Raw genomic sequence first — 118,747 nt, 5'->3', positions numbered from 1 at the left:
ACTTTCTGTAATAGTTGGTGATTTTTTAAATTGGTTTTATTTTGTTATACAATTATTGTAAACTGCTTTGATATTTTTATGAAATTGCAATGCACAAGTATTTTTCTAAATAAATAAAATAAAAATGGTACAATAAGTTCATAATAAGTTTTGTAAACTTCATAAAAAAATATGAAAAAGATGGAAGTAGAGAAGAAAGTGCAGACATCTATCAATTAAAAAACAAAAACACCAAGAGCACATTTAAAACCAGTTCTGTCTTTCACTCATGTAGACTGTGACGCCCTTCCCTGGCTCTCCCTGTCAGGTTCCTACCTGCTCGTGGTTACTGCCTGTCTCTAGGCACCACCAGGGACTCCACCAGTCCGGACTGTCCTTTATTTTATTTTTTCTCTCCCCGCTCTAGCACAGATCTCAACAGATCCCCCTGCTAGGCAACCACCAGTCACGTCCTAATACTAGTATTCCCAGAGACTCTGAATACTGGTATTGTTATTCTCTTCACCGCTGCCACCATTTGTTACAGTTCCCCTTCAGCCTTGGTCATTACCTTACCCTCCCTTCTGGTCTGTGAAACCCCAGCCAAGGATCAGGCCTTTGGTAAACCAAATTAAGTATTTATTAAAGATAACAAAGCTAACAAGATTAACAAGATTTCTTCTTAAGGCACATAAGCATATGGTTTTACTCGATACTAATCCAAACTCCACCCCCCTCCTTCTCCACTCTCTCCTGGGAAACAACTCTCTCAAACCCCACCAAGCAACCCACTCTTTCTCTTCTCCCCCCCAGATTCCACTCTCACTCTTCCTTTTATACGTTCAGCCATTTTAAACACTCAGCCAATCATCTAGCATTCTACTGCCCATTCACTCCCCCTCCTCTTTCACTCCACTTACCATGTATCTTCTAAACAACAACACTTACCATATATACATTAATATAGGAACATCACATTTCCCCCCCCCTTAAAACAACGGCAGAGTATTATTCCTGTTCCAGGATTTATACGTCGCGTTAACAAATAAAAGTCTCTATGGGGAAAATGTCTTTCTTTGTTCCTCAGTCTGGTCACGTCACTGCAGTCCCAGCCACTTGCCTGGAAAGTCCATCGGCCAGTACATTGTCCTTGCCTTTTATGAACTGGAAGTCCACTTGATAGTCCTGTAGGGCCCAGGACCACCTCTGCAGCATAGTGTTATGGTTTTTCATAGTCTGCAACCATAACAAGGCCCGATGATCTGTAGTCACTGTGAATCTTCGTCCCCACACGTATGGGCGCAACTTGTTCAGTCCCCACACGACCGCTAGGCACTTCTCCTGGACCGACAAATAGTTTTTCTCCCTCGGCGTCAGCTTGCGACTCAGGTACGCCACTGGATGTCTGGTGCCTTCTCTCTCCTGTAACAAGACGACTCCCAGCGCCAGGTCCGACGCATCTGTAGCCACGATGAATGGTTTCTCATAGTCTGGTGCTATTAATATGGGTCCTTGGCACAAGGCTTGCTTCAGTAGATCAAAAGCCTTCTGACATTCATCCGTCCATACCACACGCTCAGAACACTTCTTCTTGGTTAATTCATGCAAGGGGGTTGCTATTTCCCCAAAATTTCTCACAAACTTCCTATAAAATCCAGCCACACCCAGAAATGCCCTTACTTGTTTTTTGGTTAAGGGGATCGGCCACGCTTGTATTGCCTCCACCTTGCTCCATAAGGGGGTGATTTTCCCACTACCCACCTTATGTCCTAAATAGATCACTTCCTTTAGTCCAAACTGGCATTTCTTAGCTTTTATTGTGAGGCCTGCTTTTCTTAAGGCCTCCAGTACTGTTGTCAGGTGTTGGACATGCTCAGGCACCGACTTGCTAAAAATGGCCACGTCATCGATATAGGCCACTGCAAAATCTGACATGCCTCGCAACACAGTATTGATTAGCCTCTGAAATGAACTTGGTGAGTTCCTTAGTCCCATGGGTAAGGTCACAAACTCATATAACCCATCTGGTGTACTGAAGGCAGTTTTGGCTCTGGATTGCTCGTCTAGTTCCATTTGTCAAAATCCTTTACAGAGATCTAGTGTAGAGATAATGGTTGCTGCCCCCAATAACTCTAACATTGCGTCTACCCTAGGCATAGGGTATGCATCTGGGACAGTAATTTTATTGATTAGCAGATAATCAATGCAAAACCTGGTCGTTCCATCTTTTTTCAGAACCAGGACAATACTTGAGGCCCAGGGACTGATGGATTCCCTGATCACTCCTAATTCCAGCATATCTTCCACCTCCTTTTTGATCTCATTCAAAACTTTCCCATTCACACGGTACGGAACGGATCTGATTGGGGCATGATCTCCAGTATCAATGGAATGTATAACTATACTGGTTCGGCCAGGTTTGTTGCTAAAGAGATTCCTATAGGTTTTCAAAACTCTCAGAATCTCTTCTTTTACTTCCTCCTTCACCTCCTCTGACCATTCCACTTGATCTACCCCTCCTTTGTCTTTGCTTTCCTGTACCAAATCTGGAAGTTCAGGCCCACTTCCCTCAGGGAATAAGGTAACTTGCAACACCTGTGCATCCCTGGTATGGTAAGGCTTCAACATATTTACATGAACCACTTTGCTTTTGTTTAATTGGTCTGTGGTGATTACATACGTCACTGTGTCAAGCCTTTCTCTGATGGTGTATGGTCCTTCCCAGTTAGCCTGTAATTTGTCATGTTTCCTGGGTATGAACGCCATAACCATATCTCCCACATCATACACACGTTCCCTGGCTGTTCTGTCATACCAGTAACTTTGCTTCTGCTGTGCTTGACTCAAATTCTTTTTCACCACCTCCATCATTGATGTTAATTTACTGCGGAATTCCAATACAAAATCTACTACAGATGTTTTGTACTCTCCCAGGGTTCCTTCCCATGAATTTTTTAATAGTTCCAAAGGTCCCCTCACTTTTCTAGTGAACATGAGTTCAAAGGGTGAGAAGCCGGTTGACTCTTGAGGGACTTCTCTATATGCAAATAAGAAGCATCCCAAACGTTCATCCCAGTCTTGTGGGTGATCTTGAACATAGCTTCTGATCATGCCCTTCAAAACGCCATTGAATCTCTCTGTTAACCCATTAGTGGCAGGATGGTAAGTAGTGGTCTTTAGATGTTTTAGACCACAACATTTCCACATACATTGCATCACTTCTCCCATGAATACACTGCCTTGATCCGTCAGCACTTCATGACGGAAACCCAGCCTCATAAAGATTTTTAATAAAGCCTCTGCCACTACAGGGGCTTCTACAGATCTTAGTGCTTCTGCGTCTGGGTACCTGGTGGCAAAATCCACCACCACCAATAGATATTTCTTGCCATGCCTTGTGGGTTTGGAAAAAGGGCCCACCAAATCTATTCCCACTCTATAAAAGGGTTGTCCAATTATAGGAAGGGGCTTCAAGGGTGCCTTAGTCTTTACTCCACTTTTTCCCACCTTTTGGCATATTCCACAAGATAGACAATGTTGTTTTACATCTTTGGAGATGTTTGGCCAATAATAGTGTGCTGCCAATCTCCTCTTGGTCTTTTTTATTCCCAGATGTCCTGCACATGGGACATCGTGGGCTACCTCTACCAATCTGGTTCTGTATTTGCTAGGTACTATCAATTGTTTCACTGGTTCACATTCATCCTTTCTCTCAGCAGGCATCCACAGTCTATATAAAATCCCATTCTCACACACAACTTGATTCCTCAGTTTGTCAGTGAAAGGAATCTGTTGGGTCAGAGCTTGTTCCTTTATCTGCTTCAAACTTATATCTTTATGCAGCTCTTCCCTGAATTGCTCTGCTTCTTTCTTATCAGAGACCACTTGATACAGTTTGTCTCCTTCAGCAGGCCTGCTAGTGGTTGCTATGGTGACCTGAGGCTGGTTAACAGATTCCACCCTGTTTGTTTCAGCCCCCCTTAATATGGCTTCTTTTTCTCTGCCAATTTGCTGTCTGGTCACTACATAGATCTTTCCTTGGGCTCCCATTACATCTCTTCCCAGTATTACTGGTTCTTGTTGCTGGGCATTAATGCCTACTTTATATCGGCCCTCTCGGCCTCTCCAAGTCATTTCCACCAGGGCCACAGGCAAACTTTCTGGTTGACCCCTCACTCCTTGGATAGTCACAGTTTCCTGAGGTAATATTACCTCAGATTGTATTAAATCTGGCCTCAGTAATGTCTGAGCGGCACCAGTATCAAGCAATGCCCAATAATTTGCCCCTTGTACACTCACTTCCTCTCTCAGACTTGAATCAAGGTCTGTTACTTCTGTCCAGTTTATCTGGCAGAACTGAACCTTTTTCGCTGTTTCTAAAGCCTTGGGCTCTGTTTTCACTGCCCTTGTCTGAGCAGGATTACTAATGGGGTTGGCAACCTCACATTGAAAACGTAGGTGCCCCGGTCTACCACATTTGTAGCATAATTTCTCCTCACTTTTAGGGTACACAGATCCACTCTGGGGTGTCCTGTGCCCTTCAGATTTTAATGGAGGATTCACTCGCTGTGGTACCACATCCCTTCTGCCAGCATTATATGGTCTGGGTTTCTCTTGATGTTTTCCCCACCCAGCCAGTTCTGTTGGAGGCGAAGTGATCCGCCATCTCTGCGGCCTCCTGCACCGATGTAGGGGAACAGTCTTTGACAAGGAGCCTTATTTCTGGTGGTAACTGATGGTATAATTGATCCAATATTATGAGGTTTTTCACCTCCTCCACAGACTGAGCTTTTGCACTTGTCAGCCATTTCCCAAATATGTCCATCAGTTTTGCCCCCAGCTCCACGAAAGACCTCCCTGTCTGTATCTGGCAGTTTCTGAAAAGCTTTCTAAAATAATCAGGCCCCAGTCTGAATCTTTTGTAGACTGCCTCTTTAAACTCAGCATAGGTGACGGGCCTGTCTGAGGGGAAATATTGGTATACCTCAGCCAATTCCCCTTTAATCAGGTTTGATAAATACTGCATGTATTTGTCTTCAGGTAGCCCCCACAACTGAGCTGCTTTTTCAAAGGTGCTGAGGTAAATTTGAGGATCTTGACCAGGCTCATAGACAGCAAAGTCCTTTGGAGTAATTTTTATTTTTGCTCCATCTCTGTCTTTCCTTGTCTCATCAGAATGAAACTTCTCTCTTTCAAATTTTAATTTTTCTGCCTGTAATTCCGCATCCACTCTCATTCTCTCAGTTTCCATCCTCAATCTCTCAGTTTCCATCTTCAACTTCTCAGTTTCCAACTCTCGCTGTTTATCTTTCCCATCAGCTTCCATCCTCAATCTCTCAGCTTCCAACTCCCTCTGTTTGTCTTTCCCATCAGCTTCCATCCTCAATCTCTCAGCTTCCAACTCCCTCTGCTTGTCTTTTCCCTCAGCCTCCCATCTTAACTTCTCTCTCAAGTACTCTATATAAGCGGGATTGCTTAAATATCCTTCTGGGGTCTCTTCCCTGACAGGTTGTTTTTGCTGAGCAGTTGCAAATCCTATAAGTGCTACCCTCAATTCATCTACCCCTTTACCCTCGTGAGGTAAATTGAATGTTATGCACTTCTCCACCAGCTCCTCTCTTTTCATTTTTATTTATTCAGCCATGGTGTTTGAGTTCACTCACTCTTTGCCACACACTCTTTGCCAGTCACTCTCACAAGTAATCTTGTTTTGTTATTTCTGTTTGCCACACCACTGGTAGGGATTCTCTAGTATTCGTATCTCACTGCTACAGCCAACACCTGTGACGTATTCTCCTGTGTTCGTATCCCACCGCTACTGCCATCACCTGTGATGCCCTTCCCTGGCTCTCCCTGTCAGGTTCCTACCTGCTCGTGGTTACTGCCTGTCTCTAGGCACCACCAGGGACTCCACCAGTCCGGACTGTCCTTTATTTTATTTTTTCTCTCCCCGCTCTAGCACAGATCTCAACAGATCCCCCTGCTAGGCAACCACCAGTCACGTCCTAATACTAGTATTCCCAGAGACTCTGAATACTGGTATTGTTATTCTCTTCACCGCTGCCACCATTTGTTACAGTTCCCCTTCAGCCTTGGTCATTACCTTACCCTCCCTTCTGGTCTGTGAAACCCCAGCCAAGGATCAGGCCTTTGGTAAACCAAATTAAGTATTTATTAAAGATAACAAAGCTAACAAGATTAACAAGATTTCTTCTTAAGGCACATAAGCATATGGTTTTACTCAATACTAATCCGAACTCCACCCCCGTCCTTCTCCACTCTCTCCTGGCAAACAACTCTCTAAACCCCACCAAGCAACCCACTCTTTCTCTTCTCCCCCCCAGATTCCACTCTCACTCTTCCTTTTATACGTTCAGCCATTTTAAACACTCAGCCAATCATCTAGCATTCTACTGCCCATTCACTCCCCCTCCTCTTTCACTCCACTTACCATGTATCTTCTAAACAACCAACACTTACCATATATACATTAATATAGGAACATCACATAGACCACCAAGAGAATAGAGGCTCAAAGGTGCTTTAAATACACCCCAGGGTCAGGCATACGTTTTAAAGCAGTCCGACCACTGTTGAACCATACTCACCCCCCATTTTTGTTAGCTGCACAACCTTCCCCCTGCAGGATCAAATGTGAAGGGAAACTGGTTTCGCTAGTTTAGGCGAAATAACATTATTATTATTGTTGTTGTTGTTGTTGTTGTTGTTGTTGTTGTTGTTGTTGTTGTTGTTAGTTGCTTGTTAGCCGAAGGTCTCCAAATGACTTACAACACTGTTTAAAATGCAGTATTATATAATAAATAATATAATAAAATATATTATACCATAAAAACAACAAAACAACCAGCACCCTGATAACAACCATGGGAAGCTTCAGCAGCACACTAATAACAAACACAATTAATCTAGTGGAGGGATAGAGACTGGCCCAGTGAGAAGCAGATCAGTTTATTGGCATTTTATGACTGACTGCCCTGTGCCTTCCACTAGATGGTGCAATTGTGCACTGCAGTGGATTTAAAAAAAAATGAGCACACGCAAAAGGATATGCAGGTAATTTAATATTCATTCAGTATAGCTGTTTTCTGATGACATGCCTCTGGCAGATATTATAGTCTCTTTAAAAAGAAGTCTTCGGGTTGGCCACTGTGTAAACACAGTGCTGAACTAGATGGGCCTTTTGGTTTGATTCAGCAGGGATCTTCTTAGGTTGTTAAAGCAAGATAGTATTGGAAGACTGACAATCATCAGTCTCTAGTAACATCTAGTAATGCATACAATGATATACAGTAAGAATACAGGTATAGAGGTAAACACTATGAAAGCCCATTGATTTCAACTGGGGAGTTGTGCAGCCATAGCTCTCACATAGAAACCAGTGGAACTTAGAAGTGCTTTAACTGTGGCTGGATTACACCTGAATTATTTCAAACAAAATGGAGGGGGGCAGGGCTACTACAAAGATACATTTGTTACAGCCAGGCTACAAATCTGGAATAATTCCACTGAAGTCAACAGGTCACATCAAGTTATTATGGAACTTTGTTAATATATAGCATACAAGTGGGACCTGCAACAAAATGTTACAGTGTATCTCCAGCCTGTAAGAAAAGTGCTCCTGCATAGGGTTCTAAACACTTTGGAAAAGGAACCTTGTGGTCCTGTTTAGGCTTTGTGGAGGAGGGAAAAGTCATAGAAGAAGGGAAGGAGAAAGGATTTTTTTTTTCTTCCTATTCCACCCCCCCATGCACACACAAGCCTTTCCCACTGTGCAGATGATGTGAAAGACCATCTGCCTGAGATCCCAGAGAGCTGCTGCCCTTCACATATAGAAGCAACTACCTCATTTTTAGATGGCTCCAGTTTCATTTCCAATCTGATAGGCTCACAACCATCGAAGGTTTCAATCAGCGGGAATGATGATTAATATGTAGTCATAGCCACATTTGTCCAGACCTCCACTGATCTGAAATTAGGGGCATGCTATAGATTTTTCTTTTTCTGTTGTTGTTCCACATAAGGAGCATCATATGTTTTCCTGACATCATGAAAGTGGCCCTGGTTCAGTCTAAATGATGCAATCATCTGACAACTAGACATCGTATGGTTGGAACGGCAGCCTTCATGATCCCCTGCTTCCTGTTGATGGCATAGCATGGGACTGGCCATAGAAAACCACTGGTTTGGGCAAGCTCAGGGTCTTTTTAAATATTGCATTTATTTATGCAAGAACCGACTAACCGAAGTCCTGCTAGAGCCATGGACAAGCAGAGCCTTTAAAAATGAATTAATTAATGAAAACCTACTTCAAGAGAGCAGTTTAAAGATTTTATGGCAAGACTTCCAATGAGCTATTTAAAATCTAAAATGGTGGTGTGTCACTTGCCAGTATGTTTAGAAAGAAGGTATCTCTTCCTGTGTATGGATTATATTTTACTAAACAAATGTCAGATTATACAGCTATTTAAAAGCTCAGTTTAATGATATGATTTGAATGCTGTTCTGACTTTTGAGCCCCTGATTCTTGTTTAAGCAACTCCACACTGAACACATGATGATCATGAGTATTTTGATTTCTAGGTGAAATCGGACTTGCGTCACACCCTGTGGCTTGATCCCAGTCAGGCAGATTGATCCTATGGCTCCACTCTGCCAGCAGCTGCTCTACCAAGGTGCTGATGCTGGTATATCATAGTTGTGATCCTATATGCTCCAAAAGGAACATGGAGAACACAAGAACAGCTGTAGAAACAAATTATAACACATCAGTAGCCACTCTCACAGTAACCCTGGTGGCAACTCTGCCACCACTCATCAGTCATGATGTTGTTTCCATTGCTGTTCTGGTTTCCCAGGCACTGGATAAACTGAGATGACGTTTTCTGTTATTAGTATGCTGCCAAAGTTTCCTGTGGCTGTTTTATTTTTTTGTTTTTATAGTATGATGTTTTTGTTTTTGTTTTTAACATTGTTGTAAGTTGTTTGGAGACCTTTAGGTATCAAGGAATGAATAAATAAATTCATCATCATCATAATCGCCAGCCAACAAATAGCCCAGTGGTTGGGAGAAGGCCTGTATAGAGAACCCATAAGTCATAGGCTTCCAGAGATAAAGATTAAACTTCTGCTGTGACTCCAGAGTTTCCACATGCACAATGCTGGGAAGTTTGCACTCAGCATATTTGTATTGGGTCTGGAGAGAGAGGAACAAGCATTTTGGAAGGGAGCCACCTAGATAAGGAAGAACAGACACTGGTACTTTAAGTTCACAGGAGAGAGTACTGCGACATGGCTCAGTGGGAAAAAGGAGCTGTTGGTTTCACTCTCATACCTGGGAGATCTGAGCGTGGCCTTTGTAAGGCAGAAGACCCTGCCATTAATAATAGAGAATAAGGCTATCCATGGCTACTAGCTGTGATGGCTATATTCTGCTCCACTGTTGGAGGCAGTATCCCTCTGAATACCAAATCCTGGGAAGCACAAGTGAGGAGAATGCTGCTGCAACTGAGTTCTGCTTGGCTTCCTGTAGGCAACTGGTAAGAAAACAATGTTGTGAGAAGAGGATGCTGGAGTAGATGGACCCTTGGCCTGATCCAGCAGGGCTCTTCTTAGAATCATAGAATAGTAGAGTTGGAAGGGGCCTATAAGGCCATCAAGTCCAACCCCCTACTCAATGCAGAAATCCAAATCAAAGCATTCCCGACTGTCCAGCTGCCTCTTGCATGCCTCCAGTGTTGGAGAGCCCACCTCCTCCCTAGGTAATTGGTTCCATTGTCATATGGTTCTAACAGTTAGGAAGTTTTTCCTGATGTTCAGTAAAAATCTGGCTTCCTGCAACTTGAGCCCATTATTCCGTGTCCTGCACTCTGGGATGATCAAGAAGAGATTCCAGCCTCCTCTGTGTGACAATATTTCATGTACTTGAAAAGTGCTATCATATCTCCCCTCACTTCTCTTCTCCAGGCTAAACATGCCCAGTTCTTTCAGTCTCTCCTCAGAGGGCTTTGTTTCCAGTCCCCTGATTATCCTTGTTGCCCTCCTCTGAACCTGTTCCTGTTTGTCTGCATTCTTCTTGAAGTGTGGAGACCAGAACTGGATACAGTACTCAAGATGAGGCCTAACCAGTACTGAATAGTGGGGAACTAATACTTCTTACGATTTGGAAACTATACTTCTGTTAATGCAGCCTAATATAGCATATGCGTTTTTTGCAGCCACATCGCACTGTTGGCTCATATTCAGCTTGTGATCAACAACAATTCCAAGATCCTTCTCTTATGTTCTTAGCAATGATTTTAGATGGGAAAGGTAGGTGCAAGAGGAGTAAAATGAAGAACTCCGACTTCACAGAACAAAACTTGAACCGCACACCCACAGGATCAGAGAGAAGGGTTTTGTGGTTTTAAGGGGTCTGGCCCATGGCGTGCCCCTTTACTCCCTTCATCCCATGTATTGTCCTGCCCAGAGCCCAAGACATGAGACGAAGCCAAGGCTGGGTTTAATTCTTCTTTTATTAGTGTGGTGCTTATATCCAAAGCGGTGCACTTCATACACCTGTCTACTCTGACTCACTACTTGCCCTAACTTGTCTAACTAAGCAGTCTCTGCAGCGTGTGGGGAGACTTGACTCAGCACTAGAGTCTGGGTGGGCACCTGCTTAAGTAGGGAAGGTCTTCGCCCATAAGCGACGGCTCCTCCGTAGTTTCACCCTCTGAGAGTCCCGCTTCTTGTGCCTTCTCACGCAGGGTGAGGGGGGGCGAGCCTCTGATGACCCATCCAACAATGGGGCATCCCTAGGTGACAGCACGACCTCAAGGAGCGGGAAGCTGGTGGGGGGGAAGTGTTTGAAGTGCCAGGTGGGAATTCCTGCACGGGCGGAGTTGGCATGAGCAAAGGGTTGCTTCCCAACGGCTCAGGCGGTGAACTTGTAGAAGGGGTAGGATCTGCCTCAACAGGAGGAATGGGTGAGGAAGTCTGTGGGCTGACAGAGTCCCCCCTTCCTACAACGTCCCCAGGGACCTCATCCTCATCTGACTCCTCTCCCTGATCTAACTCCCCTTGTGCCTGGGGCACAACATGCATGGGACCATCCTAGCTATGATACTGCATGCACCAGGGGCCTTCCTCATAAATAGTGGGACAAGTAGTAAATCAGGATGTCAGAGAATGTGTATAAAAATGGAAAAGGAAGTGGAAAATGCTGCAGTTCACACATTCATCTGTGGTCAGGAACGGAAATCAGTCAAGTGAATATTATCGGTATTCTTTCAGATAGTTGCAGTTGTTTTTTTAAAGTCCACAGATTGTCAGCTTTTACAGGGAGATGTCAGTGTCAGCGGGATGTAGGCTGGGCTATAAATTCCTTAGTAACTGTCAGGGTTGTAAAGTCTTTAGCCGGCAGCTTGGGTTATAAATCTGCTAGGCTAGAGAGATAACCAGGGGGAAGGCGAGACAAGGTCAGAGGGTTTGTTCCAAGCTCATGTGCCAAGTCAGTGTCCAAGAAGCGAAGTCAATGGGGGATTCCTATTCCAGTTTTCCAAGAGGTCAGTCTGAGTTCTGGAAGACAGGAGGACCACAGAGGTCATGCCTGATGTTGTAGTCAGCAGCCTGCTGCAGTCATGAACTGCCTTTTAAATCCCACTCCCTAAGGCAGGTGCAGGTAATCAGCCTCCTGGTTTCTAAGAGCTTGCTTGTCTTAAACGGCCAGGCCAGCTTCGCTGTTGCATGACTCTCTGTCATCTTCACTCTGCAGGTGGGAGGGGAGTCTCTTGTTCACTGTCTGGATCTGGCTGAAGTGCTTCAGCTGTGTCTTGGACACTCTCCAGCTGAGGGAGATCTGGTGCTGCGTCCTCAGGAGTTTTGTCTGTTCTTCCCTCTGGGTCTGCTGCTGTTACTCCTGAGTTGTCCTCCTCTTCCCCCTCTGAGGATTCCTCCGAAGGGGGCATGACATAAATGATACATAATTAATGACTTTTTTACATTGTTTTTATTTTTGCTTTACATTGAAATGAATGCTAATTACATAAGTTATGCAATGTATGTTAAATAGCAAACAGAGACAAATAATGTATGATCTGGTGCAAACTGAACTGTAGCAGAACAGAAACAGCAGTGAGTGTGATGAATAGCAGCTTGGAACGGAAATTGCTGCCTTCTTACATCTGTTGTAGTGAACCACCTGGAGTTACTAGGCAGAGTGTTTCCTCTGTTATTCTTTATTACAGGCACAAAACAGTTTACAGAACAGAAACACCTGCAGCTAAGTTACCGTATATTCCGGTGTATAAGACAACTTTTTAACCCAGGAAAATCTTCTCAAAAGTCAGGGGTCATCTTATACGCCGGGTGTCATCTTATAGGGCGGGTGCTGAAACTTCTGAGCCAGACTGGAGAATCTGCGGTCGCCGCATATGGTGGGGGGAGCTCAAAAACAGCCGCGGACGCATCCCCGCCGTATGTGGCGACCGTATGAAAGCAAGCCGGCTGGCTGGGTGCTGGCCTCGAGCTGGGGGGTGACAGTCACCCCACCTCACGCGAAGGCAAGCCTGTTGCTACCAAGCGCCCCCAATACTATCGCCCCCAATACTAAGACTCACAGGTAGCTGCAGCCCCCGACAGCAGGGCGGGGTGCCGTAGGGAGCGCACCTCTGTCTCCTCGGGGGGGGAGTCGTTCGCTGTCCTCCCCAGGTCCGGCAAGCTTGTAGAGAAGGGCTCGCTCAGGCAAGGCAAGCGCGCACGCTCCCGCGTCTATCGCCTCCCTATTTTGACAAGGACGAGCCCAGCGCAAGTGCGCACCCGCCGGCCTGAGGCAAGGAGGCGGGAGGAGAGGGATGAGCGCGGAGAAGGCCCTCTCCCTCTGAGACAGCACGGGTGCTGTGCCCTCCTTAAGCTGGCAGATTTCTTCCACTCCATCTGACAAGGCGCGTTCCCTCTCAGACCTTCACAACACGCGCGCGCGCACGCTTCCTTTAAATCAGGTTGTGATCCAGTAGTGTATTAGTACCGTATATTCCGTCGTATAAGATGACTTTTTAACCCAGGAAAATCTTCTCAAAAGTTGGGGGTCGTCTTATACGCCCAGTCGTCTTATACGCCGGAATATACGGTACTTTGCTAGCCTAGGAATAACACAGGTAAAAAAAAGGGATGCTTGAAGTTATATAACTCTTCTTCACCTTTGCGCTCTCACAGCTCTGGCCCCTTGAAACAGCAGTATCTTCAAATGGTGATTCTGGAGGCAAGTGATCCTGTACAAGAGTCTCAGAAGCTGGTTTGCACTATGGTGGGATTCCTGAACAGGACAAAATCAGAACTCTGGGCACTCTCCTCTTCATGCAGTGCTTCCAATGGCAGCTTATTGCAGACCCAGTGTTGCGCATTAACACAAGTTTTTTCCAGCATCCACTCAACTTTGTCCTCATCAAAATCCCATCCAATATCCACCCACCCACCCATTTAATCTGGATTTACCATTTCCACATGTGTGGATTTTTGTTTTACTTATTTTTCTGTAGAAACAGTAAATCCAGTTAAAATGGGGGGATACTACTAGACAGCATTTTGATGAAGACATGTCATATTGAGGCTGTGCAAAACTTACATGTGTGACCATCACCAAGCAACCACAATAAAGTGGCGTGTGGAAGTGCCCACAATCTCTAGCCTTGGGCTGGGGCACCAAGGGCCCCTCTCAACAGCACCCCCTCCCCACTGGATCTCATTCTGGCTGCCAGCCAGCTGCTTCATATGTGACTATTTTGCACAGCAGGTTAGCAGACTGGCATCCCTCAGTGTGTGAGTGAGAAAGAAGGGTAAATATTTCTCATTCTTACACTTCTTGTTGTTATGTGCCTTCAAGTTGATTACGATTTATGGCGACCTTATGAATCAGTGACCTCCAAGAGCATCTGTCATGAACCACCCTGTTCAGATCTTGTCAGTTCAGGTCTGTGGCTTCCTTTATGGAATCAATCCATCTCTTCTTTGGCCTTCCTCTTTTTCTACTCCCTTCTGTTTTTTCCAGCATTATTGTCTTTTCTAGTGAATCATGTCTTCTCATGATGTGTCCAAAGTATGATAACCTCCGTTTCATCATTTTAGCTTCTAGCTACCTATCAAGTGGCAGTGAAGGCAGAAAAGAAAAAGTTCTTTGCTGCCTCCATTGCGTCCGCAGAGTGCTGTCCCAGGAGGTTGTTCCAAGTGGTCCGAAGCCTGGTCGGTCTAGTTGCTCAGGAACCCTTGGAACAGTCAAAGGCCTCCTGTGACAAATTAGCAAAGCACTTTGCTGATAAAATCAAACACTAACGGAACTTGATCCCGTACGCCGTGGATACAGTGGATGAACCAGAGTTGGCCAGTTGCAAGCCGGTTAAATGGGATCTGTTTTGGCCTCTCCCTTCTGAGGATGTGGACAAGGTGCTCTCAACTGTAAAGCCTACCACAGGTCTAAATGATCCTTGCCCGTCGTGGCTCCTTGTGAGCTGCAAAGAGAAATTGGGCGAGGGGATTAAGGCGGTGGTTAATGCATCCCTAGAGGAGGGTGTAATGCCATTAGCCCTCAAGGAGGCAGTCGTGGAGCCCATCTTAAAGAAGCCCTCCTTGGATCCCCAAGTTTTGAATAACTTTCGCCCTATTTCAAATTTACCATTTCTAGGCAAGGTCATTGAGCGAGTGGTGGCTAATCAGCTGTCGGCACACTTGGATGAAACGGATTATTTGGATCCATACCAATCGGGTTTCAGGACTGGACATGGAACTGAAACAGCCTTGGTCGCTCTGGTGGATGATATGAGGAGGGCATTAGATAGGGGAGAATTCACCTTTCTTGTCCTCCTCGATCTCTCAGCGGCTTTTGATACTGTCGACCACAGTATCCTTTTACATCGCCTGGAGGGACTGGGAATAGGAGGCACTGTACTGCAGTGGTTCCGCTCCTTTCTCTCCGATAGGCATCAACAAGTAGCATTGGGGGAGGAGGTTTCAGACCCTTGGCCTCTCAATTGTGGTGTGCCACAGGGCTCTATCCTCTCTCCCATGCTATTTAATATCTATATGAAGCCGCTGGGGACTATCATTAGGAGATTTGGGCTGCAGTGTCACCAGTATGCAGATGACACTCAGTTCTATCTCTCGTTTAAATCCTCACCAGAGTTGGCTGTGGAGACCTTGTCCAAGTGCCTGGAATCCGTGAGTGGATGGATGGGAAGGAACAGGTTGAAGCTGAATCCTGATAAGACCGAGGTGCTACTCGTGGGGGACAAGGGAAGGTTGGGAGATATTGACTTGATGTTCGATGGGGTGAAACTGCCCCTAAAGGACCAAGTCCGCAGCCTAGGGGTTGTCCTTGATTCCAAGCTGTCCATGGAGGCTCAGATTTCGGCAGTGAGCTGGGCAGCTTGGTATCAATTACACCTCATACGTAGTCTGCAACCCTACCTCCCTGTTCATCAGCTCCCATTGGTGGTACATGCCCTGGTCACCTCTCGTTTGGACTACTGTAATGCGCTCTACGTGGGGCTACCCTTGAAAATGGTCCGGAAACTACAACTGATACAAAATGCGGCGGCTCGACTACTTACAAACTGTGGCCGCCGGGAGCACATCACCCCAGTGCTGTTCGATCTGCACTGGCTCCCAGTTGTTTTCCGGGCCCAATTCAAGGTGTTGGTATTAACCTTTAAAGCCCTACATGGTCTCGGCCCAGTTTATCTGATGGAGCGCCTCCAACGCCACCAATTATGCCGCCCAACAAGATCAGCCACACAGGGCCTTCTCTCAGTCCCACCAACTAAAACAGCTAGGCTGGTAGGGACTAGAGAGAGGGCATTTTCAGTGGCGGCCCCCACTCTCTGGAACTCCCTCCCATATGATCTTCGGCATGCCCCTTCCCTGAATGTATTCCGCCAGGCCTTGAAGACCTGGCTTTTCAGACAGGCCTTCGGGACTTCCGGGGAGGGTTAATCTTTTTGACTAATTGCCTGCTACTCTGAACTGTCACTGTTTTACTGTTTTATTGTTGTACTGTATTTATTATGATGTATTCTAATTGAGTTGTACGTCGCCTAGAGTGGCCATTGGCCAGATAGGCGACTTATAAATTAAAATTATTATTATTCTTATTATTATAGTGACAGTTCTGGTTTAATTTGTTCTATCACCCAATTATTTGTCTTTTTCACGGTCCATGGTATCCGCAAACTCTCCTCCAGCACCACATTTCAAATGAGTTGATTTTTCTCTTATCCGTTTTTTTCACTGTTCAACTTTCACATCCATAGATAGAGATCGGGGATACCCTGGTCTGAATGATCCTGACTTTGGTGTTCAGTGATACATCTTTGCATCTGATGACCTTTTCTAGTTTTCTCACAGCTGCCCTCCCCAGTCCTAGCCTTCTTCTAATTCGCATTCTCCATACCTGAATTAAGGGTCATATTTGCAAGATATAATTTTGCTCTGCCTGAATATTTATCTGCCTTTCTGGTGCCTGCAACAATAAGATCCATTCCAGGTTTCCGACTCATTTTTGCCTGGATTTTAAAAAGATTAGTGGAAATTTTACAGATTAAAATCCACATGTACTGCACTATTTAATATTTGTTAATAGAAATATAGTAGAAATGATTAAAGTTTAGTTTTTTTTCTTATCTTAGCTATTAAAAAATAATTCAGTAGTACATGCAGAGTTGACATTTTATTTATGACATTTATACCCCACCTTTCCTCCAAGGAAGTAAAGTTGGTATACATAGCACATACTACTTTCCCCATTTTATTCTCACAACAACCCTGTGAGGTAAGTTAAGCTGAGAGACCTAAGATCACCCAGTGAATTTCAGGACTAGGTAGAAATTTGGACACTCTTCTTCAACCCTCTAACCTAGATGGCAGCCAATGTGGTGCCTTCTATATGTTGTTGGACTACAATGGACTATTGTCTGTACTGCCTGTGCAAAATGATGGAGTTGGAGTGCAACATTTGGAAAGCACCACATTGGTTACCTCTGCTCTAACCACAACACCATACTGGCTCTCTCCACTCCCATTGTCCCAGGGGTAGTCTGTGCTGGCTCCTTCTGCCTCACTCTGTAGAGGTAGAATGGCAGATGGCCAATGTTTCAAAGCTGTGTGTTAACTATATTTAAAGAAAATCAGGATAAGGAACAAACATCATGCTAACAAGCCCGCAAAAGTTACTTCCTGGTCATTTATTGCTATGGCTACTGTGTTGTTTTTTATTGTAAAATAGTGAGTAGAGTACTTTGCTAGACCTTGTTACCCAGAATATTTCCTTCCTGCTTCCTGTTGCAAACTGCCACAGAACATATGTAACAGAGAGACTCTATCACAGATTACACCTGAATTTACAGGCTTGGGAAGAACACTTCCCACTAAGCACAAGAGAAACAAAGGAGGCTTTATGTAAATACGGAAAGCTATCAGAACAAAGGCCAAGCCTTGAGAGATTTCCTTGATTTATACTGCCAAGCACTAAATGCAGGGCCGGATTAAGCTGAGGAGGTCCCCTAGGCTGATTGGTGTTTGGGCCCCCCTATCCCCACGCTTCACCTACCTTTCCGTTGGTTTTTGCGGCGCACGCAGGTTTGCCATCAATCAAGATGGCGGCCGAGGTTTCCCTAAGGAGCTGAAGCCTCTGCCGCCATCTTTGTTGATGGCAGCAACGAGCGCGTGTAGCACGCATGTGTGCCATCAGCCAAGATGGCAGCAGAGGCTTCAGCCCCTCAAGGAAACCTCAGCCACCATCTTTATTGATGGCAAATCTGCACACTGCAAAAAACAATGGAAAGGTAGGTAAAGCGGGGGGATAGCAGGGTATGGCAGTCCACAGATGCTTCTGTGGATTACGGAAGGAGAGCGGAGGGCCCCCTGTAGCTCCAGGGGCCCTTGGGCCAGTGCCCCACAGACCCCCAAGAGCTCCGGGCCCCTAGGCTTCAGCCTACTAAGCCTAATGGATAATCCGGCCCTGACTAAATGTACATTGCAGCTTCAGACTAGACTATATTGATTTTTAAAGTGTTAATGAAGGACATTTGGGGTTTACAACCCATGCTTCTCTCTTTCTCCAGAGTTTGTTAGCCACCTTCCTTCCCTCAAACCAATATGCAGTGGGGGGTTTTTTTGCTTGTTTTGCAGGGTGAGTTGGATGGATATCTTGGTGTCTTCTGGATTTAGTGAGCTGTATGCAGAGCCTGGAAGAAACTTGTTACAAATAATGAGTTACTTGTAATTTATTACTTTTTTGAGTAATGAGTGGGTAACTTCATTACATTTTGCTGGTAATAGAACGAGTAGTAACTTCATTACTTTTGAGCTGTAACTGTAACATTTCCAGAGTTACTTTGGGGCGTTACTTGTGGGGGGCAGGGAGCAGGGGAAGTCTTCTGCTCCTCTGATTTGTGGATAAAAATCATGTGCTTCAAATTGAGCTTCTGTGCAGCATCGCTCTTCCCTCGTGCTCTATGGGTGCTTAGGAGGCGATGAGGAAGGAGGTGGAGAGTGAGACGGGGTGGAGAAAACAATTGTATAAAAATGGACAGGAGTGAAGGGCGAAAAGAGCTGGAGGGCAAGGAGGCAGCAGAAAAATGGACATGAACAACTGGCTGTGGAGGTGAGAGACAACAACGTGTGTGTTGCTCAAAGCTCAAGGTGGCTTCTGCCTCTCTCCCCACCTCTCATCTCTTTCTAGACTTGAGCCAAAAGCCAGGGTGAGCGAGGGTCAGGCAGAAGTTGCAGTAGCAAGCAGCCAGGGTCCTAAAGAGCTGTTGCTTCCAGTTCTTCCTAACAAGTAGGATGCATCTTCGTCTTGTGAGGGAGATATTCCCTGGAAGCTCTTTTGTGCAAATCTTCCCATGGCAAATGCAAAGAGTTTCAAACAGGCACTTGCCAGGCACTTATTAAAAATGTTGTTGCTGAAATAAGAAGTGGTTCTTCTTTATTTTTGTTTTGCTTTGTTTTCGTGGTTTTAAAAAATGGCAATCAAGAAAGTGGCTGAGAATCTGGAAGTAATTATGTTTCAGAAAATAATGGATGAGATTGAGATAACGAAACAAACCCTGCGACAGGGCAGTAAGAAGCTGAAAATTGAACTGAGCAAAATGACGCAGGAGCTTAAAGAAATAGGGGATCCTGTGAGAGAGGAGAATGAGATCAGAGATGAGAAAAGAAAAAATAAAGGGAAGATACAAGCCCTGGAGATTGGAACAAATGTGGAATTGGAAAAAGATCTGGAGTTTATGGATATTAGAAATAAAATCTACTGTTTGGAATTTAACGTTATCTCTGAAGAAATTAATGAAGATATTAGAGATAAAGTTATCAATGGCTTGGATAATCTTCTGGACTGGAATGACGTGATGGAGCTTGATATAGAGAAAATCTATGGAACTAACAGCAGCCATGTGACAATGGAAAAACTCTCAAGAGATGAACCAGTGCATTTTGTAAAAAAGAAGAACAGAGATATGACTTTACAACAATATTTCAGCAACTTATTCAGAATTGATGGCAAGAAAATATTTGGGAGAGAGGAAATTCCCATCAGACTCTTATTATATGACTATGGCTATGACAGCAAGATTATTACGGAATACTGATAATGGAAGATTGGACACTGAAATTACTGGACTTAACAGGACTATTGAAGATGGAAGATGGAATTAATAGGGATAATGGAATAATGGCTATTGAAATTATTGGACCTAACAGATTTTGATGAGATGGATTAATCGATATGTTTATTTGGACTATGGTTATGACAATAAGATTATTATAATTATTAACGAGATGGATTAATCGACATGTTTATTTGGAGAAAAATTGATAGATATATTTCTTAAAGAATTGAAACCTCTCTTTGACTTTTTGTGGAAAGAATAAAGTAATGTTTATGAGATTTGATGATTAATTAAGATAACTACGGGAGGAAAGTGATTTTATAATATAATTTAAGAGACAGGATTGTTATATATTGTAGACCTACAACTGATTTGATCTGCGACAAATGGGAAGTCAACATTTTATTTTTTTGTTTAATCATTTTTGTTTTGTTTTGTTTTTTGTCTTTGAATGTTTTATGATTTTGTTTTCTATGTTTTATGAAAATTTGAATAAAAATTATTGTAAAAAAAAAAGAAGAAGTAAGTCTCTTTATGTTTAATGGAGCTTACTCCCATGTAAATCAAATTGGGTACAGGATATAATTAGGCAAGATAAGATCTGGTTGTAGCTGTACCAATCTGGGGGTGGGGGAGAAAAATATGACCCTTTATAGTACAAAGATGTATCAATCTGGTTAAGGCAAGTAAAATTTGATGCATGTAATACAAGGACTAACCTGCAATCCAGTACTTGTTTAATGGGACTTACTCCCAGGCAAGTGTGTATAGTGTACCTGGGAGAAAGTCCCATTGAACCCAATAAAGCTTACTTCTGAGTAGACATGTATTGGATTGCAGCCTTAGTTTCCTTTTTTCACAATTTAATTCTGCCTTCTGTATCTTCACAACAGCCCTGTGAGGTAGGTTGGGCTGAGAGTTAGGGACTAGCCCAAGGCAATAAATAAGCAAAAACAATTATGAGTAAAAATTTAAAATGTGAAAATGCTCATGCTCAGAGTATTTTTGTCGCTCTTTGTCAAGGTCTTGTGTGTGGGTTTTATGTCTACTGTCTCATAACTTCCTTTTGCCTGAAAATGTATTTCATACTGTTACAGATGTTCTTTTTAAAAAAAAAAAATCCCCCAAATTCTGTGGTTGTTGGTTTTTTTAATTGAGTTCTTTGCGTGGTTTAGGGGTGGCATTGCAGGAGATCAGGCTCTTATGGACAGCTGTGGGGCAGGTAGAAATTAAATGGAGTAAGCCTTTTTTGTATGAAAATACAATTATGGGGAACACTTCACCTGTTAACATTCTATCTGTCAGACATCTTATTACTTGTGTGTGCCCCTCTCCCCAGATTTATTTTGATTTGTGAATGCCATGACCATTGCCATTCCCTCCCCCCCGTTTATCTTTGCAACAACCCTGTGAGGTAGCTTAGGCTGAGACAATATATGTACATAAGTGGCAGTTGGTAGCTGTAGTTGGTACAGCACTAATAAAGTATAGCCCTTGAAATGCTGAAATGTATTCTGGTGGAGTCCAGTCACATATATGTCTACTACAAATTAAGCCTCATTGAGTTAAATGGGTAAGTATATAGGATTGCAGATTAATTTTTACCTCTGAAAGGAACGCACTGTCAGACATAGAATTTAAGAGACATACTTTTCTGGATGTGTTTGAAACAGATGGGTAGGTGGGAAGGGAGTTGTGTTAATCTAATTGGGTCTTCAACATAGTCCCCTCTAGATGTTGTTGGACTACAACTCCCATCAGTCTCAGATAACATAACAACGCTGAAGTTGGTTCCTAGTTCCCAGTTCCTTATTTGCTTGAAAGTTAAAAACACTAAAGAAAGAAAAGTTCACAGCTACAGGAACTCCATAGGAAAGTTAACATGTCTCTGAACCCCAAAATATATATTGGGATACCCCATATCATATATTGCTGTGATCTGGGGACTCTCCCTGTCAAAAATAACAACAAATCAAAATTATCAGGATTCTGAAACGCTCATAAATGAATAATGATGTCATAAAATCATAAAAAATAAGTAACTGGGTGTGTCCATCCCACAATCTGTTCTGAGCCAGGACAACTCATACACCCCAGGGAAGGGGAGGGCGTCCTCAACGAGATGGCAGTGCGTCCCATCTGGCCCGGAGCTTTTGCTGGGTGCAGGGCAGGGATAAGGGCATCTATGCACACCCAAGCGACATAAATATGCAGAAAACAATAAGAAACTAGGGGTGCCCACCCCAAAATCTGCACTGTTCCAGGCAGTAGTGTAATGGCAAATTCAGAAGTGCAGGGTCCCTTCATGATAGTCTCAGCCACAGCCAGACCCCCCTCCCCCCTTATTTTGCTCCTGGGTTGAGAATGAGGTCCTTGTTAATGCCTTCTCCCACAACAACTGATGTCCCTAGGAGACAATCAGTATGAAAGGGGAGAGTATTAGCTACTGAAAAGAGTCTTCTCAATGGGTGACTCACCTCTTTTCACTCTGATTGGCTCCAATCAGCAGGAAGGGACAAGGAAGCATATTAGAAGACTCTTCCCAGTGGCTAACACACTCTCCTTTCATGCCGATTAGCTCGTATGATGCTGGAGATATAGGGACCCTGGTCCCAAAAACCTAAGGGGTCTAAGACTCCCTGAGCCCCTGGACAACTACACCCCTGCTGCCAGGACAAATCATACATCCCAGGAAGGGGGAGGGTGGCCTCTACAAGATGCCAGTACTTCTCACCTGGCCTATAGTTTCTGCTGAGTGCAGGGCACTCATAAGTTCATCTGGGCAGAACTAAAATGAAGAGTAAGTAGAGAAAAATATGTAATTTGGGGTGACCACTCCAAAATCTGCTGTGGGCCATGAAACATCATTCACCTGAGCAAAGGGGAGAGTGTCCTCAACAAGATGCCACTGCATCCTGCCTGGAACGGATTTTCTTGTGGACACATGAAACGGTTATGTGCATCTATGCACAACAAGCAATGTAGAACGTATATAAGGAACTGTGGGTTCCCACACCAAAACATGCTTTGGGCACTACAAGTCATACACCCATTCATGCAGGAGAGGGTTCCCACCCTGTTCAGAGCTTCTTTTGTATGTATGGTACAGACAAGGGCATATATGTATTAGAAAAATAGCGAATATGTAGAGGAAGGAAAAGAAGAAACTGGAGTGCCCATCCTAAAAGATTATTTGGGGCACCACATACCATACTTCCATGCATCTGGGAGAGTGTGTTCTATGAGATGCCATTCATGCATACTTTAGTGTGTCATCTATGAAATTACATCTTCTTAAAGAAATCATTGTTTGTTGACCCTGCCACAAGTCCTTCTGTCACCAACATCAATGGCTTTTAAAAATAATAATTGAGCTATAACAAAGTAAGTAACAGGGAAGACCAATACAATATTTTTAAAAATCCACTTAGATCATAAGCACTGGCCATAAGCACTGGCATAGCATAGAAGACACCCTATCATTTTCTGGGGTGTCTGATTTGTCTTGGCCCACAGAAGATTTTGTGGTCAACACCCCCAGATATTTATTCTTTGCTTTGCTTTTTGTCTCTTTGGTTATGCATAGATGCCCTTATACATGCCCTGAATCCAACAGAAACTCTGAGCCAGGTGGGAAGCATTGGCATCTTGTAGAAGATATCCTCCCCTTTCCTTGGGTGTATGATTTGTCCTGGCCCAGAGCAGATTGTGGGGTGGGCACTCTCAGTTACTTATTTTTTATGATTTTATGACATCATTATGCATTTATGAGCATTTCAGAAGCCTGATAATTTTGACTGAATAAATTTGTTATTCTTGGAACCAACTTCAGCATCGTAACAACATAACCAATTATCAGGGATGATGGAGATTGTAGTCCTACAACATCTGGAGGGCACCACAGTGGCTATCCCCACAAGTACCTTCATTGTTTGTTGCAATACATACAAGAACATAAGAAGAACCTGCTGGATCCAACCAGTGGCCTATCTAGCCTAGCATCCTGTTCTCACAGCGGCCAATCAGATGCCCTGAAGGGAAGCCCACAAGCAGGACCCGAGTGCACAAGCAGCACTCTCCTCACTTGTATTCCCAGCAACTGATATTCAGAAGCATACTGTCTCTGACAGTGGAAGTAGAACATAGCCATCATTGCTAGGTGCTGCCAATAGCTTTATCCTCCATGAATTTGTCTAATCCTCTTTTAAAGCCATCCAAGTTGGTGCCCATCACTGCTTCCTGTGGTAGTAAATTCCATAGTTTCACTATATGCTGCTGGGCAAGAGTACATTTTTAATTGCAGGAGAAGGGATAACTTTTATGTTGGTGGATTACTTTTGATATGTGCATTTTCTGTTGACTTACGTTATGTCTCTTAAGTTCTGCTTCTGACAGTCCAGTTGTACATACATGTCTACCCAATGAGTCCAATGGGACTTACTTCCTGGTATGTACAGGATTAAGTTACCTGTAAGTTATACTGTTGACAAAAAAAATTACAAAGGCAACTAGTAAAGTACTAAAGTTTGCATTTTTCTTTGATGATAGGGGATTGCCATATTGATCGAAATGTGTTTTAGCTGAAAGTGTTTAATGCTGTGCTGTTTTTTGCAGCACAACACAGGCATGCCTTCAAACACCACAGTAGAACGCCTGTTCAGTACTGGTGGTAACCTAATCTGTAAAAAGACATTCCTTGTCTGACTTGCTCTTTGAGCATCCTGTTCTTTTGAGACATAACAGAAATGTATTGTAAAGGCAGCATTTCAAGCATAAAATTTGATTTCAAGTGAATTATGTGTGTGTTGGAGTATCATCATTGCTGGGGGTGGGGTGGGAGGATGTGAGATTCTGTTATGCCATTCTGTTAATCTTACAGATAAAAAAAAATTCTACTACCCTCTGTGTGTGTGCGTGCTTATTTTTAATGTTGTTTTAGGCTACTTAGATGTGCAGCAGCCAAGGCCAGCACCTTGTAGGCAATTTTTACAAAAAAGTAACTAAAATGTAATTGTAGTGATTACTTTTGAATAAAAGTAACCAGTTACTTTCAGAGCAATTGCAATTGTAACGGTAATTACTACTTTTTGGGCCATGTAACTGTAATTTATTACTTTTTAAAAGTAATCATCCAAGCTCTGGCTGTATGCATTTAGGCATTTGGATTTTTATCCTAACCTAAGTGCTGGGCATGAAATAGATCGAACCAATAAGCAACCCAACACCACAGGGTTCTGGTGCAGAAGTAATTCTAGGCACTGAATGGCACATCAGAATTACTTTTGTCTACAATTGCCCCTCACTCGAAACATACTCAAGTAATCAACATTCTGCACCAGGAAAGGTGAATTGTGTGATCTGTATATATTATATGGTTTGCACATAATGGCTTAGCATTACGTGTGAAGTCTGCCCAGTGACTTAACTATGGTTTGTTTAAAGACAACAAACCACAATCTGAAGTCATGGTTTGCTGGCTTACAAACAGCTACCTATGGTGTGGTGGGGATTTGGTGCGGCAGTGTCAGGAGCACTTGAATGGTTCCACTAGTGCGTTTGCACTGTGCCAACATTGCTGGCGTTGTGCCTCTCCTCCTCTCCATCTGAGTATGTTGCAGTAACTCAGCCCAAAAGAAGTCAAGTGAGCAGCACAGCTCCACCATGCTGTCTGCTGCTGCTACTTAAAAATCTTTAATTTGGTTTGCATTTAAAGGCGAACCTACCCAGTTCACACTTTCCAAAACAATACACGAATCAAAACAAAGAATCATAGAATGGTAGAGTTGGAAGGGGCCCATAAGGCCATTGTGTTCAACCCCCTGCTCAATGCAGGAATCCAAATTAAAATATACCCGACCGTCCAGCTGCCTGTTGAACGCCTCCAGCGTTGGAGAGCCCATCACCTCCCTACATCATTGATTCCATTGTCGCACTGCTCTAACAGTTAGGAAGTTTTTCCTGATGTCCAGTCGAAATCTGGCTTCCTGTAATTTGAGCCCATTATTCAGCATCCTGCACTCTGGGATGATCAAGAAGGGATCCTGGCTTCCTCTGTGTGACAACCTTTGATGTACTTGAAGAGTGCTATCATATCTCTCCTCAGTCTTCTCTTTTCGAGGCTAAACATGCCCAGTTCTTTCAGTCTCTCCTCATAGGGCTTTGTTTCCAGTCCCCTGATCATCCTTGTTGCCCTCCTCTGAACCTGTTCCAGTTTGCCTGCAACCTTCTTAAAGTGTGATGTCCAGAACTGGATGCAATATTCCAGATGAGGCCTAACCAGTGCTGAATAGAGGGGAACTAATACTTCATGCAATTTGGAAACCATATTTCTGTTAATGCAGCTTAAAATAGCATTTGCCATTTTTGCAGTCACATGATACTGTTGGCTCATATTCAGCTTGTGGTCAACAACAATTCCAAGATCCTTCTTGCATGTAGTGTTGCTGAGCCAAGTATCCCCCATATTATAACTGAGCATTTGGTTTCTTTTTCCTAGTTGTAGAACTTTTCACTTTCAACATACATAGCCATCTGCATTTCTCTGAATTTTGCAGTGCAGTTCTCCAGCAAAGTAATCTGTACAAAAATATGTATATTAGGGAAAGGTGTGCACATAAATGCATGTATTAGTAAAAATAATGCATGTTAGGCAAATACATAAAAATTCACACTAAAATGCTGACAAATTGCAAAACGATGTGGAAATGTGAAGAACTGAATTTAAGATTGGAAACATAAGAAACTGAGAGAAATTGAAATCAACATATTTGCTAACCCCTAATTCTGAGCCATGCATAATCCACTAGAAGCTTGATAAGTCTCTTATTTTTGAAGGAAGGGAGGTGTGGTTAAGATAAGAATCCTAAATTAATCAATACATACATACTCATGCAAAGACAGGTTAGTAGAAAAGTCTTAAAGAAACAACTGTAGTCTCTATGTAATAGAAAGACCATGTAAATATAACCAAAATCTCACTTTCTAGAGAAGCCCAAAGTCTTCCACCCAACACGTGTGCACACTAAGTCCTGGTTTACATGCAGCTATGTGAGCCATATTTTGCTGTTTTCTGTTATAGGTGTTATGTTTCTCACCTCTAACCAAGTTAAAAGCAATATAATTGCTCAGTCATGTTACAGAAATAGCCACTTATTTCCAAAATTTTATACTGTTTCTTTCCAGTCATGCCCCAAGCATATGAGGTATGTTCAGCATCTAGTAGCCACCAGTGCCCATCAATGCTTAGTTAAGTGTGTTTTAGATATGTGGGCCTATTAAGGAAGAATCGTAGCTTTATTAACTTTACAAATAATGGTAACCTTCCATGTCCTTAAAGGGGATGTTGCTCATAACAATATCCATCTCCTGTTGTGAATTGTTGTTGGATCCTGAAGACAGCTTCCAAAAACACTTGTCTGGTTTATCTGTCAGCTGTCTCATTGTTGTTGGTTTTATTCATTGATTAAAGATTTGGAAAGACACCTCCATGGAACCCTGGAAAGCTGCTGTCAAACAGTGTTGACAATACTGAACTAGATGGACATGTGACTTGGTAAAAGGCAGTTTCCTACATTCCTATGAACAGAAGAATATGGGAATGAATAGTTTTTTACAGGTGAAAATCAGGAGGTTTTACGTTGATGGCAGCGAGATGATAGCCTGTTTTAGGAAGGACCTTGAGGGTTGGCCTTTGGACCTATGGTACAAGGAGCTGTGGGAAATTGCATTGCTGGGAAAGTAATTGCTTGGAATTAACTAAAGGGAAAAAGAAAAGACATGGTTTTATGGTGGATTGGGAGCCATTTATACCAAACACAACCTCAGGAGATATTAACCAGCAAGTCTCAAAACCCTTTAAAATGTTATGGCTAGTATTATCATTCAAAATTTCAACAATATGTGCTATTTTGTCCCTCACCTGATGTGATGGAGCTATCAAAATAGTAAAATAAAATGCTGTTTTTGCAATGGGAGGGGGATTACATGGGGGTCAAAAATGTGAGGGTGTTTTGTTTTACTTAATGTTACTTTGTATGAAAAAATGAATAAAAAGGTTTTTTTTAAAAGATAGTATTTTAAGTGTTATCTAACATTCCTTATTTTGAAGACTTTATCTCTTTGACCCACATAATATAATACATATTTCTTATGTGAGAACGCTCCAGCTCCAGACTACTTTGTAGAAACAGCATTACAGATGCCCTTGTTCTTTATATTTTGATCTCTAACTTCCACCATTTTTTGTATTTCGTCTTACTAAAGAGACTAGATTTTGAAAACATGTCATGAATGTGAAGAGACCGGCTAGAAACATTGCATTCAATCTTTGGAAATGGTTGTGCAGTAGCTGGAGAATGATAGTACACAGACTTTGGTTAGCAGAGTATGTGGAAAAAAATACTTCAGCTAAAACAAACATGCCCTGAGATCCAGGCCATATGCCGGGTGTGGGAGACAGTCAAGGGAAACACTCATGAACAAAAGGTATTGGGGTTTTCACTTGCTAAGCTTAACATTTTTGAAACCCTATGAACACTGGGTGGTATTCAATGCTAGTTCTACTCAGAGTAGCAGACCCATTGAAGTTAATAGATATGACTAACTTAGGTTCATTATTTTCAGTAGGCTTGATCTGAGTAAAACTTAGTTGAACACAACTCTTTTTTTAGTCATACAACATAGCAAAATGTTGGTTTTAATTTCTGTTAATATGAATCCACACTAAAACAAAACATTCCACACACGCTGCTTGGATTCTCAAGCAAGTAATGCTTATGGATAGCTGTATGATCTTCCTACATGTTCTGCCGATAAAGACCTGCTTCTGGCTACAGAACACCATCGCTGATTGGAATGTTGGTGTACAGCCACCCTGGGAAAGGGTGCAATGCTTAAGCACCCTTAGGCTACTTTCTCACAAGTGACACTTAAATCCACTATTGTGTTTTGCTGTCTCTGTGTATGATCTTGTATATTTTTGTATGCATATCATATATATCACACATAAAGGTCAGAATTAATGAGCTCTTTGAAATAACACACTTGCTGTTTTCTAGTGTGCAAGAGCTCCTGCTCTACTGCAAAAAAATAAACAATTAGGATCATCTTTGTCTCGAGTAGGGATGGGTGAATCTCTTAATTTCGGTTTTTCTCCATCCCTCATTTTTCCAGTCAATTCATTTTCCACATATCTACATCAGTTACTGAAATATTTTTTAAGTCCTCATGAAAAGTCATCAAATTTCTCCTAATATGCACATTTTGGTATGCATTTTTGCCTAATATACATATTTTTGCAGAAAAACTGCATTTTTGTTTCTTATTTTTACCAATATATGTATTTTTATGCATATCTTACCCTAGCATATGCATTTTTGTACCCATTACTTGGCTGGAGAACTGTACTGGAAATTTCAAAGATGTGCAGATCTTGAAGGATTGCTGCATTTTGGTTCACATATTGTTTCAGAAAGTACAAATTAGGGAGATTCATCTTTAAATGTGAACTGGATCAAATTTCTCCCCAACTCTAGTTTCAAGAGCAGAACAGACATACATCACAGAATTCAAACAACTAATTTCTAGGATTTGACTTTAAAATAGCTGCCACTAACATTATGCACACCTACACACACACACATCTTAATGATATAATTTTTAAAAGTTACAGAAAAGTGTGCTTGTAGCATCACTTGTGAAAGCATCCTTGGTTTTTGCTGCCTGTGTAAAGTTTCACCCAGTTTCATGCAACAAATGGCCTCAAAAAAAGCATGTATGGATGAGCTCTAGAAAAGCATACATAATATGAATTAACATATATCACAGTGTACTATTCTTTGAGGGGGGAAAAGAAAAAAAAGAATATTCCTAGCTTTAAACAGTTGAAGAGTAATTGTAAAATAATTGACAGAGTCACCGGAAAAATGTCACTGGTACTTCTTGTTTTTAATATACCTTAAGAAACTGAACAAAGCAAATGCGTTCACTGACTCCCTCAGGAAAAGGCCAGTCACTTCCTGAGCAGTAATCTGCCTGTTTGCAGCAGATAGATTCTCATTGTTTGTCACTTCCAGTTTCCAGTAATGGGAATGATTACTTGACCAATATCTAGCCAGTGTGTGTTAGGGTCCTACAAAAACATAACCGCTCACTCTGTCTTCTACAGTGAGTTGCACTGCTGGATTTTTACTTTTGGAAAAGAAACTGAAAGTTCTGTATGACTGAAGATCCTTAAAGGAGGGAACTACCACAACTAATGACAGTTTTTTCATTCTGGAGTTTAATTTCTGCTTTCCAATGACGAGATGCATTGTGTTTTGCTGTTGATCCTCTTGCATTGTAAGTTTAGGACTGAACATCTCAATTTTTGTAAAAGAAAAATGTGGGGTTTTTTTCCTCAGTCTCATTTTCTCAATTTGACATTGTTCCCTTTGTTTTTCCAGGCTGCAAGCTGAACGCTCAAGACAATGGTGAGTTTCCAACATTGAAACTGTATGCTTTTTGCAGTCTGAAGATTTTTAGAGTTATTGGGGTTGCGTAGAGAAACATTACTTATTCTAGATTCATATGTACATAACAAAGAGAAGACCTTAGCTCTGGTAGAATTTTAAATGATGTTAAGTTGTATGAACGTTTAAACAAGATGCATAGAATGCTATTTGCTTCTTTCTTAGTTTTTGAGTACCTGGGATCTGCTGATTGAGGTTCCATATTACAATCCAAAATGGTCAATGTAATTATCAGTCTGAATCATAATAATTCACTCAAGGTGAACTTTAGCTGTATACCTGAGGTCAGCGCAAGATAATTTGCTGCTGGAGACAAAATGGTTGCCCCTGCTCCATTCCACACACAGAAACTTACCATAGTGGAAGCTGATTCTTATTGGTGATGCAACAGCATTCTTCACACCTGAGACCACCCACACCTAAGGTTAGCAAGCTAAATAAAAGGGTGCAGGGCAGACTGTGTAGCACTCACAGCTTTGTCCTCCAACACCTCACTGCTGTCCCTAGCATCTGTCTAATGATAGGGCCAGCCCTGGATATACCAACATAGTTCCTTCACTTTGAGTATGACTACAGTGGATTGAATTTCTGGGGCCTTCAGCTTAACTGAGTTGGGGCAAAACTAGGTGTGATGTGGGAGATCCATGAATATGATCTCTCACTTTTAGAAAATTGTTGATATTGGAGGGGGGAACAATTCAGACTGGAACTTCCAGTTCAGAATGGTTAACTCTTTATCCCCACACCATCATCCAGACAAAGATCAAAGACACTGCTGGTATTTTCCCTGTGTCTGTGTGGCAAAAGAAATATGTATTTTGTGGGTAGGGATGGGATCCGTTGGCCGGTGCTGGTTCAAAAGCATTTCGTTGACATTATAGACTGGTATCAATTCGAGTTCTCTCTTTGTCCACAAGCTGGTGCTTTTACCAATCTGTTTTTCTCCCCTTGGAAAAAGATATTGATATTAATATTTATATTTTTAAAGGAAATATTAATTTTTAAAGGAAATATTTATATTTTAAAGGAAATGTTAATAAATTAAAGAAAATTTAATTTGGGCTCCTACTGGGAGGAAGAGCAGGATATAAATCAAATAATAAATAAAATTAATAAATAATAAATAATGATAAATCAAAGGATAAAATAATAATATTCATAAATTTATTTATATTAATATCAATATTTTAGATGCAGATTTTTAAAAAGTTTCCAAAAATAGCCACAAAAAACCACTTCTTAAAAATCTGATTTGCAATGATAGTGAATAAGCACATTAATGGAAATTTTGGTACTAAATCCAAACTGGGCAGAATTCTAGCACATTCCTAAATGCGGGACACCTGCATGTTTTGCCCTGCAAAGCAAACAAAAAGCCCAGGAGTGATTTTAATCTAGTAAAATAGTGCAGGGGGAAAGAGTTAATTCCTCCTCAGCATCATTAATCAAATTTGACTCCCCCCCACCCAACGCTATTAACAGTTTTAAAAAATGCTGGAGACCCTATTTGTTGATCTGCTGTGTCACATCTAGTGTGGCCTTGGCATCAGGCTGAAATGCCAAGAACAACATTCTTGAAATATGTTGGCTTAACTTTAGAGCAAAATGAGTGACAAACTATGTATGTTGTGACAAACAGGTTTTATATTGTGGATGCTACCGATGCTACCCGGTGCCCACTTAGCCCATTAGGTGGCCTGCATTTTCTGTGTGGGCGCCGAGCTGCAGAGACCGGGGAGGAGAAAAGAAGAGACGTGTGTGGGGAGGGCAAGGTGGGTGGTGCTCAGGGCCGGCACCAGCCTGCCCCGGGCCCTGGTACATGCACACACGTATGCACGTTCCACCTGCCTATCTCTTCCTTAACATAAATGCTGGTTGCGCTGCAGGCACAACCCTGCCATCAACCAAGATGGCAGCCGAGGCTCCCTAAGGGGCTGATGCCTCTGTCACCATCTTGGTTGATGGCATGCGTGTGTGCTACATGCGCAGGGGCATCAGCCCCTTAGGGAAACCTTGGCCACCATCTTGGTTGATGGCAGGGTTGCGCCCACAGAATGACCAGCATTTATGTCAAGGGAGAGGTAAGTGAAGCCTGCAGGAGGGCGTCGCAGGCCTGTGCAGTAGGGGTGTGTGCCTGGGAGCTCCCTCTTGTGATCTGCGGCAAGGCTGGGAGCCCAGATTTGCGGGACTGGAATATGGCAACCCTATCAAGAGGGCCATACTTCTGTGTTGACCGCAGAAAGCATTTTGTTACAGTTATAACTTGTTGTTATTGTTATACTTATTACCTACCCTTCACCAGCAGGTCCCAGGGCGGATTACAACAGTTTAAAATTCAGTATTAAAAACACTTAAAACAAATTAGTCACAGGTATAGGGTTGGTCCTGAAAATATACCTATTCTATTAACCTTTCTGTCTCTCTCTCTCTGCCCCATAGCATGCTCTATTGTTTACACCCTGTCTTTTAACCCTCCCTCTTCCCCTCTCCATCCCATAGTATACAATCTAATGTTCAATCTCTTGCACTTCCCAGTGCATGCCATAACAGGTCTGCACCCCATGTTTCAGCTACTCCCATTTTTTCTCTGTTTTTCCACCTGGCATCTGTCCAAGCCATATATCAGTTTCCCTATATCTTTTTTTGCTCGCTTTTCCACTCCTCTAATACTTGTTGCTGAGTTCAGAAGCAGCAACACAAAAAACATTAATACTCCCAGCAATTCACATACTGATGCATGTTGGCTGGTTGTAACAGGCTGGAAATGACTCCACCACATGGTCAAGTCCACCATGTATCCAAAGAGAAGGGGTGCAATGCTCAGGTAGCGATGCCGGAATTCTCTCATCCCTTCTTCCACTTTTGCTGGCTTAGAAGAGCCACATAAGGTAGTCATTTAAACCTTGGGGAAAAAACCTTGGAAGAAAAAGAAAATGCATCACTGAAAAAGAGGCAAGAAGACACAGATTTACATAAAATGTGCAATATACAACTACATTTTTGTGCTAGTGCAGGGATTAGCACTAGCACAAGGGGATTTCCCCTATGTCCTCCCTCCGTACTGTCCCCAAATCTGCTCTGGGGGGCTGGGGGGAAACCCAGAATAGAATTAGTGGGCATATGGGGGGAGAGGAGAGGAGAGAACATTTATTTATTTATTTATTATTTATATCCCGCCCTTCCTCCCAGCAGGATAAATCCTTGTGCTGACTAAACGTTGAATGCTACATTGTGCTTCATTGAATACAACCCAATAAGTTTTATATACAGATGCAAATTTAGAAATAGTTACTTTAATTTAAATACAAATACAGTATATCTCACCATAGTGGGGAAAACTGTGACGAGGTGACCTGTGTGCCTTTGTCCAGGTGCTAACCAGTGACGTGCAAGTTCAAGGCCCTCCCTGCTTTCCCTTCTAATGATTCCTTAAACTGGGCTTGGGCTGGAAAGCCTCTCAAATAGAGGACTCCTTCAAATAGAGGACTATTTTCGGATAGCCCGTCAAAGACAGGAATACTCTGTAAAGTAGGGCACACAGCCGGCCAATAGCCAAAATTTCCCACAAAGGAGTGAAAAGTGCCACAAACCATTTGGACTTCTGCCAGGGGGCTGCATATCACCAGGGAGGAGGCCACAGAGGGCCCTGGGGCTTATGGTACGCAGGCCTGACGAAAGGCGTTGCCTACAATAGGGCCATTATCATTATTTATTGTTCCAAAGGTTATCACAAAACACACATACATTAAAAAAAAACCCATGGAACAATGTTAGTTATTAAAATACGAGCATACATGATGAAAAAGCAGTTCCTAAGAACTAACCAATGCACTTTACAATCCATTCAATGGGTCCCCTTTCAATTTCATCATAACAGATTGACTATAAAACCTTCTTAAAGTTGCAAACAATGAGAAGGGAAAAGTAATTAAGTAAATATACAGTAGCAATTCATATGCAAGGAGAGAGAGTTTTTTTTTAAAGGAGAGGGACTTTTTGATGGTCACGCCACAGCTTTGGAATACCCTTGGAATTAAGACTGACACCAATGACAGTGTACTCCTTTGGTGTCAGCTTAAGTTTTTATTTGCCCAGTATTTTAAAATGTACTGTATTCCCTTAGCTGGCTGAATAGTTTTTTATTTTGTTTGTTTACTATTTCTCAGGTTTTATTTTGTTGTTTTAATATTGTATTGATATTTGATTTCCCCCCATGTTTTGGCAGAAGGGCAATGAAAACATTTTCAGAATAAACAATTAGCAATATGTTTACCTTTTGCCCCCTCAAATGAAGGCTCATATGACATGCAACAGCAGCAGTCACCTTCATTTAAACTCAGATCAGGCTCATTTACATAGAAAGATTACACAGAAACGTTTAGAGAAAAGCGGGAGCTAATTTGTCCTTGCACCCAATACTGACTTCCATGCAAACTCCCTGCCCTCACCCCAGCACTTTTCTCCCAGCAGAGTTCACTCCTTGTATCAGGGTCTAGTCAGAAATGCAACAATCAGGAAAAGCTTTGAGGAGGTAAGCCTGAGGTTTAGCACACATCCCATGTGCACACCCTATTTGCTCTAAAATGTAGGTGCCCTATCCCTTCCCCCCTTTATATATAATTTATTTATTTAAAACATTTCTATCCTGCCCTTCTACCCTATAATAGGGCACTCAGGGCGGCTTACAAAAGTAAAATCAAACACGTACATAATAAAATTCTAAACAATAACATAATAGGAGCTGAACAGAGTTTCAACAAAACATTAGGTGTAACTTGAATTGTACATATGTATGTTGACAAGATGAATGCCATGTTAGTAACATTCACTAGCAACAACTTTGATGCAGGAAATATCTAGTAAGGCAGCAGCTAGAATAACATTCAAATCTGCCTTTCCCTATCATAGCGCTGCAGCAATGGGGAAAGCTGCACCTGGTGGCAATTTCCCTTCAGTATAACTCTTGAAGCTACTGAAGCCCTCTCGGGTTTGGATCTGGCAGCCCCATGTCCCTTTAACACTCTGCTTACAGCCCTTCAGGTTCCAAATCTCCAGTATCCATTCATTTCCTCCCAGCTGCTTTTGAGCCCAAGGCCTTGTGTGAGGTTTTGCCTCAGTCCCAGTTTCTCTTTGGCCCCATCCTTTAATGATCCTGCCTCCAGGATAACTACTCTGCCTTTAACTATCATACCTCCACCATCTCCTTATCTTCCTTGTGTTCCTAGACCACTTCCTCCTTAGCTTCCAAGCCCTCAGCCTATACATATTTTCCTCACTGTTTGCCATCCTTGGGCCCTATATGAGTTTTTAGTCCCAGACAAACTAACTTTCCCTTCACTCAAAGAAGTCAAAAGCAAACATTCTGCTCCTGACAACTTCTCTCCTAGAATAGATGATATGTTAACAGTTCAGCCAATTGCTGCCAGAGGCTTCATCTCAAAGTTCGGTAGAGCTTTACACTATAGAAACTCCATTTCACAGGAAAAGCACATCTTAAATTAAGAAACCAATGTTTTAATTTTAAAAAACATTTTGAACTGTTCGTCAAATTTGAGAACCAAAACAAAATTTTATTCAAAACTAGAAGTAGGCATCATTTTAGTAGAGCTTTCATTCCATCACGTCTGGCTTTCTGGTAGGGTAATTCTGGGTTAACTATGTAGGTTAAGGGAGAAGATCTTGTGCAAGGACCGGGTATTCTAGGTAAGGGAAGCAAGCTATTATGAGGCGGGTCCCAGCATTGGAGAAAAAATTGTCACTGCCTGGACTGGATGCAGCCACTAGATAATCTCCACATTATGAACTAATTGTTATATCAGTTTTATGCTGCAATCCTAAAATGCTTATTAGGGAAGTAAGTCCCACTGAACATAGTGAGACTTACTCTGCAGTAACATGTACAGACTGTGCTGTAAGTCTCTTGGTTCCCCCCCCCCCAAATTTGTGAAGCGCAGTTGTAAGGGTGCTGATGATTCCCATTTAGGGCAGTTCCGCATGGCAGTTTATTGTGTTGTGCAGTGTCCACAGGACATCAGCCCTCCCCATCAAAATGCCTTCTTATATTATTAAGATGATACAAAATTGGGGGGCACAGCTAATACTGTGGAAGACAGAAACAAAATTCAAAGGGACCTTGATAGGCTGCAGCATTGGGCTGAAAACAACAGAATGAAATTCAACAGGGAGAAATGCAAAGTTCTACACTTAGGAAAAAGAAACCAAATGCACAGTTATAAGATGGGGGATACTTGGCTCAGCAATACGACATGTGAGAAGGATCTTGGAATTGTTGTTGATCACAAGCTGAATATGAGCCAACAGTGCGATGTGGCTGCAAAAAAGGCAAATGCTATATTAGGCTGCATTAACAGAAGTATAGTTTCCAAATCTCGTGAAGTATTAGTTCCCCTCTATTCAACACTGGTTAGGCCTCATCTGGAATACTGTGTCCAGTTCTGGTCTCCGCACTTCAAGAAGGATGCAGACAAACTGGAACAGGTTCAGAGGAGGGCAACAAGGATGATCAGGGGACTGGAAACAAAACCCTCTGAGGAGAGACTGAAAGAACTGGGCATGTTTATCCTGGAGAAGGGAAGACTGAGGGGGAGATATGATAGCACTCTTCAAGTACATGAAAGGTTGTTACACAGAGGAGGGCTGGGATCTCTTCTCGATCATCCCAGAGTGCAGGACACAGAATAATGGGCTCAAGTTGCAGGAAGCCAGATTTCGAATGGACATCAGGAAAAACTTCCTAACTGTTAGAGCCATACGACAATGGAACTAATTACCTAGAGAGGTAGTGGGCTCTCCGACACTGGAGGCATTCAAGAGGCAGCTGGACAGCCATCTGTCGGGAATGCTTTGATTTGGATTCCTGCATTGAGCAGGGGGTTGGACTTGATGGCCTTATAGGCCCCTTCCAACTCTACTATTCTATGATTCTGTGATAACCATTTCTGCAGAAAAGTTGATAAGTAAAAAAAGACTGGATTAAATGAAATGTATGGATAACATGTTGATGAGAACGATGTTTGATGCGGACATGCAAAAAAAATGTATGCATGGCATGAGCAGCACTGACTGGAGAAGTTTCCCCAAGCCCCTCCCCAGCCTTTGGAAGGTGAGGACACAAGAGGGGACCTGTGGGGGAGGCAGACATGATGGGAGCCATATTTCAAATCTCAGGTCTTAACATCTTCCCATATGGAACTCAACTAATACATACGCTATATGATAGAAACAATGATTTTGCAGTGAAGAGGTCTGGGGCATTAGGGCAAGAAGTCATTAAGATGCTACAAGAGTGGGAACAAAGCAAGTTTGGAGAAGTGTACTGCCACCCTGGACTCCTTTGGGAGGAAGGGTAGTATATAAATCAAGTCAAACAAACAAAACCACTACTTTAGCCTACCAGGAGGGTCAAACAGCTTGGCATCTGGGAGTACCAGAGAGTCAGGCCACATCCACACCATACATTTAAAACAGTATCATACCACTTTAAACAGTCATGGCTGCCCCCAAAGAATCCTGAGAACTGTAGTTCGTGAAGGGTGTTGAGGGTGGTTAGAAGGTCCCTATTCCCCTCACAGAGCTACAATTTCTAGAGTGATTTAAGTCACTCCCTCTTTCCAAAGACCTCAGGAACTTGTAACTGTAAGGGGAATAGGGGGTCTCCTCCTAATCAGTAACCCGTGGCGGCTGGTGCTCACTAGACCTAGTAGGGCTGCTATGGAAGTGTGGCCAATGATGTCATGGGGGAGTGGCCAAGTTTTGGCTTTGTCCCCATCCTCCTCCCTTGCATACATACTGTAGACCAGCCTTTCCCAACCAGTGTGCCTCCAGATGTTGTTGGACCACAACTCCCATCAGCCTCAGCCAGCATTGCCAATGGTCAGGAAATATGGGAATTGTAGTCCAGCAACATCTGGAGGCACACTGGTTGGGAAAGACTGCTGTAGACACTTAAGCATTCCAGCTTTGCATATAGCACCTAACTAAACTGTAACGTGTCTTCCTTTGGTTCGGAAGGGATTCCGGCTGCTGTCACAGCAGTATCATTTAGAACAGTTATTGCCTCAAGATCTTGAGAGTGTCTTCAGAGTTTCTTTTTTAAAAAATAAAACCAATCCTATTCTTATCACTCCTTTCCTGTCAGTTAGAGAAAAATATATAGCAGGTGGGGAAAAACAAGAAGCCAAAATGTTAGACAAAGAAGTCTTTCAAAACATATGATCAGTTGTGAATATTGTAGCAAGACATTTCACAAGTTTCTCCAGTATTCCACTAGTGTGGAGACTCACATTCACACAAAGTATATTTAAGTGTCTTGTTTTTTATAAAAGCAGGAGTTTGCTTAACTCAAAATTCCTTCTCATTTTGATCAACTACTTTTACATAGTTTCCACCTTTCCACTCAAAGTGAAATTGGGGCTGGAAATGTGCAAGGACCCCACACATGCCCTGCTAATTGGAGTACCAAAGCCAGGGTATCAGTATTATCAACTACTCTCCTGCTGTCTTTTCCCCCATCCCCCATCATGAACGACACAGTCCTGGGCTCAGGAAGAAAATAAACATCTGGTCTTCTTCAAAGTACTCCTAAGCTTTCTGTTTTAATTAAATTAATTATAGTACGTTCTTGCTCTTATCCCTATGGGGATTAATGATCTTACATAAGCCCATATCAAATTTTCAGATACTTTAAATAAATAAAAATAAATAAAAAGCTCCAATTCAGCCCAGTCCTTTCTTGGGGCATTTTGCCACAAAGAGTCTCCTCTCCCTCCCACCCTGACAATAAAAAGGCCCAGTTTGGCCCATGAAGAAACCATCACCCCCCATCCGTACATACACCTTATGATGCAAGCCAAATATTTTTGGGGCAGTTTGCTACCAAGAATCTCTTCTTGCCTCACCCTATTAAAAAAGCCCTGTCCAATCCATGAAGAAACCAGATTCTTCCTCCACACCACCTTATGATGCCAGTCAAAGATTTTTGGGGCAGTTTGCCACCATGAATCTTCTCTTCTCTTAAACCCTAAACAATAAAAAAGGCCAAGTTTGGCCCATGAGGAAACCAGATTCTCCCTCCACACCACCTTATGATACCAGCCAAACATTTTTAGGGCGGTTTGCCACCAAGAAGAATCTCCTCTCCCTTCCCAACCCCCTATAATAAATAGGGCCCTGTTCAGCCTATGAAGAAACCAAGCCTGCTTTTAGAGTAGTTTACCACTGCTCCTCTTACTATGTCTAGCTACAGTGCCTTGCAAAAGTAATCAGACCCCTGACCAATGCTCTCATATTACTAAATTACAAATCGTTCTGTGTGATATTTTATTTTGAAAGACTGAAACTCAAAATCAATTCCTGTAAGGTGACATTGGTTTTATGTTGGGAAATGTTTGAAAGAAACTTAAAAAACTGAAACATGTTGCTTGCATAAGTATTTAACCCCTGTGCTGTGGAAGCTCCCAGTTTACACAGATGAAAGAAATTGCCCTATTGAGGACACAATTACCTTACCACTGGCCTCCACCTGTGAAACATTAAAGTTACTGTCACACTGTCTTGATAAAACCCCCACTGTTAAAGGATCATTGGTCAGGCTGGGGATCTGAAAGAAAATGAAGACCAAAGAGCATTCTACAGAAGTAAGAGATAATGTAATACAAACGCATAGATTAGGTAAAAGGGTACAAAATAATATGTAACTGTATATCCCAGTGAACACAGCTGGATCAATAATCAGGAAGTGGAAGCTGCATCACACCACCCAGGCACTGCCAAGAAAAGGCTGTCCCTCAAAACTCAGCACTCAAACAGGAAGGAGACTTGTGAGAGAAGCCACAGAAAGGCCAATCAAGGTGAATGTCCTACAGTGGCCCAGTCGAAGTCCTGATCTCAATCCCATTGAGAATCTGCTGCGCTCTTTGAAAATTGCAGTCTACAAGCGATGTTCAACCAACCTGAACGACCTGGAGTGAATCTGCCAGGAAGAATGGGCCAAAATTCCTCGGACACTGTGCAAAGCTGGTACATACCTACCACAAAAGACTTAAAGCTGTTATTGAGCGAAAGGTGGCTCTACCAAATGCTGTGTGTGGGGTTGTTTTTTTTTTGAATACTTATGCAAGCAACATGTTTCCATTTTTTATGTTTCTTAAAACATTTCCCAACATAAAACCAATGTCACCTTACAATAATTGATTTTGTGTTTCAGTGTTTCAAAAAAAAAATTATACAGAATGAAATTACAATGTACCACTTGTAATTTCAGTAATATGAGAGCATTGGTCAGGGGTCTGATTACTTTTGCAAGATGCTGTATATCGGAGCATACCCAGAAACAATGTGTGATTCTGATATAGGCTAGGACTACCAATGGGCTGCTCTTGAAGCCGTCTAAACTCCTCCTTGACTCCTCCCTAATTTGCTACATTGCTTGTGTTAGTTGGGCCTCTCAGCAACAGATGGAGTAGAACCCTTCTAAGAAGGCTGACAAGCCGGCAGACCAAGGGGAGGGACATCTTCGCCATACCTACACTATTGGATTAGGATTTGCTGTGTGGTGCAGAGAGCTGATTGGCCAGGGAACAAGAAGCTGATTGGCCAGAGAACAGTAGATTGACATAGATGTTTGCAGAGCTTCTCTTGAGTTCAAATAGAAGTATAAAATGCATGTGGAATAAGAAAGAGTGTGTGGCTTTGTGATTTGGGAGGGAAATGTTTAAAATCGCTTGATATTTTTATTGGGAGGTCTGTGCCCCAGTAGCCCCAATGGACTGGCCTCCACTGCTTCTAACAACTCACAGCTCCTCCTGTGAGAGGCAGGTTTGGGTATGTAGAAGCACCCTAGGAGCATCAAGTGAAACCTGGTTGCAGTGGTGTATGTGAATCTGTATGCACATGCACACATACACACACACACTTTCTTCATGGAAATAGAAATCAGGCTGCTATATTCAATCAATTAATGTTAGTAGATTGAAAACATATTGATCATTTTAAAAGGTACACCCAATTAATGTCAACAGGTTTTTTTTAGCTGCAATTAATATAAATGCAAGTATTTATAAGAAACAAGTGGAAGGAGCCCTCTTAAAAGAGGCTTTCCTCCTCCTCTCTCACAGGAGGGAATACATCTTCTAAGAAGGGATGCCCTTTTGATTGTTTTAATCAAGAGCAGATTTAATCAGTTAATTATCAATTAATCATTTGAAATATATTCTATTGACCAGCTAAGATTTCGTTAATTGGCTGGCCCCCACCCCTAGTGGGTAATGTGAATTGCACCGAGTTTGTGGAATCTGGACAAACTGCCACTGAATTATAACTGAAAATAAATGTCAGTAACATCTCTCCTCCTTTCCAGTGTTCACCATCAATAGCGTTGCACTCCGCGCTGATCCATCTGAGCAAGTGAATAATGGAGAGTCAGTCACCCTCAAGTGTTCTGCAGACATAAGCAAGAGGGAACAGTTCCAGCTGAATTATACTTTTTCATTTTTCAAAGATGGCAAAGCTCTGGTTAATAACACATTGCAGCAAGAACTGGCAGAGTATACAATCACAAAGGCTAGATTTTCTGATTCTGGAATGTATGAATGTGCACTGAATGTCGAGGGGAAGAAAAAGGTCAGCAAAAGTTTGACTGTTAAAGTAAAAGGTAGGTGTTTTTTCTTCATCCTTCCAGATGTTTTCTTAAATGTGCTAAAATAATGATATTGTTTAAACCCCCTCTGAATACCGCTTACCATGAAAACCCTATTCATAGGGTCACCATAAGTCAGAATGGACTTGAAGGCAGTCCATTTCCATTTTTATAGCAAACGTGGTTAGCCCATGGTTCCCCATCAGCCCCAGCCATCTTGGCCAATGACCAGGAATGATGGGAGCTATAATCCAACAAGCTCTGAGAACCACAGGTTGGCCACCACTGGTTAATAGATATGAAATATTGACTGCTATATTGTCAATGTACCTTTATGCAATTGTCTCTCCCACTCCCATACTTTCCCCTTTGTTTTCCAGCTTTTTGCTGGTGTCCTTGAATAATTTCCTTGGTCCTCTACTCTTTAGTATCTTACTTTGTTTAGCTCCATTATATCTTGTCTTGGTATTAATATTATTTTTAAGATGACCTCTCACCTTTATCTTTTATTCTGTTCTTTTCTCTCAGTTTCTCATTATCATTTCTTCATGTTTTCCTGAAGTTTCTTCATGGATGTCCTGTTACTGCTTAAAATTCAGCTTCATGCAATTTCACATCCCCTAATTCTACCTTGCTCTCAGTCTCTCTTTCCCCCAGCTCTCTCAACAACAGTGCTGTTTCCCCCTTTGTTTACAGCATAGGTGGGGAACCTGTGACCCTCCAGATGTTGTAGGACTACAACTCCCATAGTGTCTGACCATTGGCCATGCTGCCTGGGGCTGATGGGAGTTGGGGTCCAACAACATCTGTAGGGCCTCAGGTTCCCCACTCCTGGTTTAAAGTACTTCTAATCTGCCTTTCATTTCAGTATTAATTTTTTTTCAAGTGGCTTTCCAATAATAAAAGTAACATCAATAACAAAATCATGAGAAAAGAAAGTCACGCCATTGCATACCATCAATAAAACTATAATAGCAGCTATAAAAGAGTAGAGATTATATTACTTGTTAAAAGGTTGAGCAAATAAAATGTTTTTGATCTGGTGCCTAAGATTTAGTCATATAGGCACCAGATGAGTATCTGGGGAGACTGTTCAATAACTGGGGCACCACAGAAAAGGCCCTATCTCCAACCACCATCTCCCATCCTTCAATTTACAAATATAACCAGGAGAAAAATATCATTTTTCATTCAGGCTCTGTCTGCCCAGCTAACACAAATAACTCTAGTAAAATATTGTTCCCTCTTCAGTTTATATAAACGGTGATCTCTTCAGATGCAATCTTAGGGAACTATAAGGGGGAAGGAACATCTATCTGATCAGGCCCCTATATTGTATCCAGTGGTTTTTGTTTCTTTCTTCAGGCTGATGGTATACCATTGCTGTGGCACAGCTTTTTTACGAGACGGGTTTGTTGGCTCCCTCCCTTCTTAGAAACCTGCCCTCATACTTAAATTCTACTCAGATACATACAGCCTTATCAATACTTATATTAACACTAAAAATAAAAGATAAACTTGTTCAGTGCTGCTGCTGCTTAGATATTTCTGTGTTTTCTGCTGTAAAGTCCACAAGTGGGGCTTAAAATGTAGTGTTTGTTTACCAGAGTAAATGTATAGGTGGGTCTTACTTCAAAATTACCAAGAAGCACTGCTTTAAACATGTGAACAAATCCCATGCTTAGGACTACTTGTGTCATTTTCTTACAAAACATCCATGCTCCCACCCCAACCCCGGACCAAAACTGCAGTAAAGTTTTTTTGAAGTCTTCTCTCACCATTTTCCGGGAACAATCCCCTCCCGCTATTTGCCCCGGAAGGTGCTCTTTTTGGTGGGAAACTGGGATGAGGAAAGGCCCAGATCAATGTCCCTGTACCTCCTTTCTCAAAAATAACAATAACTTTTAAAAAGGCATCAGCAATCCCAACCAAGGGGTATTTAAAGTAACATCTAGTTTGCTCCTCATGTAACCATGTTCTGATTAACATGTTGTATTTGTTTTCTTTTCAAAAGGAATAATGAAGCCTGTTCTTACTGTTCAGAAAACAGAAGTGACAGAAGGTGAAACAGTGTCTTTATGTTGTAAAGTCCTAGAAGAAGAGCCTCCATTTTATTTCACATTTTATAAAACCCGCCAGACTCCACCTGGGGTTACACAAGAGTGGCACCGACAAGAAATTAAAGAAAACTTTGCCAAGCTGGAATACCCAATTGATGCAGGGGACACCATTTTGTTTTTTGGATGTAAGGTCCAAATTAATTCAGCAATAGGGTCTGAGATGTCAGAACTAAGTGACAGAACAATTGTAACTGTTGTTGGTAAGTTGGTCTAATTTTTACCTTTTTTTGTTATTCCTAAATGTTTAATTTTATATTTATTAGTTTCTATGCCTGTTCTAAAAATACCTGGTCCTAAAAACACCCCTTCATCTTTGATTATGTTAGCTATTGTGACGGATTTAAAATTGCAGCCATAATTCCTCTTAGCTTTCTTTCTTTCTTTTTCTTTTTTGCGGCTTTGGTACAAAATTAGACAGGAGGAATATGAAGCCCTTTTCAGACATTCACCCTGTTTATCATGAACATAAATGGGAAGGCAGGCTTTGTCCCTGACAAATGTGTGGAGCAGCCCCACACACATAGTATGCTGAGTGGGATTAGGAACATAAGCTTCCTGCTGCATCAGAACAAACACCCATCTAGTCCAGCATCCTGTTCTCATAGTTGCCAACCAGATGCCAATGGGAAGCCTGCAAGCAGGAATTGAGTGCAACACTTGTGATTTCTAGGAACTGGTATTAAGGCATACAGCTCCTGGCACTGGAAGTATAAAATATCTATATTGACTAGATATTGATATTATTATTATATTTATATTTATTTATTACAGCAATTTAAAATTCAATATTAAAAACAGTTAAAACAAATTACAGTTGCGAGAATAAGGCGCATCCTGAAAGCACATATCTCAGGTGTCACAGACCAAGATAAAGAGGTGGATCTTCAGCATATGATGGAAACTATATAATGAAGGTGCCAGATGCACCTTTGTGGGGAGGGAATTCCATAACCTTGGAGCCACCACAGAAAATGCCATCTTCCAGGCTACCACTCCCCCCTCTAAGATGCACACCTTAACATGGTGAGGGGGTTTGAGAGTGTTGAAGAAGCTGAGAGCAATGCCGTCAGGAGTCTAGACCAAGAGGCTAGACTCCTAGCAGGGACACCCAAGGCAGAATGGTCAAAGCTGAGACACCAGACTTAGAAGAATCCAAACTCAGAGGAAGGCAATGGTAAACCACCTCTGAGTATCTCTTACCACAAAAAACCCATGAACAGAGTATCCAAAATGCAACACGAGATGGAAGATGAGACCCCCAAGTCAGAAGGCACTCACTGAGCTACTGGGGAAGAACAAAGGACAAGTAGTGCTGTGACTAATGACACAGCTGGGTCAAAGCCGAAAGGAAGCCCAGAGGCTGATGCACAAAGATGCGAAAGGAGAGTCCAAAGTTGTACGACGCACACAATAGGAACATGGAATGTGAGAAGCATGAACCAGGGAAAGTTAGAAATTGTCAAGCAAGAAATGGAATGCATCAACATTACAATACTTGGCGTGAGTGAATTAAAATGGACGGGAATGGGATATTTTAAATCAGGCAACTACAAAATATTTTATGCAGGAGATGAGAAATTAAGAAGAAACGGGGTTGCTTTAATAGTGAGAAGTGATATAGCAAAAGCAACTAGGAGCTACAATGCAAGGTCTGAGCGAGTAATACCAGTGAGATTAAATGGGAAACCTATTAACATAACCATCATCCAAGTCTATGCTCTGACAGCAAATGCAGAAGAAGAATTGGAGAGATTTTATGCAGAAGTACAGGAAGAACCAAGGAGCACAGGAAGAACACACCAAAACAAGATGTGCTGATAATCATGGGGGACTGGAATGCAAAAGTAGGGAACAGAGAAGAACTAGGAATTGTGGAGAAATGGGGCCTAGGAGACAGAAATGAAGCAGGAGAAAGACTCATTGAATTCTGTGAAGCCAATAATTTGTTTCTTGCAAACACATTTTTTGAGCAACCAAAAAGACGACTGTACACATGGACATCATCAAATGGTCAATATAGGAATCAAATTGATTATATAATTGGTAGCAGAAGATGGAGAAGTTCCATACTTTCTGCGAAAACAAGACCAGGAGCAGACTGCGGTACAGATCATGAACTCGTAATATCGAAAATCAGAGTAAAGCTAAACAACAAAGCAATCATAATGGCAAAACAATTTAAATAACATCCCAGAAAAATATAAAGATCAAATAAGGAACAAGTTTGAGGCTTTAAACTTAGTTGACAGAGAACCAGAACTATGAAGTCAGAGACATGATCAGGGAAGAATGCAAAAAGACAATACCTCTAGTTAAAAAGAGAGAAAGACCTCAATGGATGACTGAAGAAACTCTTAAAATAGTTAAAGAGAGAAGGAAAGCAAAAGCAAAAGGAGATAGAAAGATGGTCAGAACCCTAAATGCAACAATACAGCGACTAGTACATAGGGACAAAGAGAACTATTACAATATTGTATAGAAATAGAAATTGTATAGAAATAGAAGAGGTCACTGCGCTCGATGTCGAAGGCCCTTCTCCGTGTCCCAACGCATAAGGAGGCACAGAGAACGACAACTAGAGCTAGGGCCTTCTCGGTGGTGGCCCCCGAACTGTGGAACGCCCTCCCTGACGAGATACGCCTGGCGCCTTCTCTGTTATCTTTTCGGCGCCAGGTACCTACCTCTTTGCCCAGGCATTTTAAAAATGTTAAAAATTTTAAAATTGAATTTAAATTTGGAATTTTAATTGTTTTATTGTGTACTGTATTGTATTTACATCCGCTTGTATTTTAATCTGTTTTATTATGCTGTTCACCGCCCTGGGAGCTTATTGCTATAGGGCGGTCTAGAAATGTAATAAAATAAATAAATAAAATAAATAAATAAATAAAAAGCGAAGAACAAGAGCCCTATTCCAAAAGATTAGAGAATTGAAAGGGAAATTTAAACCAAGAGTAGGGATGTTGAATAATCAATAGGGGAACACACTGACTGACTGAGATGAAATAAAAGGAAGATGGAAACAATACACTGAAGAACTCTATAAAAGAGATGCCAGGATGACAGATTAATTCATGGAGGAACCGTCTGATAAAGAACCAGAAATTTTAGAATGTGAGGTGAAAGCTGCTCTGAAAATACTTGGAAGAAACAAATCGCCAGGAACAGATGGCATACCAATAGAGTTGCTACAAGCTACTGAGACTGCAACTGTCCAAATTTTGACAAAAATCTGTCAAGAAATATGGAAAACTAAACAATGGCCCACAGACTGGAAGCATTAAATATACATCCCAATTCCAAAGAAAGGGATCCCAGGGAATGCAGTAATTATCGAACTATTGCCTGAATATCCCATGCAAGTAAAGTAAGATTCTACAACAAAGGCTCTTCCCATATATGGAGCAAGAAATACCAGATGTCCAAATTTTTTTTCATGCTTTGTTGTCTGCTTGCATTTCTTTTGCCAAAGGTTACGTTCCTTTTTGTTCTCGTAATTTGTATAAAACTTCCATTTTCTGAAGGAAGCCTTCTTGCTCCTAATAGCTTCCTTGATTCTGCTTGTTAACCATGCTAGCATCCTTTTAATCCTAGTGATACCTCTCATGATCTGCTGTATGCATTCTAGCCGAGTGTCTGTTGTAGTTTTGACCAAACTCCAAGCATTGTAGGGAGATATGACCCTCTTCATTTTCCATTTCAATGTCTTACTTCCTCATTTTTGGGAAGTATCCTCTTTTGAAGTCAAACATGAATGTGTTGGATTTTCTTGGCAACTGTCCACTTACATGTATGTTGAATTGGTTTCCAGACTGTTCTACAAAACTTACATCTCACACCAGATCCTGGGTGTCACTTAAGATTAAGTCCAGGGTTATTAAGCCTGATCAGTTCTGTGACCAGCTATTCTAGGGCAAAATAATGTAGGGTACCTAAGAATGTTACCTCTTTGTCATAACTGAAACACACATGTATCCAGTCTATGTGAGGGTAAATGAAGTCATCATTTACTGCAGCATTTCCTCCTTTGGTTGCCTTATTGAGTTTATTCTCTATCTCAAGGTTACCCTGGGCATTTTGGTCGGGAGGGAAGGAGATAATATATCCCCAGTACAAGATGATTCCTGGTTCAAGTAGAGCCTGTCCCTTTCATACATGGTTGTTGTGCTCAAAATATTCCCCAGCGCCTAACAAATCCAAAACAGATACAATTGTCTCATTCACCTTCTCAGAGTGCCGCCCTTCTTCTCTGAGACCCTCATTCTCCATGATATCAAGGGAGCTGTCACCCTAGGAAAGTTATGTGGTTATTATGTCCCTGATAGCACAGTGGGGAGGAGAGCCTGGCTGGGAGTCCAGAGTGAGTTCAAATCCCCGCTCGTGTCTCCTGGGTGTAAAGGGCCAGCTAAAGATCACCCCCACAGTGGTGGCTCAGGGGTTACGTGCCCTGCCACCTGTGCAGCCATGGGTAAGCTGCATAGTTCCAAGAGGCCCAGTTGCCCCCCATCTGGCAGCTGCGGACAAGGAAGGGGCTGGCTTGTGCAGCTGTGGCAAGCTGAGCAGGCCCTAGCCAGCTGGGGAGGACTAGCCTCAGAGGGAGGCAATGGTAAACCCCCTCTGAATAGTGCTTACCATGAACACCCTATTCATAGGGTCGCTATAAGTCGGGATTGACTTGAAGGCAGTCCATTTCCATTTTTCTTTGCTCACATACAGACTGATGTTCTTACTTCCACAATTTTCTGTAAATCCTGGGGTGGATCAACCTATGCCTAGCCTAGAACATTCTGAAATCCTAGTCTGGATCAAGGAATGGATCTGGCATAAACATGCAAACTCACTATGAGCCCAAATCTGTCTAAATAAATTCAGTCTACATCCTTGACTCATCACAGTTTACTTCATAGAGGCCCATCATACTTCTTGTGTATCTTCTCTAGTTTGGCCCTTAGGGGTCATTTGTAGGTCAAATCAGTCAAATATTCATAGAAAGAAACACATGTTGCATGTCCTCATATGATTAACTGTCTGCTTTTGGAAACAGACTGCTATGTTAGGTGGATGCTTGGTCTGATTCAGCAGGATGGTTCTTAACATTCTCTGACAGGCATATGCCAAGCATCCTTTGATGACTTGGAGCTGCTGACCCTGTGTTGTACAGGCAGGAACTGCAGAGCTCAAGTTTAGGGAGAGAAGCCTCATGGCAAGATTATCCATAATGGTGCCAGACCCATGTATACTTAGGTCTGAAATAATCACATCGGACTTGAGATGCAGGTGTTGTGGGGGGAGTATAAGAGAATAAGGGGTGTACAAGTGAGGTGAGTGAATTCTTCTCTGCAGCAGCTCTTCCCAAGCATTTTTCTTTTGGGAAAGCTCATTTCTTCTGGTATCAGAGCCACAGCTAGGAGAAAACTGATTGAGAAGAAAGGCTGTTCTCTCTCTCTCTCTCTCTCTCTCTCTCTCTCTGTGTGTGTGTGTGTGTATGTGTGTGTAGAAGACTCCTGTGCCTCTCATCCCACATTCTCCTTTTGCTGCCTGAGTTGGACCCTCCCCCGTGTTCTGTGTGATGAGGGCAGGTTCTCGTTTAAACACATGGATTCGCCTCCACATCTAGTTTTGCCCTAACGATCCCTTTTTCTGGATTTTCAGAGGTTGGCATATATATATATATATATATAATGTTTGCCACCGGCCATGCCCACCATTGACATGTGGCCCCAAGAAGGTTGCCCTTAAGGGGCTGCAGTCCTTAGGCTGAAAAGGGTTCCCTACCAGGGTAGTAGTCGTCCAGGGACTTGGGGGGTCTTAGATCCCTTACCTTTTTGTTAGCAGGGTCCCAGCAGGGCACCTATGTTTCCAGCATCCCATGAGCCAATCATCATGAAAAGGGCATGTGTTAGCCACTGAGAAGGGTTTTCTTAGTAGCTAACACTCTTCCCTTTCATGGTGATTGGCTCCTAGGGACGTCTGTTGTTATGGGAAAAGTATTAACAAGGATCTAATTCTCAACCCAGCAGCAAAAAAGGGGAGGATGGGAGGGGGCATGGCTGTAACTATCATGAAGGGACCCTGCACTTCTGAATTTGCCACTACACTATTATTTTTATTTATTACATTTATACTCCACCTTTCTTTTCATGATAGAAACCCAAGGCGGCTTACATATGGTTCCCAGGCTGTCTCCCATCCAGGCGCTGACCAGACCTGACCCTGCTTATGTACCTTCAGACCATAGCCTACACTTGTTTTAAATGGAATAAAATTCTTGATAAATTAGTCTTAAATATGTAACAGGGTTTCTAATCAAAAAGCAGGTGAATAAATGTCAGACTGCCAAAAGTAACACCATCCTTACACATGTTTTATTTGTTTTTGTTTTTTTTCTCTCACAGAACCATTTTCCATTCCCAACATAACCATCCATCCACCACAGAACATTACAGAAGGAGATAACATGCGTGTAGAATGTACAACTGTCCTACGTCACCACCAGGATCAAACTGAAATCATCATCCAGAAGAACAAAGTGATTCTTAATAGCACAAAGTCTAGACAGTCTGTGAAGTACTCTAAAGTAGCTACAGTGGAAGACAATGGCAATTATACATGCAAAGTGGAACTTGGGAGCGTGTCCAAAATCAGCACAGTAAATGTTGTGGTGGCTGGTAAGAGTGTTCTCTGTCTCACTTGTGCTAGGTCAAGGTCATTTGCACCTTGGAGGAGTATCCTCCAATTGTTTTTTATCTTGTACGTTGCCCAGAGTGGCTGGACAACCAGCCAGATGGGCGACTAATAAATTAAATAAATAAATAAATAAATATCCAGTCTTTTAAGTTCTAAAGATCTATATTTATAATTTGAAAGTTTGGCAGATTAGCTGAAAGTTCTGGTCAGAGTGCCTTTGCAACATCATGGCCACTAATTGGGTGTGTGGGATCAGCTTGCAAAGTTGCTTTGGGTGAGGCTGTTTGAGAGCACAGGAACAGTATGGAGGAAGAGGTGGTGTGTCCTTTTTCTCCCCACTATTCTCACACTCCAGTTCGTCCCTCCTGCCTTATTGCTTCCCTCATGTGGGGTTTTATATGCTATTGGGAGAAGGTGTTGCACAGCTCCATGTACTTGTGTGTGTAATGCTGCAGGCATCAGAAGGCAATGGGGCCCAACCAGAAGGGTATGTTAAAGCCTCCACTGATAAACCAGTTCTGTTTATCCAACTTAACTCTGAAGACTTGTTTTTCAAGAGTTCAGCAGACAACACAACTAGGCTAGGGGCTATTTCAGAGACAGTGATAGAACTAAGGATGCTTTTCAGACATATCACAGACATTGTGTGCAATTGTGTGAGTGACTGTAAGGATGGGTGGAGAGAGAGAGAGAGTCTGGCAATAGAGTTGTTACAAGCTACTGAGACTGAATCTGTCCATATTTTGACAAAAATCTGTCAAGAAATAAGGAAAACTAAACAATGGCCCATACAGCCCAATTCCAAAGAAAGGGGATCCCAGGGAATGCAGTAATTATCGAACTATTGCCTTAATATCCCATGCAAGTAAAGTAATGCTCAAGATTCTACAACAAAGGCTCTTACCATATATGGAGCGAGAAATGCCAGACGTCCAAGCTGGATTTAGAAAGGGAAGAGGCTCAGAGATCATATCACAAACATACGTTGGATAATGGAACGGACCAAGGAATTTCAGAAGAAAATCACCCTGTGCTTTATAGATTACAGCAAAGCCTTTGACTGTGTAGATCATGAAAAACTATGGAATGCTTTAAAAGAAATGGGGGTGCCACAGCATCTGATTGTCCTGATGCGCAACCTATACTCTGGATAAGAGGCTACTGTTAGGACAGAACATGGAGAAACCGATAGGTTCCCCATCGGAAAGGGTGTGAGACAGGGGTGTATTTTATCACCCTATTTATTTAATCTATACACAGAACATATACGGAAAGCAGGATTGGACCAAGATGAAGGAGGTGTGAAAATTGGAGGGAGAAATATCAATAATTTCAGATATGCAGACGATACCATACTACTAGCAGAAACCAGTAATGATTCGAAACGAATGCTGATGAAAGTTAAAGAGGAAAGCACAAAAGCAGGACTACAGCTGAATGTCAAAAAGACTAAAGTAATGACAACAGAAGATTTATGTAACTTTACAGTTGACAATGAGGACATTGAACTTGTCAAGGACTATCAATACCTCAGCACAGTCATTAACTAAAATGGAGACAATAGTTAAGAAATCAGAAGAAGGCTAGGGCTGGGGAGGGCAGCTATGACAGAACGAGAAAAGGTCCTCAAATGCAAAGATGTATTACTGAACACTAAAGTCAGGATCATACATGGTATTTCCGATCTCTATGTATGGATGTGAAAGTTGGAGAGTGAACAAAGCAGATAAGAGAAAAATCAACTCATTTGAAATGTGGTGCTGGAGGAGAGCTTTGCGGATACCATGGGCTGCAAAAAAGACAAATAATTGGGTGTTAGAACAAATTAAACCAGAACTATCACTAGAAGCTAAAATGATGAAACTGAGGTTATCATACTTTGGACACGTAATGAGAAGACATGATTCATTAGAAAAGACAATAATGCTGGAGATTGGAACAAATGTGGAATTGGAAAAAGATCTGGAGTTTATGGATTTTAGAAATAAAATCTACTGTTTGGAATTTAACGTTATCTTTGAAGAAATTAATGAAGATATTAGAGATAAAGTTATCAATGGCTTGGATAATCTTCTGGACTGGAATGATGTGATGGAGCTTGATATAGAGAAAATCTATGGAATTAACTGCAGCCATGTGACAATGGAAAAACTCTTAAGAGATGAGCCAGTGCATTTTGTAAAAAAGAAGAACACAGATATGACTTTACAACAGTATTTCAGCAACTTATTCAGAATGGATGGCAAGAAAATATTTGGGATAGAGGAAATTCCCATCAGACTCTTATTATATGACTATGGCTACAACAGCAAGATTATTATGGAATACTGATAATGGAAGATTGGACACTGAAATTACTGGACTTAACAGGACTATTGAAGATGGAAGATGGAACTAATAGGGATAATGGAATAATGGCTATTGAAATTATTGGACCTAACAGATTCTGATGAGATGGATTAATCAAAATGTTTATTTGGACTATGGTTATGACAATAAGATTATTATAATTATTAACGAGATGGATTAATTGACATGTTTATTTGGAGAAAAATTGATAGATATATTTCTTAAAGAATTGAAACCTCTCTTTGACTTTTTGTGGAAAGAATAAAGTAATGTTTATGAGATTTGATGATTAATTAAGATAACTACTGGAGAAAAGTGATTTTATAATATGATTTAAGAGACAGGATTGTTATATATTGTAGACCTATAACTGATTTGATATGTGACAAATGGGAAGTCAACATTTTATTTTTTTTTGTTTAATCATTTTTGTTTTGTTTTGTTTTTTGTCTTTGAATGTTTTATGATTTTGTTTTCTATGTTTTATGAAAATTTGAATAAAAATTATTGTAAAAAAAAAAAAAAAAAGACAATAATGCTGGGAAAAACAGAAGAGAGTAGAAAAAGGGGAAGGCCAAAGAAGAGATGGATTGATTCCATAAAGGAAGCCACAGACCTGAACTTTCAAGATCTGAACAGGGTGGTTCATGACAAATGCTCTTGGAGGTCGCTGATTCATAGGGTCGCCATAAGTCATAGTCGACTTGAAGGCACATAACAACAAATTTAGAGTTTTAAAGACACCTGTGCTTTTCAGAAATGCTTTATGTACATATTTCTGTTGTAACTTGGGTACCTTTTTGTGAAGATACAATTTATAAATATTAAACTCAAAACAAAATGCAATCCAAACTGCCCCAGTCATCTGCAAATGAGCGGGTGAATGATCAGGAGTAGAGATTTGAAGGCCTAGAAAATTTTGAAAAAACAAATTCTATTTTTTTCCTGAATTTTTCTAGTTTTTTTCTGAGCCTTCACATCTCTAATCAGGAGCACTAGTATATTACAGTACACATGAATAATCTAGACTCCCCACCGCAGGGCAGGGCATCTTCTGATCCAAAAGACAGTGAAAATTAGAAATGTGGTGAATGCTCAGGTGGTGGTGACATTAAACAGTCATTTTGGTATAACTTGTTAAAATTCTCATCCTCATCAGTTATAGAAACAGTGTTGTATGATATGCTGGCACTTTCACACAACCAAGATCAGTTCAGTCATGGTCTGGGTTCATACAATGGATGTTCAACATGCAAAGGGTACAGTTATTTTAACAACAAACCTTGAACTGGGAATATCATCATTTGAGGCTCAGATTTAGCTTTTTTAGGTACCTTGGGCCTCTTAGTCTTCCTCACTTGCAGAAGAGAATACAGGCAAACTACACCAACCCTGTGATTGGCTGGCCTGGTATAAACACTGGGAACTTTGCCTTTCATCTCAGCCTGGACAAAAGAGCAATCAATACCTGCTGCTCTTCAGATTCCAGCTCCCTGCTGCTTCTAGCATCTGTTGCTTTCTACACTATACAGGCCTAGATTTGAGCATGGCTACCGATACCAGAGCTTGGAAAAGTTACTTTTTTGAACTACAACTCCCACCAGCCCAATCCAGTGGCCATGCTGGCTGGGGCTGATGGGAGTTGTAGTTCAAAAAAGTAACTTTTCCAAGCTCTGCCGATAACCCTGGCAGGGTCCCCTAATTACATGGCAACAATGTTGTTGATGCAAATAGATGTTTGCCCAGGATGTTTATAGTACGAGCTATACCAGTGCTCTATAGAAATACATTTTATATAGATTTGGGAATACATACCCACCTTGCACAAATATTTGGTCTATGTGCATATTTGATGTATTGTGTGCCTTTTGGGGGTATGCGAAAGTAGCTAAGAACTGTATGTGGTTCAGTGTTGAAATCCAAATACAACCCACCATTTAGGCAGAATTCTTTAACATATTATGAACAAGTAGAACCTGTAGCCAAAAGCTGCAGTTTAGAGTGCTCCTGGTTCAGATTTCCAGCCACTGCACTCCATTTCCCCTCCTCCCTGGTTTTCCATTTGCCCCCGACAACGAGCATTCTGTGCCCACTAAACATGCTCAGTTCGCAGCTGTGGTGCATGAGCTGGAGTGCTGCCATCGGTGTGCCACCCTCTTGGCTGCAATAGTGCTGCTGCTTGCCAGGACCAGGATGGGGCAAGGCAACATTGCCGCACGGGCGCAAGTGCATCTATATCTCTCATTGCCTCCAATCCAGTGCTTCCTCCCCCACCATGCTGCCCCTCCCCACCCTAGTCCCAGGAAGCGGCAGCACCACTGTAGCTGGAAGGGCACTGCAGAGACAACACCACGCATCACATGCTGCAACTGGTCAGTCCTCATTGTTATTTTCTTTCCTTAGGAGTTTTTCTACAGAAGGTTTCTTTGGTTTCCCCAAGCCTACTGGCACCTCCCTCTTGTGTATTATTTTTTAAATTATTATTAAAAATATTTCTAGGCTGCCTTTCCAGGCAATGCCAGAAAGTTTATAATAATAAAATAGCATCAGTTCAAAAACCATCTGAAATCCCCTCCCAAGAGAACAGCCAATAAAAGTATGCAGCTAACCAATGAAAACGTTTTCCATAGCAACAAGAAACCACAAAACGTGATATTTCCACAATAGAAATGCCATATTAGAAAGACTGTAATGGAAATGTGAAAGGTGACTAGATTCCCTGCTACTATAATGACTGTATACTTGTTGCATTTTAAACTGATCATGTGGAAATTGATCTAAATGGATAACTTGGTTGTTCTCTCCATGTATTTTACAGAACTGTTTTCCAAGCCAATGCTGGTTCATCACAAAAGAAACTGGGATGAAAACAGTTTTTTACGAATTGTGTGTCGAGTTGACAGTTCACTGCCAATACATTTCTCAGTCATGAAGGACAACAGATTAATGGCCAACAACAGTGTCTATAATGTTACCAAGGTCCGTGTGGCTGATACTGGATCCTATGTTTGTAGGGCTGAGATAAAAGGGATTGTCAAGGAGAGTGACCCTGTACAGCTAAATGTTTTTGGTAAGTTGACTGGAAGATATGAGTCTCTTATTTGATAAACGATAAATCATTATTTGCAGAATAATGAGGACTTTATTGCTCGATCCATGGGGATGCCCAGTAATGCCAATAGGTGATGGCCCAAACAAAAGGGAGATCAATAGTCCCAGTCAGACAGGAAGGCAAGGCAAAGCAGGGTCAGCAGATTGGAGAGGGGCATAGGTGTGGGTTTTGTTGGGATAAGCAAGCTTGCAGGCTTTTAATAGGGAGATGTCCCTTCTAACCAGAATTTGGGGACACCTCTATGCTTGTTTACTGTGATGTTACTTCCTATTGAGAGGTGTTATTTCCCTTCTTCTCTTCCTCTTCTTTGTTAAGAGATGTTGTTCTCTTATTAGCATAATTCTCCATTAAGCCACAGGAGAAAAAAGCCTCTACAGGCTTCTCTGCCAGACGATCCCAATCATGGATTAAATCTACTACCTACTTCTATCTTTTCTCTGCAAGCTAGAGCCTATGTTTCCTGAACATATGAAAGGTTGTGAGTAAACATTCTTAATACTTGTTACCAAAGAAGACGGTCTGTGTTGTTTTTATTCAGCTAGTCTGTATGAGGGGAAGGTGGGCTGGTTAATTCTCATTCCGCTTTGCAAAATATATACTCTGCTGAGAAATAGAACTACTGAACTGTTTCTATTTCATTTTAAATCAAATAGGTTTCAGGACCACAGGTCATGATCCTAAAGCTGAGGCTACAGCCTCCTACAGATCCTACAGCCACACAAGTTGTATTAGCAGCCAGTGGTATACCTAGCGTATTTGACACCCAGAGCGGATCCTTTTTCAACACCCCCTCCTTTATATGACAAAATTATTTTCAGTAATAATCATGAAATGAAATGAATAATAATAATGGCCCCAGCCCCTCCCCCAGGGCCAGATGTGACACAGAAGTAGACTGCCACTGGCTGTGGGGGCTCCACAGAAGCCGAGCGGGAGGCCCTCGCCATGTCTGCTGGTACAGGCAGGCTGAGCTGCTGCAGGAGAAGCCCTCTGAGGAGTGGCTGCGAACAGGCAAGACTAAGGGCGTGCCAGGGAAACGGTGATGAGGACAGGGTGGCGAGTGGTGGCCGTGCCGTCAAGGTTGCCCCGCTTGCTTGTGGGGAGCATGAAAGAGCTCTGCAACCGGATCAGGCCAGTGGCACCACCTAGCCTGTCCTGCTGTTGTCTCATGGCCAACCAGATGCCCCCAGGGATGCTCGCAAGCAGGGCCAGGGAGCAGCACAATGGCCCTCTTGTCTGGCGGCCGGGGGCACTGCTGAGCAGACAGGCAGGCAGGTGGTGAACGAGTCTGGCCGCCGAAGCACCTGCCTGGCCAGAGGGAGGGGCCTAGTGCATTCCTGCTCTCCCCGCCCGGCATGGAGACCGGCGCTCGCCTTGCTCTTCTGGCCCAAGGGCTGTCTCTCTTGGGGTGAGCAGGGAAGGGGAGAAGGAGGTGGCAGAGGAGGGCAACGGAGAGCGCTGCTGCCAAGTGGCTGACAGAGGGAGTGCAGAGCTACGCTTGGCAAGGGGTGTCATGGAGGAGCCTCTGGCGCAGCCTCACAGGTGCAGGATGTGAAATGCGCCACCGGCCCACTTCATAGCCAGCCAGCCATGGGGCCACCGTGGAGACGTTCCTGCCTCTGCCGCTGAAAAGAGCCGCTGGAGCCCCGAGGGAGCCGCTCTGTTGTTTGCCGCTACCCCCTTATTGCCTGCACCTGGGGTGGACCACTCCCACTGCTTCGCCCTCGGTACACCACTGTTAGCAGCATCCTGGAGCAACTGGCAGATCATTTTAGCCTGGGATAGGTATTCATTGATTTGAGGCCCCACCCCTGAATGTTGCATCTGGCCATTTAAAGGGCCAGTGCCTTTACCTGCAGCTGTTGGCTTCCTTTAGGCCCTAGGGTTTCAGGCTGTGGGGATATCTCCCTCAGGGCTCTCCTCCAAGGAGTCAGTGGAGCAATCATTGGAGTATGGTGCCAGAGGTGTCTCTCCAGGGTTCAGGGATGAGATATCGACTCTGGTGGCTGTGACGCTACATGGGACAAACCAGTGGCTCCATCTCCTCTTCTGGGCTGCCATTGCCTTATTCTGAAAGTTCCTAGTTTGGGGCCATGACATTTACATGTATCAGGTGTCATGCCATTCAGATGTCATGTGGTATGACTAACCCAGTTGGAAGTAAACTTGGCCAGGGAAACATGACATTAGCAGTGCTGATGCTTCAGTGCCTTGACAAATGCCCGCAAGGACTATAAAGATTTCCCCAGGGCTGAGTGAAGTGGGAGAGTTATAGAAGAAGATGACTTCTTGTGGGACCTGGTTAGTAGAACGAGTGACAATTTGACCACACACGCTTGCCCAAATGGATCCTAGGGGTCCACAGAGCAGCTCCTGAGCTGGTGTTCTGCCCTCTGAGGTGCAATGAAGCTCAGTGGTAGAGCATCTGCTTCACATACAGAAGATCCCAGGTTCAAACCCCGGCATTTCCAGGTAGGGCTGGGAATTACCCCTGTCTAAAAACCCAGAGAGCCACTGAGCTGGGTAGTACTAAGTTAAATTGACTAATGGTCCAACTTGGTAGAACGCAGCTCCCTGTGTTGCTATTAGGGATGGAATTTGCTTATTGGTGCCGGTTTGATCTCATTACGCCAAACGGGCAGGCGGTTCCATTCTCTGTGCATTTGTTTTCTGCTATCTTCTGCTTTTACCAGTTTGATTTTTTCCCTTGGAGAAAAATAATATTATTGTTAATGTCATTATTAATGTTCTTTCTACCCAGGGCCGGCGCCAGAGCGTGGCCAGGTTGGGCCCTGGCCAAGGCCCCTGGATCCGAAGGGCCCCTCTTTTGGGTGGGTGGGTAGTGTTCCCTTCTGTGATTCACAGCAGTGTCGGCTCCTGACCCTGCCGTGGATCACAAGAGGGAACTCCCAGCCACCCCCCTACTGCCACAAGGCCCGTGACACATTCCTGCATGCCCCACCTACCTCTGCCTTGATGTAAATGCTGGTTGTGCTGTGGGCACAAGCGTGCCATCAACCAAGATGGCAGCCAAGGTTTCCCTAAGGGACTGATGTCCCTGCCACCATCTTGGTTGATGGCAGGGATGCACATACGTAGCATGCATGTATACCATCAACCAAGATGGTGACAGAGCCATCAGTCCCTTAGGGAAGCCTTGGCCGCCATCTTGGTTGATGGCAGGCATGTGCGCATCATTCACCAAGGGAAAGGTAGGTAGGTGGGGCGTACATGTGTGCATGTGGTAGATGGGGCAGGCTGGCGCCAGCCCTGTTCCTACCAGTATTTTTCTTCTTTCTATATGTGGCGTATGTAGAAACAAGGAAAACATTGGTAGGAAGAATTTTAACACCCGATACATAGAGAGTTAGGGGGCTGAAAAAAGGAGCAAGGGGGATGGGAGGGAGACAAAATTGATCATTTTCTCAAGTTGCTTTAGTCGCACTTTGCGCAAGTTGTCCCCCACCAGTGCTGTGCTGGACTCTGTGGCTGCCTCTTGCCCGTCTGCTCCCCCTTCACTCCCTCCCTTCTTGGATCATGTTTTACTCAAGTGGAGGGGAGGGTGGCAGAGAGAGAAAGAAAGAGAAACCAGATGTGGGGGGTGGCAGGGAAGGGAGTGAAACAAGTAGAAGGAGAGAGTTGACACAGATAAACAAGGTTGTTGTCCATTTTGTGAGTTTTTTTTTTTAATCCAGTGTCAGGAAAAGCTGCCAAAGCTCGCTGTACACAGGATTGGTCTGCAAAGTTAATGAATATGTGGACTATAGGGAACTCAGGTGCCAAATTCGAATTTAGTGAAATTCTCTCCCATCCCTAGTTGCTATGATAGGCAAGCCAGGTTTTCCTTAACTATCACAACATAGATGTCCCTGGGAGAATTAAAAATGTCATTTGCTGTCTTTTAATTTGGTTATGGACAATTAAGCACAAAATAATTGCATCTCACATCAGCTATGAACAACATAGACAGATCCACACCATACATTTAAAGCACATGACTTCCCCCAAAGAATCCTGGGAACAGTGGTTACCGCTTCAGAGTCCCAGCACCCTTAACAAACTACAGTTCCCAGGGTTCTTTGAGGGAAGCCATGTGCTTTAAATGTGCTTTAAATATATCAGGTGGATCTGACCCGTGTGTGTTTAATTGCAACTTTTAATCAGATACTAGGGGCCTCACCCCTGCACGCTTTGTGTGCCACCACCACCACCCCAGCTTCTCCCAAACCACCTATGACCCCAGGTGCTCCTAAACCACCCCCATCACCATCCCAGTGCTCCCAATCCTAATGTCTCCCAGCACTCCCAAACCAGCACCCCACCTCTGGTACAGGAATCCTGCTCTCCTTATCTGGTCACAGACAAATTAAGAGTAGATTCTCAATGATTTGTATGAATAGAGAGTGTACACCAGAACCCACTGCAGCCTACATTCCTGTTAGAAGCCAACCATCCTAGGAGCAGTGCTAAAACCTAGAGCCCCTTGTGCTCTTTTTGACATCAGCAGCTCTTGAAGAAAGCTATTCCAGGCTACCTTGCATCAGTCCCAATAATATTGTGCTGATATTTTTAATTATAATCCCCTCTACAAATAGCTGATTGCTGGGAGATTGATGTGCTTTATCAGGGTTTAGCCTTGGAACCTCTTCTCAAGAAAAATGAGCCATGTTTTCCATGCCATCCTTTGGCCTGGGAGGTTTTCCCTCTTGTAAGCTTTTTGAAGGGGAGTGCTTCTGAGCACATACAGAGTGCATTTCCCTCACTACTCTTTGTGTGATTGGAGTTCTTCAAGTCCACAGAGCATTGTTTCCTGGCAGCTTTGTGGTCCCAGATTTCTCATTTTGGAAGTCATTAATCACCATGCAAAATAACTCTAAGCAGGATTATTCTTGCAGCCACTTATGCACTCATTTCATTTTCCTTTTCAGCTCCAGTTTCCCAACCAGTCCTTTCCCAATCAAGTTCTCAAGTAGTGGTGGGGAAGTTATTCAGTTTGCACTGTTATTCCAGTCGTGGAACTCTACCCATACTATATACTCTCTACAGAGGAGGCAAACCTATTAACAGCACAGCGGTTACAGTAAACAGATCAGCAGAGTTTTGGGTCAATGCAACTAACGTGCATGCTCCAGGAGATTATGCTTGTAGTGCTGAAAATGGCCATTCTGTTCCACAACAAAGTACTGGTTTAAACATCACCGTGATAGGTAAGTGACTGATCTCCTTTTTTTAAAAAGGGGTGTTTTGTTTTTAGAATGTTAAACACTTTAATGCCTCTACAGTAAGGATGGAGCACTGGAAGCTGGAGGCCAAATCAGGAGACAAAATCTGTGATCCCCAGCATAGCCTCTGATCTAAAGGACACCCCCTCTCTCACACTATTCTGCACCTCTGCCATTATCTCCTACGCTGACAATTAAGACAAATGAACTAGCTAGCCTCCACTCCTACAGTGTAATTGGAATCATCCATACAGGATGTGGTAGTGCAAATAGTGCCCCCCTTTTTGTCCACACAACAACCCTATGAGGTAGGTTAGGTTGAGGGTGTGTGGTTGGTGAAGGTCAGCCAGTGAATATTGACATAGTAATGGCTAATAACGTGCTCCATCAAAGCATCCCTTGCTGTTCACAATGGGGGAGAAAGAGATTAAAAGAGTCCTTTAGTAGGCAGAGTCAGTGTTGCTGGCCCATTAGCCCTTGCTCTGTTGAAAATATGCCCCTTGCTAGAAATTAAATGCTGGCTCGCATGTTATGGTAATGAGGTGGATCAAACAGAGCAAATGATGGCGTCCACTAAAATTTCTTTTTTGCAGGCAGCTGCCTCCTGGAGTCTTCCATAAGTACAAGCTCTAGTCAGGTGGAACCCTTTGGAATTCTAGCAATACTATTAATCTTGGTTCAAAGTTTTGGAATTAAATAACGTTTCATATGTGAAACAGCTACATTTCTTTTAAAAGTTTGCATTCTGTATTGGGGTTTTCAGTCATTAATGAAAATGTTTGATTAGGGTTTTTTTCTCTCTCTTTAAAAAAGGGGTCAGAATGTTAAACTGAAATGTTAATGACATCAAAGGCCAATTAACGTAAATTGCCCAGAAAACTATAGAAAACCATGAGCTTTGCTATGGCTTTGACCCAACTGCAATTATTTCCAGGAAAAAAACCAATATGCCCCTACAAGGAAGAAAATACAGGACATTGGACTTTTTACCATTGGACAGGGATGGAGAACCTGTGGCCCTCCAGATGTTGTAGACTACAGCTCCCAGCATACCTAACCATTGGCCATGCTAGCAAGTGCTGATGGGAGTCCAACAACCTCTGGAAGGCCACAAGCTCCCCATCCCTGCTATTCAGGGTTTAGACCATTTTGATTCATAGCCTTGAAGTGTGCATTTGTAGGGGTCCAGGCTGCATTCTTATTTGATTTCACAAAGTTCCTGTGATATCTTTGAACTCATAAATAAACACAGAGGTAATAAATAACTAGATAATATTGACAGGAGTTCCTTGCCCTCCATTGCTGGATATAAATGAATTCTACGTATCCATTTATATGACTTCACTTCATCTACTTCCAGTGTTTATAATTCAAGAGAGCCAACGTTTATAATTAAGAAAGCCAGTGTTGTGTGATAGTTAGGGTGTTGGACTATGACTTCCCCACTCAAATCCCCTCTCAGCCATGAAACTTACTGGATGACCTTGGGTAAGTCACAGCCTCTCAGCCTAACCTACCTCCCAGGGTTGTTGTGAGGATCAAATGGGGAGGGGAGAACCATGTACACCACTTTGAGCTCCTTGGAGGGAAGGTGGGATATAAATGTAATAAGTAAGTAAATTGCTATATAGTTAGCATTTCTACTACCAGTGGTTTAGAGTCTGCTGTTAAGTCTTTTCTCTGTACTTTAATCCACAGTTCCAGTTGGTAATATTAACATGACAAGACTTCCAAATGAAGATGTGGAAGATGGCACAGACCTCACACTTTTCTGCACTGTTGGTTCAGGATCTTATCCTATTGAGTTCAACTTTTTTAGAGAAAATAATCCAAAATCCTTGCATAAGGTAACAGAGAAGAAAAAACGCACAGCTGTTTGGCACAGAGTTGGACTCACAAGCCAAGATGGAGGGAAGTACTTTTGCAGAGCTGACAACCAAGCAAAATCACACATAGACAGCAACATGATGATTGTCAGGGGTACGTTCTGCTCATGGATTCGCTGTGCAAAGAGAGAGAGGGGAAAGGGAAGGGCTTGCATAGTAGAGTAGCCAGATGCAAAGGAGGATGAGGCTCATGAATGTTTCATCTGCAGTGTAGACGTAAAGGAGGTCTCTTCCCCAGAAACCCTGGAAATGTAGTTTGGTGAGAGTCCCTTGGAGTCTCCTGCAGAGAATTGTCAGCACTTGCACAAAACTACAGTTCCCAGGATTCTTTTAGGGAATTCATGATATAAGTTTAAGATCTGCCTTACGAATTGTGTAATGTGTGCATTTCAGAAGATGCAGTTTGTCATCCAGTGAAAACTACACCTGATAAAATTCCCTTTTCCACACAACTCATTTCTTTCTAATGGGGTATATCAGTGCTTAGTTACTTAGACAGAATCTGTCAAAACTTTGACAAAAATTTGCCAACAAATATGGAAAAGAAAACAATGGTCCACAGACTGGAAGCATTCAATATACATCCCACTTCCAAAGAAAGGAGATCCCAGGGAATGCAGTAATTATCGAACTATTGCCTGAATATCCCATGCAAGTAAAGTAAGATTCTACAACAAAGGCTCTTCCCATATATGGAGCAAGAAATACCAGATGTCCAAACTGGATTTAGAAAGGTACCAGAGATCATATTGCAAACATACGTTGGATAATGGAACGGACCAAGGAATTTCAGAAGAAAATCACGCTGTGCTTTATAGATTACAGCAAAGCCTTTGACTGTCTAGATCACGAAAAACTGTGGAATGCTTTAAAAGAAATGGGGGTGCCACAGCATCTGATTGTTCTGATGTGCAACCTAGACTTTGGACATGACTCTGGACTAAGATGGAGGTGCGAAAATTGGAGAGAGAAATATAAATGATTTAAGATATGCAGACAATATCATACTACTAGCAGAAACCAGTAATGATATGAAACGAATGCTGATGAAAGTTAAAGAGGAAAGCACAAAAGCAGGACTACAGCTGAACGTCAAGAAGACTAAAGTAATAACAGAAGATTTATGTAACTTCAAAGTTTATAAGGAGGACATTGAACTTCACAGCCATTAACCAAAATGGAGACAATATTCAAGAAATCAGAAGAAGGCTAGGACTGAGGAGGACAGCTATGAGAGAAGTAGAAAAGCTCCTCAAATGCAAAGATGTATTACTGAACACCAAAGTCAGGATCATTCAGACCATGGTATTCCTGACATCTATGTATGAAAGTTGGACAGTGAAAAAAGCGGATAAGAGAAAAATAAACTCATTTAAAATATGGTGTTGGAGGAGACTTTGCAGATACCATGGGCCACAAAAAAGACAAATAATTGGGTGTTAGAACAAAAGACAATAATGCTGGGGGGAAACAGAAGGGAGTGGAAAAAGAGGAAGACCAAACAAGAGATGGATTGATTCCATAAAGGAAGCCACAGACCTGAACTTACAAGATCTGAACAGGGTGGTTTACGACAGATGCTGTTGGAAGTTGCTGATTCATAGGGTTGCCATAAATCATAATCACCTTGAAGGCACATAACACACTTATTAGTGCTTGTAATTAAAATGCAGATTAAAAAAGAGAAATAAAAAGGCCTAGGGTCACCCACAACTGACACCTGACCACTCTGTCCTCATTGCAAAAAAGGAATGAAAAGCTAGGAGCCCACCATTTAAATTCCCCATAATGCTCTGGAGTGACACTATGTCGTGGTCAGTATAGGAACTTAAAAAGGCTCCCAGCTGCCCAGCTCTCATTTAGACCACTGCTACTGTCCATCAAAGCAGAAAGGGGTCAACTAGAGGGCAGTTTGCCAAGGGATCCCTCAAACTTGGAGCCAGCCTTGAAAACATCATTTTTAAAAAGTTCCAAAATAAGACAAGAATGGGGATGGGAGAATGTTATCTTGTCATCACTGATGGCATGGTCACTTCTCATAGTACCAGTGTCAGTTGCATAGACATGCACACCTCTGTGGTTGCATTTCTGGGGATGAAAAGGCTTTGGATTTCAGCTCGTACCTACTGAAGTACCAAGAAAGCCCTGGAATGAATTTGCCAGTGAAAGAAGTGCAACAGGAAACAATAAAAGTGTATATTATAGACAACAAAATGCTTCCATGTCTCTGAAAATGTATTCTCTGCACAATCCCTCCATATGTGTCAATCAGGCTAAGACCAAATGAGCAATATTGCGAATTTCAGAAGTGCATGGTGGAACTCACAATGGATGTCACATGTGGCAGTGAAATGAATTTTATCTTCTTTTGAATCAAGCAAAGACCATTTTTACACTCAGAAGTGGCGTAGCTGTCTTTCCTCCATGGGTCTGTCTCATGCTTCTCTGTAATGTTGGAACGAGGGAGATCATAGGAGGGTTTGACCACAGAACTGCTCCCCAGATCAGTGTTTGGGAGGTGGGGAATGCTAGTACAGGAAGTAACCATTTTGGAAGCTTCTCCCAACATTACCAGTGTGACATGGGATCTGACAGAGCCACTAGAGAGCAGCAAACGTTGTTTGTGCAATCTAAGGGCACCTTCAGACTGTTGATATTTTTTGGGATAGAATTCAATCACATCCTGGTAAATTCACGTTGCACAATTAAGGTTGCTTTGGTGCTCTTGCACAACAAACTGACTTCTCCCCAAATCAGACCTCTTGCAATAAAGAAAGTGATGAGGAAATGCACTGGAGAGTGTGGAACAACATTTGTTTCACTGCGAACAAATCAGAATTAATGCTCAATCGATAGTTGATGTTGTCTAATCCCCACCACCACCAAACAAATCAGGATGAATGCTCAAGTAAGCATGTCATCTGCAACTTAAGCAACTTAAGAACAGTAATGATCTTTTGGGTGGCAATATTTAAATACCTAAGTGGGCTTGCATCCCTAAGTGTCTGAAGAGACTTGTTGCCTACAGTGAGGGACTGGTATTGCAAAAGCAGATAGTGATGTTATACCATGCCTGATACATGATATACTTCCTCCCCCCACCATTTGTAGTTGTTCTGGCTTCATGGAAGAAATGGCTCATTGCAATAATTATCGTGCTGATTCTTCTTGGTGTTACAATTGCTGCTTCCTGGTGGTACTTCCGCAAGAAGGCAAAGGGTAAAATATTTTCTTTCATTTTCAGTTGTTTGGTGAACAGAACAGAAAGTCTTCTATCTATACCTGAGGTGGCTATAGACAACATGTGGTTCTCTAATGTTGTTGAACTACAACTCCCATCATCCTGGACCATTGACCATGCTGGCTAGAGCTGATGGGAGCTGTAGTCTAACAACATTTTCTGGGCTACAGATTAGCCAACCTTACACTCAATATTGCACCCTTGACATTAAGGAGCACCCCACAGGCTTGTGCACTCCCTGCCCTCTCTCTTTCCCGCCCTCCAAAACGCACTCCCTTTCATTTTCTGAGCTAACTATTGTGCAGTGCCTGCATTAGTGCTTTTACCAGCCATTATTAGCTCCAAACTAAAGTTTACAAACCCACATACAACCATGTGTGCAAACTATGGTTTGGAACTAATCTTGGCTATGTCATAATCCTGGAGTTCAGCAGTGACCAAGACACTGATTTGGAGGTAACTGTCATCAGCTTTCCGGTTCCTGGCTCTGAGCCTGTTACTAGTGATTAGGGAACCACTGAAACAGAAGCTGGCTGGCAGGCAGGAACTCATTGGACTAGATGCCATAATACCAGGGCCTGTAGAACCAGAGCCAGGACTTTCATGGGGGCTTTTCCCTGAACTTGGAGAACCAAGTGCCTCCCACACTACCTTACTAGTAATACAATGCAGGGAGTGAACCAGGTGGGAGACCATGGAACATAGGAGAAATGCCTGTATTCAGGCCAGAGGGCTGGCATTTTAAGAAACTCTAGTTCTCCAAAAGGGGTGCAGCCTAGGAGAGGTAGATTGGAGGTAAAGACTCAAAAGGTCTCAGTACATTTCCAGTGCTTGTTGGAGCAAATTGCTAACTAGGAGCTCTTTGTGGTGCTGTAATAAGTGACTGGCCTTGCCTTGTGGGCTCCTCCACAGGACCAGAACAAGTCAACGTAGTCAAATGCTGATCAAACATAATGTTGTAATAATGCTTTGCCCTGTTTGGATGATCAAGTTTGGAGATCAGGCAATATTATGACTATTTTACAGTGTGAGTTTATGCAAGCAGCATATCAATTGATACTAATTTCTGATTATCCAAATATTTTAAGGTGGCTTTTTGGACAGTTATTGCTTTGGACTGCAAAAGGGGGAAAGTTGTATATATAAAAATAATGTAGAAAATAATATTTTGAACGACTGCATCATATTGCTTTTATTTGAAGAGTTTTTTTAATGGAGGCAAATTTGCAAATACCAACTGAAATTAGCAATTTCTTGAGATGGGCTTTAAACCTTGCCTAGTGCTATTCTGATGAAAATACCAATTTTCTGCTTAAAACTTCTGGTACTTTTGATTGTTAGAGTAGGACATACTCATACACTGAGGTTTGTGAAAATGGTTAATGTGCATCTCTAAATGATGCCTGTCATTTCTTAATTTAAATATCTTATTTATATTTGTGATAGTTTACAAATAATATTCATGTAGCTTGTCCCTGTTTACCACTGTACATATTCATATTGTACACAAAACTTTGTAGGTTAATAACCACCAACTGTTGTGGTTAACAACCACAGACCAAAGCCTCAAGAATTCTTCATTCAGCAGTGGAGCAACAACATGTACACTAGCGCTGTTTGCTTGTTCATTTATTTGCACAATTGTCTTTTCATATATGCAGTTTAGTAATTTACTGTTGTTCTTGTTCGGTATTATAAAAATACACACAGAAATAGGAACTAATTTGGCTGGTCCTATTTCTTAGCAGAGTTGTAAAAATACAAGCAGCAGAATGAGAATATAAACCAGCCCCACCTTTCTCTATATAAATAACAACAGACGCAATCTTCTTAGATAAAAGAAAAGAATGTTTACTCACGACCTCATATGTTTAGAAGAACATAGGCTTTAGCTTGGAAGAAAGAAAAGTAGGAAGCTCAGTCTATCTTAGTCTTTGGTAATGGATGCCCTCAGAGAGAGCATCTGTGCCATGCCGCCTCCCTCAGAGGTAGGAAGATCAGCAATAGAGGATATTCAAAAATCCCCCAGGGCAAAGGAGAAGGAAGTCAGGTAACTAAACCCCACCCATTAGGAAGTTACATCATGGTGAACAGGTACATGGGATATTCCCCAAATATCCCTTAAAGTGACCATGCAATATTTGTTTACTCCAACAGTTTTTTCCCCTTATGAAGGTAAAGGCAGTCCAATGGAGTTGACTAGGTAGGTTGGATTTTTTACTACTGAGATATTTCTAATAAATATGGTGACGACATATCCCTGATGCTGTCCTATGTGTAAGTGTGGGGGAAGGTCTGCAAGGGGCATCTGCTACCGTTTACTTAACTCCTCCATGTGATCAGAGACCTTGCTTTAACAGGATTACCGATCACACAAGGTATTCTACTCAAGTGAATGCCAGTAGAAGCCCCTTGCGGTTCTTTCCAACACAACACGGAGAAGATCAGAGACTGGGAGGTGGGCGGGTGCAATGCACACAAGGATGTTGAAGGAGTGAGGGTAGCACGCTTCCATACTTTGAGTGTTTGAATGCCTGAACGTGACTTGCGTTGTTTTACTTATGTGTCATTTATCTGCACAGTTTGTCTGCTATGGAAATGGTAAATCTAATCGAAGCAGATACTGGTGTTAAAAATGTTGGACATTTCAAGAAACAAAACAGCATTTTGTCACTGGTGTGCTATCATTTGCCTATTTATTTATTTATTGCATTTATATACTGCCTTCTGCCAAGGCACCCAAGGTAGTTTTCAGATATTCAAAGTATTAAAACAACTACATTATATAAGATGTAAAGTTGGCCTGGAGGGAGGGCTGGGCAGGAGGGGGCAGTCTCACTGGCTCCCTCCCCAGAGGGCAGATGGTGCCCTGCAATGGCAAAAATCCAAGCTTAGTGTTCTAGTGAAGGCTATGTAGTGTCTTCTTGTGCCTATCGGACCTTACCTTAGTTGCAACCTACAACCTGATTGACTGTAGTCTTTTACAACGAGGCACCCTGGGGAAAGTACTATGTCTCAACAACCCAAGCAAACAAATTAGTTGGTTTCCAGTTGATTATTTTGCTTTTGGATTCTTAGTATTTTTATTGTGTTTTGTGAGCCATCTTAGAGGCACCACTGGGGCCTCCCCAAATGACACAAATATTTTTATAAATATATGTTTATAGGAATAATTCAGCTTTTTATTGTTTAGTAACTCTGAGACTCTTGTGATTTTACATTTCCAAGGAAAAGTGGCTCACCCAAGTCCAGCCAACCTAGGCTATAATTGTCAGGGGCCTGGAAAATGCGGGGTGGGGAGTAAGTGGGCTGGCCATCAAAGGGTACCTCTAAGGATGCTTTCATACATCTGTGAAACAGCTTTGTGTCCTAGAAGTATCTGTGGACACTCATTTTTATTTATATTGCATGTCCTCAATGCCACACCAGAATTATATTTCTGAGGTCATGGATAAGAGTGACTGAGATTTTTAAATATGAACTTCTATTGCCAAAATGCCAGTGCTTCATACATTTTTCTTTGTTCTGTTTTCTTTTTTAGTTCTACAGCAGCAACCAATTCAATGGGTGAGAAGCTGACATCACAGCAGAATAATGAAGGGGATTTCTATTATGGTAGCTTATGGTTAATAACTTTATTTATAGATGTCTACTTCACATTCTTTTCTTTTCCTTACTAAAACCTCAGAAACTCCACCTTTAAGTCGGGCCATTTTGCAGACCTGGCCCAAGTGAATGATTCTTATTCACACAGCCAAAGGGTTTTGCTTTTCACTTGAAATAGGCTTTGATAAGTACTGTAACATACTGCATGGGAGCATGGGCAGCAACCTTTATCATTTATGTATTATATTTATATCCCATCTTTTCATTCAAGGAGCTCATGGTGACTTGCATGGTTCTCCACTTCTTTTTGTCCTCGCAACCCTGTGAGGTAGGTTAGGCAGAGAGAGAAATTGATCTGAGGTCCCCCAGTAAGCTTCATTGCTGAGTGGGAATTTGAATCTGGCTCTTCCCAGACCTAGTCTGGCTCTCTAAAGCAGATTATCATAGAAGGGTTTGGCTGAACCTCAGGAAAACTACAAAATTGAAATGATGCCATTTGTAAAGGGCTTAACACCCATTTTTACTAACTTTAAACTCCTGCATACATGCAGTCCTGAAAACATGAAAGTAGAACTACAGCTCCCATCATCCCAAGTGGGAAATGCCAGTGACTAAAAATGATGTGAGTTGAAGTTAAATCTCCATGATCCCAGGTAGAAGACGACCCTACAACAGTGTTTCTCAACTGGTGTGCCTCCAGATGTTGTTGGACCACAACTCCCATCAGCCTCAGGCAGCATTGCCAATGGTCAGGAAAGATGGGAATTGTGGTCCAACAACATCTGGAGGCACACCGGTTGAGAAACACTGCCCTACAGCATCAGTAGACTACAAGTGTCTTCTGCAGCTTTCAAAGAAATGTAGGTGAAGTAGGAGAGTCTCACATGGACTTCCTTTATCCAAGCAGATGCTCTAGCTGCAGTTTATTTTAATTAAGTGATTGATTGATTATTTGATTTATATCCCGCCCTTCCTCCTTATAGTTGGCAACTGTAGAACCTGCTATGCCATCCTGGCATCCAAGCAGGGATAGAGGAGCAATTAGATTCAGTTCAAATTTAAAGGTGAACCTACCTAATTTGCACTTTTCAAAACAGTACTGTACACAAACTGAAGCACAGCCATCCTTTGAAATTTGCCCTTCTCCAAATTTTCCAATGCACTTCTCCAGACAAGTAATATGTACAAAAATGCATATACCAGGGTAAAGTCTGCATAAAAATGCATATATTAGTGAAAATAATATGCAAAAATGCATTATATTAGGGGAAACTTCTTTGCAAAAATGTGTACGTTAGACAAAAGTATATAAAATTGTGTATAAGGAGAAATTCACACAAAAATGGTGATGAATTTTCATGGTGCCTGATATCTAGAAGCCGCTGGTTTCAGAGTAAACAATTGTCAGCAGTAACTTTTGATACCGTTTCCCACGCTATCCTCTTGGACCGCCTGCAGAGGTTAGGAGTGGGGGGCACTGTATTGCAGTGGTTCCATTCCTTCCTCTCTGGGAGATACCAAAGAGTAGCACTGGAGGAGGAGGTTTCGGATCCCTGGCCTCTCACTTGTGGGGTGCCACAGGATTCGATCCTCTCTCCAATGCTTTTTAATATCTATATAAAGCCGCTGGGAGCAATTATCAGGAGATTTGGGCTGCAGTGTCATCAGTATGCGGATGACACGCAGCTCTATCTCTCATTTAAATCTTCACCAAGGTTGGCTGTGGAAACCCTGTCCAAGTGTCTGGAGTCGGTGAGTGGCTGGATGGGAAGGAATAAGCTGAAGCTGAATCGTAACAAAACCGAGGTGCTGTTTGTGGGAGACAAGGGTGGGCTGGGAGATATAGACCTGGTGCTTAACGGGGTACGTTTGCCCCTGAAAGACCAGGTCCGTAGCCTGGGGGTCATTCTTGACTCCCAGCTGTCCATGGAGGCTCAAGTTTCGGCTGTGAGCCGGGCAGCTCTGTATCAACTCCATCTGATACGGAGGCTACGCCCCTACCTTCCCAATCATCTGCTCCCACCGGTGGTACATGCCCTGATCACCACTCGCCTAGACTACTGTAATGCGCTCTACGTGGGGTTACCCTTGAAAACGGTTCTGAAGTTACAGCTGGTACAGAATGCGGTGGCGCATCTGATCGCAGGCAGCCGCCGGTGAGATCACATCACTCCTGTGTTGAAGGAGTTGCATTGGTTACCGGTTGTGTACCGAGCCCAATTCAAGATGTTGGTCTTAACCTTTAAAACCCTATACGGTTGTGGCCCAGCTTATCTGAAGGAGCGCCTCCAGCATCGACAGGGATGCCGCTCAACAAGATCAGCCTCAGAAGTCCTTCTCTGGATCCCACCGGTTAAAACAGCTAGACTGGTGAGGACTAGAGAGAGGGCCTTCTCAATAGTGGCCCCCACCCTGTGGAACTCTCTCCCAAATGATCTACGCCATGCCCTGTCTATAATGAGCTTCCGCCGGACCCTGAAGACCTGGCTTTTCAGGCAGGCTTTTGGGACGGGTTAAGTTTGTACTGTTTTTAAATTTTTAATTGTTTTAGTTACTGTTTTATCTGTACGTCGCTCAGAGTGGCTGGACAACCAGCCAGATGGGCGACTAATAAATTTAATAATAAATAAAAAATAAAATAAATAAACTAGGATTTTGCTGGTTTCAAATGTCAAAGTGAGCCACAGTTATTGCTGAACAAGAAAGGGAGAGGCAAAAGAAGGACTGCACAAGCATGAGGAGGGTGTGAGCTTGCTGGACACTCTCAGTTGGGAAATGCATTGTGTGAACTAGACACCTAAGTGTGATGTTCAGACATACTTAGTTGAGCATAACACTTGTATACCTGTGTGACTTGTCTTTGTGTGCTCCTAAAAGTGGAGTCTAGGCCTGTTAAAATGAGACCCAGTAATATCAAGTTTGTCAAATCTTAGCAGTCACATTCTGTTTAAGTGAAAGCACAAAGAGTTGCCATTAGGCAATTAGTTCAGTTTGAGCAAAGTAGTTACTAAGAGGCAAACCAATAGAACCAGGGGAGTTAATCAAACAGCAGGAGGTATGAAAGAGGAATAACCATCAGTGGAGCATGCTAAAGAGCATAGCTCGAGAGTCAAGCAAGGAGCCTGATTCTGGCTGGGAACAATTAGAGTAGGTCAGGGTAAGCAAGGTTCAAGGATGGGTCTGTCCTGTAACTCTGGTGTCTGAAGTGCAGCCTGCAAAGGGCAAAACCCCCAGTTTAAGACCTGCTACATGTGATCATACAAATATTATGCTTAAAGGGGAGACATAACTGTTTTTTAAACTGCTGCTAATTAATTTGTCAGTTGTTGTCTTAGTTTTATTTTACTTTTTTACATTTTAGGGTCCGTTTATAATGAAAATGGTGAAAATAACCACATAAAATCAAAAGAAGATAATCAAGGTAACTTCTCGGTTTTCATTTCCATGTTCATTTCTAACTTTCAAGAGATTACAATTCACTGAGGATTTGAACAGGGAATCTATTTCTTCTAGCTCAGAGTGGTTTCATTCTGCTTGTATATATTTTCCAGGGATAAATTTCAAAATGCATTGAATTTGCATGGATAAAACTTGGATTTTGATAATGAAAAGATGCCACAAAGACCAGTCAGTCTTGTTTCAATTTTACAAAAAGATTTTGAAATAGACAATCCTGTTCAAATATTTTGGAGGGACCTTTGTATCATCACCCACTTCTTTGTTATCCCTGCTTTGCCATCACTTGACATTCTGAAATGGCAAGCAGACGTACAACTATTTCCACTACCTACAAGCAAAACCCCTCTGCAGCAAGGCAAACCTTCACCTTCCATTACATGTACTATTGATCGGCACAGGGTCAATAGTATACTATGACTGAGCATAGCAGATAAGCAAATACATTTTTAATGGCCAGATATATGTCCACAGTGTTTTATACTGACTTCTGATAAGCAAGTGGAAAAGGTGAAGTTAGCTGTTTTCAAATTTTACTAGATTCTACAGGCCTTGGATTCCACTAGGCACTGACAACACCTTACTGGTATAGACAATGCTGCTTATATGAGTGCAGTGGGGGGTTTGCATTGTGTGTGTGTATGGGACTCACATTTTTCTTCACAGGGAACTTTCCTCCTATGTAAATTGCAGGTGTGGGCCCCCCAATCTGGACTGGAGCCACAGCAGGGGGTAATTGGTTAAAGCTCTCCTCCCCCACATGCTAGGGTCCCAATCCAGACTGGAGGGACTGCACTGCTTGGCTTGCCCTAGAAAAGCTAGGTTTTCTGTTTCACTACTTTAAAATTAGCTTAACTGTTGTTCATATCTCCCACTCAAAGAAATCTTAAGCTCAGCCTCATGCTAATCAACAAGCAATTTTAAACAGAGCATTGTTGAATGGATTAACATATGCAGATTAGAATTTTTAAAATATAAATACATATCCAGTGGGAGAGGTAACAATTGGGCTCCTTCTTGGAGGAAGGGCGGGAAACAAACAAACAAATCTAATTGCAAGATTTCAGACATGGCTCATTCACGTGTTGCCTCTTTAGTGATCCTAGACAATTTATTTGAAGGATGAGATATGTATTTTAAAATAAAATGTAATATTAAAGGTTTATTTAAGACTGCCGCTTCTTGTTTCAGAACCCCAAATAAAAGGGGAGATTCTGCTGAAGAGGAGTACAGGTCAATGTAGGTTGGATTCTCCTCCTCTTCCTTTCCACATATACATGGGAGAAGCCAGCCCCTATGGGTCTCTCCAGCTCTAGGTCTGTTCTGGTCAGTGGTAGAGGGAGAATTTACTGCTTTTTGTTGGGGTTCCAAAACAGGTGGAGAAAAATTCAAATGTATGAATCGTAGATGTAGCATACACAAGGTTTGTTTTTGTTCCTCATTGAAATCAGTGGGGGGTATGACTGGTTTCCTCCAATGACAGCAAAAATCAGGCCCCTCAGCAAGTTCAGAGCACAATGCAAAGAAACATCTTCTTGCTATTTTTGGGGCAGGACCTGACCTTGAGAATTCAGAGGTGGAATATACTGAAGTGGAAGTATCGGTTCCTGACCCTTACAGAGGTAACTAAATAGCTGACTTATGCAATTATATATAGCAGGAATAGCAGTGGACCTCCCTACTGAGTGATGTCAGTGGTAGTTTTCCAAATCATTTCAGAAGTAGGTTTAGATCTTAAAACTATCATTCCACCCTAGTAAACAGGATGAAATAAAGCCTCTGCTTCAAGAACCAGCAGGTGTTTCTTCTAACTTGTTTATACATAAATATGTCCCATTGTTTCACTCATGTGAGGCACAATAGCCATCTGCCTATGGTTAGAAGCCTGGAAAGGACATCAGGAGCATGCAATTCTACTCCTGGCCCTTGATGTATCAGCTGCCCTTCCATCCACAGATGCATGCAAAGAGCAGGAGTGTATAAGATATAGCCCCCCCCCCAAAAAAGAGTGCCTCTAGACAACTGATGCTTTTGAAAAATGAAAGGGTTGTGAGCCAGGCCTCCTGCTATAGGCAAAGCCAAAAATCCCACCCTAAAAAAAAAAGTGGGGGAGAGACATGGTAGCTTTATTATGCATTCCCAGGTAATGTAGACAGAGTTGTGTGTTCAGGTGCCTTTTTGTGAATGGCTTTCCTCATTCCTCAGAGTTGACTTCTAGCACAACAAGCGATGGAACAATCTGTCAGTTTTGATTCTCTCCGTTTCTTATTTTTCCATTGTTAAATTCAGTTGTCCACATTTATGCAGCATTTTGCTATTTTGTAAAAAAATTCTCATGAAAATTCTTCAGCATTTTAGTGTGAATTTCTCCTGCTTAAACACGTTTTATATGCAGTTTTGACTAACATGCACATTTTTGCAAGCAATTTCTCCTAATATAATACGTTTTGTATGTTATTTTCACTAATATGCTCATTTTTATGCACACTTTCCTCTAATATATGCATTTTTCTAAACATACTTTGGCTGGAGAACTGCATTGCAGATGGCTATATTTTGATTCTCATTGTTTCAGAAATTGCAAATTTTATAAATTCTGCTTTAAATGCGAACCAAATTTCTCCCCCATTCCTAAGCACAGCTCATTTCATAGCCAGAGAGATAAAATTGCCATTCTTCATTCTAACCATGCAGTAGCAATACTATGTTGCATATTTGTCCTTGTGTTGCATATGGCTAATTAAGTGAATCCAAAAATGAGCAGCCATGCAAAATTGCTGTCTATCTCTAGACCTGCTCCAGGTGGCAATGTAGTTAGGTGTGCCAGTGAAACAACATGCAGTCAGACTAATGTGTTCCAGGATTTTGAACATTGCTGAGGAGCATCTCTCTAATTGCACAGTCCTTCCTTTGAAACCCTGAATATTCCCTAACATCTGAAATGTTTCTACTTTCTGCTATCTGGATGACTGTGGCTGCTGTCTCTTTATCCTGGAACTTATTCAAAGGTGGAATGCAACATTTATATTACCTATTTGCAACTAGTCCCTCTTGGCTCAGAGGCTTTGCAGCACAGCTACGTGGGCTACCAATTTAGACTATATGGACGCAATGTTGGAGGACTTAATCACTGACTGTGTGTGGACTTTAGTTATGTTACTTTTCAATTGGACTTGCAGTGTGATCCTAGCAGAGTTAGACCTAAGCCAAATGAAATCATAGTTCAGCAGCCTATGTTATGAACAATTTAGGCAGGATTGTGCCCAGTTAGACTTAGCTTCAGCTAGTGCTCTGTGCATATAAAAATCTCTAGCCTCGCCCATGCTGAGCTTTCAATGCACTGCAAGGAACTGTGATGACCTCATAGGATATTTTAAACATAAGGCCTTACAAGGTTAAAGATCCTCTGAGCATGACATGCCAACACATTTCCTTTTTCAATAGAGCTAGCTTGAATATCTCACTCCCAGACTGAGGGTAAAATTCCAGTCATTTTGTAGGCTTATCAGATTGGCGGAGCCATTTAAATAACAGTTGGCTAGTTACTTAATTTTTTAAAAAAATCCTATGTATATGGCATTAAGGAATGGTCTAACTGGTGGTAGTCCTTGTGCCACAATATAATCATTAGATGGTTTATTGATTAGTTTTACTTGGTAACATTAGCCTGTGTCTGGTGTCATACTAACTTTTATCCCGGTGGGCACAGCAGCACACTGTGGTGTTTGTGCCTGGGAGAGAAGGTACCTATATGACCAGCTCAGTGTCACCCACACAATATTTTGAGCAGAAACATTACTTGGCAGGGGATTAATTGCCTGAATCAAGGGTGCTGCTTTTTAGCAGACGTCCTTGGCAAACCATCAGGAGGAAGAAACAGGACAGTAGAGACAATGTCCTGCCTTACTTTGACTCAGACAGACATGAAGAAAAAAATAAGTGGTATTCTTGCCAGTCTCAAATGTTTAGGCAGATGTATGCTGGTAAACATAAGAAATATCTGAACCAAATATAGAATGGCTGAACAGAAGGGTATGGTTAATGGTATGTTTTTAAAAACAAACACACAAACTTCTTGAAATGGTTAGCGCTAGAGGTTCAGCATAACTCTTTCATAGAGTATTGTTACGTATCTTTGTGGCCTACTCCAGCACTTCAGCCAGGCAGATTATTTTCCAGAGAAGGCAGTGATCCAATTTATGAAACCAGCAGATATTTTGTCAGCTACACATGCCAGTTCTTTCCCATAACTCTTTTCACAGCCCTTCTCCTCAGGATCACTCCTTAGATCAGCCTTTCCCAACCAGTGTGCCTCCAGATGTTGTTGGACCACAACTCCCATCAGCCTCAGCCAGCATTGCCAATGGCTGAGGCTGGTGGGAGTTGTGGTCCAACAACATCTGGAGGCACACTGGTTGGGAAAGTCTGCCTTAGATATATCTACACACACAGACATCGCTACCTTCAATTTTCTAGGACATTCTCTGACCTTGCAGGCCACCTCGTCCCACACTTTCCTCCCATTAGGAGCTGCCTCCTTGACTTAGTTGCACCAGGAGTATCTGGTCGGCTGCCACTGCAGTGCCAGCTTCCTGACAATGATGTTGCTGCCACTTACTGGGATGGGGCGGGGCACACTGGCAGCAAGATTGGGATGGTACAGGTAGGAGCTCCAGCTTGCCTCTGCTAGTGTACCTGCACTTCCCCAACTTTGCTACTGTCTTGTGTCATCACTGTAAGTGCGAATAATTAAGTGGTAAATAAATGTCTTAAATAAATAAGCAAGCTGCAGCGGTGCTGCTGTCAGGAGGCCAGCTCTGCAGCCCTGCCCCAGTGTTACACTATAAAAAGGATTAGCTAAGTAGTAGGAAAATTACTGAGGTATGTCTCAGTAATTTTTATATCAGAATGCTAAATTTCACCTTGGTTATGGAGAAACATTACATCTGTTCATAGTGCAGGGTGTGGCCAGATGGTAAGGACCATTTTTTCAATTGGTAGCCATGTTTTTTATGTGCCTGTTTCTTCTGAAATGCTGCCAGAAAGTAATTGATTCTATATTGATACATTCCCCAGCTCCTATAACAGAGAAGACTGAAACAGTTTATACTGAAATCAGAAAAGCTTCTAATGGTAAGTAAGCTAGTAGAAAAGATCCAGGTGGCATTTTTGTATGTAAATACTGTCTTTTGAGGAAGAAAGCATTAACAATGAGTTCATTTGGAAACTTATAGAACTGTGATTAACAGAGCAATCCAAAAACCCTTTATCCTAGGCTACAGGGAGGGAGCTAGATTAGGCAGAGGTATCTCCCCATTCAACTCTCCCAACTAAGCTGGCTGTCTGCTGCTGATCTCCCCCATCTGCCAGCTAACCATGCTGGTGGGTAGGAGGCCTCCTAGCAGGATCTCCACTGGCAGGAGCCAGCAGAAACCCCCAAAACAGGGTGTTCTGATGGTGGGGAGGGAGCAAGGCTGAGCTGGCCTGGAATCTGCTGGATCCCAAGTCAATCTCACTGTTGTCAGGTCATGACATCTGGGCCCCAGCTGGGCCCATTCACTGTGTCTTTCTTCCCCGCCCTTCCCACACAGACACCTTCTGTTGTGGCAGCAGTGAGTAGGAGGACTGCATATATGGTGATGGCCCTGCTGCTTTGCAAAGCCTTGCCGGTGAATGGGTGAGTGTGATAGGGCTGAGGTAGAAATTCGATGCAGGTTGCATTTAAGGCTGAATTTATCAACTTTGCACTTTCCAAAACAATATGAGAACCAAAACACAGCCATCTTTTGAAATTTGCACTTATCTGAAGTTTGTGATGTAGTTCTTCAACCAAGCAAGTTTACAAAAATGCATATATTAGGGGAAAGTGTGCACAAAATGAATATATTGGTGGAAGCAACATACAAAAATGCATTATATTATGAGAATGCTTGCAAAAATGTGTACATTACATTCAGGACTGCACAAAAATGTATTTAGTGGGAGAAATTTGCACTAAAATGCTGAAGAGTTTTCATGAGGATTTTTTTTAAAAAAATGCAAATTGCTGCAGAAATGTGGAGAACCAAATTTAAGATTAGAAGAATGAGAAACTGAGGGGACCAAAATGGACAGGTTATTCCATCCCTAGAGTAGGGAGGTTAGGATTGCCCCCTAAAGCAATCGGTAAAAGGGTCTTATTTAAATGTTATTCTCTTAAATCAACATGTTGGCTAGGCATGTCAGTGCATCATGAAATAAGTCTTCCCATCCCTGGTGTATTCTCTCCTGGTGTATTATCATTCCCCCAGTCATTCTCTGTGAATCATTGCTGCCCTGGCCTCCTTTGGGAGGAAGGGTGGGACAAAAAATTAATAACTAAATAAATAAAACTCCTTCTTCATGAGTACAGTGACTCCCATAAATGTATTTGTAATGATTTGTAGATAAGCCTTACACTGTCTCCCTATTTCCTTTCCTTATCCGGCAAAAACTTCTTATGCTTTTTCTCCTCTCTTTTAGTTACATTATTCTAATCCTACCAAAATGCCTGTCACTCAGATGAGTGGGGAGTGGCAAGAAGGCCCATATATTGCTAGGCCCTCCCAGAGATATGCATTGCACCTCCTCTCCCTCTGGAATCCCCAGCAATAGAGGCTGGAACACTATACCAGGAATAATGGTCTTGTCACCTGTACCCAAACAAAGGCTCAGTGCTTTGTTTCCCCATAGGAGCGAATGGCAACCATTCGCTTACATGGGAAAATCTAAAGAGGTCCATCAGTGAATATGTTGGAATGGGAACTGAAACTGAAGGGGGGGCACAAAGGGATTAGTGATGACCACAGTGTCTGGAGCAGGGGCACCCTCCCTTCCATTGTATCACAGATTCCACTGTGTCCCATAGAATTCAGTGGGGGCCACTGAGAACCAAACCTGCCCCTGTCTGCATAGCCTAGGGATGGGGGAGAAATTCAATTCATCATTTAAAGGTGAACCTTCCTAATTTACACATACTGAAACAATCTGGAAAATGAAACGCAGCCATCCTTCAAAAGCTGCATTTCTCCAAACGTTCCAAGGCAGTTCTCCAGTAACATAATGTGTACAAAAATGCACACACTAGGGTAAAATGTATATAAAAATGCATATACTGGTGAAAATAACATACAAAATGCATTACATTCAGGAATATTGCTTTGGAACAATGGGTGTTTTAGACAAGATTGCATATAAAAATGTGTATATTAGGAAAAAGTCTCACTAAAATGTTGATGAATGTTCATGAGGTTTTTTAAATTGCAAACTGTTGTTGAACTGTGGAGAAACTGAGAGAAACCTAAATGGACAGATTAGCCCATCCCCAGTATAGCCCCTTCATCTGCTGAGGTCACTCTGGGATTCATTTCTTGCTTGTGCTGTAGTACAACAAACAGGCTACATCCAGGAACCAACTATAAGCTTTTCAGATGCATATGCCAGTGCAAACTTTTAGGGGAGGGTGTGTGAAGAAATGTTATTGAGCATTAAATTCTCTTTTTTTTTTTTCAATAATTTTTATTCAAATTTTCATAAAACATACAAGACGAAATCATAAAACATTCAAAGACAAAAAACAAAATCAAAAATAGTTAAACAAAAAAAAAAAATAAAAAATAAAAATAAAAATAAAAATAAAAAATAAAGAGTAAAATATTGACTTCCCATTTGTCAAAGATCAGATCAGTTATAAGTCTATAATATATAACAATCCTGTCTCTTAAGTCATATTATAAAATCACTTTCCTCCAATAGTTATCTTACTTAATCATCAAATCTCATAAACATTACTTTATTCTTTCCACAAAAAGTCAAAGAGAGGTTTCAATTCTTTAAGAAATATATCTATCAATTTTTTTTTTCCAGATAAGCATATCGATTAATCCATCTCATTACTAATTATGATAATCTTATTGTCATAACCATAGTCAAAATAAACATTTCAATTAATCCATCACATCAGAATCTGTTAGGTTCAGTAATTTCAGTGCCATTGTTCTATTATCCCTATTAGTTCCATTTTCCATCTTCCATCTTCAGTAGTCTTGTTAAGTCCAGTAATTTCAGTATCCAATCTTCCATTATCAGTATTCCATAATAATCTTGCTGTCAAAGCCATAGTCATATAGTAAGAGTCTGATGGGAATTACCTCTATCCCAAATATTTTCTTGCCATCCATTCTGAATAGGTTGCTGAAATACTGCTGTAAAATCATATCTCTGTTCTTTTTTTCAAAATACACTGGGTCATCTCTTGAAAGTTTTTCCATTGTCACATGGCTGCAGTTAATTCCATAGATTTTCTCTATATTGGGCTCCATCACGTCATTCCAGTCCAGAAGATTATCCATGCCATTGATAACTTTATCTCTAGAATCTTCATTAATTTCTTCAGAGATAACATTGAGTTCCAAACAATAGATTTTATTTCTAAAGTCCATAGACTCCAAATCTTTTTCCTGTTCCACGTTTGTTCCAATCTCCGGGGTCTCCTCTCTCACAGGGACCCCTGTTCCAGTCTCCAGGGTCTCCTCTCTCACAGGGACCCCTGTTCCAGTCTCCAGGGTCTCCTCTCTCACAAGGACCCCTATGTCTTTAATCTCCTGTGTCTCCAAACAATAGATTTTATTTCTAAAGTCCATAGACTCCAAATCTTTTTCCTGTTCCACGTTTGTTCCAATCTCCGGGGTCTCCTCTCTCACAGGGACCCCTATATCTTTAATCTCCTGCGTCATTTTACTCAATTCAATTTTCAACTCCTTACAACCCTGTCGCAGGTTTTGTTTCGTTATCTCAATCTCATCCATTATTTTCTGAAACATAGTTATTTCCAAATTCTCAGCCACTTTCTTAATTGCCATTTTAAAAGAAAAATATAGGAAAACCACTTCTTATTTCAGCAACAATTGGGTTAATACTCCAAACTTGGTGACATCACAGTATAAACAGAGCAGACAGCCTTATCTCTCCATAGTTAAGTAAACAAAATGCAGTTCCCAGGATCGAAACAATTAATGGCAGTCGTCAGAAAACAGATTCGTCAAAATAAAATAGACCAAAAAGAGAGTAGTCTCAGACAATATAATATTCTTCAAAATAAAAATCTGGAATAGAAATCCCTCTTCTGTGTATATCTTTAGAATGCAAATCCAGGACAGCTTTTTGCAACAAAAACAGAGATAAGCTATTAATTAGTGCGTAGCAGAGAGAAGTTATGGCTCCCCAGTGAGATGTCAAAAACCGATCAATCTGGCAAATCTCTTTTAAACAGCAACAATTTAAGTCAAGTAAAAGAAAAATATAGAAAGAAGGGTGCTTGCCTGTTAGTGCGTTCTCTCTTAGAAGATAAGATAAACGTTCGCTTTATCAGATAGAGCTTGCTGTTAAAAATCCGTCCCACCTTCGTCGGCTGGACCTCGTCCCATAAATTAATGAGATCTGGTCGTCCCAACAAAAATAGGCTTTGAGGTTAATCTCTTCGTTTCTCCCTACCCGGGAGAAGTTTAATCAGTCAAAAAAAAAAGAAAAAACTGACTGATATATCTGAATAAGCTTCTTTTGAGGCAGGAGCCCGTCTCAAAAGCAGGCACAGGCTAAGTCACCCTTCCCGGAAGTCCAGCATTAAATTCTCATAAGGCTGCAAAGAACTGAAGCTGAGTTTTCAGGGGCCTGGGCCTAACCTTGGCAAATGTATCTCTCAACTTCTGGAAGTGTAATCTTCAGCTCTTCTATATATTAGTTTATACCAGAGGTCTAGATCTTAGGAAAATAAACATTTTTCTCCTTTGTACCCTATTAGTTGGAAAAGCAGAAGTTGCTATATTTTCCACAATAAATCTCCTTATGGGAGGCTTATAGTAGAAAAAACTTATAGTAAATAAACATTTTATATTATTAAGTTTGTCAACTCAAGTGAGTTTGAGAAGGGCATGCATTACTTAAATCCCTTTTAATTTAAATCAATACTTTGTTGTAGAGCAGGAAGTCCAGTGAAATGAGATTCGATTAAAAGTGTGGGCAGGATTAGGCTGACAATAAACAAGCACCCCTTAATCTTGCATTCCACCTTCTCTCCTGCACATACCCGGCTACAGCTTCAGTTATTTTTGGAAATGTAATAACAGTGTATTGTTCTAATTGTGTCTGCTTTTCCTGACTGATACACAGGAAAAGTGTTTCAAACAGATAAGCAGTGCATCACACAACAGCAAAGCCATTTTGGAGGCTTATTGCATTACTTACTGAAACATAACTATGTTGACTTTGTATATGGAGATGATTATTGATAGCATTTACGTAGAAGCACACACCCAGATGAGGCATGGCTTTGGAGCTCATAAAGAAGGTGGATGCCACAAAAATGGGGGTGACTAAATTTCCTGGCTTTTGAGCCACATTTAAAACTCTTCCAGCCTCAGGCAGTACAGGGAATCTCGAACATTCTATCGCTTTTTAGAGTGTAACCAAGAAACAGAAACCAGGGCAGAGATATGCAGATTATTGATTTCATCACATTTCTATCCTGTCTTTCTTCTGTTATGAAACCCAAGGGTGCTGTAAATGTGATTCCCAGTTGGGCCTCTCTCCCATCCAGGCACTGACCAGACCTACGCCTGCATAGATTCAGCAAGGTGGTGGCCTCATGTGCCTTCACATCATTTTGTTAGAATATGAGCAGAAAGCAAGTCTTGCTCCCAAGTGTATGCCTTTATTTTCTCCTTTAGAAGTACGACTGTCTGGAATACCTATGGGGAAGACTAAAGAGCTGCACTTGGGGGCAGTGCTGCAGTATGCATCTGGAGGGGACCAAAACCTGAATGATCCAGCCATCTGCAGTAGGAAACAGTAGCCCTCCTTCTTCTTCTTGAAAGCACCTCCCAGAGTATTCCCACCTCATCAGCAGAAGCAGTTCATCAGGTAGGGCAGAGCAGGTAGACTAGCTTCCTGGCAGGTCACTATTGCTTCCTTGGAGGGCAAGGCAGTAGGGAGGATAGCGTGGTACAAATGGACCAGTAGTGCACCTCACCTCTCCCTCCCAGTAAGCATCAGTGACCCACCTGCTGGAAAGTTAGTGTAATGGCTCCATCCCACCTGGTGAGCCACTTGACTTGTATTCCTACAGGAAGAAGTGATTCATGCCTGTGAACTTCACTGTATTTAGTTCCTTCCTTCCTCCCCATCACCACATCTGTGAGCCTTTTTCTATTGTGGTGCCTAGAATATTGTCTGCCAAAAGACAAACTGTTTGAAGCTGGGTCTCCATTGCCTACTTTTACATGGATTATGGTCCTGAGAGCATTTTCGAAGTGTGTGTGTGGGGGGGTTGTTTTTATGCACTTTTAACCTAATGCTGCTTCTGACTTATTTTATTTGCTCTTATTATGTGTTACATTGTTTCTGTAGTTGGGTTATTGTATTTTTGATGTTGTAATCCACCTTGAATACATTTTAATAAAGAAAGACAGCATATAAATTATAGATATAAATAATAATTAAAACAAACATTCTCAATTTGATTCTTCATTAGTATGAGTGAAGAGCCAATGTCTTTCTTTCATGGAATGTATTCAAGGTGGATTACAACATCAAAAATACAACCGCTCAACTGAAGAAACAATGGAACACATAAAATAATAGAAAATAGCCAAATAAATTCTAAATGAAGGCTGTCATCAAGTTTCTCCAAAATCCTTTTTAATGAATGGATGGTATTCAACACTAGTCCTATTCAGAGCAGACCCACTGAAATTATTGAACCTAAGTTAGTTGTGTCTATTAACTTCAGTGGGTTTACTCAGAGTAGGACAGGGCATCTAAACATGTGTATTCTACTGCCTGTGGTTTCCCTAGGCCAGCCAGCTTTCCCCAAACCAGTGCCCTCCAGATTTTCTTTTCTTTTCTTGCATTTATATATCTGCCTTTCTGCTGTCATGGAACCCAAGGTGGCATACAGGTGGTTCCCAGGCTGTCATCCATCCAGGCATTGACCAGACCTATACCTGCTTAGCTCCAGCAAAGTGATAATCGTGGACATCCACTGGAATTTTTCTGGAAAGTGATGGCAAAGTAAAACGCTGAAAGGGTGGAGTAGGCTAATTTTGTCACCAAAAATGAGAAGAATAGTGCTTGTACATTTTGTCTCAGGATCTACAGATGCTAAACACTTATTCTTTTTTTTTTTAAATGAGAGCTGGGAATTGGGGGGTTGCGGTTCATCTGGCAGTGGGGTGGGGGGCACCTGCTGACTATCATATGCAGGACTAAATTTTTCACATGCATTGGCATATATCACTTTCCCCTGGCCATGAGCATGGAGCCAGCACTGCAGGATTTTCATGTGGCTGCTATGTGCCAGCAGACTTATAGGATCCTGTGAACGCATACCCTAAGGAACTACCTCAGTTATTGCTTCCACATTAAATTCTGTCTTCCCTAGAAGCAATTTCAAATTAAGGCATGGCTAGCACTTTACATTTGTGAATTAGACTGTGTAGAAATTTATTTTTCCTTTTCTTAAACCTGGGGAAAGAGAAACCTAATCAACAAGCTCCTCTATGGGTACTTGCACTGGAAAATGAGTCAGTTGCTGGGAGGCAGCTTCAGTGTCGAGACAGGAAACGCTCAGGATCCCATTGCCACCCACAATATATTGTGGAAAAACAAATATCCTCAAGCAGAAAGAGGCCTGAGAAATCCTTGCTGCCTTTCTCACTTTGGAATAAGTGACTAGAAGTGGCTTTGTGCCTCAGGAAACCTGCGTTACCAATTTCCTGCTTTCAGGCTCCAGACATTACACCTCTGAAGGGTCCTCTTGTTGGAGCTGCCTGAGACCTTTCCCAACAGAATGCCACTGTTAAGTAACTAACCTAGCTTGAAGCATTATTACAATTTTGTTTAAAAACAGCTTGGACTGGATATTTTCCATCAAAGCATGCACCTCATGCTTATTCTGTTTCCACCTCCATGTAGCTTTTTAGATTTAAATTTTGAAAGCGCCTCTAGAATGTGCTGATCCAAAGATTATTCTGTCTGTAAGTATGCGCTTACAAAATAGCTGACCATTTTACCTTTCTTTTCTCTGTAACTCTAAACTATACCGCTTTCAAAATTTTGTTTTTCATCCTGGTTTTGTTGTCTGGGCCTTTCTCTTAAGGCAGGGGGGAACGTTGGTGATTATAACATTTAATAACTTGTTGGAAACATATTCAGAATGAAATGAATGAGTGTTTGCATACATATTTGATACCACTGATATGGCTATGCAATTCATAGTTAGAAAGCTGGCTAATTAATTCAAATCAATACGTGATATTTACCCCCCCTCCCCCAGCCACTGCTTCTTGGTCCTCATTGCCTGTTTGGATTCCCAAGTCCTAAAGAAGCAACAGAGTCATTAGAGCCATCATCCCCCCCAAAAGGAAACTGATTAAGGGCCAAATCAGGAACGTCACTTGAGTAAACAAGAAGAAACTATTTAGTCAAAAAGAGAGATGGAAGAAGCTACTAAAGGACAGTAGCTCTGAAAGCCAGTCTACATTAGGCAAGCTGGCACTGCAATTACATTCTAGAACAAACAAAGAAAGAAATATATGGGAGGACAAGACAGAAAACTCTGCAATGCAATAGGTTTGCAACACTTGTATTCTTCATAATAACTGAGTGAATGAAAGGTGTCCATCTGAGACACAACAGCTATTGTGGAAGTAACTGGGGTTGCTGTTCCTCTTAGTCAAGCCCATAGACAAAGACGGCAATACTTTTTAAAAAAATAAGGAACAGATCATAGCTTAGTTTTAGACCTCATGCTCTGCATGCATACAAAGTCCCACTTTAACCACTGGCATGTATAGTTAAAAGGTGTCAGGTTAGGATGGTGGAAAAGGCCTCCTGAGACCCTGTAGAGTCACTGCCATTACATGATTCATATGGTCACTTGCATGGTTAATTTACTTCAACAGTTACCTATTTTGCATTACATTTTTTAACGCTTCTAGAAGTTACAGTGCCAACCATTTGTGCTGGATGATAAAAGTGAATAATACTAACCAGATTGACCCAGTGTTTGAGCCATTGCATATTTCATTGTACTCACTCATAGTATATAACTTTCCCTTTTGTGGTATTCACTGACAGGACCGGTCCCAAAGGGTGGCCAGGTCGGGCCCTGGCCGAGGGGCCCTGGAGTCACAGGCCCCCCTGAGGGGCCTCTCGATAGGGTGGGAGAGGAGTAGTGCTCCTTTTCCATGATCCGCAGCCGAGTAGCTGCTGCAGATCATGTTGGAATATGTAGTTCAACTCAAACTGGTGGGTTGAGGCTGCATGGGGTTAAAAGAGTAGATAGAGAGGAGACCTCCTGATTGCTAGGGTAATACCTGTCCTTTGATCTCCTGCTGAGTCTTCCTTCCTGCTAGACCGATATGGTTAGGATGTTGACCACATCTTCCGGTCTCCTTCCTTCCTTCTTTCTCTTGAGAGGGAGAGCAGACATCTTCTCTTTGTCTCTCCCTCTCCTCTAAGCATGAGGGTAACACTAGGCTTAGTATTTGCATCTCCAACTTAGCTAGTTAGCTAGATGTAGAACTCTTTCCTATCAAGTATGTACTTCCAGAATAAAGTAGTTATTTCTTATTTTAAAGCTTAAAGTCTCTGTCTGACTAATTCGCAGGGAAGGTGTAATCTTTAGAAAAGATTCAAATAGACAAAGCTCACTCAGATGCTCAAATACCTAATTTTGCTACTCTGCAACAGATCACAGGGAGAGAACTTCTTTCACCCGCCCGTTCACTGGCTCCACCTACCCGTCTCTCCTATCTTTTGTGGCTGTGCGTGCAGGACTGCCATTAACCAAGATGGAGGCCAAGGTTTCCCTAAGGGGCTGAAGCCTCCACTGCCATCTTGGTTGATGGCAGTGATGTGCAAATAGCAGCCCGTGCAGCCGCAAAAGACAGGAGAGACGGAGCCAGTGAACGGCCGGGTGGAAGAAGCTCCCTCCCTGCGAGGGACAGGTTGGCATGTGCACATGTGTGTGTGTGTGTGTGTGTGTGTGTGTGTGTGTGTGTGTGTGTGTGTGTGCGTGCCAGGGCCCAGAGCAAGCTGGTGCCCAAGGGCCCCGGCATGTCTGACGCTGGCCCTGTTCACTGATTAAAGGTGGTTCATAGATGTTTTCAATAAATAAATACAAATTAAAAAGATGCTCTGAAAGTGCTATTCTCTTAAATTGTGTAACAGTAGTATTTTCAGGCTTTTAAGAATTTAGGATGTGTTTTGAAAAATAAATAAATCCTGCATGGAAGTACCAAATATAAATTGTCTATAAACTGCCATGTGTACTGATCATACATTGTTGTAGGTACATGCATCATGCCCATGCTGGGAAGCTGTGGCCAGTTGCTACAATTTAAACATGATGAACTATACGTGGATAACTTTCTGCACATTGTTAAAAATATGGAATTTGCTACTGCAAGATGTGGTGACAGCCACCAACTTACGATGGCTTTCACAAGTAACAAATTCTTGGAGGATATGGCTAGTAATGGTTACTAGCCATGATGGCTATATAAGACCATCAAGATCAGAATCAGTATGCTTCTCAAGACCATTTGCTGGGGAACAACTGTAGGCGAAATCTATTGCCCTAATGTCCTGCTTGTAGGGTTTCCCATAAGCATATGCTTGGCCACTATCGGAAACAGGATGCTGGACTAGACAGGCCTTTGGTCTGGTCCAGCAAGGCTGTTCTTCTGTTCTTATGATTCCTGTGCTAAAATGCCTTCAGTGTAGGACGTTTGCAATTAGTGAAGCAGATCTGGATTACCTTTTGAGGTCTGGTTCAAATGTTATGCGGTGGTGGCATATGCACCACAGAAACACACAGGCTACATGACCTGTGTGAAATAACTGTGAAAGGACAAACTGGGTTCTACCATTTGGAAGACAAATCCACTTGCATAAGCATATACTGGATGCCTACCTGGGAGTTGGATATTCACTGTATGTAGCATGTTTACAATGTATGTCTCCTTTTCAAAAGTTATGACTCTGACCATATGACATGCAGCAGGTGCATGGAAACATGGTGACTATGAAAATTGTCTTTTGTCTTTGTTTTTGTTTTGAAATCAAATTTTGGAGGTTAAACAATAATTTGATTGTATCACTTTATTAAAGTCTGAGAATATCTACACTAAAGGATATGTTGCAGATAAAGATCTGAATAGACATACTCGTAAAACGTTGCTGGCCACCTAGACTTTTGATTTAGGGTGAAAAAGACATGGGATATCCGTTGGTTTTCCCCAGTTCCCCCACCCACCCAGCCACAGTATAATTAACAAACATCCCTTCATTTGAAGCTTTGGAAATATAAAAAATTTATAATTTCCTCTTTCCTGATAGCACAATGCTTAGCATACTATATGTGCGTTTTAATAATTTATTTCAGATTTGTTTATTTCAAATGGCTCTTTGATCTAACTGTCGGTGAAGGGAGCTGTTCTGAGCTATACCTACTTCAACAATCACAAATGTTGTGCCTATTTTATCTTGATCTGTCAGTCTTTTTAAAGGATTTGCATCTAATTCTCCATCTTCCCCTGCTTTTTACTTTGCATTAAGAGGCAGTAAGAGACCAGTCCTGTGTTTTGGTGGGCAGAGTGCAGAATAGGAATCAGAATCAGTGCCAAAAACAGGACTTCCTTCACAGAAACTTTCTGCAAGGATTGGTTGTGGGGTTTAAAAAATATTTACAGAGAGAGAGAGATGAGCACCAGCTGAGAGTATATCTATAAAAACTTACATTGACTTTATATCCATTTTTTCATTTATAATTTTTAAACTGAGTTTAACAGGTTATTTTAAAATACTATTATTATTTAAAAGAATTGGTATACTGCTTAATTATAAAAACCTCTGAGCACAGGGGTTTATTAACCCATCGCCCATACGCTCCATTGGCAACCTTGAAGGGCTTCAGTGGTATCCCCAGCAGATTGCCCAGAATCTGAGCTCTCATTAAAAAAAGAGTAGGTCTCTAGCACTCCTAGAAAGGAAGCTATGGAGCAAAATGCATAGGTATCCTCCTAAGCAATTTATGTGAAATGAACCTGCCTGGCTGCTCCTGCCTGTCAGTGTTATTAGCTGATGAGAGAGTTCAGAGCTGTGATTGATAAGTGAGTTATTTGGACACCTGGCAATAGGAATCCCTATTATCAAAAGCTTTTAAAAGAGTAAGTACACAGTGTTGACTGGATCATCTGTATATGACTATTGACACTATCACTCTTAAAAGGTTAGTGAGTCAGGACATATCTTTGCTGAAGCCTTTCTGGTTCTGCCTTGGCAAGACTTGTTCTTCTATATCCTTCATAATGCTTTCCACCAGTTTTCCCAGAACAAGACATTATGCTAACTGGCCTGTAATTTTCTGGATCCCCTCTTTTAAAAAGATTATGTTACATTGGCTGCTTTCCAGTCCTTGGGTATGAAGGCTGATCTTTGGGACAAATTACATATTTTTGTTAGACAATCAAAAGCTTCACATTTGAAGACACCACAGTTGTGCTACCAACAAAGAAGTGCCATAGAATTGTCAAAGCAATTAAAATGTTGTTTTATTTCATCTTTAAAATTAAACAGATTTACTCAAGCACTTTGACAGTAAAAACATGTTTAAATTTATTTATGTACTTGCCCATCGTGGCTCATTATGAGCTGCAAGAACAGACTGAGCGAGGGGATCAAGGCGGTGGTAAATGCGTCCTTGGAAGAGGGCGTGATGCCATCAGCTCTCAAGGAGGCAGTAATAAAACTAATTTTAAAGAAGCCCTCCTTGGATCCCCAAGATCTGAACAACTTTTGCCCAATCTCAAACTTGCCATTCTTGGACAAGGCGGTTGAGCGGGTGGTGGCGAAGCAGTTGCAAGCGCACTTGGAGGAAGCAGATTATCTGGATCCATTTCAGTCGGGCTTCAGGCCTGGACATGGGACTGAAACAGCCTTGGTCGCCTTGGTGGATGATATGAGGAGAGCGGTGGATAGGGGTGAATGCACCTTCCTCATCCTCCTGGATCTCTCAGCGGCCTTTGATACCGTTGACCACAGTATCCTGTTGGATCGATTGGAGGGGTTAGCCATAGGGGGCACTGTTTTGCAGTGGTTCCATTCCCTCCTTTCTGATAGGTACCAAAGAGTAGCACTGGGGCATGAGGTTTCAGACCCTTGACCTCTCACCTGTGGGGTGCCGCAGGGCTCCAACCTCTCTCCGATGCTATTTAACATCTATATAAAGCCGCTGGGGGCTATCATCAGAAGATTTGGGCTGCAGTTACACCAATATGCGGATGACATGCAGCTCTATCTCTCATTTAAATCTTCACCAAGGTTGGCTGTAGAAACCCTGTCCACGTGCCTGGAGTTGGTGAGTGGCTGGATGGGAAGGAATAAGCTGAAACTGAACCCTGACAAAACCGAGGTACTGCTCGTGGGAGACAAGGGAAGGTTAGGGGACTTGGACCTGGTGCTCAATGGGGTACAACTGCCCCTAAAAGACCAGGTCCGCAGCCTCGGGGTCATTCTTGACTCCCAACTGTCCATGGAAGCTCAGGTTTCGGCTGTGAGCCGGGCAGTGCAGTATCAACTCCATCTGATAGGGAGGCTACGCCCCTACCTTCCCAATCATCTGCTCCCGTCAGTGGTACATGCCCTGGTCTCCTCTCGCCTTGACTACTGTAATGCGCTGTATGTAGGGCGACCCTTGAAAACGGTCCGGAAGCTGCAACTGGTACAGAATGCAGCGGCGCGCCTGATTAAAGGCAGCTGCCGGTGAGATCACGTAACTCCAGTGCTCAAAGAGTTGCACTGGCTACCAGTTGCTGGCTGGGCCCAATTCAAGGCGTTGGTTTTGACCTTTAAATCCCTACACGGTTTCAGCCTAGCTTATCTGAAGGAGCGCCTCCAGCATCATCAGCTATGCTGCCTAACAAGATTGGCCTCAAAAGGCCTTCTCTCTATCCCACCAGTCAAAACAGATAGACTGGTGAGGACTAGAGAAAGGGCTTTTTCAATTGTGGCCCCCACCCTATGGAACTCCCTTCCAAATGATCTCCGCCAGGCCCCCTCTACAATGAGTTTCTGCTGGGCCGTGAAGACCTGGCTCTTCAGGCAGGCCTTTGGGGTGGGCTAGATTTTAATATCATTGCTTTTAGGTTTTAATGTTATTGTATTGATATGTCATTTTGTGCTATTTTGCTTATTTTGTACGTCGCCCAGAGTGACTGGTTAGCCAGCCAGATGGGCGACTAAGAAATCCAATAAATAAATAAATTTCTATCCCCGGCCTTTCTTCGCTCATGGACCCTAAGGCGGTATTCTTGCAGTATCCAGGCCCTGACCCGATCCAGAACTGCATAGCTTTTGCAAGCTAGTCGTCTCATGTGCCTTCAGATCATATTCTGGGATCTAAATTAGGGCTGAGAGAATGGAGAATATTACATTTGTTTGTTTATTTCAAAATTTATAAACCATTCCACATTCATAGCAATGTACAGAAACAAAATATAAAACATAAAAACCGTCAAGAATTAAAAATTGCAGAAATAAAGAAAGCTAATTTGGGAAGGCTTGGGAGAAAACAAGTTTTTAACAAATGTCAAAAACATAATATTGTTGAGCTCACTTCACTTCTAAGGGGAGAGAATTGCAGAGAACTGGAGCACTGACCTTTGAGATAAATTTATTGCAAATGTAATTGTGAAACCTAGAGAGCAATCAGATAAAATGAATTCTAGATCTCTTGTTTGTACATTGATATGTACGTTTGCACATTAAACTGATTATTTTGGTAAATTCTGATCAGTTCCTAAACTATCTTTTATAATTTTCAGATGCTGGTGGAAACAGGCATTCAGTAAGTAAGCATTATCAGCCATAAGAACTTGGGAGAAGGCCTTAGGATAATATTTTGGTTACCAAAGCAGAAGCCAAGGTTTCTGTCTTTTGTTAATAAATGCTTTCTGCAGCATGTTGCACTTCAATATGCATTTTTACAATGTATACTTACAATGTATACACTTAGGTGGTAAGCATAACTCGAATTATAAATAACTAAAGACAGAATTTGTAAATTATAATTCTTTACGGTGTTCAAAGAATTGCACTGTAATGAATTAGGACCACCGTTGACTCACAGATGGCTCCTAGCCCTCTCAAAGCTTACCACCACCTCCTAAATTAGACTCTGACACCTAAGCAGGAGGCACCATAGGGGGTCTAAGTTAACTTCTGAGCAGGAAGAGGGGGCAATCTGAATCAGGACCCTATCATGAGGGGGGCTTTAACCCTTTGCTCTGGCTATAGTCCCTATCCAGATTGAGGCAACCACTCACTCACTGCAATTTGCATTCAGGGTAAAATCCACCCATTAGCCTTGTCTCTTTGTCACTTTGGAGAAATGAATATAGATAAATACATGCAAATTGGAGGTAGAGTGGGCTTGATCTGGATTGGAGTCATTTATTTATTTATTACATTTATACCACGCCTTTCTTTTCATGACAGAAACCCAGGGCGGCTTACATATGGTTCCCAGGCGGTCTCCCATCCAGGCACTGACCAGATCTGGCTGGTCTTATATAACTTCAGACCATAGCCTGGGACCTTTGCAGGTTGTAAGGAGTTAAAGGCCTCCCTATCCCCCATATTAGTGACCTGACACAGATTGAGCCCCTCCCTTTCCATGCTGGCAACTGTGTGAACCAACCAACCAATCCTCCATTTTAAGGTCACAGATATGCATAGCTAGCATATTGACAAGTTTGGCCCTGCAGTATTTTCTCTACATACCTTCAACAAGACTGAATCAAGGGCTCTTGCTGTTCCCTGAGAACAGTGACTTATAGATCAAATAAGCCTAGAAGAAAAGAGCCTCTGGTACATCATAGCAGCTCAAATATATAACTTGCATCTGATAAGCTTATCTATATGGTTTTGTCTCCATGAAACCAATAAGAAGATCCTGATGTAATTCTGTGTTTTTATTCTAAAAATAAGAGTTAAGATATGGTCAGTCTCTTGACAGTTGGAACATGCACAGAGCACTTCATCTCAAACGTGCACATCACCTCTAATTGTCAGGCAGAAATTATTTAAATCTTTAACTCAGAAACTGAGTTAAAGGGTAGGATATAAATGCTTTAAATCAGGCAATAGTTCCGCCTTTTATCAAGTGGATCTAGGTCAGACTACCTTTGCCTCCTTGGTGCACTCATCAAACTAAACTTTTCTCATTGCTAGGAGAGGGCCAAACTAGGGTCAAATCCACTCTGAAGCCCCTTTAATTTGGTAGGCATCACCGTACTGGTATTTTTCACAAATGCAGAAAAGGGCTTTCAGCTTAAGCATAGCAGCAGCAGATATGCACTGAGAAAATGGAAATGGACTGCCTTCAAGTCAATCCCGACTTATGGCGACCCTGTGAATAGGGTTTTCATGATAAGTGGTATTCAGAGGTGGTTTTACCATTGCCTTCCTCTGAGTCTGAGAGGCAGTGACTGGCCCAAGGTCACCCAGTGAGCTTCATGGCTCTGTGGGGATTCAAACCCTGGTCTCCCAGGTCGTAGTCCAACACCTTAACCACTACACCACACTGGCTGTCATGCATTGAGAAGTAGTATAAAAAAAATGAAGGACTGAAGTCACTCCCACTGGAAAAAGTAGTAATAATGGCAGGTGGCTGGTTCATATGGAAATCTACAGCACAAGAAAAAGCACAATAAGTAAAAAAGTTGTCATAAAAGTAGTCTAAGAAATCATGGAATAAAGGCACAGAAGTAGTAGTATTATTACTGCAAGTTGGGGCATGTGCCACATTAACCATGAGCAAGCATGAAGCACCAGTATTGGGGGGAGGGCAGCTAATGTGGACTGGAACCTTGTTTGTTTTTGTTCATTTTAGTGGTGTCTTGCCTGCCTTTTTATCTTCTTTTTTTTCTTTGTATTTTATGGCTGTTTTAGTGTGTCTATATTCTTTTAGCTGCCTTGAGCACCCTTTGGTGGAAAGGCAGGAAACAAATTCAGCAAAATTAATCAACCTGTAATAGATAAATCATATGATGATAAATTGCAATTAGAGAGTGTTAGAGACCCAGGATAAACCCATGTTTGTTTCTTTTAACCAATCCCTCCTTTAGTCTCTTATAGACCATATGAGATAAAAAGGGGGTTATCCCACTGTAAAACTGGGCAATAATTATTAAGTAACTGCTACCATCTGAAGTGGTAGTTACTTGGTAACAGTTTCTCCCCTCAGAGCTCCTTGGCGGCAATCAGTTTTAAAGGCAATATAGGATGTCTTGTTTACTTTAAAACAAAGAGCAGTTTCTAATACTTTAGCACTGAAGCACAGATGAGCCAGTTGCCATGCAGGTAGCAAAAACAATAGGTCTTAATATAGTCAAAAACGGGCTGAAAAAACAAACATTAATTATCTCTAGATCAGAATTAGACTAATTTTTAGAGAGAGTCATTTATGGCTTACAGCACCTATGTTTTTCATAGGTCTTAAATCTGTCAGTAGCAACATCAGAACCCATATCATTGAGATGGACCTCTTTACTTTCCCCTATCTTCCCACCTGGTGTCTCATCCCTGTGCCAGTTATGTTTATAGAAATAGGCCTGGGGAAAATTGGGCACATGCTAGTGCCCAGGACCTGCCAATTGTGTGCCACCACACATAGGATTGCTCTTGACTTGCCCTTAGAATTGCTCAGTGAGTAATGTTTACTGTGGCATGCTGTGATCATCCATCTGAGCTAAGCTATAACAGTAGGCTTCAGGTGTGGTCAGAAGATAGCCCTGGATAAGTAAGGAGGTCTGTAGGCCGAGTTTCACAGATGTGGAAAGCTACTTTCTTTGCCTGATAGCACACTTATACATGACCAATTGGCCTTGGCTATATACTGGCATATGGAAGATATTCACATGGTTCCCATTTATCTATGACATGCCTAATAATTATTGAATAGGTTCCGACGCTAAAGTTTATATTTTAAAGAAAGAGGAATAAATGTATATGTAAAAAATCACAATAGCATCATTTGCATCAGCTAGTGACACAAAATGTGTGCATGTACACACATACAAAGCATTTTTGTTAATAGATATTAATGTCCTCATGGGATTAGCAAGAAACTCTTTGTATTGTTTATAACCAATTGTCACAGGACTGAAGGTCACAGAGTCTGTTAGAATAAACAGACCTATTTTAATGAAGGAACAGTAATTGCATCATCCCTGTTCATTTTAGATTAGCATTTAAATCTGTGTTGCCTTAGAGCTGTATTGTCCATTCTTAGAATGCTTCCAGATGAGTGTTTCTGGTCAGATCAAGGTTCCTCAGGAATACAAGAATTATGTAGACTCCAAACAAGGGGTTGGATTCAACTGTGTCTTCCTCAGAGTAGACCAATTTAAGTTAATGAACCTAAGTAATCATTAACTTCAATGGGTCTATGTGACGCCCTTCCCTGGCTCTCCCTGTCAGGTCCCTACCTGCTCGTGGTTACTGCCTGTCACTAGGCACCACCAGGGACTCCACCAGTCCGGACTGTCCTTTTTTATGGTTTCTCTCCCCGCTCTAGCATAGACCTCACCACATCCCCCTGCTAGGCAGCACCACCAGTCACGTCCATAACCCGTATTCCCAGAGACTCTGCCTGAGTCTCTCTATCAGGTTACCTCTGTGACTGCGTGCTTAAGCTGTCCCAATCCCTTTGTATCAATGCAGATAATCCTGGTTTGCTCTGAATACTTGTGGTGTTATTCTTCCCTTCCCCGCTGCCACCATTTGTTACCCTTCAGCCTTGGTATTTACCTTGCCCTCCCTTCTGGTCTGTGAAACCCCAGCCAAGGATCAGGCCTTTGGTAAACCAAATATATTTATTAAATAACAGAGATAACAAGATTTCTTTATAAAGGCACTTAAGCATATGGTTTCATCTATCCCTGAGGTACTGGTCTTAGCATTAATCCGAACTCCACACTCTCCTCACATCCACCAACTCTCCACACAATCTCCTCTCATAAACCCACCAAAACAACCCACTAACTTCCACCCAGATTCAACTGTCATCCTTCCATTTATACTCTCCAGCCATCCAAACACTCAGCCAATCATCCAGCATTCTACTGCCCATTCACTCCCCCCTCCTCTTTCACTCCACTTACCATGTATCTTCTATTCAAACAGCACTTACCATATATACACTAATACAGGAACATCACAGTCTACTCTGAGTAGCACTAACATTGACTACCAGCCAATGTTGTTAGCATCAAAATACCAGCCTGTGTTTTGCCCCTTTATACCAGATTTACCCTTTCCAAGGAAAATTCAGTAAGGTAAACTTTCGCAAAAGATGCTCATATTTAGGTTTTGGCCAGTTTTGAAAGAGAAGGTGTTTCACAGCAGTGGAAAAACTTTTGAGAACAGGACCAGTTTCAGGTTTCTGTGGGCTTTTGGCTAAAGAGGCCCACTGAATTGACTTGGGAGAGGCACAACCATGGCTAGTGAAGAGCAGGGGAGAATTGCACTTTCATGTAGAGCCTGGCAAGGCAGAGGGACCATATTCATTTGCAGGATGGGTGTGTGTGAGAGATGGAGACTCATACAGAGAAACATATGCACATATCCACATCAGCTTCTTAATGTGTGGAAGAAGGTGGTTTCTTAATGTTTACCTTGGGCTCATCTACACGGTGGTTTACTGTGTGTTTTTTGCTACTCACATCTCCTTTAAATTTGCCTGGTTCACATGACTTTACCAGCAAACAGAAGCTATCATGCAGTTTTCCCCCTGTAAATCCATACTAATCCAATCCACTGATAATACGAAAAGGGGAGAAAAATACATATTGGCTTTGCTTCCTTTCTTCATGTAGGCGCTTTGCTCCAATGCTTTTAGGTGGGTATGTCATTCATTCCCCTCTCCATGCCCACTATCTCTAACTCCCTTCTTTCATTTTGTTTCCTGTAGGCTGATAAGCAACTTCTGGTTGCTCTCCTCTATTCTGCTGGCCTTTTTTATGTTTCTGCAAACAGTGCCTCCCCCCCCAACTTGTGTGCTAAAGCACAACACTGCTCAAACAAAGATTTATATTTCAGCTGTATCCTACCAACCATAGGCACAGAAAACACAGATATTTGTACTTCATTTTTTTTTCTTTAAAGGAACCTACTGCAGTTGGTAGAACAGACTGAGCATACTTGGTCACCTAAGCAACCAGAGGGAGTGGAAATATATAATTAGAGGGCAGGGCTACAGGGAAACAATGAGACTAATCTTTCTCAGAGGAACATCTACTTGAGTGAATGGGAAAACATGATTGGCAGCTAACATTGAGCAGGTGCAAATCTATTATGAAGGTAAATGCAGTGTATTTCCTACAAAGAAATGCTCCCATGTAGACGAGCCCCTTCTCTCTGGCAATAGCTCTTCAGTACATGAATTTCTAACCTTTTTTCTCCCTCTTTGCTATTTTATATTACTGGAACAGTGCTGGGAAGTAAAGCTCTGCCCTTTTTTCACTGAAACAGTGCTACTCTCAAGCATCTTATTTTTTGTCAGGATTTGCTTGATAGTTGGAAAAATAAACAAGAGTGACTGATCCTTGCTGTCTAAAGGACCCCATGAGTAGGAGAAGATACTTTATAGTTCACCCCTTATTATTCCCTCTTTAAAAGAAGAATTTGTCTGAGACGTTGATCTCTAAACCTTAAAAAAAAAAAACCTCACCAGAACAATTAGATGTTTGCACTGGGTTCATATAGTCTCTTAGGGATATTTCAAGGTTCTGTTTTAATGATAAAATCTTAAACAGTTCATACTTTGCAAATCCAAGATGGTCCAGGATCTCCTTTTCTTCATGTATGTCAGGGCAACTCCCCTGTCTCAACTACCATACTGTTCCGGAGAGTTTCCCAACTCTCTGAAGTAGCTTTTCAGAGGGCCCAGGGGGCTGCAGGAGAAAGGACAAAGTGGCAAAATCTCCCTGCTTCCTCCAGTGGGAGCAGATATTCTGGATCCAAGCCCGAGTATGTTTAGGTTGAACTTTATTAATATTTTCCTAAGTATGGGTTCAGCCATGAATTGTTGAGGAAGGCTGAATAAGCTCCTTTCCTGAAGGCTTTCAAGGAAAATATGGACTAATGCCTGCTTTTATGTGTAAAATATTTTGGCTCAAAAGGCAGGAGACAGGACCAAATGACTCCTGTGGATTCTTCCATCTTTATGATTCCATGATTGTCCTCAGCACTCAACTCTGTACCATGATAGCCTTTTGAGAAGACTTCTTCAAATTGAATAAAACTGCTTTGAATTCAGACTAGATCAATTCTTATTTAGGTTTAAATTTAATTCATTTTCAAAAAAGCTCTAACTCTAAGCAACCATGATTTGAACGGAATGAGTTGCAGGGGTATATAGAATTAATTTAATATCCGTTACCATATCCCACAATAGACTGATTGTTTGAACTCATGGACCGACTTCTTCTAATTGTTCTGATTCAGAGTTATAGATGTATTGAGTGTCATACATTGGACTTGTTTGTAAACGCTCCCATCACATTCCTTGCTTCATAATGAATTCTGTCTCAAGCTAGTTTTGAAAGTATCATGGGCAAATTTTGAATTACTCAGAAAGGAACTGGGTGGGGGCTTCCTTCCTGGAATCAGAGCTGGCAATCTTTCTATGCTATTTAATAGCTACCACCAGTTTCTGAAAACATACGAAAAGGAAATATCTTAACAATGAGACAACTACTTTGCCAATTACTAATTTGGTATTGTGCTTGATTTGCTCCAGCAGTACAGCTTGACTTCACTTCTACCCCCTCTTCAGTCTTTTTACCTCCATCATTTTGACTCTTTTATTTGTTTTATCTGAACTAATTTGAAAGATAATCAATACACAATTGATTTTAAGTGGCAAATAACAATAGATGTAAAGGGTGCCATCTTGGAAGATGACACCTACTATCCATTTGGGACACCTTCCACTTTTCATTCTGGTCAAATGAACCCAAGGCACTCTGGATGAATTCTGAATTCAAGAAGAGGCACTTTACAAGAATCCAGCTCCATCTAAGAAGGGAAATGAGAGTTTTTCATCAGTACCTGTTTTGCCAAAGGGCAAAAGATTACAGGGTTTGTAATTTTGAGGCAACAATAAAAACCCAGGGGAGAAAGGGTTGCATAGCTTTTAATGAGAGCAACTGATGTTCACAGAAGTAGGCAAACAGTTAAACAATTCTTATCTCACACCCTCTCCTTCTGAGTTTACCGGAGCTCTGATGTCAGCAGTGAGGAAAAAGCCCAGCTGTTCAATGCCTGCATGTAGATTGATGTCAAAGAAGCTCCCTAAGTAGGACTTGGGGACCTATATATACACCGAAAGAAAGCCCCCAGACCTAGGTGCAGTTTTGCACCTTGCGACTTTAGTTCTACCTGTGAGATGCTTGTCTTTCCTTGGATCTCATGCCTCTGTCTTTTTATTCCTTCTGTTGGGCCAGTGTTTTGGAATTCTGCTGCAGCTTAGCTGAGAATACAACTTCTGAGGTGGGGTTCCCATCATATGTGAAAACACCCTCCCTGTCTGTTATGGCTAATTTCTTTCTTACCTTCTGTGCTTTTCTTACCTCATCTGTGTTATGGTCTCAGACTTCTGTATGAGATAGTCTGCACAACAAACCCACCTGGCCTAAATCCAGGTGTGTGTGTGACAGGAGCATGGGACAAGAGAATGGAGCATGCCACACTAAATCTCCTCGGCCCTCACATTGAGAAGTCTTGCGGTCAGTTGGGAATACACTACCCAATAATACACTCTTTATGATGGAACAGGAAATTAAAGTGAATAAAGCATCCATTTAAATTCCAGAGAAAACATTACCAAGAAATATGTACAGTTAAAAACTTCATAAACACACAAAGTTGAAACTATAGGTACACTTGGGCATGTGTGTTTCAAGTGAAGCTCTATTCACTTGACTATTGGGTGGTTGCTGGCTGTGAGGAAAAGTACCTGAAAATGCCATTGGTGATAGCCTGTATGTAGAAAAAATGGTGTTGACCAACTCATTCTGCCCACTTATTATAGATGTGTTGTAATTATGCAGTAGGGAATGAAGAACACATGCTCAAAGAAGCTCTCTTCTTTGTTTTCACTTCACATGTTCCACCAGAATCAAGCATAGGATCTGATAACATATTCCAGGCTCTAATTTAAGAGTGGGGAACATGTAACCCTTCAGATGTTGTTGGACTCCAACTCCCATCAGCCCCAGCCAGCAGTATCAGTGTTCAGGGTTGATGGGTGTTAGAGGCCAACAATATCTGGAGGGTCAGAACCCCCCCCCCAGGCCTAATTAAACCCCAACAGTCCTTCATTCTATATCACCTTAATAGTACTTCCTTAACAGGATATGGAGCATCACCCTAACAGGATATAATTTACTTATAGCCAAGGACTCAATTTGCTAAACCCTTGGTAGCTGCCAAAGAACAACACAAAAAGTTATCCTTAATGTTTAGCATAATCCCAAGGCCCCCATTGGTGTGTACCTCCAGTCAGTACTGCCCTTTTTATAGGTGTTTTTTAACTGTAACTTTTGGGACATTACCTTAGGTCTATCCGGAGGTCTTAAAGCAACAGAAACTTTTTCTAGATGGAGAGTGGTAAACGTCCCTTATTTGTAATGCATTGTGCTCCATTCAAAATAATGCTAGGAATTGTCCTAATAAATTGTGAGCTTGTGTGTTTAAGTCTAAGCTTTCTTTTTTTCAGGGAGAATTTAACACATTATGTTTTAGCTTTCTGTTCATAAAATGGAATTGAAGTGACTGCATTGTGGGAAAAATTCTCAGAATTAAACATGTGCTGCAGAACTTTTAAACATTGGTTTTATGTATTTTTAATTTAAAATATTGATTTTAAAGGAAGAAGATTCAATATTCAGAGGAGTATTGTAATTTAAGTGATACTTTGATGGATTTGAGATGACTTCTTACAATGTTTTCTTCTCATTGTTTACAGCAAATAGAAAGTTCACCTGATGGGACTTAGAAAAGTACACAACAAATATCAGTGAAAACAAGATGGAGGATGTTCTACCAGTTCCAAACATTGTGCAGCATTTGGTGCTCTCAGAAATCGCATTTTGCTTGAGCTGTTGGTAACCCCTGTGGGGTGAACCTAACATCTATAAAGTATTATTGCTGTTCAGCTGTTGTCACCACTTAATATAGTGGTGTACACTCTCCAAATGTTTGTGCTGTATTTTTCTTTAATGCTACTCTAATCAATGGACTTGTGTGCATATGATGAATGTTTGCCACCTCTCTTGTTTTTAATCGTCCAAACAGTTATGGAGAGATGATAAGCCTGCCAAAATGTGAAGCCACATCTGGTCACTTACCTATGATTCCTGAGGACTGTGCAAGCCATTCAGGCAATTGATTTATCAGCATAAATGCTGCTGGTAGCAAAACATCAGAGTTATTTATTTTTGCCAGATGGAGGAGTGTTTTCCACATAACATTCTTTCACATAAGAAAAACATAATGTGTTTCATAGCATTAACATTTCATGTCATCTATGGAATGCTTTGGTGCTACGTGGCTGGGGTGGGTGAGTAAAAAATGTTGATTAACTGCCCATTTTTTGCCCCCAGTGTTCACTTTCTGAAGGTGTATAATAAATATGTCCTTAAAGGATATGCCTTTTTAACTGCAATTTTTTTAAAAATGCTACTCTTATAATTATTATGACAAAATGAGTTTTGCTCTTGTGTTTCAGCCTGCTCTGCAGACCTGGGTGTGTCACATTAGAACCATAGTGAATTTCTGTGCTAAGTTTCTGACTTTCCCAAAGTGCAATGCCAATGCAGCTGTGAGTTTTAGTTGTTCTTTTTTAAGCAACTTGTTGCATCAAGAGTTCTTTGTCAAAATAATTTGACTGCCATAAGCCTTCATATTCTGCTTGGCTGGTCACTGAAGAAGTTACTGCTCTTCACAATTCAGATGGCACAAAACAGAGATCACTGATACCCTGTAGGATAGTGTAGAGTAATGCATGGAGGTGGTGGGTTAGCAGGATCACACTTGCTGTCTCCGCCTTCAGTGACGTTCATGATTGCCTAAAGGAGTCTGTACAGATACAAACTGTACTTGCACATTCCCAACTACACTGGAAGCAGGGATAGTGGGTATGATCCTGTTCCTCCTAGGCACATTACATCTGCCCCAGTGTAACATCTGCACAGTCTTCTCTTTAGACTTTTGGCTATCACAGCCTTTCCCAACTAGTGGGCCACCAGATGTTGTTGGACTGCAATTCCCATCTTTCCTGACCATTGGCAATGTTGGCTGAGGCTGATGGGAGTTGTGGTCCAACAACATCTGGTGGCCCACTAGTTGGGAAAGGCTGGGCTATCACATTGGGATTTGAAACAGTCTTTGAGCTGTGTTTGCTTATGATCTGCAGTGATTTGCCATTCCCTCTTCATATGAAGATATCAAACTGAATATCTGGATTTTTGAACATCAGAAATCATTCCTGACTATGGGGAAAATTAACAGCCAGGATGCAGTAATTCCAGTTCAAATATGAATCAAAATTTTGTAATAAAATTTGTCTCTACTTTATTGACAAGAAATTTTAAAAGATGCCTAGAAGAAGAAGGAACACATATAACAGGGGTTTCATTAAGCATGGATTCAATTTTGGTCCAAGACACCAAGAAAAAGTTCATTATAAAGTGGTTGCTATGATATATAAAGTTGCAATGCTTACAGCCCAATAAGTAGTCCCACTGTACATTGGTGCTTTGTCCCAAGGCAGTAAACATAAGGCAAACTATATGCTGATGCAAATTCCCATTGATTTCAACAAAGTTTCTTCTGTGTGTCCACTTTGCAATTTAGGCTGCTCCTAAAAGCAGGATGTGGCCATCTTTAAAGAAAGCGATGTGCAAATTCTGAAGCATATATACCACCAGTCTATTTTATAAGCATATGTAGCCATAAAAACCATCAAGCTACATATCATTAAAAAGTAAAGAATATTAATATCAGTGAAAACATGGTTTAACCCTAGAACACTGTAGATCAAAGTGCATCAAAAATTAAACCAGCCTCTTCCGTATGTTCCTTATGACCTATCGGTAAACATTGTATTTAATCCTGTGGTTATACACCATGATATCTAACTAGAAGGATTGGCATCCATTTTTCAAGCAAGGTTTGGTGCGATCCACAGAAAGTGTGAGCTCCTCAGACACTACACACTGCTGCACTAACACAATCTCTTTTACCTAATCTCCCCCCAATTGCTGCATTGTACTTTTAAAAATTCACCTTAAAAAAAATTAAACAGTGGCAGGCTCTTTGCAACTCGGGTCTTTTGGCAAATGTACATAGGATAACCCTGACCGTGATTCCCTATGCAAATGTTATTAAACTGAATTTGTTGAGGTATTTAATTAAAGAAATCACTCAAATGTAATTTGTTGTGGAATTTTTTCTTACTGGTGTTAACACGTGTGTGAAAGAATATGTAAACATGGAAGTTACATAGGCATCATACTGAGAGTTGCATTGAAAGCTTCAGTTATGGAGTTAGTACATTTTAGAGTTTGGACTTAATGGTCTTAGCAGCTGGTCATAATTTTTATTGGATACAGCTTCTCAGTGGGCAGGTGTGATGTTCTGGTAAGGATCCTGTTTCTAGCCACCCATATGTATTATCAGAAATGCTAGGCCCAACCAGTACTGCTTATGCCATTCCCATGATTGTCACCCACTCAAGATCATGGAAATGGAGCTACCTCCTAAGGTGTGCATATACCACTGAGGAGGACTGAGGTCATTTTGAGGGACAGTTCCCTGTGTGAGGGATCAAGGAGCCCACTTCCTCTCAACTAAAGATCCTCCCTGATGATCTTGTGCTAGTTGAGGATACTTCAAAGTAGTGATAAAGAGTTGAAACAGCCCTGCAACGGCCATGAAGCAAGTATATTTACACTGAATATGAAATACAATATAGGGTCCAAAGTGTTCTTGTTTTGGGGAATAGAAGATGGAATTGGAAGGCACATATTTTGTTCTACAGCTGTCAAAATTTGGGGGAGGGGAATGTTTAAATAATATATGATTTATCATTGGCTGTGAAAAGGCTGCTTTCGTTCTCTTTATAACAGCTTACTTATTCTGTTCCTCCACACTCTCTCACCTTTGCGCTCTCTGCTGGGCGTGGGGGGAAGATCAGTAGTCTGCCTCCATGTGATAATGGCCAGCTGTCAAGACCTTGGGGCAGGAGTCTGGAGGTCTTATTCAGTAGAATGCAGCAAGGCTGGCATTTTCCATTTTGAAGTAAGGTCCCATCTGCACTATAGATATAAAGTAGTAGTATATCACTTTAAACAGTCATTAGGGTTGCCATATTGCCCGGTTAGCCGGGTTTTACCCGGATTCTTTGCATGCCACCCGGTGCCCGGCTAGCCCCTTAGGTGACCCAGATTCTCACCTTTAATTTTTAAAAAAATTAAGTTTCTAGGTGGTCCGGTTCTTGAGATTTACATAAAAATGTCAGCCGCCCCCCTGACTGTTAAATCTTTATTTAAACAGTACTACAGTACTATAGCACTTTGTAGCTTTAACCCTGCCCGTTCACTCAGAATCCTGGGAATGATAGTTTGTTAAGGGCGCTTAGAGTTCTTAGGTGACCCCTATTCTCCTCACAGTGCTACTATTTCCAGAGTGGTTTAACAGTCTATCCCTCTTCCCCAGGCGGAAAGACTACCCTTTACAAACTACAGTCTCAGGATTCTTTAGGAAAATATGTGGCTATTTAAAGTGGTATATTATTGCTTTAAATGTGTAGTGCAGATGAGGCCTAAGTGAAGTAATACATGTTAAAATCTAGAGCTCACTCTGATATAATTATTAAGTCCTAACTACAGTGCAGCCCTGCCATCTGCTAAAATGTGGAAATTGTGCTGTGTAGAATAGGACACTTATTTTCTTTGATTCCTGTCATCATATGCCAGACTCTGAACCATAAGAGCCACTCCTGCAGCTTGAGATATCAGTATATGTGTTCCAATAGCTTTTCATGCCATGTTTTTGACTATGCTGGGGCTTACTTTCTGCTTGTGCAGTATAAGCCTATGCATGTCTACTTGGAAGTTTAAGTCCCGGTGAGTGCAACTTTACTCTCAAGTAAATGTGCCTGGCATTGAATTGGTAACCTAAGTTCACTAAAGAATTCAAGGGCTACTGGAAAGCGCCATATGGGGTCTAAAGCCAGAGTAGGTATAGCTTGTCATGCAAGCTTCATCTACTAAAATGTCCCCTTATACAAAATTATCAAAGATGCAGAGTCCTGTACTCTTTTTAACCCAGGCACCCTAAGTGGATCTATATTTCCATTTTCTGTCCCTTTAAAGAGATAGATAATTAAAGGGTTGTGGGAGGAGTTTTCTTCTACATGTTCTGATGTGAGTTGGCGCTATCTGTACCTAGAAAAGAAAGAAAGGCTACATGCACAGCAGTTCCTTAAAAAGCTGCAAGACCATTTTGTCTGGGTGTGGGTTCAAACAAATCTGCACCCAGCTGTACACATCTTTATTGTTTGTTTAGATCACATCCAGCCCCACTGCTAATGTCAGACTTTTTAGGACTGCCCGCAGCAAAGCGTTTCCATTAGACATACCTCGGAGTCGCAATGGGTTGATTGACCAAACAGTTTTGAAGTCCGTGTGAAGCTGGGACAATGCATCCGATCTGAAGAATTCCAGATCTTGAGTAAAAAAGGTTGAGCTTGACTGATGTCATGTGTCCCCGGATTCACAACACAGAGGTGGAGATGCACTGAAACCAGTATAACTGCAAGTGTGTCCATAGCCAAAGAAGCTTTTTTAGTCCCCTTCATGTAAGTGAAGATGTGAATAAGAGTTTCCCAGGTTCCTTCACAAAACTACAGTTCCCAGAGTTCCCTGAGGAGAGACAATTGTCATTAAGCCAACTCAAATCTGAGGCGTAGGCAGGTATGACTGACTGAACAGTCAAAGTTGATGTGTTTTTCAGTAGTGTAGTGACAAAATTCAGAAGTGCAGGGTCCTTTCATGTTAGTCACACCTTTCCCCTCCCCCTTCTTTTTTTGTTGCTGAATTGAGAGTGAGATCCTTGTTAATAATGCCTTCATCCACCACAACAGATGTTCCTAGGAGCCAATGAGCATGAAAGAGGATCCTGTTAGCTACTGAGAAGAGTCTTCTCAGTGGCTGACTCACCTCCTTTCACTCTGATTGGCTCCAATTGGCAGAAGAGGACAAGGAAGCATGTCAGAAAACTCTTCTCAGTGACTTACACTCTCCACTTTCATGCTCATTGGCTCATAGGATGCTGGAGACAAAGGTCTAAAACCAATTGAGACCTTGAACAACTGCACCCCATACCTATTTTTTTAGGCACAAGTATACCTACAGAAGTAGTTTGTGGTATCTGCTCTTTAGGAAGAAGGGGGGGAAGTATTCATCTGCACTGAGGTCAATGTCCTTTTATTCAGACAAAAGTCCCAGATGCTAAGAATGCCCATCTGGCAGCTAAGTGTAACACTTTGGAAAGATCTTTGTGTCATCTCAGTTGAATCTGGGCTCAGTTTCAACAAGATGCAAACAATGAGCCATTAAAACTCTGAATGTTTAGGTCTTCATGTTTCTGCTGTCTCACCAAGGCTGGATCAACAGCCATAAAACAAAATGTGGTTGACCTTTGACAAGAACATTAGCAAGTTTTGCCACTGAAATTGTTTAGGTTCATTTGAAATACGTTAGAGGGACAGAGTTCTCAAGAAAAACAATCTGATCAGGCAGGATTTCTCCCTTGAGTATTAATATGGTTGTGTTTGCCTGGTAGTATTTTGGATGAGGTGAACCTTGTCATAGAAGGCAGGGGCCTCTTACAATAATATGAGCTCAGGGAAAAGTTTCCAGATTGCAGGTGACTTGTTTTAGAGCCCTCCCTCACTTTTTTGGAATTCTGTGAAAGAGGAGCAGACTCCTTTCTATCAACTTCCATTAAAAAAGAGACTCACGTAAAGTGATTTCCATTTGACTGCTAGGACGAAGGAGTGAACTGCTATGTAATTTAGGAGATTACACTAACTAGACCAGACTTTAAGTTGTGAACTGTTAAGTAGATAGCTGGTGAGGTGATTAACAACATAATGGTACTAACAAGAAATGCTCGGAAAACCTTGGGAGCTGCCTTCACCCTTGAATGTATGCCACAGGAAGGAGGTTTGAGCAAGAGGAATCAAAGCCAAGCGTCACCTCATAGGACTGAAACCTCAGTAGAAGAACAAAGGAGTCAAACAAAAATTACTCACTTTTTTTCATCAGTAACTGATACGGAGCCTAATGAGGATCTTGTTCAAGACCCTCACCTCCCCCTTGACTGGTCCCTCACCCTCAAGAATAATATGCACGATGTACCAGGGGTGTATTCTACTTTAAATCTCGCGATGGAGCTAGCACTAGCTGAGAATTCAGGTGCAAGACCTTTAACTCATTCATTAGGCTCTCTCCATGACAACTCACCTCAGTCACAATCTACTGAGTTGGCAAACTCTATAATCATGGAAGCCTCTTCAAAAAAGGAACAGGGTAATGAGTCAGTACCTGATGTGCGACTACTAGACTCCCCAAAGACAGGGCTGCCAATAATGAGATGGCTGTTCCTGCTGGCAATGGATTTACAGCATGTCAAATCCTTTTTAACTGAATGTAACCAATTATTAACACTACTAGTTGAAATACATCAAAAGGCCGCTCCGACTCTTCATCCTGGGGGCTCAACAACATCAACCCGATCGAACTCACTAACAACAACCACTTCCACTAAGCTGGTGACTAGAGTTCGGAAACGCAGGAAGATAAAAAGGGGGCTTACTAACGTGAAAAAGAGTAAAAACCTGAAAAATCAAAAGCCAGCGCGAAATAAGAAAATGAATTTTAGGAATCTATTTAAGTTAGTAGGAAACCCTCCTACACAGAAAACTGAGAAGGACATAAAAATGCAGTTGAAGAGCTCCATGGGGAAAACTAACACAAACCAGATTGAGGACTCTAATACACAAAGGGCTGTTATAACTACTCCGCCTCTACAGTTAGCATCCCCCACACAAGAGCAGGTCTTGTATAGACCTTGCCAAGATCCGTGGCTCGATGTATTGTTGAATGAGAACTTAAGGCAGGAGAAGTTGGAAAGCCCTAAGGGCAATAAATGGGACCTAGTATTGAATCGCTATAAGCTGGTTTTAGCAAACTTCCCCAAACCAAGAGGCCAACTACTCCAAAGTGATCGTAAAGTACATCTGTTAAAAATTCTGAAGAGAACTCTTTCAATCCAGTTTACCATAAATGACATTGACCAGGTGAAGTATTTATACTATAATGGGATAAGAGCCCGTGCTGTTATCTCCTTTAATGCCTGCAATATTGTGAGCCAAATTTATAATTGCAAGGATGCTTTTGCCAAAATGGGAATAATAATCCTAAGATTTTTTGAAAACAAGGCCCCCCCACTGGCTTTACACACTCGATGTCCTTTTCATCCTGTGTGTTAGAAGAGGGGGAAAGAAGCCAGGGAATCTTAATCGATCTCGACACGATTGACTCAAGCATCGGCAATGACACTAGAAAGTTAGCTAGTAACAACGGCTGGATGGACACTGGGACGCAAGAACGTCCCCAACCCCCTGACTCAAACAATGAACCGTTTGAAAAGGAAGAGAATTTGCTGATAGAGTCTTTCGCCATTTTATCGCCTCGTGGACAAGGGGATATACGAAGCAGACTTGACCAACTTAAGTCCCACCTTCTAGATATCCATTTAAAGAAGTTTCAACATAGCACTGATCCGGTGATGTATGAACAAGAACATATGACCCCGAGAGTCTCGGGGGGGAGACGGGTGACTGATCACCAGAGAACAGATTTGGAGGCCTGTGGGGCTTTTGTCGGAGTGTCCTCCATCTCCCCCTTTAAGAAAGAGGGGTCTTCCGCTGTCGAGTCGGAAGTCTCGCTTCCTGTTCTTCAGTCTCTGACGGAACATAAGGCTCCACCTGGAGATGAGGCCACTAGTTCCTTTAAGACAACTTCCAAAGGCTCTACATATGTTGATAATAGGAACCTCCCAAATTCTAACTACTGGCTCAAGATGAGATACCTTGAAGAGCCGGAGTTAGGATCACAGGAAAGGTCCTCTCCAAGTAGTGATATGACAACCTCATCTATTCAGATCATTGCTGAGACGAATACGCAACTCCGGAAAAACTTGCCAACTCCAGTCATAAGTCACCGTGCAACAGTTATAGATCTTAAAGAGAAAAGCCCACACCTCCCAACCCTCACTCAATCGCACACTAAACTAAATGGCTGTATATGCGATGGTCGAGATGCCGATGAAATTTCTTCAGCCTGACAATCAAGTATCTTATCTTGGAATATCATGGGTTGGGCAAATAAGCAGTACGACCTGGATTTTGTCACTTACCTTCAAAAATTCAAGATTATATGTTTACAAGAAACCTGGGCTGTTGAAGCAAATTTACCGTCTCTTCAGGGCTTTCGTGCCTTTTCTAGTCCTGCAGCAAAACTTAACAAAAAAGGCCGTGGTAGTGGTGGCCTTACTATTTTCATTTCGGTGGATTTGCCTGTTGATATTCAGGTGCTGAATAACAACTCTTCACAGTATATCCAGATTTTAAGGATTATGGGTAAAAGCCTCAGCCGGTTTATTTGTATTAATGTGTATTTTCCACCTACCTTAGCTAAGAACTTGGGTTTTAACAGTATTTGGGACCGACTGTCGGGAATCTTGTCACAGTTAGATTTTCAATTCCCCAACTGTAGATTGCTGCTGTGTGGTGACTTCGATGCCTGAATGGAGACAGTATGGTCAACGGGTGAGACCATCATACTTCACAGGCCTAGTCCTCAAACTCTGCTGACTGAGAGGGTTGTTCAGGACAAAAAGTCTAATAAACAGGGGAGGAGAATGGCAGAACTTCTGCTACTGCATCAACTAGAATGTTTGCATGGCACTGACATAGATGAGTCACACGGCTCTTTTATGTATCTGACTAATCGGGGTGCCAGCATAATAGATTATATGTCAGTATCTAAGGCCCTGTTTCCGGACTTACTTGGGTTTGTAGTGGATAACAGAGTGGAAAGTGACCACTTCCCACTCTTGTTATACGTGAGAGCTTTGATACCTTCTCCCCCCCAACCTCTACTAAATCTGGAGGGGTTCCAAGATGCGGAACAGAGAATTCGCTGGTCCATTGACCTGCACTCCTCTGTTTCACAACTACTTGTTAGCAACACTCTTCATTCCCTACGGCAAGACATTATGAATTCCGAAACGAATGCCATTCAGGTTTACTAGACTATTGTGCAACATTTAAGACCAATGTTGGTCCAGAAAAAACGAATGTTGTCCTTTAGACAACCAGGAAACGGATGGTTTGATCAGGAGTGTAGGATAGCCAGGAGAGTGCTGATGAACTATTCACGTTCGGCCATTAGAGACACTGTAACTTACTCGCATGATTACCTAGTCCATTTGAGGTCTTCATATAAGTTACTTTTGAAACAAAAAAAAGAATTATACGCTAGACTCCAATGGCAACAGCTAGTTCTAGCCGTAGTGGAGAGGAATGAGAGCCAATTTTGGAACCTTGTCTCTAAGGGCATGGGTACTCCCAGACCTTTAATTATTGGACAAATACCTTCTATTGCCTGGCATTCCCATTTCAGTAAGCTATACATGACCTCCCCCGCTAATAACCCTCCTCCCATTGAGAAAACAAGCATGCCTCAATGGTCACCGGTTACTGCATTACAAATTAAATCCCTCATATCAGCCCTTAGATCAGGCAAAGCTCCAGGAGAAGATATGCTGCCTCCAGAAATTTATAAAACCTTTCCTGACCGGTGGGCCCCTATTTTGGCAAAGTTGTTTAATCAAATCAATAGCTCGGGCATCTTCCCCGAGGGTTGGAAGCAGAGCATAGTCTTCCGTATTTATAAAAAGGGTGATAAGCAGGATCCAAATAATTATCGCCCCATTAGCCTCCTGGATATTGGCTCTAAGTTCTATAGTAAATATCTTCTGTTAAAAGTAGAGGACTGGGAATCCTCTAACCAGGTTATTCACCCCGAACAGGCTGGATTTAGGAAAGGAATAGGCACTATTGATCACTGCCTGACCCTCCTTTATTTAGCCAAACAGTGTATGGCAGGTCCCACCAAGCGTTTATATGCTGCCTTTGTCGACCTGGCAGCTGCATTTGACTCCATCGACAGGAACTTAATGTGGACTCAGTTGGCAAATACCAACACTGACAAATGTCTATTGTTCCTGATTAGAGAACTGCACACAAATACCTCGGCACGAGTAAGAGTGGGGATATCTGGTTCCCTAACTGATTCCATTGTTATAAATAAAGGGGTAAAGCAGGGGTGCCTTTTGGCCCCAATACTCTTTAACCTCTATATAAATGACATAGTCCCTTATCTATCTGGGCCGGAGTTTTTTCCAACTTCAATTGGAACTAGGAAAATATCCATTTTACTATACGCGGATGATATGATACTATTATCTATCACTCGCAATGGTCTAAGGAGGCTACTGTTGAAACTTAGCGATTACTGTGCTAAAGAAAAGTTGATGATCAATTATGAGAAAACAAAGGTGATGGTTTTTGGCAAAAGGCACACTAATTTCACATGGAGAATTGAAGGACATCAAATTGAACAATGCCGTGAATTTAAATACCTGGGAGTATACTTCTCCGAAAATCTTTCATGGAAAAAGCATGTGGATATGACTATAGCTTCTGCATTAAAAACAATTGGAGCCATACTAAAATTTTATCGCACGGTAGGTGGCAATTTAATTGCCCCTGCCTTAAAAATTTTTCAGACTAAGGTTCTTCCGCAGATCTTATATGGTGCAGCAGTCTGGGGGTGGGAAGAAAACCAGCTAAAAAGGCTCGAGTCTCTTCAAAATAGTTTCCTGAAAAGGTTACTGTTTTTACCTCATGGTACCCCAGCCGCCCTGCTTCAAGCAGAGACTGGTCTGCCCTCAGTTGGAGCTCGTGTTCACTATGCTTTGATTAATTATTGGAACATCTCCAAAGTAGCCCCAGCCAAGTCACTACTCAAATTGCCTTGAGCAAGAACCAAAAGTTAAACACTGGGCCTCAAGAGTCGATAGTCTTTATCATCTATATCACATCCAGAGACAGGTACCATTTACCGTAAACACCAGATTAAAGTTTAGAGATGAAATTTATCTGCACAGTGCCATTTTAGACAGGCAGGTCATTAATGTTTCTAAATTCTCCAAATGGTATAAGCTCTATAAAGGTGACCATCATAGAGCTGCATACTTGACCCAGCCTTTAAATCTAAAACTTAGGCAAGCATTTACAGCGCTTTGTTTCCAAACTATGCTGAACGCTGTGCTGGATGGTCGTTACACACAGACCCCTTGGTCCCAGCGTCTTTGCATATGTGGTGTCTTGGAGGTTGAAGATCTGCCTCATTATCTACTGTTCTGCCCTTTATACTCCTGTCCCCGAGCTAAATACTTGAATTGTTTGTTGGCCCGTTGGTGCCCGGACCAGATTCTCCAAACCATCTCTTATCTTATGTCTGATTTAGACATTTTTGTAACATATAGGGTTGCCCTTTTTGCACTCGCAGCCCAAAAGCTACGTGCGAAATACATCTCCGATCATGCGATAAACTGTCAGGGGGATGCCCTATGGTAACAGTCTGTAAGTGTTAACAGGGTTTTAATCATTTAACAGTGGGTCTTTAGCTGGGAAGCACAATAGTCTGTTGTGACTTTCAGGTTTTAGTTGGTATGTATCCAACGAATGAATTTTAATTTAATTTTAACTGTAACTTGTGTACTGAAATGCTGCATGTGTTATCTGTTGTGCGATGGCCTATGGCTAAGCAATAAAGTTATACATACATACATACACAGTAAGAAGGGGCTTGCTAGAAAGACTAGCGAGGGTGACCTAATATACTTCCTGCTATCCCACACTCAGGGCTTGTCCATACTGGAGCATTAGTTCATACTAAAGATGGTGTTTTTATCTCCGTTTTCTATTTGCACCGACTACAGTGAGTGCTCAATGCTAGCTGCAAATACTGTATTTTCCATTCACACAAGCAGTCCTTCCTGTGAAGGATCAATCATGCAGTTTCCTAATGACCACTCCATCTAATTTTACATTTCCACTCCCTCTGGTTGCTAGGGAACCGAGCATGCTCAGTTTATTTTACCAGCTGCAGTAGATTCCTTTTTAAAAATTTGGGGGGAAATGGTGGGCAAAAGGGAGGTGGAGAAAGAATACACCTCCCTTCATTTATACCCCATGGAAGGAGGACCCAAAATTAGTGTAAACACTCTAGATCAGGAGTTCTGAAACTTTGTCCCTTGCTGTACCTCATCTTTGTGGGCAAATGAATTTGTTTTATTCCTGTTTTAGCAATTGTAATATGCTGTGCTGTATGATCTGCGACTTTTAAAATTATTTGTATTGCTGCGATTATTTCTACTTTGAGTTCTTATGTATTGATACTTTTTCAAATTTCATCTACACAAAAGCTACTTAGGTGTCCCAGCAAGCTGAGATCGAAAGGCTAGTCTCCTCACGCACCACCAGATAATAATCTGCCTTTAGAGATATTAAATCAGGTACCCAGCATGGCAATTACAAAGAAACTAGCTGGACAAGTTTATTTTGAGTTGATACAGCTGAAAGTACAAACCTTTGTTTGAGCAGTATTACACCTTTGCACACAAGTTACAGGGGAAAGGCACTGTTCATGTGCCAAGAAGCGGGGCTGCTTGTTGCAGTAAACAGCTGTAGAACACTGTCAGTAGTCTGCCTTTGCAGCAACATAAAAAAGGCCAGCAGAACTGAGGAGAGCAAATGGAAGTTGCTTGTCAACCCACAAGAAACAAAATGAAAGACAGGAGGATACAGTGGTCATGAAAAGGGATGTATGAAAAAGTAACATTGACACACTCACCTAAAACATTGAAGTAAAGTGTCTGCAACCACTAGCGAAGTAGAGATGTATTTTTCTCCACTTTTTGTGTTATTAAGTGGATTAGGTTAGTACGTATTTACAGGGGGAAAACTGTGTGATAGCTTCTGTTTGCCAGTAATGTCATGTAAATGATGCAAATTAAGACAGTAAACACACAGTAAACCACTGTGTAGATAAGCCTTCAAAAGGAAGATAAATTAGGTTGGGAGCCATTCTAAGGGGAAACAACTTTAATTATTTGCAATTCAAAGTTCCTAGATGTATATGGAGTCCTTTGCGCATTGATTGCACTCTACTGGAAGAAAACTATTTTCCAGGGAGTTCAGTATGGATCAAAATCTGCCTGTGTCCCCATTTATGTAGTGTTGTCCACACATCACTCTCAGTCAACCCCAATCTCACTCTCTTTTTACCCGTAAATTGTTTTTTTACAGATTCACAGATCATCCAAAAGGGGTGGGAGGTATGCACTTTCACATTGCATCAGTGTTGGAAGGCAATGAACGCTTTGCATTTTTCTCCCTGTGGGTAGATTTGGCATGTTCTTACCAACTCCCCTTTCCACGACCCACTTCCATTTTCTGTTTCATTCCTATTGTGGCAGTTGTGTCTACTTCCAGCAATGGAACAACCATATGGATTTTTTTTTTAACTATTAAACCCTCAGATTTGTGCGTAAGTGGAAATATGATAATAAGAAGTGTACCACTTTGAATCTCTACTCAAACCTGTGCATCCTGCAGTTTGGTGTGCATTAGAATCTACCTGTCTCCCTATTTATGTAGCATTGTATATACTTCCTGAAACAGAGCAGCTCTGGGTTTTTTGTTTTGTTTTGTTTTTTATTGTTAAATCCTCAGTTTTGTGCATAAGCAGGAATCTGAGGCACAACAGCAACACGTATTTAATAAATCACACATCCTGTACAGAGCTTCTTTCTTTCTTTCTTTCTTTCTTTCTTTCTTTCTTTCTTTCTTTCTTTCTTTCTTTCTTTCTTTCTTTCTTTCTTTCTTTCTTTCTTTCTTTCTTTCTTTCTTTCTTTCTTTGCATGCAGGTACTACATTACTTGCATGGATGCCCAGTTTACCTTGGAATAGAGGAAGCAATGTGGGGAGTGGAATTAACAAATAAGTAGGCATGACATTCCTGGTAGATGGAAAGCCACCGCCTACAGGTGTGCACATGAAAGTCTGAATTTGGACTGGAGAATTCAACTTCAAACATGCATAGATGTGGACTGCTGAGATCAAATTTAAACTGAAAAAGTGGGTTCTCAGCCAGATCAAGCCGCTGGGGACAAGCCCTCAATCATGGAAAATCAAGCTTCCCAGCACATCCACCAGCAGAAGATACACAAATAAATATTTGTCCACAGGTTTCATTCTCTTTTCTACACATATAAAGTGTTTAATTACTATCCAGATCCAAACCCTATGTACAGCTGATTCCTGAAGATGACACAAATATTTTTTATTTGTACATTTTTCACACAAAAAATTCCAATAAGGTTACAGTACACCGCATACTGAAGACAGTAGTAAGTTTCTCACTATTGGGGTGATATAAAGGTTGAACATGAACAGTGCAATTCTGTGCATGTCTACTCAGATGTCCCACTCTGTTCAATGAGACTCCCTGCTAAGTGTGTATAGGATTACAGCCTAAGAAACTGGTTCAAAGTTGGTGAAGAACACTCAGTTAACTTCAGTGAAATCAAGTTCAGGACCTTACTGAGTTCTTTGGGACACATTAAGCCATGTTCTGAGTTTTCCTGGAATATCTTGGCACAGCAGCACAGCTGGCTTGCTTCATTCTTTCCACTTGAAAAAGTGTCAGTGATAGCCTATCACAAGAGAAGTTTACAATACTTTCTCTTTCCTAAATAGTCAGTGGGGTTTCCCTTGATTATAGCTGTGTGGAAACTCTCATGGTAATGAAGTTTTACTCATCTTGGTATTAAGTCTGCATATTGAATTTTCTACCTCTTAAAAAAATAGCAGAAGGTGGTCATAGGGCAACAGATACCAAAGAGTAGAGGACCCTTGCACCTTTAATAACTATGTAGAAGAGGGAATTCCAGTATGTGTATTTTTTCATCCCTGCAGCGATGTGACATGGCAAAGTGCACCTGCCAAGAGTCCATCTTCTATGCAGTTATCAAAGGTACAGAAGCCCGATGCTGTGGTGCAGGGGTGGCCAACGCAATGCCCTCTGGATGTCATTGGGCTACAACTCCCATGAGCCCCAGCCATCATGGACCATGGTGAAGGATGATGGGAGTTCTACTCCAACAACATCTGGAGGGCACCTTGTTAGCTATCCTGTTCTGGTAATCTCCCAAAATTGCCATCACTGCTTCAGCAACCTGCATTGCCCTCTCCAAGTGGACATAGCTTCTTGAAAACCTGCCTCAGAACAAAAAGGGGAGAAAGTATCCTGAGGAAAGTCAGGTAAGTTTTTCTTTAAGACACTTCTGTTCTTATTTCAGATAGCCAGTCAACAGTCTCTGAAATTCAATTAACTTCATCTGGAAATGTTACAGATAATTGAATTGTAGTTAAAAGCATGCACATGTCCACACACATACCCATCTATCCATCCGTAGCTGTTGGATTACTGAATTTGGCACTATCTTTACTCTTGTTGGAACAAGAGGACCTTATTCATTTTAATGTCTCTTTGACTCACCAGCATCTGATTTCCAGTTGCTAAAGAGGTAACATCTGTACTTGACAGCATGCTAACTTGCTTTAGGAATTTTGATCCATGGTGCACTATTCCTTGAGGTACCACAGGTGCTTGGGGGAAGAGCTGCAGGTATTGTAGCATGAAAGTGCCAAAACGACAAACTTTTTTACTCTTGCAATGACTAACACTTCTGCACCAGCAAATTCATCTTTGTTCACTGATTTCATTCTGTCTTGTTATAATCTTATGTGAAAACTGACTAGCACTCTGGTGTCTATTTTATGCAACTGTAGCAGCAATTCATTTTCATTCATTGGCGATCACTCGTGGCCGAGTAAGATTGTCTTCCAAGGTAAGGTCT

At 41.9% G+C, this 118,747-nt stretch overlaps 1 protein-coding gene and 2 long non-coding RNA genes across 10 annotated transcripts; 1 reads left to right on the top strand and 2 right to left on the bottom strand.

The window, feature by feature from the left end:
• Positions 1–11,861: 11,861 nt before the first annotated feature.
• LOC133379725 (uncharacterized) lies at positions 11,862–68,385 on the bottom strand. Its single transcript, XR_009761248.1, has 3 exons — positions 68,275–68,385; positions 32,874–33,058; positions 11,862–11,930 (listed from the first exon to the last, which is right to left on the bottom strand). It is a non-coding gene; the product is annotated as an uncharacterized LOC133379725 (long non-coding RNA).
• PECAM1 (platelet and endothelial cell adhesion molecule 1) lies at positions 29,654–103,267 on the top strand. 8 transcript variants are annotated; one of them, XM_061615526.1, is made up of 16 exons: positions 29,656–29,972; positions 30,077–30,103; positions 41,520–41,813; positions 43,813–44,118; positions 50,314–50,586; positions 55,773–56,024; positions 60,995–61,273; positions 62,987–63,268; positions 66,286–66,393; positions 68,573–68,618; positions 69,957–70,030; positions 73,383–73,442; positions 75,031–75,099; positions 78,554–78,610; positions 93,379–93,405; positions 102,588–103,267. In XM_061615526.1, the coding sequence occupies exons 1-16, from the start codon at positions 29,939–29,941 to the stop codon at positions 102,605–102,607; spliced, it is 2,208 nt and encodes a 735-aa protein (XP_061471510.1). In that variant the 5' UTR covers positions 29,656–29,938; the 3' UTR covers positions 102,608–103,267. The 8 variants fall into 8 exon arrangements, with proteins under 8 accessions (XP_061471508.1, XP_061471514.1, XP_061471515.1 ...); XM_061615525.1 differs by having other exon boundaries at positions 29,657–29,972; positions 93,379–93,401; XM_061615524.1 differs by lacking the exons at positions 93,379–93,405; positions 102,588–103,267 and adding an exon at positions 84,220–84,532 and having other exon boundaries at positions 29,654–29,972.
• Positions 103,268–105,503: 2,236 nt separating this feature from the next.
• LOC133382102 (uncharacterized) lies at positions 105,504–109,044 on the bottom strand. Its single transcript, XR_009761792.1, has 3 exons — positions 108,942–109,044; positions 107,265–107,547; positions 105,504–105,939 (listed from the first exon to the last, which is right to left on the bottom strand). It is a non-coding gene; the product is annotated as an uncharacterized LOC133382102 (long non-coding RNA).
• Positions 109,045–118,747: the final 9,703 nt, after the last annotated feature.

Source organism: Rhineura floridana, chromosome 3 (genome assembly GCF_030035675.1).
Source record: "Rhineura floridana isolate rRhiFlo1 chromosome 3, rRhiFlo1.hap2, whole genome shotgun sequence".
NCBI lineage: Eukaryota > Metazoa > Chordata > Lepidosauria > Squamata > Rhineuridae > Rhineura > Rhineura floridana.
Note: the sequence above shows the minus strand (reverse complement) of the source record. Positions and strands in the feature narration are given on the sequence as shown.

Excerpts from the sequence above, each read along its gene's own strand:
- PECAM1 (XM_061615524.1), top strand. The coding sequence starts at position 29,939 with ATGCATTGTGTTTTGCTGTTGATCCTCTTGCATT. Across the intron at positions 50,587-55,772 it reads AGTAAATGTTGTGGTGGCTG|AACTGTTTTCCAAGCCAATG; the intron begins GTAAGAGTGTTC and ends TGTATTTTACAG. Across the intron at positions 73,443-75,030 it reads ATCAAAAGAAGATAATCAAG|GACCTGACCTTGAGAATTCA; the intron begins GTAACTTCTCGG and ends TTTTTGGGGCAG.